The sequence below is a fragment of the Rhinichthys klamathensis genome, unplaced genomic scaffold (assembly GCF_029890125.1).
Source record: "Rhinichthys klamathensis goyatoka isolate OS25496 unplaced genomic scaffold, OSU_Roscu_1.1 h1tg000078l_1, whole genome shotgun sequence".
Taxonomy (NCBI): Eukaryota; Metazoa; Chordata; class Actinopteri; order Cypriniformes; family Leuciscidae; genus Rhinichthys; species Rhinichthys klamathensis.
The window spans coordinates 289,805-415,090 of NW_026606620.1; the positions used below are offsets into that span (position 1 = coordinate 289,805).

The window sequence follows — 125,286 nt, forward strand, 5'->3', positions numbered from 1 at the left end:
TTGAAAACTCTTTGCGATCGACTTAAAATGCTTCCAAGATCGACTTGTCGACCGCGATCGACGGGTTGGTGATTCCTGTAACATTACTGTTTTACAGTCAATGACAAGAGTACTAATCAGCTGTCTCACGAACATAACCAGCACATTTATCCCCACATAGCAAAGCCAAAACACAGCGAGGGAGAAGAACTAAGTTACATGAAACAATCCAACTACATATTTTACACCTCTGACAAGGGAAAAGTCACTACTCACGGTGTTTATGGCTAGCTTCTAGCTTTCTGCTGCTTCTCTTTCAAGGTAGTGACGAAACGCGCTCTGTAGCGCTGTTTGTTCGCTGTCGGCTATGGTAGAAACATAACGTCACAATATGTCGACCTTCATAGAAGAGGGTGCCCACGGTTATGTGTAGATATAAATGTCTCATTCCAAGGTAATAAAAACATTACGGTTTATTAAGTAAGTTCTTTATACACCACTGAAAACATAGTTATGGATGTCATATTGCATTTCTGTTAATAGATACTAAAAAATTTTACACATTGCACCCTTAAAAATTAACAGGTTAACAGACTTAACAGGTCTTTATTCACAGACAGTTTAGATAATCAAGCCTACATGACATCATGACTTTGCGTAAACATACACGCCACTTTCAAGTCAAGTGGCGTGTTATCTATACGCATTTTGAGCTATCCGTGTGTATGTCCACGCCGATAAATGTCCGAGCGAAACGAAGCAAAATCTATATCTACATCTGTGGAGCGATATTTCTTTTCCTAGGATGGTAGGAGAACACTCATAAATGGTATTAACCCCAGTGACGGGTAGGTTTAGGGACGGGGTTGGGGTAGGTCATATATCTATATATACATAATACAGTAATATAACGTTAAGTCAAAGGCGTTGATAAACACGCTGAAAAGCGATTATGCGTGTTGATAGCACGCCAAAAATGGAAATACGAATTGGCGTGTCATACATACGCCATTTCATGAGATCAGTCTGTGGTAAGTGGATGAACCCAACGTTTATGTGCGCTGCACATTTTATGGAGAACAGCTTACAGAACCACGATGCGGGCTACACACAAAAACTTCTCTTGAAATGGAGCAGTTTCCACTTTGTCTGGACAATCTGTTGATTGTGGATGACAACTTGTAAGTATGTCTTATTATTTGTAGTTGCATTCTCTTTTATAAGTATATGTATATATATAATTATATGTTTGATGTTGTTGCTGGTGTTGATATAGTGTTGTTTACTATAGCTTTTATAAGCTCTCACTTTTGTAAGACTGTTCACCGCCTTACAGTTTTTGTGATCTGTACTGTTTGTATAAACTTAGTTTTCCGACAAATATCATAATTAAATGGTGGATAACATCGTACCTATAATGTACAAGAAAAACATAACACTTTGAAACGTCCTGTGAAATCCGTGCTTACAAAATCCGTTCTGGATGCTCCTCTTGTTTGTTAACATTGTCAGGGTCTGAATCGGGTTTGAAATTGCAGCCATCCTTTATAATTTCACTAGAGCAGAACTCGTGGTTATGGAGGGCGGGAAATTTCCCCGAAAACACGCTAAGCCCTGCCAAAGACACTGGGCCAACTAACCAATCACAGCACGTTTCGTATTTCGGAAGGAGGGGGTTCATGAAACTAGAACTAAACAACGTGTTCTGGACAGACTGGGGAGAGAGTAGCTAAAATAATGTAAAATATGTGCAAAATAATGTGTTTTTTGAAAAATCAAGCATGAAGACTTCATAAAAAGGGGCAAAATAGGACCACTTTAAAATATGTCAGTACCATTATTCTGTCTCACGATGGACACCAGTAATGTTTTTTTTTCTAAGGTACATTTAAAAAAAGCTACTTAATGTCCTAAAACAACTAAGGCCTAATCCTGGCGATCACCTCGCTTTTTTTCTTATCAGTGCAAAAGAGACTAAAAAAACTCAGTCGATTTTTGTCATACAGGCAAGTTTTATACATCATTCAAAACTGTTAAATGTCTACTTATATTTGTGTACACTCATAATAAAAACGAAATGTTTTGCTTTTCGCAGAATAAATAAAATAAACATGATGCGTGTTCTGCCGTCTCTCTCAGTGTGAAGTTCAGTCTGAAACTCGACAGAAAATGAACTGTAACTCAGTGAATGCTTGCCACACATACATGATGTATATGTCTTTACAAAGCTTGAAGTCTCTATTTTTAAATGATAAATAAATCATATCAAAAACAGATATTCTCTGTATAAGTAACCTGTGTGAAAGCAACGAGATGTTCAGTTTCTCAAGCGCGTCCTCATTAGCTCTAATGTGACCACACGCACACAAGCAATTCACATGCAAATAGTCCACGTGAAGGAACGCAAACCTGTAAACGCCCTCATTACCTCAAAACAAAGAATCAGACTTCATCAGTCCTCTGCTTATCATCGAGTTTGTAAGCCAGTTATGTCTGTGCTGTGCTGTTTACCTTGGATTTACCTCAGAAGCATTAGAAGAACGCGATTTGGAGAAAAGAAAGATTTTTAAGGTAAGAAATTCCCCCTCATAATAATAAGCATGTTATTGTTGCACAAACTTCACATTGTAGCTACTAGTTAAACTGGTGCCAGACTAAAATGTATGAAATAGACAGAAATATGTTGAAATATGAACCAGGTAGGCAACCTTTCAATGCTGAATGTATATACATGTACTAGGGATGTAAACGGTTAAACGATTATCGATTAATTGTCGACAAGAATTTACTCGATTAAATTAAATTAATTGTCGGCAAATTGAACATTGCGAACGTGACACGAGATTCTCACGCGAGAGACCCGACACAAACTTGAGGCGGCAAAAAAGAAACCAAACATGAGGCGGTCAAAACGGGGGGGACTACCAGCTATACAGCGTGCTAACGTCGAAAATCCAGCTGTATTCTAACAATAACTTAGCTCTCCTTATTAGCTAGGCTCCTTGCATGCTGGCTAATAATTTTTTTTAAAGCTGGGTCTCAAACATTAACAGCGCTGTGTTGGACAGATTTGTGCAGCGGTGTTCCATGAAGGAGAGAGAGCGCGAGAGGTAGTGCTGCGTGAATGCGCTACGGCGCTCTGCAATCAAATACGATTTTAAATAGGCTTAGTAAAAAAAACAAATATCGAAAATCAATGTGTGGCGATCAGCGTTGATATTGTGGCAGGCCGCCACAAATAAATGAACGTATGGGAAACTCTGCCCTCTAATTTTACTGTCACCTTCCTCAGGGATGATTTAAGTTCTGTTCAGTTCTATATTTCCAGGTCTAGTCATTTTACTTTTACCTTTCTCAGACCAAGGGGGATTATAAGTGCTGCTGCTAATGTTTCAAGTTTTTCATACAAGTAGCCTAGTTTAGATTATTATATGTAGGCTTAATATAGTGTAGGCTAAGCCTATACCCATATAGATTTTTATTTAAAATGTATTTTATGTTGCTTAATGTTTCACATGCAACAGGTGAGCCAGTGCACAATTATTTTTTATGTATTTTAATTTTCTGTGCATAATTTATTTTGTTAAACTACATAAATGCCATTATCTGTACTGTATTCTAACTGTTAAAATAAAACATCAATTGAGCAATATGCCATGCATATTTATTCAGTATATAAGCAATATTTAGCTTTTTATGTTAAAGACACTATTGATACCATGAGAAATTTACATTCTCAGGAAAATAGCCGCTTATCAGTTAATCGATCGATAAGGTCGATCAACTAACGATTAATGAATTAATCGATAATTTGCATCCCTAACATGTACGACACAAGAATGTTTTTATGTTAGATAATAAAACACAGCATGATATAAAAGTAGGCTAGTATAAGTATTTACACTAATATGGTGAATACTATAATGTTTCAACGCATTCTCATCCTTTGGCGTCATATAGGTGACGCCATATGACATTTCGTCGAAATCTTACGCACATGGCATCCTTTAGCGTCAATATAACACGCACTGTTATGGGTAGGTTTAGGTCTGGGGTAGGGTAAGGTTATGACGCCTTGGGATCTGCGTCTCATATTCACGCTAAACGATGCCATGTGCGTTGGATTTAGACGAGCGTCACCTGTATGACGCCTTGGGTTCTGCGTCTCATATTGATGCTAAAGGATGCCATGTGCGTAAGATTTCAACGAAATGTCCAAAGCGTCACATGTATGACGCCAAAGGATGAGAACGGGCTGAATGTTTAGACCCGTGTTTACCGTTAAATACTGTGTTCGTGGATATCTGCTCAAACGTAGATATTTATAATGTGGTAACAATAATGTTTCATAGTTTGGAGCAGCTCGATCACTTCAGTAAATGTTCTCTGCACACGCTGTGAGTTCACTCGCGCTCTGCGTTTGAAAAGCAAAACGCAGCAAACATTAGCCTTCATGTTTTTACTCCAATCTCATTTCATAACGTCATAACGAATGGAAACATTTGAAGTAACATATGATAATCCATATATTTTTTCTCTAGTGTAATGTACTGAAGTGTTCCTTTTTAACGATTTATCTTTATAGGACGCCTGCATTTCTGTAAAGTAAAAATTAATATTAGGCTATTGTTATTATTATTTTATGCAGCCCTACAAGTATATGCCCGTTGTGCGTCAAGTTCAAGGGTTAATCTTTTGGCATAAGTCGATGCGTACGGCCGTCTACCGGAAGCTAGTTATTTTAGTCGATAAAGTTTTAAATGGATAAGGTGCTGGAAGCAACGGCCAAAAGGTGATGCGGAGAGGAGGCTGCAAACTATGACGACCATCATAGTGAGAATGGCGGTTGAGAGGTTTGGTGTGGAGGATGTGAGAGGAGTAACGAAGCCGTACACCAAAAACCAGAGGGCAGTCAAAATCCATAACATCAGAATAGAGCTGAAAACCCTAAAGAAGCAGTACAAGGAAGCTGGTGAAGAGGAGCGCAGGCCACTGGCAGAGCTGCGCAGCATCTTAAAGAGCCGAGCTACACAGGAGGCGGCGAAGGGAGAGGGCTAGGAGGAGAGCAGCCTTTATTAGAAACCCATTTGTGTTCACCAAGCAGCTCCTCTGGCAGAAGAAAGGTGGATGCCTAGTCTCTTCTAAGGGGGGAATCGACCAACACCTTTCAGATACCTTTAGTGACCCCTCCCTCCAGAGAACAAGAGTTGGGGCAGTGCGATGCCTTGATAACACCACCAGATCCTGTAGAGGCATTCGACCTGAGGGAGCCACTGAGGGAGTACAGGAAGTGGTAAGGAAGGCAAGGTCTAGGTCTACACCAGGACCAAGCGGAACATCATACAAGGTGTACAAGTACTGCCCCAAGCTGCTACATCAGCTGTAGAGTCATCTGAAGGAAAGGAAAAACTCTAAAACAGTGGTGGTGTGCAGAGGGAGTTTTTCTTCTCCCAAAAGAAGAAGACTCCAAGACCATCAGCCAGTTCAGAATCATCTCGAGAGTTGATTCTGAGTTGAAGGAAAGTTGAACTCAGAATTTAAGAGTTGAAGGAAAGATCTTCTTCAGCATAGTTGTGAAGCGGTTGGCAGAGTTCTTCCTCAAAAATGGATACATAGACACCTCTGTGCAGAAAGGCAGCATACCAGGTGTTCCAGGCTGCCTAGAGCACACAGGCGTGGTTACACAGCTCCTCAGAGAAGCAAAGGAGAATAGGGGTGATCTGGTGGTGCTGTGGTTAGACCTGGCCAACGCCTATGGCTCTATGCCCCACAAACTGGTACAGGAGGCTCTGGAGAGGCACCATGTTAGATTATATGGGAACAAGCTGTGGAGAGGAAGATAAACATCTTCCAGTATAACATCACGGCTTCTGAACACTGTACAGAATTGGCAGCTGAAAGTGGACTTGGTCAGACAGCTTAAGGTCCCCCAGCATGTCGTCGAGACCACCCTGAGACCTGACATTGTCTTGGTATCTGAGGCAACAAAGAACCTGGTCATGTTGGAGCTCACTGTGCCATGGGAAGACCGAATAGAGGCAGCCTTTGAGAGGAAGAGGGAGAAATATGATGGCCTCGTCAACGACTACCACACCCAAGACTGGAAGGCAAGGTTCTTACCTGTGGAGGTGGGGTGCAGAGTCTTTGCAGGGAAGTCCCTCTACGGGGCCTACACTGAACTCAGCATCACAGGTGAGAGAAGAAGGGCTATTAGCAATAGCACAGAGGCTGCAGAGAAGGCTTCGAGGTGGCTCTGGATCAAAAGAGCGGATCCATGGTTAACCCTCTGGGGTCGGCTATCACGCCGGCGCGACAGGCTCAAATTTTTTTTTATCAGTGAAAAAGAGACTCAAAATACTTTGTTGATTTTGATCTTACATATAAGTGTTGTACATCATTAGATCATGTTAAGTGTCTATTTTTTTTTTTTCGTGGATACTCACAATAAAAACAAAGTGTTGTGCTTTTCGCCAAATAAAGAAAAAAAAAACATGATGTGAGTTCTGCGTTCTCTCTGTCAGTTAAGTCTATTCTGAAACGCGTCCGAAAATGAACTGTAACTCAGCGAATACTCAGTCACGCAAGAATACAGGCACACAGTCATGAAGCATGAAGCTCAGAAAGGTTTGGAATATGTATCCTCTCCCCAAAATTGTCACTATAAAACACACAAAAAAAGTTACAATTACAACAACCATTGCAATTTTACTAATATTTCAAGTGTAATCTTTCTTTATAAAAAGTATATATTTTATCATACATATTTCAAAGGTAAGGATTCATTAGTTTGAATATTGGAACAAACACTATAACAACATCTTAGTTGATAATTCAATATACCTACTTTATTTTTGACAAAACATCCCATAGGCTACTATATATACACTCACCGGCCACTTTATTAGGTACCCCATGCTAGTAACGGGTTGGACCCCCTTTTGCCTTCAGAACTGCCTCAATTCTTCGTGGCATAGATTCAACAAGGTGCTGGAAGCATTCCTCAGGGAGTTTGGTCCATATTGACATGATGGCATCACACAGTTGCCGCAGATTTGTCGGCTGCACATCCATGATGCGAATCTCCCGTTCCACCACATCCCAAAGATGCTCCATTGCGTTGAGATCTGGTGACTGTGGAGGCCATTTTAGTACAGTGAACTCATTGTCATGTTCAAGAAACCAATTTGAAATGATTAGAGCTTTGTGACATGGTGGAAGTAGCCATCAGAGGATGGGTACATGGTGGCCATAAAGGGATGTACATGGTCAGAAACAATGCTCAGGTAGGCCGTGGCATTTAAACGATGCCCAATTGGCACTAAGGGGCCTAAAGTGTGCCAGGAAAACATCCCCCACACCATTACACCACCACCACCAGCCTGCACAGTGGTAACAAGGCATGATGGTTCCATGTTCTCATTCTGTTTACGCCAAATTCTGACTCTAACATCTGAATGTCTCAACAGAAATCGAGACTCATCAGACCAGGCAACATTTTTCCAGTCTTCAACTGTTCAATTTTGGTGAGCTCTTGCAAATTGTAGCCTCTTTTTCCTATTTGTAGTGGAGATGAGTGGTACCCGGTGGAGTCTTCTGCTGTTGTAGCCCATCCGCCTCAAGGTTGTGCGTGTTGTGGCTTCACAAATGCTTTGCTGCATACCTCGGTTGTAACGAGTGGTTATTTCAGTCACTGTTGCCCTTCTATCAGCTCGAACCAGTCTGGCCATTCTCCTCTGACCTCTGGCATCAACAAGGCATTTCCGCCCACAGAACTGCCGCTCACTGGATGTTTTTTCTTTTTCGGACCATTCTCTGTAAACCCTAGAGATGGTTGTGCGTGAAAATCCCAGTAGATTAGCAGTTTCTGAAATACTCAGACCAGCCCTTCTGGCACCAACAATCATGCCACGTTCAAAGTCACTCAAATCAACTTTCTTCCCCATACTGATGCTTGGTTTGAACTGCAGGAGATTTTCTTGACCATGTCTACATGCCTAAATGCACTGAGTTGCCGCCATGTGATTGGCTGCTTAGAAATTAAGTGTTAACGAGCAGTTGGACAGGTGTACCTAATAAAGTGGCCGGTGAGTGTATATTTAACATATGAGCAGAAATTGGCGATTTGATGTGGAAGTAGTCTTTTTTTTACAGTAAAAACTAATCAACGAAATCTAAACATGTCTAAACATTCATATTTAGTCTGTAACATATCGTGTGTATGATATATTAGTATATAAATGTTAATTTGCAGTTTGTTGCTTATACAAAGAGATTTTATTTCAACATTTTTCAATCTATTTTTACTCATCTCAGTAGGCTATATCAATATAGTTTGGTCAAAGCTAAACTAGCAGATGTGTTCATGTAAAAATAACATGTTTACTAATGTAGGCGCGAGTGTGAATGAACGGCACAGACGCACGCGCTGTACAGCTGTAGTAAACAACAGCACGCGTCTGTGCCGTTCATTCATTTATTCACACACAGACACACGATTCATATTTAAACAGTCTTTTGTGGTTTACAGACACTATTCCATACCGCGATTAGAACAAAGCACTTAAGAATAAATAACTTACTTTCACATCAGCTTGATTCGTTGCTCCTCGAAATGAAACTACCAGCACTTCTGAGGTAAGTTTTTCCAGGATTATTAGATAGTATTATTCCTCACAGTTTAGAAAGACGACATAAAGTAAATGATTCGTATTAAACTTGATGTGTTTTATCCAGCTGTTGTGGGCGTTGACACGTATGCGTGGCTTGCCTCAGATTATTTGCGTTTGAATAGCGCGCGCTCTCAGTGGGCGTGGTCATATTAAAACTCAATGAGCTATAATGAGCTGAAAAGAAAACAACACAATTACTAGAAATGTTTACCTTGGATATTATACAATTTGCATGCATACAAAATTTGTGAGATTAATTTTCTCAAGACATTTTCAACTCTAACTTTTAACCAATTCTATAGGATATATATATATATATATATATATATATATATATATATATATATATATATATATATATATATATATATATATATATACTGTATATATATATATATATATATATTCTACAGAATTGGTTAAAAGTCAGATTTTGAACATCTTGAAAAAATGTGTCTTTTTCCACTGGGTACCACAAGAAATAATGCGAGGCTCATTATGCAGCTCATTATGCGGCTCATTATACAGGCCATTGTCTTCTCAGGTGTGAATCAGAGCATTATTCATGATCCTCACAATCATTCATTCGGTTCGCGTGAATGTGAAAGCAACACGAACTCGTGTGCGCACTTCTTCAGGAAGTAAAGTGACCTGCCCAGTGTTTGTGGCGAGCAGGACGAGGCCGAGGGCCGTGAGAGAGCGGCGCGAGGCCGGTGGCGTGATTGATGATGAGTGACACCTGTGAGAAGCACCGGTCTCGTATCTCTCACAGAGGAGCGGAGGCATAAAGGAAGAGCGACGACAGTGGAGATCGAGACAAGAACAGGCCTGACCTTATGTTGTGTTTTGTTTTATTATATGTGACAGCAGTCGTCCGTGAGGGGCTGCTGTCTTTTACTTTCGTTTTGTATTTGTTTTATTTTATGTTATTAAAAATTGTTGAACGTTCGCCGGTTCCCGCCTCCTTCCCATAACATCTGAACTGCGTTACAGCGTTTTAGCTGATTATGATGTATTTAGTTAAATAAAACATATGTCAGGGATGATAGTGTTGATGATTTACCTTGGATACGAGCGAGAGTGAGCCTGCAGTGTATTCGCGCATAGCGCGTGGAATCAGGTCAACAAATTAACGGAAATCCACTGTCTCCTCAAAAGAGTCCGTTTGCAAGCTGCAGGAAGCCACCTTATGTGACACACACACACACACACACACACACAGTAAACCCGTGTTTTTCACTCAGCTGCGCATAATTACACCGAATGAATAAAAAAACACAATATATTGACCCGCGTTCTGTTTTCTATCATGTGCCGTGCACGTTTGCGATGACGTAATATGCACGCAAACGCACCAGGGTTCGATAGAATCAAGTTGAGTGTGAAACCAGACCAACGCTGTGGGGGGCGCCGGGAACAATCGTGCTCGGGCTCGGACCGCAGCAAACGAGCCCAGTGTAAAAGCCCCCTAAGCCCTGTCTGTGAAACCAGGCCTACATTTCTTTGCAGGATGGTTAGATGAGCACACAGATGATGATCAGTCTGAAGGATCGACGGATGGAGGATGACGAAGAAAGTAAGTAATCACAACTAGGTAGTCTGGTAGGTACATTCTCATGCAGAGACTGACGAGACCAGACAACAGGTGAGTGTGTTTTGTGTGCTTTTGTGGGGTGCTTGATGAGGGTTTTCAGTTTCAGTTTCAGTTTTCAGCATTCAGTTGATGAGCCTCAACAGTTACGAGGATGCAGGTGTTTTCGTCAGATGAAGGTATTTCGGTGACAAAGTCTATTCCCAGGTGAGACCACGGTCGATGAGGAAGTGGTAGTGGTTGTCTAGGTGTTTTGGAGATGGCACAGAAAGGACAACCTTGAATAAAGCAATGGACCTCCTGGGTCATACTGGGCCACCAGTAGCTTTCAAGAAGGAGCGAGAGGGTTTTTTGGTTACCTGGATGCCCAGATCCCAGAGACTGAGTCCATGAGGTTTAAACGCAGGCTGGATAGTACATAGGTGCGACCCTCAGGACCCGGAGCAGGTTTATTTCTAGTGGCAGCTGTTATCTGTTGGTTCAGAGCCCACTGAATTGGGCACACGAAGAGGGCTGGAGGGAGAATGGTCTCAAGAGGTGGTTGAGGTACATCAGGAGAGTGAAGTCGGGACAGTATTGCCCTACAAAGGCAAAAGACCTTTTTTTGTTGTCCAGCCAATTGTATGATAGGTAGGACAATGAAAATTTGCCAAGTAGTTGTCATAATGAATATTTTTATCTACATTAAAAATTTTTTAGCTCAAACTTGACCTTTGACCCTTATTCGGAAGTTACTGTATTCTGCCTTTGCATTATCTGCAAAACAATAATGGGTCATACAAAGGCAAAATACCTTAACTTCTAATTTATTGACCATTTTGGCTTTTATCACTCTATACAAACATTTCTATGATAACAACGATAGCCTTAAAATAACATTTAGTAAGTTCTGTCTAGTAAGGGTTAATATTACATCAATAGTTACAAAATATTACAAAATAAAAAAATTATGAGAAAGACCTTAACTCGCTAGAGTGTGGAACTGAGAAAATGACTTTAAAGATTTTCAGTTGTCCCTCCAAATTAATTATAGGTAGGACACTGTAAATCTGGCAATTAGATGTTTTAGTAATGAAAAGTATCTACATAAAAAATCTTGAGCTCAAACTTGACTTTTGACCACTATTTTAAAGTTACTGTACACTCTGCCTTTGCATTGTCAGCAAAAAGTGAGAAGTTATGCCAAGGCAAAAGGCAGTAACTTCCACATTATCAATATTTGGTTGCTGATCACCATCATTATCATCATTATAGTAACACCTGTATAAAATCTAGTGATCATGGCATTTATTTTGTATGATTTACACTTATAGACATCTACTTATTGCTACCCTGTGCTTTGGTTGCATTCTGGTGGCATTATTAATACATGAGACATGGCAAAATACCTCCATAGCGGTAAGATCTTCAATTGGTACCGAGTGGCATAAGACTTGATAAACGCGCGTTCAAAATGATCACGATAAAACAGGTCCTCGCACACATTCGACCAGGGGACTCGGTTATAGTATATTCGTGTTCGAAGGTGTCATGCTCCTCGTACGTTCACGAAAAGTACGAAGTACGAACGCAGTGCTTTCCATCTTGAGACTCGGTGGGGAGCGCGCTCTGGACTACCTAGACGACTAATGCATTTATAGCACAACCTTCTGTGTTCTGCGTCTTTTCAGTAGCGGTGGTTTCAGCTGTCTGCCCTATTATTGTGCAGTGCACTTCGCTCGTCCCGCGGATTTATTCCGGACAGTGTGATTGTAGGTACAACCCGCTTGTAACAGCTTGTCTGATGTTGTATGCACCAGCAATTCTTGCTGCATTATGTTGTATGCACCAATATACCGTTGTTGCTTCATTATTATCACTCCCTGTGACATATTAGTCTCGCGTCAGCCCGACTATGTTCAGGGCGGAGCTGAAGGCGCCGGCGAAGTTTTGGCACTCTGCCAGCTAGATGCATGATTGTTTCAACCAGGTCCGGTACCCGATCTGGGTGAGGCGGGGCTTTAGTTCTTTGTTGTATTCACCTGCTACGGCGTGTGTAACATTTTTTCTGTCAACTCTGCATATATCATTCGCGATGGATAGCCTATCGCACGTTTTGCATATGGAGCGGGTTCAGACCATACTAAATGTTCTGACCGCATTTGTGCTGGACAAAGCTCTGAGGACATCAGAAGTTACAGGGACTGATGGCAGCTGTACAAAGTACACAGGCTACATCGTAATTTCAATTTTAATGGAGAGCAAAACAAAGGCAGAACACCGTACAATCTGAAAGGTAGCATTATTTGATAGAACGCCAGCACCGTAACTTCATATTGACGCGCGGCTAAACAAAGGCAGAGTGCCGTAACTCAAAATGAGCGTTCCAAAACAAAGCCAAAGAGCGATAACTGGTGTTACGGTGTTCTGCCTTGGTTTCTCACGGGCTTTTGGAAGTTACTGTTAAGACAACCCATTATTTTCTCGAAAAAACGACGGAATTGACTCAAGATACTTATCCACATGATAAAGGGGGTCTTGAATGTGCCAAAAATATAAAAAACTAATTTTCGGCCAAACACGAAGTTACGGTCTTTTGCCTTTGCACGGTAGAGTACATCCACCTTGATGTTCTTGTCCTCTGGACAGTAAGTAACTTTGAAGTCGAAACATGTGAAGAACAAAGCCCACCGGGCTTGGCGAGGATTCAGACAGCATGCATTATGTAGATATTCCAGGTTATAATGATCCGTGATTACCATGAACTGGTGTTTTGCTCTCTCCAGCCAATGTTTTACATTCCTCAAAAGAGCTACTTTGATGGCGAGAAGTTCACGGTTGCAGATGGTGTAGGTGTAGGTGCAGCTATATGTAGGTGAGTCTCTTCATTGTTCGATTCTGAGATTACTCATTTCTTGTTTGACTTTTTCCACTGCAGGTTGTGAATATGTATGGATAGCTAAGTGTTCTGATGCACTACGGCTGTGTTGCCAAACGTACTCACTTGTCCGTTGTGCAGCATTGGATGGCGAGAGTGGTAAGTCAATGTCATGACCAGAGTCTATCTCTGTATTTTCCACAGCTGCCACAAACACTGCCTCTTCTGCGGTGGCTGTAGCTGCCTCCTTTTCTATCTTTAGAATGTGAATTTTTGCTTTTAACGTTGCTTCTTCGACCATCATCTCTGCTTCTTTCTGAGCGTATGAAACCTGCATGCGGGCAGCTTCGGCTCTGGCTCGAGCTCTGAGTGCAGCAGAGCTTGTTGTTGATGATTTTCTACTTGATTGGGCGATGGATCTAGTCACCATGGACTGATGCATTTCTTCTGTGTTACTCCATTCATCCATCTTGTTTGCTTGGATGACGATGGGTCAGGACCGCTGAATCAGTGTTGAACTGCTTCGTGATGAACTTGGTGTATTACTGTCTTCTTACTATTCTGCCCTCGCAGTACGACGTCTGTTTTGTACGGCTAGACAGATAGTTAACAGCAATGAAGAAGAGAAACTCCAGAAGTCTTGTTGAGGATTGATGTTTTATCTTTCGTTCTCTTTTCTTCCTCAGTTTTATTTCTTTAGTTTTTCTCCATTCAAGTTTGTAAGACTAAAAGAGTAAACAGAAAATAAACATTACAAAAGTGTAACGTCTGTTGTCTTTTTTACACAATCAAATATAAAGTTACCCAGTAAGTCAATATGGTTAAACAGTAGGCTATTCTCTGTGTCAACACTTTACACAATAAACTACAAATGTGCTTACTGCATAGAAATTAAACAAACGTCCTCAGTAACACCAAACTATCTGCTAGACTGTTACATGTATAATCTATATGAATCAACAGATGTAAATAAATCAACTAATTAATCTGTGACGAAGCGTCAGAAAGTCAGAAAACAAAAGGCTTCAATCTAGAGAATGAAACTGATAGAACGTAATATCACACATTACTTAATGTAAACATATATACATCATACAGAAACCACAATTCTGACGAAAAATTACTTACAGACAAAGATTTGACCAAACTCTGTAATGACGCAGACTCGTGGGTGATTGCAGCGCTGTTGCCCGGCTCGAACACTAGGTCCGTCACTAAAACGGGTCCGACTAGGAAACGAACTAAACGGCGAAGGGCGGAACAATCATCTTGTAAGTAAAGAAGTTCATAGTCATTACTGCTGTGCTGTTTGAAAACGTCCGGTGTTGAAGTTTTATTTTTCGTTAATTTAGCTACTGTTTCGAATAAATACCTAGGGTTGTGTTTGTTTTCTTCTAAGAGTGTTGAAAAATAAGCAGATATAGCAGTTTTTAAGGCCTTTCTGTACGCAATCGTGCTTTCTCTCCACGATATACGAAAAACTTCTAATTTTGTTTCCTTCCAGCTACGCTCCATTTTCCTGGCTGCTCTCTTAAGGGCCCTAGGGTGCTTAGAAGCTTAGAATGGTGGTCGGTTAGAGACTTGTTGTACCACGCCGTGGACTATTTTCTTTAATCTTCTTTAAGCGCAATGGAGCAATTGTGTCTAAAGTGCTGGAAAAGAGATTGTCAATCATTTCTGTTGCAACATCGAGTTTGTGGTGGCAAACAATTTTACATCACTGAATAAGAGACAAAGATGATACTTTGTCTCTTACCAGTCTCAGCTCATGCCACTTCAGTTCTTTTCATGATTCCAGTGGATGATTCTTTGGGCCCTTGCAGTCAGCCCCTCTCTCTCTCGAGTTTACGAGGTAGAGCTGGAACTTCTCAGTCCAGGTGGCCAAACACCGTCCGCTCTCGGGTCCAAGAGACACATCCAAGGAATCCTGCCGACAACGCCAAATTGTGGTGGCAAACAATTTTACATCACTGAATAAGAGACAAACATGATCAATTGTCTTTAAAGATCATTTATTACCTTGCAAGGAAAGGTCAACAGTCATACAGTCATACAAAGTGCCTGCAGAGTGTGACAACGAGTTGGGGGCATCCTTGCTTCTTTATAGTTGTTCCTCCCCCAAGGTTGTTTCTCAAGGCTAAGTGAAGATATGTCTTAGCCATAACTAACACATTGTTTAGATTTGTCTATCATATTATATCCTTGAATGGAGACCCTCTTTACCAGTCATACACTTAGTCACACATTAACTTTTGTCAGGCCATATACAAGGACATACACGTACATATATTCATAAGGATATGTATCGACACTACATTAATCTAATTACCATCATATTTCTAAGATTCTATAAATATAATTAAATGTAAACATATAGAACATATTTTTTACGGTTGCGTGGTAACCAGGAAGCACGAGGAGATGAGGAATAACTGGAAAGAGGAATTTAATCTTCAAAATCCCAGGAGACACAAAAACCACACTATACATACACGAGAACCGACCAAGAATGAGGGAGAGCACAGGGTATAAATACAAGGGTGAACAAAGGAACATGATGAAGACACAGGTGAGAGAAATGATGATGACAAGACACGGGTGCTATAACTGAAGACTAACGAGGAGCGGGAAAACTGGGAAACAGGACTGAACCAAAAACACAAAGCAGGGGGAAACACAGGACATACATGTAACAATATTAAATTGCTTCCACAATTGATAACTAAAATAATAAGACAGCAAATGTAAGTCATTATATCACAATTATACTCTCCATCTCTTATTTTCATATAAATCATCACACTCTGCAGGCACCTTGTATGACTGTATGACGATTGACCTTTCCTTGCAAGGGAATAAATAATCTTTAAAGACAATTGATCATGTTTGCTTCTTATTCAGTGATGTAAAATTGTTTGCCACCACAATTTATTCTAAGCTATCTGGGATGCTGACGAGATGAAACTGATCAGGAAGATTATTTATAAAGCAATCTTTAGTGGCAGAAGTGATAGTTCTGCCATATTTATAACACAGAGTTGGCTTTGTAGCCTTGGCTAAATTAAGAATGCATGAGATTAAATAATGATCTGAGATGTCATCGCTCTGCTGCATAATTTCAACGGCATCAACATTTATTCCATGTGACAATATTAGATCTAAAGTATGATTACGACAATGAGTAGGTCCTGACACGTGTTGTCTAACTCCAATAGAGTCCAGAATGTCTTTAAATGCCAATCCCAATGCATCTTTTTCATTATCTACATGGATATTAAAATCACCAACAATTAGGACTTTATCTGCAGCCAATATTAACTCTGATAGAAAATCAGTAGCCAGCACAAAAGTCGAACGGGATTTATCAATTACACTACATAACGTTACAGAAAGCATCATCACTTCAATTGAATTATTTTTTAAACTAGATTTCTGAGTAATACTGAAGATATTGCTATAAATTATAGCAATACCTCCGCCTTTTCCTTTTAAATGAGCCTCATGTTTATAGAAGTAATCTTGCGGGGTGGACTCATTTAAAGTAATGTAATTGTCTGATTTTACCCAAGTTTCTGTCAAACACAGCACATCTAGTTTATGGTCTGTAATCATATCATTAACAAAAAGTGCTTTTGAAGAAAGGGATCGAATATTAAGCAACCCGAGCTTTATCATTTTTTCATCTCCATTATATTTGTTTTTTATTTGTTGAACATCAATCAATTTTTTACCCTTAAATTGGTTAGGGAGTTTTTTGTATTTCCTAGTTCGGGGAACATACACAGTCTCTATATGATGATATCTAGGTGAAAGAGGCTCTATGTGATGGGATTTATCTGACCTCAGTGACGTGAGACAGCTAGCAGACGGTCGGTTTATCCAGTCTGTCTGCTTCCTGACCTGAGCCCCAGATTGTCATGTTTGAGCTCTAAGATTATGTGCAATATTACTAGAGAGAAGAGCAGCACCATCCCAGGAGGGATGAATACCATCTCTTTTCAACAGGTCAGGTCTGCCCCAAAAACTTTTCCGATTTGAACTTTCCATTGAGTGAGCACAGTCTACTAACTATCTCATCACTCCTTTGAACAGGCTTCTTTAAGCGGTGGGAAAACTTCAGTGCCAGCTGGACTCCAGCACAAAGACTTGGGCCCGTTAAGGAGCAAGAAAGATATGGGAGAGGAAATCAGGCTGAAGTTGGCAATGAATTTGTGATAGAAATTGGCAAAGCCTAATAACCATTTAAGATCTTTGATGGAAATGGGTTGTGGCCAGTTTTTGACAGCATGGACCTTCCCCTGATCCATGTGGATGCCACATCCGTCGATGATGTAACCCAGGAAGTGGATGGATGGGCGATGAAACCTCACATTTCTCTAGCATCAGGTAGAGTTGGTAGTCTCTGAGGCATTGAAGGACCTGCAATGTAGATGATGACAAATCTCTGGAGCATGTCCTGGAGCACCGCATCTATGAATCCTTGGAAGAGTAAAGATGAGTTAGCCAGCCTTTACGGCATAACCCGGTACTTATAGTGCCCCCATGGTGCAATGAAGGTGGTTTTCCACCTGTCACCCTTCCGGATTTAGATGAGATTATACGCGCTGCGCAGTTTCAGCTTGGAGAAGATGCGTAAGCCTCTCAGTTGCTCTGAGGCCATGGGAACCAGGGGAAGAGGATAGCGGTACTTGATGGTTTGATCATTCAGGGCTCTGTAGTCGATGCATGGCCACAAGCCTCCGTCCTTTTTTGCTACGAAGAAGAAGCTGGAAGCGGCAGGGGAAGTAGACATTTGGATGAATCTTTGTTTGAGTGCCTCCTCTATCTATTCATCCATGGCATGCGTCTCCGGGATCGACAGTGGATAGATTCTAACTTTGGGAAGAGTGGCACCAGGTACCAGCTTAATGGCGCAGTCCCATGGCCGATGAGGTGAAAGTTTTGTTGCCAGCTGCTTACTGAATTCATCCTGGATGCCCCATATTCCTCTGGCACACTCACGGTGGACTGCACTTCTAGACTTTTGATGGTGGTGGAACTGAGATTGACAGTGAATTCAGGAGGTTGAGATAAAGATTTCTTCTGAGCAAGTTTTATTCAATGATCGAAGCAATACTGACTCCACTTAGTTATCTCTCCCCTAGACCAGGAAAAGGTAGTTGAGTGAATCTCTAGCCAGGGGCCCTCCAGCACCATAAGCGACATTTCCTCCCTATGCAGGTTTCCAATGCAGAGCGTGATGGGTGGTGTACAATGAGTGATGATTCCTCGACCCAGGATAGGGTGGATTCTCAGGGTTTGTGAACAGGGGAGCTTCTTGATCCGGATGTGTTTGAGAAGTTCCTTTAAAATGACATTCCTGCCTGAGCCTGAGTCGATAAGGTCCTGAAATGTAATGGAACATCGAGGAGTAGTCACTGATTCTTTGGTGCATTTCAAGGTGGAAACAATCAAGGAAAGTTGAATGGCACTAACTGCTGGTAGATATTATGTAGGAGATTTTAGCCTGCGTTTCAGTTTGGAAACGGTGAGCCTGCATTGAAAATTGCATTGAAAATTGTATCAGGCATCCGCTACAATCCTCTGCTAGTCCTTTCGGAGTGTTTGAACTGATCCAGCGAATGGATCAGGACTTCCTGCTTCCATTATGATTCTATTTGTTGTTGGTCCGGTCTTCTGTCATAAAATAGGAGGTGAGAAACGGAGATGAACTTAACAGGTCTTTTTTCTCAGATAGTTTAGTTCGTTCAGGATCCGCGTCAAGCAGGTAAGTGATGAACAAAGCAGTTTAATGATCAGCCACACTTAACTGATGAGTTTTTGTTTCTTTGCAGGATGGTTAGATCAGCACACAGATGATGAACAGTCCGACGGATGGAGGAAGGCGAAGGTAAGTAATCACAGGTAGGTAGTCGGGTAGGTACATTCTCATGCAGAGATTGACGAGACCAGACAACAGGTAAGTGTGCTATGTGCTTTTGAGGGGTGCTTGATGAGGGTGTGACAGGTGTAGCAGGTTAATATTTGGGTGATCGTGAATGAATGGGTGGAGCTGAAGGAACTGGTGTTGATGGGGATATGACGCCATTGGCAGGCGATGCAAATATACTGGTTAAAAGTGTGGATTTCTCGAGATTTAAACTGTACACAAGTCAACAAAATATGTAACATTGTTCTAGAGGTTTTTAGATATTTTAATACAAAAATCATACATATTGTACCTTTAACCTGTGATAACTGCATGAATAATATTGCATGAAAGCGTTTTACACATTTTTGCCAGTGTGTTTCTAAAAGATGCACAGTATCAGACAGCACAGTTAAGCTGACATCTTCTTAGCTTATGGCAAAGAGAGACAGAGAGAGAGAGAGAGAGAGAGAGAGAGAGAGAGAGAGAGAGAGAGAGAGATGCTGTGGCATGAAAGACCATATTAACACTCATTGAAGCGTGTCTGGTGGCTCTGTTTAAATTAGGCCCTTCACACTCCACTTCTCCATTTTGAGAAACACTGGAATCACCTTCATTAAAAAGGGAACAACATTCTTTAAATAATCCTAATCCAACTTTGAAGGATTTTGGGACCCTGGTTTCAGTTGTTCTTTTATTGAAAGGCAGCCATATGGACGGCCAGCGACACACAAAAAGGATATTGCTCTGTTTGCTATGAAAAAGCAAACAGAGCAAATTTTGATACACAAGTTTTTATTCAAGTCTTGACCATGACAACTTTCATTATGATTGCAAATCATGTAACTATGAGTTTGAATGCTAGAGACTGCATATAGCCACACACAAACAACACTCTATACGCTGTATATTTGCTAAAGTATATGGCCATTACCACTGTATATGGTTGCTAAGGTGTTCACAAAACATATTTTCAATGGTCTGGCAATCACATACACAAAACCCTAGCAATCATGTGTTGTGAGTGATTGTCAGGCCATTTCTAAATGGTTGATAATGTGTGGAGAGGTTTGCTCTACCCCAACTTAAAATAACATTTGCATATGATAGGTTAGGTTGCGAGCAGATTATGCTGCCTTAGCAAATCGAGCCACATTACTGCCATTCTCGAGAATGTACCTTTGTAAAAGCGGGGTTTTAGCACTTACTAGCATGAAGAACAAATATAGACACAGGCTGTGCATAGAGATCAATTTAAAGGGTTAGTTCACCCAAAAATGAAAATTATGTCATTAATGACTCACCCTCATGTCGTTCCAAGCCCGTAAGTCCTCCGTTCAACTTCGGAACAAAGTTTAAGATATTTTAGATTTAGTCCGAGAGCTTTATGTCCCTCCATTGAAAATGTATACACGGTATACTGTCCTTGTCCAGAAAGGAAATAAAGACATCATCAAAGTAGTCCATGTGACATCAGTGGGTTAGTTAGAATTTTTTGAAGCATCGAAAATACATTTTGGTCCAAAAATAACAAAAACTTCAACTTTATTCAGCATTGTATTGTCTTCCGGTTCTGTTGTCAATCCGCGTTCATGAGTCCGCAGTGACTAACGTAAAACGCTGCTGACCTGTTATCTGGTGCGTCCGTGTATTCGGGTTCAAATAAATATGGCTGGGCAAAAAAATGCAAGTCTTCCTCTGTGTCGAAATCCTTAGACATGTTTGCGAAGATTGTTTTGTTTACAGCGTGCGTCTCCCTCAGACTGTAAACGAAGCTCGGGCGCACCGGATAACACGTCAGCAGCGTCTTACGTCACCAGCGTCACTGAACGCGGTTCGACAACAGAACCGGAAGAGAATACAATGCTGAATAAAGTCGTAGTTTTTGTTATTTTTGGACCAAAATGTATTTTCTATGCTTCAAAATATTCTAACTAACCCACTGATGTCACATGGACTACTTTGATGATGTCTTTATTTCCTTTCTGGACAAGAACAGTATACCATGTATACATTTTCAATGGAGGGACAGAAAGCTCTCGAACTAAATCTTAAATAACTGTGTTCCGAAGATGAATGGAGGTCTTACGGGCTTGGAATGACATGAGTGTGAGTCATTAATGACATAATTTTCATTTTTGGGTGAACTAACCCTTTAAGACTTTTTCTTTAGATATTCTGTTAACTGTAAGTAATGTTCCACCTATGTTTCAACTAACTCTCAAAGTGTTAGTTGAGTATTAGTAGACTATGTTAGGGGTAGGGTTAGGGGTAGTAGAATGATGGGTTGGGGTTAGTAGTAGGGCTGGAACGACATGTCAACGTAATCGATTAAGTAAGTTAGTCGATTTGCATGGAATGCGTTGATTTGTTACGCTATTTATGGTCATCCCCAATGATGGCAGCTCCAACTCTCGGCATGCTGAAAATTAGCCGTTACTACAAAAATATCGATCTAAAGTGAGGACATTTTTTAAACTGAGACCAAAAAAATGGTGCTTTGCACACTCTGTAAAACTGAAATAGCACAGGTCTACCACAGCAGCACAAATTCTATGCAAGACCATCTGAAAAGAAAAGATCCCGGGGCTTTTCTACCTCAAAACGATCAGACGGCAGCATAAGTATTTGGACTGCTATAGTGAATTAACAGCACTAGAATATGGTTGTCAATCCCATATTTTGTGCTTAATACGGCTCCGTACATACAGCATTTAGCTTTAAATGAACTGCCGTGGATGTGAGGCTGCGAGAAGCACGGCTCAAATGTACTCTCTGCAACCGGTTACAAAGAATTTAACACTGCTGTTGGCTATTTAAAATGATTTCCATTATACGAGAGTAGATGTTAAAACTTCATGCTGATTTGTACTCGGCTTTCGCCAAGATAAGCAACACTAAGACGTAGCTTTACAGTAAACTATGCTTCTCCATCCATTTACGCTTCTTTCCATATGGTGGTGTGACTCCCCTTCTTTCCGGCGTTAACGGCTGCAGTGTACTTGGCGCGTCAGCACACACACGACGGCTGCAACTACAGTGTGGTCTCCCTAGAGGACCAGCACGACAACCGTCTGGATTGAACCGAGTAGGGGACATCTCTAGGGTCTTCAAGTGGGCACCTTCCGTCCTCAGTGTTTCGTCGACTAGCCCACGACACCTCAAGAGGGCTCGACAGTGACTCTGGCGTCCCAGAGTCACCCCCCTCCGTCCCCCACTCAACTCAGCCCAGCTTACTGACCTCTACATCCCTCCTGCTGCTGAGACCTAACCACAATCTCACAATCTCTCCGCAACCCAACCATATGCCCCAACCTGTTTGACTAAGGCTGTCGAGTCCCACTGGTGCGTTAATGCAGTTTCAGTGGCAACGGTTCCGTATGGCATACCACCTACCGCAAAACACAATATCTGCCCAACCACCCGTCATTCACGCAATATACACAGGAACGTAATGACTGTAAATACTATACAACCTATACAAATAAACCAACAGACTCTTCAAGTTTTTCAAGAATTCTACGAAACCGTAGCGTGGCGGCCTGTACACAGCCAGCTAGAATATTTCCGTCTCAACCACAGCCAGTTGCTGCTCCTTTCTGCTGCTTCAGATAAGTTCTTTACTGTGCGACGCAACTCATGGCCACTGAATCCGACGTCTCTGAGAAACCGGGTTGTAGAGTGTGCCACAAAACCTTGACAACCCACTTCCACTGGATAAACCTGGACTCTCTATCCTCGCTGTTCTGATTCAGTGGCCAGATGAGCATACCGCAGTTTCTTCCTCTCATATGCCTCATCTACCGCATCCTCCCATGGCACTGTTAACTCTATCAGTTGAACAATGCATGCTGATCCAGACCACAAAACAATATCTGGTCGTAGGTTAGTGGTGGTAATCTCAGGTGGAAAAATAAGCCATTGATCAAGATCAGCCAGCATCTTCCAGTCCCTAGCAGCTTCCAGTTGTCCTGGGCGAGAATTGGTGTTAACACCTTTTCTTGGTGGTTGCTCGCCTGGGCGGAGGAATATTGTCTTCTGCGTGTAATGTTTTGCTAGAACAGGCGGCAACTTATTGGTCATACTACGCTTGCCTTCCAATGCTAAAGCCAAACATCGCAATACTTGGGTCATGGCGCCAAGTAAACCGACCTTAGCTAAGAGCCACCTTACATCCTGTCAAAATGTGCCTTAATGTGGCAGGTGATAAACACAAAGGACCAGAGGGATCCTCTCCTACCCAGAGGTTTAGGTTCTGCGGTGATGGGAGAACATCATATGTTGACCTAATAAGGAAACTGACCCTACTCTCTTCCATTGACCAAAGGTCTTGCCAGCCCATCTTGCGTTGTTCCACACTCTCCCATCTCATCCACTCTCCCTGCTTGGCCTGGAAAATGGCCTTTATACACCTCATCCTCTCCTCCTGCTTTCGCACCTCGTTGACTACCAGCTTCCTCCTTTGAGCTGGGCCTGCCTTGTGCCATTTAGGAGGAGCTAAACTGAGCCCAAAACCCCCTCTTCCATGCTGTACCTGTCCCACGATATCCCCAATTTGAAGGGCAGCCTTTGCCTCTACTACATTTTTTTTTGCTGACCACTTTCTACCAGTTTTTAACACAGGGGCTGCCTCCCTTACACATTTGTCGCGTGACTCTACTAAGGTCATTTCCAGTCTGACCTTGGCAAACTTAAACTCCTCGGTTAAAGCAGAGACTGGCAGCTGCAATATTCCTTTACTATAAAGTCCCACTCTGCTGAGGCAGCGTGGAACTCCCAACCATTTCCTGATGTATGAACTTATTAACGCTTCCAGCTTATCCACTGTTGTCAAAGAAACCTCGTACACAAATATCTAATGGATGAACTCGTGGCTCAAATGGACTCATTTATTTAATAACGAGCTGTCAATTGTTGTAAACCTCAGCGGTTTTATGGACACCGCCATGTTTAATACCATCTCTATGGTTAGTAAGAATGCGGTTGTGACATCAGCTGTTTGATCATACAGGTGAATGAACATATTCAAACAGCTACTTTAATCTCCTGAATGAACAAAACATTTCAGGATTCACACTTGTATGCAGTTGCTGCTGTAAATAGCAAAAAGGGACTGTGAACGCAACCATAGTAAACACCTTTCCTAATTAGGCCTACACTGCATAAACTTTTTTTTTCATAAATAATATCATTAGATCTATCTATCTATTTATCTATTTATCTATCTATCTATCTATCTATCTATCTATCTATCTATCTATCTATCTATCTATCTATCTATCTATCTATCTATCTATCTATCTATCTATCTGTCTGTCTGTCTGTCTGTCTGTCTGTCTGTCTGTCTATCTATCTATCTAGACATAAGAATGCAACCTTAATGCCACAGAGTAAAAAAGTTCGATGTGACACATGAAACAGGAAACAAGCTTAAAATCTAGACTGTTCTTTAAGGTCATTGACATACTTTGAGAGCTGGTGAGTTTTACAGCCTCAATCTGGTGTCCATGCCTCCATTACCAAAACTAATTATTGTACAGCCCCGCAGTCATTGCCATAAAAAGTCCCTACATTAGCAGACACATGACATCTCACCTTCACACACCCCTGGCTACAGACAGCTAAACAAAGTAGGCAACAGGTGTATGTTTGATGCTTAGAGATCTTGTCCACTCAGTTAAAGATGTTCATTTGTGAAAATTAGACACATTAGGTTAGTCAACACTGAAATAGTGTATGTTTTCAGAAATAGTACTTCATAGATCTTGTGAAGTAAAGGTGACTCTTGATCTTGTCATCTCCTCAGTCGGTGGTGGCATTTAACTTGTATCTCTTGAAATAAACAGCACACAGTTAAATATTTCGTCAACATGTTCAAAAGCAAAATGTTTAGCTTCTAGGTTATGGTGGATCTGATGCTCTGAAAGGCCTCAGTGACTTTGTATGTGTGTGCATACACTGAACAGTAATCAATCAGTGGAGCATAGCTGGCATTGTGCGGTTGATAAATGAGCCATTGATAATCGTATTAATACATGGACTGCGCTGAACATTAAGGCCATGCATGTCTACAGAGGGGGAACAGATGGACTCACCCTACGTGTATGTGGGGGAAGTGTTAAACTCTCTCTTTCACTGTCTTGCTCGCTCTCTCTCTCTCTCTCTCTCTCTCTCTCTCTCTCTCTCTCACACTGACTCTAATTCTGCGCATGAAAATGTCTGTGGGGAGACGTATGAGAGGAAGGGCTTCTCCTTCCCCTTTCTTTCCATTTTGCTTTCCATTTAATTTCCTTTATTTGGCTAATTCTTCCTTTCTTTTATTTTCTTGCTTCTTACAGTACCTTTTTTATCCACCATTCCCTACTTTCTTTATTTTACAAAACTTTACAATACAGTAACTTTGCTTTCCTTCATTTTATCATTTTTTAATTCCTTGCTTAATTTATTTCTTCCTTTCCTCCTTTCTTTTCCTCCTCCCCTTTGTTTCCTTCTCTGTTATTTCTTCCTTTCTTTTACATAACTTTGCTTTGCTTTCTCCTTTTTTCACGTACTTCCTTCCCTCTTTTTTCACGCACTTACTTCCTTCCCCTCCTCCTTTTTTGCATCCTACCTTTTTTCTGTCATTCCTTCCTTTCTTTTACATAACTTTGCTTTCCTTCCTCTATTTTTTTAATTTATTGCTTCATTTGTTCCTTTCTTTCTTTCTCTTTCTTTTCTTTTCCTCCACCCTTTCTTTTACATAACTTTGCTGTCCTTTCTCGTCCTTTTGTTTCCTTCATTTATTTCTACCATCCTTCCTTCCTTTTCATCCTCTCTTTTTGCTTCCTACATGTCCTTCTCTGTCATTTCTTCCTTTTTTATATAACTTTGCTTTTTCGTCCTTCTCATTTTTCTTCATTTATTTCATTCATCCTTTATTCATTCCTTTTCCTCCTACTTTTTGCTTCTTTCTGTCATTCATTACTTTTTAATTACTTTGAACATTAATTCATTTTCGTCAGTCATTCATTACTTTCTTTTACATAACTTAGCTTTCCTTCCTCCTCTTTTCATATATTTCCTTCATTTATTCTTTCCTTCTCCATCTCTTTTCCTTTCCAACTTTTTCTACTCTTTCCTTTATTTCCCTTCTCCCACTTTCTTCCTCTCCTTGTCCCCCCTTTTCCTTCCTTACTTACCTTTTTATGTTGTTTTCCTTCCTTTCCTTTCCTTTCCTTTCCTTTTCTTTTTTTATTTAATCTGTCCATTCCTTTTCTTACCAAATTTCCACCTTTCCTTTCCAACTTCCTTTTCTCTACTCTTTCCTCTATTTCTCTTCTCAATTTCTTCCTCTCCTTGTCCCTCTTTTTCCATCCTTCCTTCCCTGGGGCTATTCACAAAGAATTTTATCTTACCACTAGGAGTACTCCTAAGTCGCACTAAAGTATTTTAGCTAGGAGTTTTCTCTTAAAAAGTTATTCACAACGCCTTTCAGACCTACTCTTAGTAAGGAAAAATGACAACTCCTCAACTAAGAGTGAATCTTCGTTGCTATGGATGACGTCAATTCTCAGGCACGAGCTTCCTCGCAATGATCACGGTGATTGGTTGTTAGATGACAGGGCCATCATGCGGAACATAACACAGACACAACAAATCATGGAATTATGACATCTAAATATGTCTGTGTCCTACACAGAAATAATAATAGTAATGCCATCGAAATGCATATATAATGACATGTTTGTGCAGGGCCCCAGTGAAGTGTAGGCTAATTCTAAAAAGGCAGAGAGAGAGAGAGAGAGAGAGAGAGAGAGAGAGAGAAGAGAGAGAGAGAGAGAGAGAGAGAGAGAGAGAGAGGAGAGAGATGAGAGAGAGGAGAGAGAGAGAGAGAGAGAGATGAGAGAGAGAGAGAGAGAGAGAGAGAGAGAGAGAAAAGTCGTGAATTAATAATGGAAGCGACGCGCTAGTTTTTTTCCAAGCGCGGTCCGCGCCGCATCGAGATAAAAACATCTCAACTTTTCAGAATGCCGCAAGCGTACCGTAGGTCACGTGACAAGAAAAGGAGAACGTGGCGCGCCTAGCATTTTCTATGCGTTTTTAGGCGCTATATGTGAATGGTGCCCAATACCCTAATGAAAACCGCCACTTAATAATGAAAAAACGACACTTGCATTAACACTTGCTCGGTTAATTAACATCCTATTAGCCTAAATAGACTATTTAAAGCAAGGAAATGTTGCTCCTATTTAAAGGAACACTCCGACTTTTTGGGACTTTAGCCTATTCACCTTATCCCCCAGAGTTAGATAAGTCCATACATACCTTTTTCATCTCCGGTGCGTGCTATAAGTCTGTTTGACGCACCCACCGCTAGCCTAGTTTAGCACAAAGACTGGATGTAAATGGTTGCAGCTAGCATACTAAGCCAAATAAGTGACAAAATAACGCAAACATTTTCCTATTTACATGTTGTGATTTGTATATTCACAGAGTGTACAAAAAACAAAGTCACATGAGACACAGACATATTTTAACCGTATAAATACTGGGAACTATATTCTCTGAAGGCGAAGCACTGCTACTTGGGCGGAGTGATAACCGCAGCACCTGAGACGCGCCGTGGTGAGGAGCAGAGAGCGCGTCTCAGGTGCTGCGGTTATCACTCCGCCCATAGCACGCACGGAGATGAAAAAGGTATGTATGGACTTATCTAACTCTGGGGGATAAGGTGAATAGGCTTAGGTCCCAAAAAGTCGGAGTGTTCCTTTAAGTAATGTAATAGTTGAATGACGGTGGATTATGAACTCGCCAAAATGGAAAAGAAAGCCCAACTGGACGCAGGATCAGTTACTGCTGCTGGCCCAGTTGGTGCTGGGAAAAAAAAAACATAATAAAAGGAAAATTCGGCACTGGGATATCAAGCAAAACTAAGCGTGAGACATGGGAGAGGATTTGTTTGCAGATCAATGCAGCATTCCCGCTTGTGTCGCGGACCCCGGACGACTGCGAGAGGCGGTGGTATGCGCTACAATCCTTTGTGAATAGGTCTTAGTGAGTTAGGAGTCCTCTCGACTTCTTTTAAGCTGTCCCAGACTTAGGTGCTACTTTTAGGGCTAAAATGCTTCGTGAATTACTCTTAGTGAAAAAAATTAGGAGTCCTAAAGTTAGGAGTGACACGCCCATTATTTTTAGGAGTTGTTCCTAAATTCGTTAGTTAGGAGCTACTTTTAGCCTTAAAATTCTTTGTGAATACGGACCCTGATCTTTTTATGTAGTTTTATTTCCTTTCCTCCTTTTTATTTCATCTGTCCATTCCTCTTCCTACCACATTTTCACTTTTCCAACTTCCTTTTTTTCTACTCTTTTCTCTATTCCCCTTCTCCCTCTGTTTCTATTTCCCCATATCACTTGCTTTTCCTAATTCCACATTACTTCCTTTTCCCTCCTGTCATTTACCAACAACTCAGCTGGACAATATGGATAGGCACCCGGAACAAAAGATCTGGTTTTACGGTGTGTGGGTGTTTGTGTGTACATTTGTGCGTGTGTGTGTGCGAGAAAGAGAGAGAGGAGTTTGACCAAACAAAGCAGTTCTGTCCAGCATACATGCATGCAAACGTACAAAGCTTCTTTTCTTCAGAGGCCCAGTGTGGAGAGGAGACTGTTGCTTTAGAGGCATCCATCAAAGCTGCAGTACCAGCAGCAGTGCTCTGAGAAACGACACTGGGAAACTGCTTTGATTGACAGGCTGATCATAACACTCCCTTTTATTCAGATGAAGCGAAGGGAGGTCAAGGGCAATCCAGTTAAGCACTGATTGTTGCGCTTTGCTAAGATGTTCAGATACTTCCCACACCGACCACAACAACGATCTCTCTCTCTCTCTCTCTCTCTCTCTCTCTCTCTCTCTCTCTCTCTCTCTCTCTCTCTCTCTCTCTCTCTCTCTCTCTCTCTCTCTCTCTCTCTCTCTCTCTCTCTGTTGTTTACACTCTTCGACTACATTCACACCACAAACCAAAGTGCCCATTTCTGATCTGTCCAATCCAGTGTAAAAAAAAAAACAAAAAAAAAACATAACCGTTTACACAGACATCACATTGCAAAAATATTGATCCAATTAATTTCTGGGTTCTTCATATGAAAGTCAGACTCAATGTGATTTTTGCTCTTCACACTGTAATTTAAATACAGATATGTCTAAATTTAGGCCACATGCCTTTTATCTTGATTTAGTTTGGGGGGTTTTCTATCAAATTTTAAATAATAAAAATGATATAACATTCATTTTGTTAACTTTGAGCAGTACTCTAGCATACAGACCTCAAACCTGACAGACATTCATTAACTAAAAAGCTACAAAACTCCAGTTTTGATATAATGGGGATCTGAGATGAAACATGTTCATTAGTCACAGTAATATGCACTGTATTATTAATAATGCTTTGCTCAAAGACCTATTTATAGATCATTATGCATGTATCCACATATTCATTTGTATAAACAACATATTCCACCTCAGAACACCCAGCAAGGACTTATAAAATTGGCGATTACATGCCTCAATAGAGATATTAAGCAATGACAGAGAGGTTACATAATTCACATCGGTAGGCGACTAATAAAAGTCTTCCATCTGGAAGTCACTACTCATTCCCAACAACATGTATCCCCATGCAATATCACTGGCACATTTGTAAATCTCATATGTAGCTGTAAACGGCCTGTTAGATTATCTGTCACTTTTAGAGGACAGAACAAGAGAACAAAAGAGAGAGAGAGAAAGTGAGAAAGAAGGATAGAAAGAGAGAGGGAAATGGAGGAGGGGGAGGAGGGGGGGGGGGTCTAACAGCATACCCCAGAGGGTCCTTACTCAAATAATTCCTCTCAAGTCTTATTTGTTTAGTGGCAGACCCGGCGTAGTATTAATAAATGCTGCCTATTCCCTTTCCCTTGATGCACATTACTCATCTAAAAAAAACACACTATTGGAGGTCACCATTAAAATGGCATGAAGGTTGTTTCAAGATTGGACCCCACCACCTCTTTTTTTATAACGTAATAATGCATAATATTTACTCTAATGTAAAATATAATTTACAAATACATATAAAGATGTAAATCATGTCAATAATGGGAAAAAAATCATTGAGCAAAAAAAAAAAACGTTCACATAAAGATATACTCCTTTACAGCTCACATGGACTGTTACCTCGTTTTTATAACATAAAACTGCACAATATTAACTCTAATGTAAAACATTTACTCATTTAAAGCTCACATGGACTGACTAATATAGCTGATCTGGTGTGTGTGTGGTGGGTTTTTTTTCTGTGTGGCTGTATGCTGTGGCTATATATATTGTGTGTATGCCAGAGAGACAGAGACAAAGAGTTTTAAATACATATTTATATATAAATAGTGTGTATAATATAAATGATGTTATTTGTAATTAATTACTTAATTAAATCATTAATTTATTTAGAAGTCTGTCGTATGTCCGCATTTAGCTAAGTAAATAGGTTTTTATTTTGTGATCCGTGTGCATTATTAGCACACATCAACGCTTGTACAACATTAGCTAAACATCACTCTGTGCATGCCAACTAGTTCATCACACACACACACACAATCAGTACGTGGGTTCTTACAATACCGAAATTAAACATCCACATTTCAGAATCCCCCTACACACTTTACCTATTAAAAAAAGGCATAAATAATTAGGAGTGAATCAATTATTAAAATTTTCCACCTCAAATGAACATTATTTTTCATGCAGCTAAGTGTGGACAAAGCAGAGTGCCACACACACAAGTGCAGCCATGCATGCGCCTTTGCCCCGTCCAATTGCAGCCCATTCGAGGGGAACCACAGGCTTAAAAACATGCATTTTAATGACACCCGACAAACCTTGTTGACATTAGTCAGACCGAATGGATTAGTATTGAAGGACAGGAATCTAACTGCACAACTACCACTGTAAAGCACCAAATGCTCAAGCGTTTACAAGTGTCCGGACGTCTCAATAGGGTCGGCATAATGAGACAGGAGTGTAGCAACACACAATAAGGATGACAGATTGTATATGTTAAATGGGTTATCTAAACAATTACCTTAAATTGAAATGGCCATGGTCTCTCTGCACATGATAAATACTCTCGGAGATGTGTGTTGTATGCAGAATGAAAATGATCTGGCTGCATATCTAACATCACTGCGCACTGCTGTCGGTGGGCTGAGCTCATTTCACGCAGAGCTGCTGACACCCCCACTCATAACCCATCAGTGTTTTGGTACATTTAAACATGCATTTATTAGATCTGAAAAATCGTAGATATGCAAAGTTTATATGCAATTCATACTGTTGATCTATGTATTAATATAACTAACGCCCAATTATGACTGATATGACTGCGGACAGAATCATAGCACACCTGAGACCCTGACCATGTGCTCTTGTAGGTAATTTTTGTTGAACTCTCTCTCTCTTTACCCATCACCCTCCCAAATGCATTATCTAAGTAGCTGATCTTTATCCGTTTGAGCGTGCAACTCGTATTAATTGTTTAAAGGTGAGTTTTATCTCTTTGGCCAATAAAAAAATGCATCCTCTCCAGATCGATTGTTGTTGCTAGGAGACAGAAGCATCCTGAGGCAAGGCACCATCCCGAACGCCAGACGTGTGTGTTTTTCTACAGCAACGGCACTATTTCTCTCTCTCCCTCCCCGGTTTCCCCTTTCTCTCTCTCTCTCTCTCTCTCTCTCTCTCTCTCTCTCTCTCTCTCTCTCTCTCTCTCTCTCTCTCTCTCTCTCTCTCTCTCTCTCTCTCTCTCTCTCTCTCTCCCTCTCTCTCTCTCTCTCTCACTCACTCGCTTGCTCACCCTCCGAAGAGTGAGGACAGTGTTGTCAGCCTCTCTGCTGCGCTTCCCGCGTGCGGACCCACACTAACGGAGTTAAGGAACAGTTTGAAATACGGCAAAGAAGAGGAAACATACAAGACTGCCAACAAAAGGAATATTTAACAGAGGTAAGGCATTTTTTTTCACATAGAATTTTAAATGAGCTTTGTTGCTGTTTTATAATACTGAAGCGATGGTATGGGAAATAATAAAAAAAAATAAAAAGAAATGATGTTGTAGATAAGCAAAAGTGCAGAGCTGGGCTTCATGAAACAGCGCTGATTTGATATCAGTCATTTATGGTCATACGGTAATGCATAAAAATGTGGGCAAAACAATATTTGCACATGTTTCAAACTTACATGGGGTTTAAAATGTTCAAAACGACACTTTTCAACACCAGGATTGTAAGAGAAAACTTTGCATGCTCTTTAAGCGCATCCCAACCATGTCTTTTAGTGATGCGTATTAGTTCACATAAATGCCACGCGTAAAAGTCTTTAACCACTTTGCACTTCAAAGTGAATCAAAGCACACTGGGTAAAATGTTTTATAGGTATATATCTGTTTAATATTATGCATAAAATGCCATGCCACAAATTGATCAAGAAAATACTACAGTATTCCAAAGCATGGCAGATTGCAGGTTGAAACTGATGGGGATACTCCTGAAAAAAATATCCAGAAGTTTTGTAGGACCTCTGGATCTTGCATTTATTTTTATAAAAATATTTCTTTACATGTGGTTGTTCAAGATATCAAAAAAAAAAAAAATTGATAGCGTTGCCTTTCATTCAAAGATCCCATTTAAAACCCTTACATTGTAAAGGTTTTCTGAACTTATGGGGTTTGTTGCTGCTGGTGACTGAAAGGTTGCAGGTTTGAACATGAATCATTGTGCCCTTAATCAAAAAGATTTTGGTTTCATCAGGAGGACTGTCCCCATCCCTTCACCTGTAAATCACTTTGGATAATAAATATCAAATAATAGACTCACTTCCAATTAGTCTCTTTTTTTGCATCCATGCTGTTAGCTTCAGCAGCAGTGTGGCAGCTGTGCTTCAGACTTCACCTGGATCTGTAAGATAACCAGAGAAAAGACCAGGATGATTCATAATTTATTGCGTCGGGGGTCTGACTCTGCGCTGAATTTTAATATCTCTGTTGCGTTAGGTTGGAGCAATGAATGTTATGGTGAGATGTGAGGTTGTAAAGCCTAATGATGATCTGATATTCTGCACGCAACACAGGTGTGGCTTTAACTCGTTTGGAATGATAATTAGCACAAGTAGTTAACCTGAAGAACACTACAGAAAAGAGTACACACATGTGGAGGGACTTTCACTTCAACTCAACCACTGATAAAAGCAAAGAATATCTGTGTCGTCCGGGGTGCACTGGAGAGTGAGTCATTAAAGGTCTATAAATGATGCACCCATTTCATGCACCTATGTTTTGTAAATACATTTCTATAAGAATACTAAAAAGTGTTTAACAATTGAAAAATAACAGAAAAAAAATATATAGTGTTTATTTATTTGGTCTCTATTTTTCACTGTGACCAAGAGTTTCCACCATTGCAACACATTTTGTGACGACTGAAAAACAGTTGAGGATGTGTGGCTTGTGTGTTAATGTGGGTGTGCTAAAGAAATCATTGTTATTGGACTGAAGGAGCTGGCCTTGAATACACAGGACCACCCTGTTGAAATGCCTGAAAGTGTATTGTGTGTAAAGATTACAATGCATATGTTCTATGACCATGCATACTGTATGTGCATGGAATTCACAGCATATAATAAAACTGCACACGTTCATATGCACACGATACGCGTTTGCTAATTAGCATGCGTCAAAGTTGTTATTCAAACTGTCTGTTGGGATTTGCGTGATTTTATGCATTTGTGCACGAGCGTGCTTCTCTCCATCGGCATGCATGTTTGTGCATTGGGCAGTTTTGTATACGCATGTGCATGTGTGGGAGTTTAAATTAGTAAGATGCAGGAAGGCCTTGTATGAGACCTGGCGGTGCTACATTTACTGAATATGATGCGGTAAATTGCTGTGCATTAATAATTAGCCTTTCAGCGCATTTAAACAAGTTCTTCCACAGCCCAGTACGGCATAAGTAGACTCGCACATATGCTGGCTATCTGTCAGTTAGATGAGCGTTAAATGAGACTGAGATCTCACTCTATTACAAATACATTAAAAATCACTTCCAGAAGATGACATCAAGTAAACATAAAGTAGCTATGGATATTTTGCTTTCGGGCGATCACATTTTGCGACGTCACCAAAACATTTTCGAACAACCCAAAACATGCAACAAACAGCATTACAAGTCCAAGCCAAAAATGGCAGCCATGTAAACCACAGTGAACACAGCTAAAGTATTTGTGAGTTCAGTGATGCAGAAGCTGTTTATCTCCATAAGCGTTAAACATCCTGAGTGCTTATATTTTTCTTCCTCCTACGCATGTGTTCTCTCTCCGCTTAGGAAGTCTACCTTTGTTAGACTGCGTTTTTCCCTGCGACGAAGCCCATGGGTGCAGAGCTCTGTTAGAAATTCTGCTTTAGTAAGAGACTCCAAGGCCCCATCAAGCTTTCAAAAGCCTTGCCTTCATATTCATTAATATGGAAAGAGTATGGAGCTGAAAACTAAAGATGCCATCACTGCGCTGTAATATTCTTACAAATGCAGCACAGGTATATGCTGCACGGTTGCACATGCATGCATGCAAACGCACAATTCCAAAAGTGTTTCCCTCTTCTCTGCATGCTAAAATATTACATTTGCTTTCAAAGACATCCTTGTGAATGAGCAAAAGAGTAGCGTTAGATCATAATGAGCAAATGCAGTGTGTGTGTGTGCCAGAGTGTGGCGCTCCCGCTGAAAGTGATTTATAAAGTAGGCTAGCCTCTTCAGACTCCTTCAAAACAACAATTCTGTTGCATAAGTCGTGCATCAAATCAATAAAGAGATGTTTGAGTGTGTCTGTCTGTGTGCATGCAGAGAGAAAGTGATAGTGATATGCAGAGATTTCAGCAGTCTGGCAGTCCCACTCGCTGCCAAGTGAATCCATTTCTGAGCAAAAAGAACAGCTTTGTAGTTTTTTTTTTTTCTGTTTTGGAGGAGCAGCGTTGCTGCAGAACCCTTCTACACTCTACAGAGCTCTACAATCTCACATTTACAAAGCAAACTGTGTCTCAAACCAGATGCTAACACATTATTATGATAAAAATTTTCAAGAACTGAATGGTTTTTCCTGGTGCAGCCCAACAGTAGAGGGTGTCAATTATGTCGATTAGGTTTAGGCTTAAATTCAGCCACAGATTATTTTGGTGGAAAAAGATACAAGGGCAATACAACAACGAAGGTAACAACCTTTCGTGTGGGAACATTTCATTCTAACGTAAAACACAAAAGATGTAATCTTGAAGAATATCCTGGCCACGTTTTTGACTATAATGAAAGTGTCAAGCTGTCAAGCTCCAAAATGACAAATAAATACCATAAAAGTATAATAAAAGTGGCCCATGCGACATGTACTTGTATTTTTTTATTAAAAAAATATCTTCATTCTTTTATATCTGATCTTTTTAATAAAGAAGTTCAGAAATCCGATCTGAATGATTCATTCACAAATCAGACTGATCTAGCAAGTTGTAATTTTAAAGAGTTACCAGTACATTATGCATTATTTATTATTTCAAATGTCTGTTTTTGGATTTATGGTTGTGAGTTTGTAACAACATCAAGGAAAATAAAATAGTTCTAAATAGCACCAGATCAAGGATCTCTGGATTGTACAGTAAATAATGTCAGAATCCTTTCTGGTGCAGTACAGTAAATTTCAAGAAGGCAAAAACAATGGAAACGAAAAGACTAGGATATGCAGAGTCAAGATATGCTGCAGCACAACGCTAGCTGATATTTATGGTCAACTCATGGAGGTGTATGGATGCAATATTATGTCCTAGAATTATATCCTGGAAATATACTTACATGACCAATGAACACCTGCGCCAATACATTGCGCTGTGGCACTTATATGAGCATCCTGAATTGCGAAGGTGGCTCTTGTCATTTTCCAATCCTGAAATGTCCAGATCACATTTCAAAGCAAGAAAAGCAGTACATATTCTTGTAAAAAGAAATGTAATCTTATTTTTAGTACCATTAAAATGTGACAATTCTGTGATTATTTACTCACCCTCACCTGGTCTTCTTTCTTCTGTGAAACACAAAAGGAAATATTAGTTTATTTAAAATAAGTGAATCAATGAATAATTTTTATTGCAAAGTATTTAAGATTAAAAAACCATAAGATTCACCCAGTATAGCTTATTTGGTCACACTTTAGATTAGGGTCCAATTTTCACTATTAACTAACTATTAACTATGACTTTTGCCTTAGTAAACTTCTAATTACTGCTTATTAATAGTTAGTAAGGTAGGTCATGCAGAATAAGGCATTAAAATGTGCTTTATAAGTATTAATAAACTGCCAATATTCTAGTAATAGGCATGCTAATAAGCAACTAGTTAATGGTTAGAAATGGACCCTTAACTAATGTGTTACAGCTTATTTACTGGAAAAGCCCTATAGTACATACAGCATATAGTTCAGTTTTGGGGTGGCGATGAACAGGGGATTCGGAATTTGCCTTAAAATTCCCTTTCAGCGCATGTTGAGTGACTGAAGCAGACTACATCTGAAACGAGATGTTAAACATAGCGTAACACACATCTCTCCTAGACTGGAATGAAGACTTTCTAATGATAGTAATTACTGACAGCGACGGCTTGGCAGGAGAGATCACAGTTTGACTGGAAAAAGTTTGGGCATGTAGCCCAAAACGAAACTAACTACTTTTTTAGGAGTCTACTGATGATTGTTTCAGAAGATTGATCTATTTTGTGTGTGTGTATGTGTCTAAATAAATGATGTGTTTTATCAGCTTCAGTCTATGGTTCCTGACAGCGCTTCTCTAAGTCGCCACTGCAGGGCCACTTTCCCCGCTGAGTCACAACATCCTGACATACACTTTATCTCTCTGCTCTCTCCGGCTTCTCTGAATATCTTAATCCAAATAATGCGATTAATAGCAAACTCACTCAACACCATTTTGTATCTCAGGAAATGTGGTTTGCTTTCAGATCATGCAAAAGTCTTAATAAAACACGTTGTGTAGGTCACTCTGTCTTGCAGGACTCGTCCCCGTGCACGGCTCTCTCGATTTGCTGCGTTTGGCATTTTTCCCGGCTATACCTCAGTGTCGGGTTTATGGATCAGTGGCCTTACAGCTGTTAGAAGAGCACTTTTAATATTTAATTGTGTCCCTCCCCTATGGCATCAAACAAAAGGATTCAGCAATATAATATAATATAAATACTATGTGTCATCAAAACAATCAACATATTAAACTGGAAAATTTTACAATTTGTATAGAAAATGTTAAATCAAGTCAAGTTACCTTTATTTACAGCGCTTTATACAATACAGATTGTTTCAATCCAGCATTAAGGAATGCTTGCACTTTTGAGACAGATTTCATCGTTCATATAGATTAATTTGGAAAAAAATTAATTTGGAAACTTTAAGTAAAATAAAATGTGTCAATATTTAGTAAGGGTAAAAAAATCTCTTTTACTATAAAGTTAGCTTTAAACTACAGGGAACCCTCTCGTTTGCATTACTCCGATATTAAAAATAAGAGCCCAAACTAAATTCAATTGATATGTATTAAAATGTTTTAGTACTGTATAAATATAATATATATTTGATTTAATATTCAGCACTCAAAGTTGTAGCCTATACAAATTTGCACATAAGGCCGTTTTTATATCAATCTTCCATGTGTTTTTTGTTTTGTTCTATTCGTTGAAATATAAACATTTAAGTGGTGTCAATATGTTTTAATGACAGATAGATTTGCGCAAACATGCATTACCAGGTAAATAATGAATATATAGTAAATATAGTGAACATATACATGAATCTATAGTAGCCTACACAAATGCTCCTCTCTAGAGTTTAGCTAACTAACTGACACTGAATGGCTTTCCTGAGGTAAATGTAGCAGTATGACGTTTTTACAAGCTGTTTTATTGTCTTTCCGCGGTTGAAACATGAATACATGAGAGATGATACATTTCAGTAAGTTGTAGCCTAGTAATTTATATTTCAACATACCTTCTGTTCTGATGTTCATTCATGTGTATTTCGTGCTATAGGCTACAAGTAAAGTGGAAGTGGCCATATGTGCACGTGCGCCCTGTGTTGTCGCTTGAACTGATGCGATCCATCACGACACATCAAGAAGCGCCAAAACGGTATTTATTCTTTACATTTCTTGATAAAAATGACACAATTTGAAAGCTGAAACAGTTTCATAGTTTTTAAAAGTAAAAAGCACAAAGCTTGATGTAATTGTTGAACGGGAGGCGAGCTATGTTTAGTTAAGTTTCATTCACTCATTAAAGGTGAACTAAGTAACTTTTTTACCTTAACCGAACAGCTTTGGAGTCATTGTAATGTTTATATTACTGATTTCGTGTTGAATGGTGGTCATCTCGCACCCCCCTGGTGCCTGTGAGCAGGGGTGCGGCCAGGGATTTTGGGCCCCATGAAAAAATAGGTACTGCTGCACCCGTTCAATTAATAAAATCGATTTCTGGGGCCCCTAAAAGTGTGTGGGCCCTTAGAATTGTCCTAACTTTTCCCCCCTTAGCGGCGCCCCTGCCTGTGAGACGCAAAACCACCCTTGCAACAAAAATTCCTAACACGCCAGGCGCAAATCTAAAAGGGGTTGGTCTGTAGTAGCTTCATTATTCATAGGTGTGGTTTGGGCGTAACGTGAAATAAACCAATCAGAGCGTCATCTCACATTCCCTTTAAGAGCAGGCGCGCTTGTTCTAAAGCGGATTCCAATAACGGCGGAATTGCCCGGCGCGTGCTTCTGTGGAGGGAAAATCGGGCTTTGCGCGGGTGCAAAATAGGAATGATATATGCGTCGGTGTACAAAGTCAATTGCGCTGGGTGCAAGATAGGGCCCGTGGTGTTCGAGGCGCACATACAATACAGACTGCCGACAGTTAAACAGGGCGCGCGCAGCTCTTAAAGGGGCCATACCTTATTTCCACTCGTTACAGCGTCCATCCTACTGAACAGGTACCGGTGTACAGGGGGAGGGGATCCGGCCGTGAGTGCGAGCCATCTCTGCGTGAGTGCTATTCACAACAGTACAAGTACTCCACAGCGACTCTAGGGGTCGCTGTTTGACAAAAACGGAATTCCTAATTAGTGCTGCTTTAAAGGGTTATTTCACCCAAAAATAAAATTTCTCTCATTAATCACCCTCATATCGTGAGAAGCACACTTGTGCTAAACAAGCTGCACAATTTGAGGTATCATTCATGTCTGCTGTATGAACAAATTAGCACTACTCAACCAATTTACAATACATTTCAGAGACCTTTTTGCAGAACAATTCATGCAGCATCTTTAAGTGATTTGAGATTGAACCTACAGTCTTTTAATAAGCAGACCAGAACCATTAAGCTACAAACATCCTAAACACAACAGAGATTGTGTTAAAGCATGGGAAACAAATGAAGAGCTCTCTGGCTCTGAATAGCTACTTCCTTTAGCGGGGGTTGATGGTCATGGTCCATCGGGCATGTGAGTGTGTTGTGGTGCCAGGTTTCAAGCTTAGTACCACCCCCCTCTATGAAGAACTCAAGTGGATCTTTTAGTCCTACTTAGCGATTCGCTTCAATAGTGGGAATGCATTCCTACAGAAACTCTCATAACATACATGCAGAGACATAGAACACAAACAAATACGTTTAACCTAACCATAATTATTAAACCTCTGTGTGTAACTCGTCTTACATGGTTTACTGCTCATACTTTTGCTTGGAGAATGATAAAACAGGTGAAAAAAAATTATAGACCATTTGTAGACACCAAAATATCATAGAGACTGTTGACTTACACATTTTAAAGTCTTCCCAAACAGTTATTCAGACGCAAGCAAAATACAGCTACCCAGAACATAGCAACCACCTACTAATGGCATATAGCAATTATCATATAAAACCATATCAACTACATAGCAACAGGCTAACATGACAAAAATTGTGGATAATATAATGTAATATTTGGATAATATTTTAGTTTTTTATTTATATTTTGTATTTTTTTAACTAGACAAACATTTCAATAAATACATTTGGCAAAACAAAAATCTCACAACACATTAGCAACTGCATAGCAACACACTAGCAACCACCTACTAACATATCAACCTCATAGCAATGTGCTAAAAATGACTCTGAACACCTTAGTAACTGCATAGCAACAACCTAGCAACTGTCAACAGTCTCTATGACATTCCGGTGTCTATATGATTGGTAGTGCATTAGTTACTAAAGCGCTAGCAGTCATGTAATCACAAAATATTTGCAACTGCATAGCAACGTCCTAGCAACCACCCATAACACCCTAGGAACCACCAACTATGTTGTAGCAATAACAGACAACACCATAGCAACAAGCTAAACATGATTTAGAATACCTTAGCAACTGCATAGCAACAACCTAACAACCACTTAACACCATTGCATTGCTTTGAGAAGGGCGACACGGTGGCTCAGTGGGTTGCACTGTCGCCTGTGCCAAATCCAATGTGTGTGTGCGGATAATTAGGCGGTACTAACGCTAGGAAAATGTCGTTTTGAGAAAAAAATGTCTGCCAAATTCACTGACTCTGAACACCTCAACAACTGCATAGCAATGCCTTGGCAACCACCCAGAAAACCCTAACACTGTAGCAGCAAGATTTTGCACGAGCAAGCACCACTCACCCTATTACAGGTCAAAGGTGAGCCTGAAGTCAAGTGTCTGCCGTAAAGGCTTAAGGTTACCTTCAATTTCTGCATTCCACTCCGTCTCGCGTTCATTTCAGTTATACTTCTTTGGCCGTGAGCATGGAAAGACGCGTTCGGTGCGTGCGCACTATCTAGTGGATTTTGTCTTCAAGCGCTCAAGTCACTCGCACCTTCCTGATGACTAAAATGACCTCACACGGACAGTGGACGGCCAAAGTATAATTTGGGCTTAACAGTGACAATTCAGTATCAACCCAGATCTTTTCTAAAAACAACAGACCTAACAGACGAATTGTACATGACCTCAACTAGATCAACACACGGTGACTTTAAAGAGATTTAGATGACAACAGAGGTTCTTAATGAGCTGTATCTGGTATCAGACACATCAGTGAGTGATATGTCCTCCATGCGTAATTTGTCTTCCTCTTCATTTCTAAAACCATGCGCTGGCTTAATGTAGTGCGCAGTGGTAATGTCCTCCCTTGATCTGCTTTGCTGATTGGCAGATGAATCGATTGGCATGCTGGTTAAGACTCTCCGGTGCCTCTTTTGGTGCGTTTCATCATCAGAGGAGTTACTCACAGAAAGGACGAGTCATCAAAGCCTCTGGTGCACATTACAACATTACAAATGCGAGTTCTGACAGATGATTGGAAGATGTCAAATGTCTCAGCCAATCATGAGCTCTCATTTTGCTGCAGTAAAATGGTATTTGCTTGCGCTACATGCTTAACTGAATGTGTAAAATATTTTATTCTAAAAATGGGAAAGTCGTCTTGCTGGTTCAGCTTTAAATTCTTGACATTCTAGGTATCAAAAAAAAAAGGAAAGTTACATACAGGTACGTCGACTCGTTTTGGAATTTTTTTCCTGTTAACAGCAAAAAAAAAATTAAATACTATGTCATTATTGGTCATGCAGATAAGAGTAATGCATCATTTGTAAAGGGTCTATTTTATTTGTATACACTCTTAATAACAACAAAACTTTGTGCTTTTGTAAAATAAAGAAAACAAACTTTCTGTCATCTCTGTGAAATTCTTTCTGAAACACGTCACGAAAAAGAACCAACATTTAGCGAATAGTTGCCACACAGACATGAAAAACTTGTCTATAGAAAGCTAGAAATGTCTACTTTTAAATGAAACAACAACAATTATTCTCTGATTATGTAATCTGTATGAAATCAACGAGAGATACAATCTTTCCCATCTGAGCTCATTAAGCACAAATGTCAGGCCATGTCAAAATATCTCCAGGGCCCAAAAACCCCCTCAGACCACAGAGGGTTAAAATAACTCTTAGCAAGTGATCATTTTACATTTATATATAAACACAGCTTTGCTGGAAAACAATGGCTTACAATATACTTGATCATTTTCAACCCATTCTAACTGATGCTTCCACTATCCATGGTACCATAAATCATTCTCACAATTTCAACAATGCCTCATCTGTGTAAGCCAACTACATAATGTTTTTGGTGACATATTTAATTTACAGAAACAATGCTACAATACATCACAGAAAAGCAAATGTTGGTAACACTTTACTTGAAGGGGTGTGCATAAGACTAACATGACACCTTCATAATCATGACATGACACATGTTATGAATATGAAGGAAGTTTTATGCATGTTTATGACATGACAACTGTCATTAAGTGTCATTTGCTCAATTATGACATTTTTAATGCAAATATGACATTGTTTGAGATGTCTTTGTTATGACACCTTGACACAAACCAATACATCATAACCTGTCAGTGTCTTTGTCATGACAACTTGACATTACTAAGACAACACAACCTGTCATAAACATGACATAGCAGATTAATTATCAAACTTAAGAAACCACTCAGCTTTATTGGTTAACATAAAGGCTCATTTTACAACTCCCCCAGAGTTAAACTGTTGAGTTTTACCGTTTTTGAATCCATTCAGCCGATCTCCGGTTCTGGCGGTACCACTTTTAGCATAGCTTAGCATACATCATTGGAGTGGACAAGACCATTAGCATTTCTAAAAAAAAATGACCAAAGAGTTTCGATATTTTTCCTATTTAAAACTTGACTCTTCTGTAGTTACATCGTGCACTAAGACCGACGGAAAATGTAAAGTTGCGATTTTCTAGGCTGATATGGCTAGGAACTATACTCTCATTCCTGTGTAATAATCAAGAAACTTCATTGCCGTACCATGAGTGCAGCAGGCGTAATGATATGACGCAGCGCCTGAAAATAGGCTACCTTCCGTCAACACAACGGAACTATTTTCAGGCGCTGCGTCATATCATTACGCCTGCTGCACTCATGGTACGGCAGTAAAGTTTCTTGATTATTACGCAGGAATGAGAGTATAGTTCCTAGCCATATCAGCCTAGAAAATCGCAACTTTTCATTTTCCGTCGGTCTTAGTGCACGATGTAACTACAGAAGAGTCAAGTTTTAAATAGGAAAAATATCGAAACTCTTTGGTCATTTTTTTTTTTTGAAATGCTAATGGTCTTGTCCACTCCAATGATGTATGCTAAGCTATGCTAAAAGTGGTACCGCCAGAACCGGAGATCGGCTGAATGGATTCAAAAACGGTAAAACTGAACAGTTTAACTCTGGGGGAGTTGTAAAATGAGCCTATTTCCAAAAAAAGTGGAGTATCCCTTTAATTTAATGTCAAGTTGTCATGACAAAGACACTGACAGGTTATGATGTTATGGTTTATGTCAAGATGTCATAACAAAGACATCTTAAACAATGTCATATTTGCATTCAAAATGTCATTATTGAGCGAAAGACACTTAATGACAGTTGTCATAAACATGCATAAACCCTACTTCATATTCATGACATATGTCATGTCATGGTTATGAAGGTGTCATGTCAGTCTTATGCACATCCCTTCAAGTAAAGTGTTACCCAAATGTTTAAGTTTGAAAGGCATAAACACATGCACATGATCAACAAACTTAAAACACAGTGATAACGCAGCACTGGCAAGTGACAGTTCTGTCAACCGGTCTGAAACGCCCTCACACTCGCCCCGGGTCGTTCTTACTGTTGAGCCCTGCTATTATTTCTGAATTCTTATACAAGAACAAGTATGCAATTTAATAGAAAGTATGCTGTCCCAGGAGGATCCAGACTCTCTCCAATAAAGACTATTTCCACATAATTGCACCACTACAAAAGAGTTCTTCTTTAAAACACGTTGCAACACACTCACTATATTCTCTGTGTCTCTTGAAGCAAGCAAAACAAATTTCATAGTTTTCACGGATGAAGACAAGCATTGTTATGAAAAAAAGGATAACGTTAGTATTTTGTCCATTCCTTTTTTTGGCACAGGAATTTGGAATTGATTTTTTCGAGCTGACTGTTTGATTTAAGCATGCTGTTAATGAACTGCCTGCGAGCAAAATCCAATTAAATCCTGAGCCTCTCTGCACCCAAAAAAACGCCCCGTACCACTCTTCTGTCCTACCCCTTTTAACTAATTACCATGATTAGCCAAGAGGAACTGCTTAAAGATAGGCTACAGTAGGTGTTTGAGGGAAGGAACGAAAATGCCTGCGACTTCCCACTGCCGAGAAGTTAATGCACTCGGGGGAAATATGTCCAAATCAGACCTGTTTGATATTGAACATCAAGCATGTTCAAGGATGAGTTTGACCGCAGATTTTGTTGTGGTTCACTTTTTCTGCCTCTGTACTGAGTTACGGCACTCATGAGAAAATGACCCAAGTGATGCACTATATACAATTTGGTTTTTAATGAGCTAAGATTTTCTCTTTAAAATTCAGATGGATATGAAATGCATAATTTCCTACTCTGAGAACTTTTTTTTACATGCCAACACCTGTTCTTAAAATTAGAATCCAGCTTAGCAGAGAATGTAAATAATTCATTAGCACAAATTATGCACAGGAGCTCCCTTTGTGTACAATAACATACAGCTGGTTATTATTTTTCCACTGATTTAACATTTAAGACAGACATGTTTACAGAGAAATATTTAATCATGGTTACATTTTTGTGCTCTAATTTTTAACAATATGTTGAATGTGTGTTTAAAATCATCACAAAATAATGTTTTCAACCCATACCTCATTTCTGAGAGAAGCAGGATATCCAGCAAGAAAATAATGCTGGACTTGTATCCATCGGGAATTGATTGGAACATGAAAACTGCTCTCTATATGACAGGTGGTCGGAGGAAAGAGGCTGAAAAAAAGACTGACGTCAAAAAAAAAAAAAAAAAGTCTTTTTTTAAAGATATTAAAAGAAAGATATTAAATTTTGATGTTTTTCTTTGAAATAATGTGCACTGATTAATCGTGCATAACTTCAAGCATCTTTGTTCCATTTGATTGAGTTTATTTTTTAAATCCCCATTATTTCCTCGACATTTTAAATATGAAATTATCACAACATAGAAAGAGACCTCCTTATTTTCCCATTCGCCATACAGAACTGAGAATGCTTTTTAAATTACAATTCTTAATGAATGTAAAAAAGTTGAATTAAAATGCAAAGAGATTCGACTGTAATATTTAACTAGAAAAGTTTGACAAACTTTAAATGTACATGACAAAGCCTTGTTTAAACTTTTTAACAAGTTTAAAACTTTTAAAGTCAAGGGTTTACAGGATGGATGGATGGATGGATGGATAGAAAGTGCAACCCTCCTGGATACACAGTGCATGCCATTCGCCACATTTCAACTAGTGGATGATGTCTGACAGGGCCGCTCACACATTCTCCTCGCATTCTCACTCCGTTTGTGAGGGTGTTGTGAGGGTGTGAGGGGCCTGAATTTCCTCTCACCCGGTGTGGCCACAGAGACTCAGTGTGCTAAAACAACACCAGTCCACTTCTAAAGATTCCAAGAGTCTGTCATCAAAGCAGAAAGCACTCACCCTCCCCTCTCCTCCGGCCCTCCAGATCTCCCACTGACCTCTCAGGAGAGAGAGGAAGAACTCAAGCAAGTGGAGACGCTTTAAACCGGTGGCGGCAGCATAGCTTTTGCCCAGCGAGAGCACCATTGTTGCTGTTTGGCTGGCAGACTGAATCACGGTGGAAGAAGATAATGAGGAAAGCTGCCGTTAGTGTGAAGCTGCCAGAGGCCTGCGTGTTTTGCTTTGTGTTGCAGTGCACGGTGGAGATAGCATCATTGCAGTTGAGTGTTATCCAGCCTTTGAGCCATCTCCTGGCCAGGCTGTGAGGCTTTGTGTAGCTGCCAGAGCCGTGGAAACCCAGCAAGCCATCTCGCACACCTCATAAATCTGCCCCCCATCGCAGCCGCCGCCGCCGCCTGCGCTCGCCCACCCATCTGCAAGGAAACGTGGAAGAGGAAATCAGATTAGGGACGTTTTTTTCCCCAAGCCCTAAGATCAAAACCCAGGCTTAGATATCAAGGCTGCCTTTTGCACGGTTTCAGAACTTTACTTCAAATGGAGAGAGGCACATACCCGGCATCAGATTTGACAATTAGTGCTTTCCGCTTTGCTCTCTGAGAAGCTATTTATTGGGCGGCTATATTTGTAGCATTGTAGGTGCAGGATTTAATTAGGATTTTATATTTTTGTTATCTGAGCTCCATTAACGGGGGGGGGGGGGGGGGGGGGGGGTGGGGGGGGGGGCATTAATACTCATTTGAGGATGGGAAGAGAAGAGATTCTACATATTAGAACATAATGGGTTTAGCATTACAACAGTTTCTCACCCAATCAGGATTTTCTCATCCAAATTCACCATACCGCTGTGTTTTTGTTTTATTGTGTTTAAATTGTATTTACCGACAACTCACAAATTCAGAACCAGGCACTATCTGCGCTGGTCTTAAACGTCATAAAATTATTCCGCACAGTTTAATGGAGTAATGTTAAATAATTGTGTTGCTTTAGTTCATTTTAATAAAGTAAACTAAACAAGCAGCAAATATATTATTTGGGTGTAATTTACTATTTGGAAATCTGTTCAAAAGAGACCTGTGTGTGTATTATATTGATCGTGTAATTCATTAAAAAAGTTTCGAGAATGTTAACGTTATTAGCTGAGTAGCATAATTCCTTTAGTGAATCAAGGGTTAAATTTTTTTTTATACCAATTTAAATAATTAAATAATTAACAGCACTATCAGTGGACAGAATGTTTTTTTTCTTCAATCAGCTCAACAGTTGCAGCTCAACGTCTGAGCCTTCTGCTTTATGTTTCTCATGTGTTTTCCATTCTTGAGAATCTGTTTTGACAAATCTGTTCATAAGGGTATACGGAAAGTGCGGAGGAGTTGGCGTTGGGTGAATTCGTTGAGTGCGAGCGCACCTGTTATGTATTTGGCAAGTTGGTTTTGTAGACAATCTTCTTTCAATTCTAAGAACAGAACACTGTGATTACAGAGAACTACTGTAACTGACCCTGTAAAGCACAGGAGAGCCCTGGAGAGTCTCAGGTAGATATTTTCCATACAGGTAGAGCTGTTCAGGTGGTAGTCCAAAAACCTGGAAGAAAATTAGCATTTTTGACCCATGGATTTCTTCAAAATTCACATTTGAGGTATATGATTTTGTGTAATTTTTGTAGTAAAACCACCCAAAAATAGCTCAAATTAGGCTAAGAACAGCCTGTCTGGTCCAGTTTATGTGCTTTCACTAAACAAAATATCAAAAATGATTTCTCACATTTCAATGCTTTCTCCTTGCCTTAAAGTGTCTCCTTCTTTCTGTCTGTTTGTCAGCAGTTCAAAGGCTGAACCCAGTGCTGTGGATCTCCATGAGTAACCAGACAGAGCTCCCTGCTGCCCCTTCATGCCTCTGTCAGTTCCTTGACGCCCACCTTTCACCCTCTATCTCCCCACCTGACCGTAACACCTCCTCAATCTTCTTCCCTTAAATGATGTGGTCCGCGGTCCGTGCTCTGCTCCTGGTGATGCTGGGTGCCGAGATCCTGCTTTCCAGCGGAGACACTCCCCGCAGAGAAATTAAGATTGATGGGGACCTGGTTCTGGGAGGCCTCTTCCCCATCCATGAGAAGGGCATGGGCATGGACGAATGTGGCCGGATCAACGAAGACCGTGGCATCCAGCGGCTTGAGGCAATGCTCTTTGCCATAGATCAGATCAACCAGGACGTAGGTCTGCTGCCGGGCGTGGCTTTGGGCGTCCACATCTTGGACACGTGCTCGAGGGACACCTACGCTCTGGAACAGGCGCTGGAGTTCGTCAGGGCCTCGCTTACAAAAGTGGATGATACAGAGTTCATCTGTCCCGATGGTTCCTACGCACTTCAGGAAGACAGTCCGCTGGCCATAACTGGTGTCATTGGGGGATCTTTTAGCAGCGTCTCTATTCAGGTTAGAACCAGTCAATTTGATCTAAAATAGTCATGAAGAATACACAAAAAGTTAAAAATAATTAATGAGGTAATGAGAAAAGCTTTACTAGATTTAACTAAACCAAAACAATTATTTGTTGGAACGTATTTGCACATGCTTATCAGACCACATGCATCAGCCTATTTTAACAAGGTATTACAAATATTATATACTATATTTCTACATAATTTCTACCTAAACAATTTAACAATTTCGGTACTGTAAAAAAAAAAAAGTCATGACAACATATGTTTTACATTAAACGAAAAGCAGGTCCCAGGCACTCAGTCAAGTTTTCAATGAGGAGAAGGATAAAGTTAAAAAGCCTTTTTAACTTTATCCTTCTCCTCATTGAAAACTTGACTGAGTGCCTGGGACCTGCTTTTCGTTTCTTTGGATCTTTGGATCTTTTCCCTACCCTAAGAGCGCCACCTATCACGGGTTTTATAACTTTACCTGAGCGCCTGGTTGAACCTTTTACAGTTCAATGTTTTACATTACTTTAATGATAGTAATGAGCAGTTAATAAAAGCAATACAAGATTCAACTCATTAATAATTAGTTCATAAATTTAAACATATTTTCTTTTTTTCTTTTTTTATGAATACAAATCACATAAACTAAATGGTCCATTCCGTTGTTCCATTAAGATTTATACTCATTTAAAATTCGTCTTAATCCATAACATGAATAATATGTAAGGATTATTCAATTCAATTTGATGGAATTTTACTATACAATTGAAAATCTTAAAAGTGTACTTGAATGAATTAAACATAATAAATTGTTCCTTGAATAAATACATTATGGAATTCAACAATAAATACAACCCTAGTTTTATATTAAATTGAATTGAAATAGAATTAAATTAAATAAACATAGACAGTATTTCATTAATTTTCTAAATTTGTTTCTAAAAACTATTTATATTGCTTTCCATATAGTCCCAAAACAAATGGATTAAATACATTTAAATACATTTCTATTTTATAAGTTTAAAATGATAGCAACAAAATGTTTAATTAGCTTATTTTAATTGAACAAGAAGCTGAAAATCCAGTCTTTGTAGCATAAACCTCCCTTAAGATCTTCAAGTTCACTTTTTGAGTACAGTCACCTAAATAAACCTCTTTTATTTGTGTAAAGTTTGGATGAATTCATTACTTTTACTGAATTATTTGCGGTTTCGGCTTTGTGAATCACAAATTTGTTCTTTACCCTCCAGAAACCCACTTGGCAAAACAACACAGCTCTTTTTCCTGACCAACTATAAAGAACCCAATCCATTATTTAAAGGGCCGCCCTCAAATAAAACTCTGCGCCACCCCCGTTTCCATTCTTCGCCCCTGTAAATCCAGTTTGCTCTTTCCTTTCCTCATGTACGTGCACGGATTAGCACTGCAGCTATGCTATTGTGTGTGTTGTGCGTTGTTGCTTTCTAGTATCACTGGTGACAGAGCCATGGGAATTTGCATAATTTTGCATAACCCTCTCCCCATTTGTGGCTCAGCAAAAGCTGACTTCCTCTATCAGTTCCAAAATCCGTAATCTGTCTAACCCTCCTTTCTTCTTGTTCCCGCTCTCTCTTTTTTTTTCTTGTTCTCTGTCACTCTTTTTCCCCCATCTCCCTGCAGTTTTATTTAGCGATATTGCTGTTTCTGGCAAAGAGCTAGGAGAATTGTGACCTCACAGTGGTCTCTCTTTAGATAACCATTGTTATCCATTGCTCTCCTTTCATCGCCAACGACTGGGCATTGTTTTTTTCACACGACACTGGCTGTTGTTTGACATCCCGCCTCCCTTACTCTGGCAGACTCTCTCTTGAGATTCTGTGTACACTTCCTTATTCCTCCATATTCTTTTAAGTTACATTATTTTTTAGAGTTCAAAGGGATAAAATAGGGTTACTTTCGAATGAACTGAAAAAACAGTGTAGATTTTTTTTTCTTTTTGGGGGATTCCTCCCAGTAAACAAAGTTCAGACATTGCTTTTTCTTTACATCCTGAGATATTTGGTCTCTTTTCTTCACATTAACTCTTTCTCCACCATTGACAGATTTTTCTGTCATTTATGAGACAGCGCATCCCCACCATTAAAGGAATGTTTCGACTTTCCATGTTTTCACTGTTATACGGTGGGCGGTGTAAATGTGTATCTTCTGAAAGAGAAGCACATCACAACACATGCAAAAAAAAGAAGCAGAAACAAGCGATAAAAGCATTGGTTATGCACATTGTAGTCTTTGAAAAAAACAAGATTTTCTCAGCTTTTTGTTTAAAATGTAGCCTAGGTTTTTTATGAAAATTACCCAAATTCAAGTGCTGGTTAAAACAATGCATAAAGCTTTAAAAGCAGAGGCTCTGTTCTTTCTTTTGATATACTGCATGTTCAGATATTCATACAACAAAATATTATCGGGGCCATGACATTTTTTTGATGCACGATGTATCGGCCAATAATCGGTTAAAGCTATCGTATCGGCCGATTGTTTAAAAACACCCAATGGTCAGGGCTGATTATATCCCGTCAATCAAAAGGGTTCGGAAAAACGTGTCAGACTGTAACTCATACTGTGTGTGAAGAAAATCTCTCGTGTTGAATTTAGGGCAAGTTAATGCGAAAATAACGCATTCAGTTTGAAAATAGCGTCGTTAATGCAGCACAACTGTTTTAAACATTGATAATAATGAGAAATGTTTCTTTCACAGCAAATCAGCATATTAGAATGATTTCTGAAGGATCACGTGACACTGAAGACTGGAGTAATGATGCTGAAAATTCAGCTTTGCCATCAAAGGAATAAATTACATTTTAAAATATATTCAAATAGAAAACAGTTATTTTAAATTGTAATAATATTTCACAATATTACTTTTACTGATATTTTGAATAAATGCAGCCTTGATGAGTCTTAGAGACTTCTTTCAAAAACATTTAAAAATCTTACAGACTCCAAACTATTAAATGGTTGTGTATTTCAGAGTGCCGTAGAATCAAGTCCTGCCCTATTTTTTCTCATTGAATAACCTATTCATTTGGTAAAATGGGTGTTACATACCAGACTGAAGACGGACAGAATGCAAGTTTGCTAAAAAACAATACCTAAATAGCTAGTTGGCTACTGGTTACGGATTATCCAATACCACACATGGACTCAGTGATGTCAGCAATGAAGGAAATTTGTGTCAGGAAAAGGAAGTTATTACAATTTGATTTGAGATTACTAAAACAAATTTTTTTTCGTTGGAATAAAATGTCCTGATGAATTGTTAAAAATAAGATCAAAAACACGCATTAAGAATGTTCTAATCATGCTGACATAAAATGTAATTTATTAATCAATATGGATTTCATGTTGATTTTAACCTCTACTTACACCTGAAAATCAACAAAGTGACAGCTCTTTTTTTGAGCATTTAGCAAATATTCATTACGTTCAAATGTTGAACATATCTGTTATCATCCCAAAACACACACAAATAAACTCATTGCATACAGCAGTACTGAACTGCAACTGATGTTCATGTTCTAGCTTTGACGTAAAGATTTGAATCATGCCAGTGTCAGCGTTATGCAGGAAAGGAGACATTATCCTGTGCATTTCGGCACATTTAGAATGGGGTGTGTGATATGGAAGAGACAAGCTGAGTCTCACCAAAGAAAAACATTTCCAAGATGCTCAGCCCTGCTGAGACTGTCTGCATCCTCTTAATTGGGCTAATGTGGCTTGATCCAATCAAATGACTAAAAAAAGAATATTTTATGCATCATAGACTTTGGATAATTAATTCATAAGCTGCTGACTTATTGATCGAAAGGGTTTGTAATGCAATGCTGTATTTTTGTGTGTGTGTTTCTCCCAGGTTGCCAACTTGCTCCGGCTATTTCAGATCCCTCAGATCAGCTACGCCAGTACCAGTGCCAAACTCAGCGACAAAACCCGCTACGACTATTTCGCACGCACCGTCCCTCCAGACTTCTACCAGGCCAAGGCCATGGCGGAGATCCTGCGTGCCTTCAACTGGACCTACGTTTCCACTGTTGCCTCCGAGGGTGACTACGGAGAGACAGGGATCGAAGCCTTTGAGCAGCAAGCCCGTTTGAGAAACATCTGCATCGCTACTTCGGAAAAAGTGGGGCGATCAAGCGCGAAACGGTCTTCTTACGAGGCAGTGGTTCGTCAGCTCCTACAGAAGCCCACAGCCCGTGTGGCCGTGCTTTTTCTGCGTAGCGACGACGCTCGAGAACTCATCGCGGCCGCCGGCCGACTCAATGCATCTTTTCTCTGGGTAGCAAGCGACGGCTGGGGGGCGCAAGAGAGCATCGTCAAAGGGAACGAATTCACGGCGGATGGGGCGATCACGCTGGAGCTAGCGGCTCATCCTTTACCAGATTTCAACCGCTACTTCCAGACCCTTACACCCCTTAATAATCATCGCAACCCATGGTTCAAAGACTTCTGGGAGCAAAAGTTTCAGTGTTCATTGGGTTGGGTTTCGGCAGCAGGGGCGGGAACCCAAAAGCCACCTTGTGATCCAGAATTGGCTGTGGACAGCTCAAATTTTGAGCCAGAATCAAAGATTATGTTTGTCGTAAACGCCGTGTACGCCATGGCGCACGCCTTGCACCGCATGCAACGTACTCTTTGCGCCAACACCACGCGCTTGTGCGATGCCATGCGCAGTCTCGATGGCAGGAAACTCTACCGGGACTTTCTGCTTCACGTCAACTTTAGAGGTAACCTGCTTCGCTTTTTTTCTCCTAGCTGTTTCTCACTGACTAGTACTGTAAGAGTTTACGACATCCGCCGCGTATCTGTGTCACACTGTGGTTCTGAAACGACAGGTTTACAGGCTCTGTAATTAGAGACAGTGTGTGTCTTGATTGCGACTGGGAGAATGAGGCAGGAGTCGAGCGTCTTCTGTCAGCGTCGCTGAGAGCTCGGCTTTGACTGACAGCTGAAGGAGAGAGAGGCAGGTAAAAATAAACTATGTAAAAGTGCTCAGCATGCTCAGGTTGGCGTGGCAAGTATAGATGGGATTATGCCACACTTATCTGTGGCTATGCACAAACACATTTAAAGACAAACTCTCAGAGGGAGGGAGCAAACGGTAGCTAGACGTTGAGGGAGGAAAAGATGCAGAGAATTTGATGACGCCAAACAGAGAAGATATAAACTAATAGGTACAACAGCACAATTACATTATGCATAATCAGCGCATAACAAATACATAAGAAATAATGTAGAGACGCAAAATAAACCTTGATAGGGTAATCTCAGGACCCACACTTGAAAAAGAGTGGTCTTATATTATCATGAAGGGGGTTATTTTACAATAATTACCAGCAGACCGTGCATAATTTTGTTGATGACATATGCACATACATACAGAGAGAAACTTTTTTTAAATACTATTACAATTTGAAAATGACTGTTTTCTATCTTAATACTTTTGTGATCACAAATACGTGTATATACTATATATATCAAAGTGAACCTCACACATCATCACATTAATTTTTGCACGAATCAAACAGACAACGTCCTGCTTTTAAGGCAGTTCAGTCAGAGTTGGATGCTAAAATAATGGGAAGGAAAAAAACTACATGGAAAAAATAGTGCCACAAAACCTATGGTACAGTATATATCAAAATAACATGGTATTACCATCTGATACTATCTCTATACCGCCACTGTACTTTTTGTAAGTACAGTACATATATGTGCATGTGTAGATATGAAAGGCAGAGCAAGAGAGGGAGGTAGCGCTAGTTTCACACACAGAACAGAGAGAAACACACAAAGAAAGATGGAAAGACTGAGAGGGAGAGAGAGAAAGATCGGGCAGATAAAATGACGGGAGAGAGGTTGAGTGGGCTGGTACGCATCAGCAGAAGAACATTCTCTTTGAAGTTTACCATCTTCATTTTTCAAGCGCAGAATCAAAGACGTGTGGGGTTTGCTGTCTGGGGCGATTGAGAGGGAGGCAGGAGGCAAGCCATGCAGGAGAAAAGGAGGAAAAAACATCATCATCATGCAGACAGAGGAGAAGGAGGTAGAGAGAGAGACAGAAAAGACAGAATGGAGGAGTGAGAATGATTTTAGGTGTGCTTGGAATCAAAAGAAGGATGTCGGTATGGATGGACGGATGGAAGATGGAAGAGATGAGAGAGAAGCCCAAAAGGATTTACAGTTCACATTCTCCTCCCTATGGTTAAGAATTAAGTCCCTCTGCGCTTCCTAGCATTCTGACTCACAAAGTTCACACAGCTGGCCCTTCTCTAGCTTTCTTTCTGTCTGTGGAGAGTCAGTGAGGGTGCTTTCACACTAGAGCTTTTGGTGCATCCCAGATTCTGTTTGTCATTGGTTTGGTTGGTTTTCAGAACAAGGATGCTATTGCTATTTTGTATGACCAGTAGCAGCCCGTTTACACTTGATATTAACATTTGCTCTGTTCCAAAACCTATTGAAATGGGAGCTTGGAATAGAGTCTGTTCATTAAAAGGATATCTCACGCATTTACTCAACCTCATGTCATTGTAAACCTGTATGCTTTCTTCAGTGGATCACAAAAGAATATTTTTTGATGGCACTGTTCTCTTAAGCATCAGTATGCATAGCACACACACATATGGAGTAAAACAATCCATTTATACATGGATTATTTTACTCAGTATTTGTGTGTGCTATGCATTTTATTATTATTTCAGTTTTAGTTTTGTATTAGCATATATATGTATATATATATATAGTTATACGTTTAGTTTAAGTTGTACTAAAATAACTGAAACAGATAAAAATGTAAAAATGATAATAGACATTTAAAAAAACGAATAAAAATGACAAAAACGAAATTACTGCAACTTTAAAATTAATTAGACATTCTAAATATATTATGTTAAAAAAAACTATGATGACATTAAACAGTGATACTAAAATAACACTGTTCTGTGAAACATAAAAGATGGTATTTTGAGAAATGTCTCTGTGTAATTGGCAACCATCTCATGTGATCATTTGTGATTGAATCACCTAAAGATGGATGTTAATACCAGGTTTACCTTGAGGAATATTCCACCACCTTCTGGAACCTTCCTCCAGCAGGAACTGTTTATGGTTTATTGCATGTTAAAAGTGTTAGAAGCGGTTAGCTGGATGTCACAAAGTGCTATTCACAGACAGCTCCTCTTGTCAGTGTGTTGTGTAAAAACCTCACCCTCTGCGTCAGAGCATTTCTGTGCTGCGAGGAGCCTGTCACATCTCCAAGAGCCTGACTCCTCGAATACCCTAACACACTGTGGCAACATGCCGTTGCTATAGCAATTAGGTCGCCACATGGCATCAAGTGGTGAGGTAATCCAGTAGGGTTACAGGGGGGTGTTCTGTCAACAGAGAGAAACAGAAAGCAAGATAGAGAGATTGCAGTGCTTCTATTGAGTCACACTCACTAAGCACAAACACACACTTGTAGATATTAGCCTACAAGTATTAGCCTAGATATTAGCCTTATTCTAGATTATTCCGAAACTGCATGATCTGCCTTGCTTTCTACGTTTCTACTACCTTTTAAAGTAACATCCTATCCGAAAATGTATCTAAGTGATATATCTGGAACACTAAAGAAACTGTATGAACCACCGAAATAGCGCTGGCTATGGTGAGCCGTTCAGTCAAATCATCAAAATGAAGTTTTAGCGTATTGTCTTCCTTTTACACTTTTTTTGTAATGATTTTTATTTTTAAATGGCAGTTTTGAAAGTGTCACATGTTGAAGAGTCTACTAACGGTGCTGCACAACACCTGCTTGCAGTACTGGCATATGCTGTTTTCTGCTGGGTAAGTTAAAAATCACTATTGCTAAAAGTATTACTCTAAGCCATTTTGAATACTGGCTTTCTATTTAAAAAAAAAACACAAATCACTAACACTGCGATGCAAAAAATGTGTACAGTTGTGGTCGGAATTATTGGTACCCCTGGTAAATATGATCCAAGATGGCTGTAAAAATAAATCTGCATTGTTTATCCTTTTAATCTTTCATTACAAAAATGTGCAAAACTCGAACCTTTTATCGAAGTAAAGTAATTGAAATCACATTTTGAAATAAATGCTTATCTCCAAAACATGTTGGCCATAATTATTGGCACCCTTTTATTAAATACTTTTTTCAAGATAACAGCACTGAGTTTTCTCCTATAATGCCTGATGAGTTTGGAGAAGACCTGACAAGAGATCAGAGACCATTCCTCCATACAGAATCTCTCCAGATCTTCTCTTCAGTTCACCCCACTCATTTTCTATAGGGTTCAGGTCAGGGGACTGGGACGGTCATGGCAGATGCTTCATTTTGTGCTCAGAGACACCTTTTTGTGTTGATGTTGACGTTTGTTTTGGATTGTTGTCCTGGTGGAAGATTGAACTACGGCCCATGATAAGATTTAGCTGAGGCCGTAAGGTTTTAATTTTTTTATCTGTTGGTATTTGCTAGAATCCATTATACCATGTATCTGAACAAGAAGTCCAGGACCTCCAGCAAAAAAAATGGCCCACAACATTAAAGATCCAGCGGTATATTTAACCGTGGGTATGGGGTACTTTTTAACTCTATTTGCACCAAACACATCTGGTGGTTTGCTGCCAAAAATACCTTTTTTTGTTTCATCTGACCATAGAATCTGGTCCCTTTTGAAGATCCAGTCGTGTCTGACAACTGAATATGCTGGAGTTTATTTTTGGAGGAGCGAGGAGGATTTTTCTTGAAACCCTCCCAAACAACATGTGGTGATGTAGGGGTTGTTTGATGTATTTTTTTAGGCTTTCTGACCCCCAGAACTCAAGTAATCTCTGCAATTCTCCATCTGTGATACTTGGAGAGTTTTTGGCCACTCAGTCTTTCCTTCTCGACGTGCATTAAGACAATATAGACACAAGTCCTCTTCCTGGCAGATTTGTCACATCTTCAGTTGATTGGAACTTCTTAATTTTTGCCCTGATGGTGGAAATGGGAATTTTCAATTCTTTAGCTATTTTCTGACAGCCACTTTCTATTTTGTGATGCTCAACAATCTTTTGCTGCACATCAGAACTATATTCTTTGGTTTTACTCGTTGTGACGAAGGATTAAGGGAATTTGGCCTTTGTGCTTTCTCGTTTTTAAACTCCTGTGAAACAAGAAGTCATAGCTAGACAATGCCATGTTCCTAGTCACCCTAGGAACATAAACAATGTAAATATTAATGGGAATACACTGCAGATATATTTTACTCGGCCAACGTGTTTTGGAGAAAAACATTTCATAATGTGATTTTACGGTGGCAGAGAGAGCTCAACGCGCTGCAACTGAAGAAAACACATGCAAATACAAAAAAACACATGCAAATAAAATAAAACGCATGCAAATAGAAAAAAAAGCGTGCAAATAAAAAAAAAACCCCGCAAATTAAGAAAACATCTTCATCAGTTTCACAACACACGTGTGCTCCAAATACTCACAACACCACCAAATACAAACGCGCTGCAAAAGCTCACAACACAAATACAGAAAACGCGCTGCAAATAACACAGAGCACAACGGAAATGTTTCCAGAGGAACCAAATAAGTGACGAACCCGGCTGGGACGTGCGTGCTGGCATAGATATAAATCTATGCGTGCTGGTGCTTACAGCTTAAAATTATACTTTATTTATTTATTTGTGCAAAACATACAGAGATTACATTTTTTTATGACATACAACTTGTATACAATGTACAAAATGTATTAACAATGTGTTCAATGTCATCAGAATATAAATGAGAAAAGAACAATGAGCTGGAAACTAAAATAAATAAATAAAAAAGATAAAAAAGAAAATCATGAAGGAAAGATATTTATCTATACATCAGTTACACTGTACAAATTGTTACATGTTATTACATTTTCATAAAGAAAAGTTTCGTAAGAAATGTTAGGTAACGTAGGGTCCAAAATTTTTAAGTTGAGACACACAGATATATAACGCATATTTTAAAAGCTTTTTTGTAAAATAAAAATAAAAATGTATTTGCATCCGTTATGTTAACAGCATTATGTTTCTGTAGTAAGAACAGCTCTTCAGCTGATGGATGCCGTGCTGCGTTGTCATGGGAACATCCCAGGTGAAAATAATGAGGAAATTAATTTCAATTTCAATTTTATTAATGGATAGCCCCTTGAGATGCAACATCTCATTTTCAAGAGGGTCCATAGACATAAAACTATATGTATGGACGCATAGATTTATGGATATCTATGCCAGCACGTCCCAGCCGGGTTCGTCACTTATTTGGTTCCTCTGGAAACATTTCCGTTGTGCTCTGTGTTATTTGCAGCGCGTTTTCTGTATTTGTGTTGTGAGCTTTTGCAGCGCGTTTGTATTTGGTGGTGTTGTGAGTATTTGGAGCACACGTGTGTTGTGAAACTGATGAAGATGTTTTCTTAATTTGCAGGTGTTTTTTTTTTTCATTTGCACGCGTTTTTTTCTATTCGCATGCGTTTTATTTTATTTGCATGTGTTTTTTTGTATTTGCATGTGTTTTCTTCAGTTGCAGCGCGTTGAGCTCTCTCGGCCACCGTATGATTTTGCCCCCATGCACTTTCAATTATTTTACTTCTGAAAAGTTAGAGTTGTGTGATTTTTTTTAATGAGAGATCAAAAGGATAAACAATGCAGATTTATTTTTACAGTCATCTTTGATCATATTTACCAGGGGTGCCAATAATTCTGACCACAACTGTGTGTGTGTGTGTGTTTAATATGTTGGTGATGAAGACAATTTATTTTTTTCAAAAGAAAAAAAAACATGGTACCACAGGTACTTCTTGTCAGGAACTCCTGATGCTTAAAATGCTCTGGGTAGGCAGCTCACTAGAATTAGGAAAAGAGCTATTGAGACACACACAAGCACACACAGACACAATAGGATAGGATATTTGTGTTTTTCCTTTTCTCAGACACTTTCAACCCACACACCATGAAACAAAACAATTGCTCGTCCGCCCACCATCACACAAACTCTCACACACACACACACACACACACACACACACACACATTGTATGCTGAGATTCAACCATCACCCCCATCTGTAGCCACTAGATCACTTACAACTAATTAGCCGCCTCTCAAATTCACAGATCTGGAGTAAATATTTATCATGCCTCACAACAATAGATTATTATTTTAGCAATGGTGTATTTTCAGAGCAGCGAAATCATTTGACACTGAGAAGATACAGAAGAGTTTTTACCTTGCTTAAATTCTTAACACACACACACACACACACACACACACACACACACAACAACAACATAATACACTATGAAACAAAGCCATCGCTCATCCACCCACCATTAACACAGACACACACACACACACACACACTGAACAGGCACCACAGAAACAAGAGCTTGTGTATTTGTTGTTCTATGGTAGATTTATTGTAATGTAAACAGTGATGTGAAAGCATGCATAGCATCTCTGTACTCACAACATGTTGTCCAAACTGCTGTACATTTACAGTATATAGCTGGAAAAAGTTGTGGATGTGTTTATGACTAAACCATAAGAAAGTCTTGAGTCTGCAGTTCACACAAATCTCAAGTCAGAGTAATGTTACGGTACAAAAAAGTGCCTTATATTACTTATTTCCCTCCTGGAAATTAACTTTATGATTTATGAATTATAAATATCTGAGAAGAAAAATATATTTACATATACAGTACATACTGTATATTTACATGTATCTATCTAAAACTGATTCTATCAGTTGTAGATAACTGTTACAAGGAAGCAGTATATCACAGAAATATTTGATGTTAACCCTTCAGATTAAGGAACATTTAGAAAGTACTCATGATGCAAAGAAATCCAGAATAATAAAAAAGAGGATGTATTAAAATGCTCAAAAGTCACAGTACAGACTTGTTTATATATATATATATATATATATATATATATATATATATATATATATATATATATATATATATATATATATATATATATATATATATATTAAATAAATGCCATCACAGGAATGAATTACATTTTTAAATGTATTAAAACAGAAAACATTTTAAATTCTAATTGGTTACAGTTTTACTGTTTTTACTCTATTTTTATTTTAAAAATGCAGTCTTGGTGAGCATGATAGCATAAATTATTAAAAAATCTTCTATCATACATCTTCTATCATCTAAATTCATACATAAAAGTCAATCAGGTACAACACATTCCAGGTCAAAAAAGGACATAAAGGTAGCATAAAAGCAATCCGTAACTCCAGCAGTTTAATGTAAATCTTAAGTAGTGATATGATAACTTTGTATAATGAACAGAGTGATATTTAGTAGTTATTCACTCTCAAATCAAATGAAATTATTGATCAACTCGTGCATAGGTATACACAAGAACCAAAGGTTTAATGTTACTAATGGGTAACACTTTTTCATTTGGACTCTGTATGCATGAGTTGAGTTAAAAGTACAAAAATTTGTTTAAAAAGAATTTAAAAAGTCTTACATTTAATTTCGTTAAACATACAGATATTGTTGGTGAAAGAGAAACTCGATAAATGGCAACCTTCTGCATGTTTGTGCACTTTGTAGACTCTGATGAGCGGTGCTAGTGGTTCTGTGACTATCATTTTGCGAAATATTTTATTTTCATAACATTGAGTCATTTACAAGTCCAAGTAGAGTCCTGAGTCATTGGTCCAAGTCATTTTCTTCATTTAGTCAAGCTAGTCACAAATCCTTAAATGTGCAACTCGAGTAAAATAACTGTAGTCTTCCACCACTGCTATCAACTCACAACACACCTCTTTATCATTTCTTTCTGCTCTCTCTTTCTCTGTGAAGAAGCTCTTCAAACTGTCAAACTCAGCTCTGCGGATGTGCGTCTGTGTCCTCGCCAGGGATGCTGTGTCTGAATGGCGACTGTCAGTTGCATAGGTATGCATGGCGGAGATATGTTGTTTTTAAACCCTGAATTTTGGAAACGTCTCAGATGCCAGACTGACATTTTGTGTTACCTGAGAATCAAGCGGATCATGCTCAGTGGTGATGTCACATTGCCAGTTTTCTGTGTCTCTGTCAGAACGGAAAATAACGTTACCATGGAGCTTAAAAAAATAACTGGCATGCGTATATTACCTGAGAGACAGAAAGAGACAGCACAAGTTGCTACAATGAAAGAAAATGAAGCTAGCAGCAGATTTCTGTTGAATACAATCAGAGATGGGCATAAATACATGAAAACGTATTTAAAATAAAAATACAAAATCCTCAGTTGAAATGTATCAAAATAAAATACTAAATTCTGTGTGGGGGAAAAATATTTAAATACAGTATTTTGTATTTTTTAAATGAAATTTGTGTCATTATTAGCAGGTCTTGAAATTAGCACCCACTAAGTCGCCAAATGCTGGTGAACTTCAGCAGTGGCGTGTAACAGTTACTCCTACTAGCTACTTTGGCGGGTTGAATTTTATATATAATATATCTACATTTTTCAATTGTAGTCTTTTAAAATGGCCTCTGAAATAATAAACTAAGTGCGAAGTAGTGTTGTCAAAAATGATACATATCTATACTGAAATATCTGAAACACTTCCAATACTCATTTTCCGCAGAATAGATGCACGATACCAGCTGCACTTTCTCGCTCTCTCATCTCTCAGACAGCGAGTTGAGACACAAACTCACCTCCTCTTACTCACTCATTTCATTTGCTCCGGATGAATATTGTTGGTGTTACAGGGCTTGAATTCCGGATTGAGTTATTTTTCGCAGTGTTTATTTTTGTGCTTAAACAGCAAAACACACAAAATAATGTCAAAATGGTCAAAATATATCAGGTCTTAAAGTTACAACAGCCTAATATACCTGCTGCCAAATTATGAGATAATATTTAAAATATCTATATGGTAGTTTTTGCCCAATGGTATCGATGTCAAAATTGTGGCCAGTGAAAATGCTGAGTGGTTAGTAACTTTGGAAAACCACTATAGCGAAAGTGGGCTGGTGAGTAAAAAAGGTAGCCTGGATGCAGCCGAACTTAGCCCCGCCCACAACATTTGAGGATGGGAAGTTTGGTCTGGACTTGATCCGTTGTGAAGCAAGTATGCCCGAACTAAAGCAGTTCGGACCAATCAAATTGTCAGGGCGGGTTTTATACGATGATGGACAGATGATCAACCGTAACGTAATCATCCACGTCACCAAAGAGCGCTTGGGTTGAATTCGTTTACAACAAAGAATGGCTGCCGCTGAAAAATTGAGATGTGTTGGTTCTGCCATCTCCGGATGAATACTGTTATAGAAGATGTAGACAGCGCATTCATTTTAAAAGAGGCATTTTCTTTTCTGGTTCGGTTGAAACACGCCCCATAATCACAGCCCAATGGAGCAGTATAAGGCTACGTTCACACTGCAGGCTGAAACAACCCAATTCCAATTTTTTTGCCCCTATGCGACCTGTATCTGATCTTTTCATGACAGTCTGAACGACACAGATCCGATCTTTTCAAATGCGACCCAGGCCACTTGGGTATGTGGTCCAAATCCGATATGTATCCGATCTTTTGAAATGCGACTTCAATCTGAACGGCCAGGTCACATGTATCCGACCCGCACGTCATTGATATGCGACAAACGTCATAATTCTGCGTTGAAGTAGGCGGGAATGAGAAGATTGTTATTGTGCTGGCTCTGTTGGGAAAATAACTTTAATATTGCTAAACGAGCTCCACTGTTGACATCCATGTTTAGCTACTTTAGTGACGTCGTTGACCGTTGAGTACTCTTCTGCGCATGCGGGTCACTTCTGAGTCGTTTCAGGTTCACGTCCACGTTCACACAGGAGATCACATTCTCTTTTTTTCAAAAAATCGGAATTGAGCATTAAGCCCCTGGAGTGTGAACGCAGCCTTAAGACTCACATTCTGACTAGAATCTGAGTATGACGACGTCAGGCTATAAAAAAGGTAATGTCAAGCACTGATTATTAGGCTGAAATCTAGGCCTATTCAAATCTATTGAAACACATTCTGAATGCAAAGAACATGTTGTGTATACAACTGCTTAGAAGCTTTTGTTTTCATTTCATCTACCTCTACCACCAAATTTTCAAAAAGGTGTCGTCTGTCAGCACAGTTGTGTTTCAGGCTCCCGAGTTCGAGTCCCGGCTTGTGGACCTTTCCCGATCTCGTCCACTTTTCAATCTCCAACTTCGCTTCCTGTCAACTAACTGTCCTGTCATAACAAAGGCAAAAACACCACACAAAAAACACACACACAAAAAAAAAAAACAGTGTCAAATGAATGATTCACTCATAAAGACAGTCACTTGTCACCACCCACTGGCATAACCTGCAGACACAGTCATTGAATAATCCCCATTCATCTGGAACACGCAAACACAGACAAGCAGAACAATGTCTTACATATAGGACTAAGGTAATCAAATATTTGTTCTCCTTCAAAAAAATAAGTGCATGACACCCGATATCCATCCATCTTCTTCCGCTTATCCGGGGCCGGATCGTGGGGGCAGCAGTCTTAGCAGACATGCCCAGACTTCCCTCTCCCTAGACACTTCCTCCAGCTCTTCCGGGGGGACACCGAGGCGTTCCCAGGCCAGCCGGGAGACATAGTCCCTCCAGTGTGTCCTAGGTCTTCCCCGGGGTCTCCTCCCAGTGGGACGTGCCCGGAACACCTTCCCGGGAAGGCGTCCAGGAGGCATCCGGAACAGATGCCCGAGCCACCTCAGCTGACCCCTCTCGATGTGGAGGAGTAGCGGCTCTACACTGAGCTCCTCCCAAGTGACCGAGCTTCTCACCCTATCTCTACGGGATCGCCCAGCCACCCTGCGGAGAAAGCTCATTTCGGCTGCCTGTATCCGGGATCTTGTCCTTTCGGTCATCACCCAAAGCTCATGATCATAGGTGAGAGTAGGAACGTAGATTGACCGGTAAATCGAGAGCTTCGCCTTGCGGCTCAGCTCCTTCTTCACCACGACAGACCGGTACATCGACCGCATTACTGCAGAAGCTGCACCGATCCGTCTGTCAATCTCCCGTTCCATCCTTCCCTCACTCGTGAACAAAACCCCAAGATACTTAAACTCCTCCACTTGAGGCAGGATCTCTCCACCAACCTGAAGTGGGCAAGCCACCCCTTTCCGACTGAGGACCATGGCCTCGGATTTGGAGGTGCTGATTGAAGCCATGGTCCTCAGTCGGAACACCCGATATCAACTACACTAATTTCAACTACATTGATTGACATATTTTATGCCTATGATGATCTACTGTATATGCCTTAAAGTGGTCATCGGATACAAAATTCCCTTTTATATGGTGTTTGCATATAAATGTGTCGTTGCAGTGTGTGGACACAACCACCATACAATCACTGATGGGCAGTAACGCGTTAGAAGTAACGGAATCTAGAGCGAGCGTGCATGCGAGACAGAGACCGCGTAGCGCGCGCACCCGCAGAAAGGGAGAGCGAGCGAGAGACCTTGCGTGTGCAGAGAGCATCCTGATCTAGAAACAGGACCCCCCGTTGGAGAATGTCAAAATTCCACCTCAAATCTGAGCAAGCACCTAGCAAGCCGGCACAGGAATGTGAAACTTACTGAAAAAAACCCTGAACCCCCAACTGACATGACATGGCTGTTTTGGTAAACTAATTTGTACTCCTCTCTGCACTTTACTGTTAAAAGACGTAAGTGTTAATCATTTGGAATACAGTCAGGAGAGACTTTCATTTTAATTATTTTATTGCTATATTTTATTTATATCTATTCGACTGAAGGATTTTACAAAAAATATATTTATTTTATATGCTGGAATATGCAGAAATATAAGTTAACAGAAGAAGGACTTTCTTTATTTCATTAAAATATGGTGGAATGTGCAGAAAATAGGTTTAAATGTTCATCAAAAGTCTGAGACTGTTGCATTTAATTTAATTTTTGCTTGATGCAATGTGCATAAAGTTAAAATATTGAAACTTATAGCCTAAAACAAGTTTAAAAAAAGAGAGTGTTTCATTTGATTAAATTTTAGATGATGGAATATGCAGAAAGAATAGAATTAGGCTGAAAGGTCTATTGCTTTATAGCATATTCAGGTCGTGCATCATGTTTTTGAAAAGTAACTTAGTAAAGTAACTAGTAAAGTAACTAATTACTTTTTTAAATAAGTAATCAGTAAAGTAACTGGATTACTTTCTTGGAGAAGTAATCAGTAATCAGTAACTAATTACTATTTCCAAGTAACTTGACCAACACTGCATACAATGAAAAAAAATCAATTCACTCCTTTTTTTTAATCCTCAAAAAGTCTAAACACTCTCAATAATCAAGCCATTTGGATTTTCTGGGCAGTATGATGTCATATTCCTCACGCTCCGGCCACGGCCGCTGACGGACTGTCCCGTATTAGCATATTTCCGCCCTCAGCCATTTGTATACTTTGGCCCTGTCCCAAAACCCGCACTTGCGCCCTTGTGCCCCTCAATGCGCGTTCTCGCTAAGGGGTGCAAGTCCGTAGGGTGTCCCGATCCTCTAATAGTGTTCTCCAGGGGTGATCATAAGGGCACTTAATGCACCCCTTTCGCAAGTGCGCATCAGACCTCACTTTGCTGTGGGATATTACCCAGAATCCTTGTAGTGTTGTGACGTTTCGAACAGCTAACCAATGGGGGAGAATGGTTGCTATGGTGCTGTTCGGGAGCGGAAACTCCGAAGATAAAGGAAGCCGGTATGGTGAAGTGTTTTTCAAGGCCGCGAAATTTAAAAATATTAGTGTTGATTGTGTCAGGAAATGTAGTTTTAAGAGTTTTTCAGTCGAGAATATAGTTGTTTAAAGCTCAAATCTGTGGTTTGTTTATAAAGATAGCGCCTATTTAAAATTTTGATCTGACTTTTTCGGAGTTCCAGGGATCAGCGGGCGCACAGCGCTCATGTACCCCGCCTGGAACAGCCTTACCTCGGCTAGTCATTCTGACGTTTCCCGCGGGCTCTGTGTCTAGTGGTTAAACATGAGCTATAAATCGGCTTGTGTATATCTAACAGGCGATCTTTGGTCTCATTAATCTATGATTTGTTCCCTGGCAAATCGTTTTGGCTGAGGGCAAAGTGAAGTTTCATAACTTTATATATTTATGCTATTTAACTGTAATGTTGTAACGTTAGCCTGTTGACTTATGTTTGACTGAATCTTTTAACTTGCTTTATTTCTTGACTTATATAGCTTCTTATACTTTTTAGGCTACTTATAATTTAATAATGGCTATTATTGATCAATAAAACTGAAATTTAACAAAAAGAGACAGGGTTGTGTCATTTTATTTCATATAGCCTATGTAAGACTTTTAATATAGCCTTAGCCTATATATAATATATCACCAACACGTCATGTATTTTTTCATGTATGGGATGGGAAGAATTTCATATATCAATTTCCATAATAACATAATTAAAATTGCATTTCGAATCGCTGTGAATACGGTAAGGCAGTATAAGCTCAGGTAAACCCCAATCACTATTTATCTTAGCCAAAAACTGTTTTAATATTAATAACATTAACAGAAAGGTTGGTAGCTAAGAGTAAAAAAAGATATTATTTTTTTCATTCAAAGGATTTTGTCATGTTACAGCTATTATAAGCAGCACACACATTAGCCAAATGAATGGTGTTTGCTCTCCTGATCACAACAGAAGTGACGTGTGCAAAACTGTCCCAATTCTGCTCTTCACAGCTTTGGGCCCTTGCGCACTTACTCCGCTAAGTGCACTTTCAACAAGTGTCCACTTCCAGGAAGGCCTTAGGGCTCAAGTGAGAATTGGGACTGGACCTCTAAGCCCAAGCGGCAACATTCTAATCTGAAAAATGAAGCCTACTCGGAAGTGCGAAAAACTGCAATACATCGAAAATCCGCTAGAGGGAGGTCCCAAAAGGGAGCAAATATTCTATGTTCTATTGCTGCGTCCCAATTCGCATACTATCCGTCCTAAATAGTATTCCAAAATAGAATTAGTACGTCCCAAATCGTAGTGTGTTGAAATGAGTGTTCCAAAGAGACTTGGATGGTCTACTATATCCGGTCAGAATCCGAAGTGCAGATCGATGCGCACTCTAACGGCTGATATTGCCCACAACCCATCGCGCGTTGGACGAGGATTCGGTTAGAACTACAAACACAAGTGAAAAGTGTTCAAAAACTACAGACATGGAGGACAAGTCATTCTATATAGATCAGTGGTCAACACCCCCCATGGAAGAGAGGGGTGGGGTTAGCAGTTGCTCAGTATCATTTAAAGAGCAACGTGCAGGTTGAATTGATAACTGAATTAATACTTGATATTGTCTGAAGAGGTCTTTTAAAAACACATAGTAGAAATGAAATCTCATTTGATGTAGAGATTTTGATGAAAATGTGCTAGGCTCTGGAATACGCCTTTCCCGCTAGCAACGCGTCATATGACGTAGGCCGAGGCAAACAAGAGCTCGCGGTCAGCTGTAGTTAGAGCGGTAGTGAGAGACAGAGAAAGTTTTAGATCGAGTTTTAGAGATGCCATAATGGTAAATTGTTGTGTTTGTGCTGGTTGCACGAATTCCAGCCTGTCAGGACATCGTGTCCATCATTTTCCTTCTAGGAAAAACAAGGCTTTTCGTTCTTGGGTGCGTTTTGTGCAGGTGAAGAGAGCAGACTTCACTGCCGCGTCTGTCACCACACACTTGGTCGTTTGTAACGCACATTTCACTCCGGAGAATTATAGACCTGGAGATTTTTTGCATCACAGACAGATGGTTTAATTAATACGGATTTGCAAACATTGCATTTTGCTGTCTTGCTCTGCGGTGTTTCCAGTGTGAAGTATTTACACACAGCTCAATGCTGTCCTGCTTGCTGGCTGCAAACTGCGGAATGGATTTCCTGAGGGGGGTCTCTGTGTCTCATTGAGCCGCGCCTCCATTCAGGAAATCCATTCCACAGCTTGCAGCCAGCTAGCAGACTGGCCGGCGGGAATCACTTTTGGAGTCATTTCAGCAGGATATCGGATATCTCCGCAGGTTGGATCGGGAAAATCCGTTACATGAATTACACTGGTATCTGTCCCGATACCGACACTGGATCGGATCGGCCCCATCCCTACCTGTGGGCCATAGGCATGCTCGTCAACATCGGAGAACTCGGTTTCTTCATTCACATCCATTGTAACCTGAGCTTGAACTTGACCAGACTACCTCGCCCATCGTCACTTCCGGTTAGTGCTTTATAGACGTGGAAGTTGTTTTATCACAATTTATCTCAAAATATCGTTAATGGCTAAATATATATTACTCCAGTTCAGAAAATCTAGTTGTTTTATCATCAACATACACTATGCTATATAGGGGTGTCCAACCTGCATGTTGCTCTTTAAAGAGACATGCACTGAAACGGGTCGCTGTGAACAGAGCTGTTTTTGAGGAGGTAAAAAGGGTGTTGTTTTACAAGAAATTTTAACCAAAGTATGTTAATAATGATAATAATAATAATAATTCATTACATTTATATAGCGCTTTTCTAGGCACTCAAAGCGCTTCACATGGAAGGGGGAATCTCTAGCCTGGATGCCAGCCCGAACCCCGCCCACAACATTTTTTGATCGGGAAGTTCAGTCTGGACTCGCTCCATTGAGGAGTAATTATGATCGGTTCAGAAATCGTCGGGCCAATCAAATTGCCAGGGCGGGCTTTATACGATGATGGACAGATGATCTGCAGGGACGTAATCATCACGTTATCAAAGAGCGCTTGGGTTGAACTGGTTTCCCTCACAGATGACAGCAGCTGGAGAACTGAGATGTATAGATTCCGCTATCGCGTCCGTTGTAAAAGAAATCGACAGCGCATTCATTTTAAAAGACGAACATAGAACTGCAATCAAGGCATTTGTCGATCGGAAAGATGTGTTTGCCGTCCTTCCTATGGGATTCGGCAAAAGTTTAATTTATCAGCTGGCTCAGATGGTAACTAAGAAGATGGGACGCAATGAAAACCCTGTGCTCGTTGTGGTTTCTCCTTTGGTCGCACTCATAGAGGGCCAAGTAAAAGAAGCAACACTCGTTATTTTACTTCTTCCAGCGTGCGTGCATTTGAGTTCTGTAGTTGACAACTGTGCTATGCAAAGTAGTTTACTTACTGCGTTGCTCTCATTGGTTGTAGGTCTATCCAATTGAGTGCAGAGTTTTTTTTTTCCCTGGTTCGGTTAAGACACGCCTCATAATCAAAGCCCTATGAAGCAGTATCAGACTCACATTCTGACTAGAATATGAGTATGACGAAGTCAGGCTAGGGAATCTCCTCAACCACCACCAATGTGCAGCATCCACTTGGATGATGCGACGGCAGCCATAGTGCGCCAGAACGCCCACCACACACCAGCTTACTGGTGGAGAGGAGACAGAGTGATGAAGCCAATCAGTGTATATATATATGGGGATGATTAGGAGGCCATGATGGACAGGGGCCACTGGGGTTTTTAATGACCACAGAGAGTCAGGACCTCGGTTTAACGTCTCATCCGAAGGACGGAAACTTTGTTATAAACTTTACATGAAGACCCTAAAGAATCATACCAACTTGTGGAAAATGGGCATCCGATGACCCTTTTAATGTGTCAAACCAACTGTAAACAAATTTGTGAATTCCCTATGGTGAAAGAGATGTAAATTATAAATTCATGTTCATCCTCAGTCATGAGCAGTCTGAGTGATTTGTGTCGAGCAATAATACAGAATCGCAGGTTAAACTGCTCTTGGCGGTCTTGTGCAATCTGTTAAGATTAATTGAGCTATTTTAAGAGACCATCAGACTACAAGCCTGATTGCTGGATTTAATGCATCTGTGTACAAAAGCATCCCATGACAAAACATGCAAACATCTGTCAGGGATGCACAGACATATTGTGATCGACACTGATGAGCCATAGTTATTTAATGTTGTAGCAGATAAACAATATGATGGATCATAAATTTATACCCTACTGTTTTTTGTTTTGTTTTGTTTTTGTCTACGGCAGGACTTCAGGTAAAAGTTTGTGTGAAACTTTAGTTAAAAGTGAGACAAGGCATCAAAAGCTCAAGATGTACAATAAAAAACTCGAATTCTTTTCGACAGACAGACAAGATAGATAGATAGATAGATAGATAGATAGATAGATAGATAGATAGATAGATAGATAGATAGATAGATAGATAGATAGATAGATAGATAGATAGATAGATAGATAGATAGATAGATAGATAGATAGATAGATTTCAATCATACCCCTATGTTCATCCATCCATCAGACAGTCTCTGTGTATCCTATATAAAATGTATTTGTTCCACAAACGGTGTCCATATCCTTGGAGGCTCAGCGCAAGATAATTAACTGCAATTAGTGTTTGTAACGGGTAATTATATTATAGTTATCCTGTTACCATATGTTGATTATTTAATACAGGGGTGTGCTCGGCATCTGCCGCCAATGACGGATGATTACACATTATCGAGGTCAGTCGCCTGACATCAAATCGTGGAATGAACAGATGAGCAACGAAGAAATGAACTATGGGCCGCAGAAGGTTAATTTGATCCAGCGCACGATGAAGTTCTCGAATACAGCAAGACGTTTGTGGATTTCACTGCACCTCAGCTGCATGTGTTTGTGGGGGTCTGTGAGTGCATGGGTGTTGCAGTTGATATTGACATTATCTTTGTGAATGATGGGGTTCATAACTTCTAACCTGTTTTCCTTATCTGATGAATCATCATCCATCAGAAAGCTTCCAGAGACCCTCTGAGCAATTACACCATGCAGAGAAAACACTGCACCAGGTGTGGCTGTAGGCAACTATTTGTGTGTTTACATATAATTAAAATGAGAAAAAAAGTAAATAAATAAATAACATGGTATTACTATAATTTTTTTAGAAGGACAGAACAATTGATTGATAGATACATATAGAACAATAGATCAATAGAACAACAGATAGAACGATAGATAAACCAATAAATAGACAGACAGACAGACAGACAGACAGACAGATAGATAGATAGATAGATAGATAGATAGATAGATAGATAGATAGATAGATAGATAGATAGATAGATAGATAGATAGATAGATAGATAGATAGATAGATAGATAGATAGATAGATGGATGGATGGATGGATGGATGGATGGATGGATGGATGGATGGATGGATAGATAGACTTTTTTTTCTTGCCGCTATAGAAAAATAATCACGTGTACAATCAGTAGTGACAGTTTCACCATCATCCCTTGAGGGACATTTTCTTCTCGTCTTCTCTTTCGGTTCACAATATATCATTTTCCCTGAGGCCAAAACTCGAGACAGAAGCATCAGCTCCTCTGTGCTCATTTGCCCATGTCTTATTTTGCAATGTGCTGACCAAGGACGCTTCCTCCCAGGGCCCCGAGCTAGACTACAGAGGTGTGTGGGAGACTTCATATGAGCGATAAAACCAATACCTAGCACATAAACCCTGACAGAAAACAGCCTGATTCCTCCTCAAACCCTTGACATGTTCTCTGCTTGAAGTCGGATGGCATTGTGTAGTCATTTTGTTTAGAGATTCGATGATACTTTTCTTCGCCTGCTTCATGAGCCTGCAGCCGTTTACGTACTTACTGATAATAACCAAAGACAGTCATAAAGGGAACTATCTGTTCTTGAGTTAATGTGTTTCATCCCACTTAATATGTGTGAAATAACTTCTCCCCCTCTTTCTCATACTCTCTCTCTAGCTCCATTTTCCCCTGTCGGCTTGGAGAATCAAGTCAAATTTGACGCATATGGTGACGGAATGGGTCGCTACAACATCTTCAACTACCAGAGAGTGCCAGGCAGCGACAAGTTCACTTATATCCAGATCGGAGAGTGGGCGGAGATTCTTTCTCTAAATGAGGGCTTGATCGGCTGGCCAAGAGGAGCGGACGTACCCACGTCTCAGTGCAGCGACCCTTGCGCTCCTAATGAGATGAAGAAGATGCAAGCGGGTGAATACTGCTGCTGGATTTGTACTCCCTGCGAGCCCTATGAATACCTGCCAGATGAGTTCACATGCATGCCCTGCGCACCTGGCCAGTGGCCCCGTCCTGACCTGATCGGATGCTACGACCTTCCTGAGGACTACATCATGTGGGAGGATGCTTGGGCCATCGGGCCCATCTCAATTGCATGCGTTGGCTTCATCTGTACCATAATGGTCTTCATCGTTTTCATTCGGCACAACGACACACCGCTGGTCAAAGCGTCCGGTCGCGAGCTGTGTTACATCCTGCTGCTTGGTGTCTTCATGTCGTACGTCATGACTTTCATATTCATCGCGAAACCGTCACCTATCGTGTGCACGCTGCGGCGGTTAGGCCTCGGTACCTCGTTCGCAGTGTGCTACTCCGCCTTGCTCACGAAGACCAATCGAATCGCTCGCATCTTCAGCGGCGTGAAGGAGGGCGGGGCTCAGCGACCGCGCTTCATCAGTCCCAGCTCACAGGTGTTCATCTGTCTGTCGCTGATCTCAGTGCAGCTCTTGTTAGTGTCCGTCTGGCTACTGCTGGAAGTTCCCGGTACGCGGCGGTTCACCACGCCGGAGAAACGTCAGACTGTCATTTTGAAGTGTAACGTACGGGACTCTAGCATGCTGCTCTCGCTAAGCTACAACGTGGTTCTGGTGGTCCTCTGCACGGTCTATGCCTTCAAGACCCGCAAATGTCCGGAGAACTTCAATGAGGCCAAGTTCATCGGATTCACCATGTACACCACCTGCATCATCTGGCTGGCCTTTCTGCCAATCTTCTACGTCACCTCCAGTGACTACAGGGTACGTCTGACACTAACATTCTGTAAAATTCAAATGAACTGAAATTCAAAGAAATTAATATAATGCAATAAGTGTGACTTTTAAAGGGTAAGACACCCAAAATTAAAGATTCGGTCATCCTTTACTCACATTGTGTCACACTTGTATGACTTAGGCCCTGTCCCAAATAGCACCCTAAACACTAGAGGTATTCCTCTGAGTCCGCACTTTCGTGATGTAACGGCGCTTTGACTGTTGGGAAGGAGTCTGCTGCAGAGCTCGCATCAGTGCGGATTCGGCAGAAGTGTGCATCAAGGGTGCATATCGACCGCAAAGGGGGAACTCGTGAGAACCCTTCTGAAACCTAAAATGACAAATGGGACGCCCTGCGGTCTCATGGACTTAACGGACACGTGCATGTGGCAGCCATTTTAAGTCCGCAAGACCGAAAGTGCATATGAATTGTGCCATTTGGGACAGGGCCTTATTTTCTTCTATGAAACACAAAGGAAATTTGGAAAAACTCCTTCTATAGCATATGCCAAATCTAATTCTTGGAGTAATTAAATAATAACTATTAATGTTAAAGATAATTATATTAATAAAGACACCAGCAACAAAATGCCATTTAGGACCTTCTGCCCCAATTCTGAGGGTTCGTTCTTCAATTTTTCACTTAAATTACAACCATATTTGTTACTGTACAATTCTAAATTAATTCAACTCTCCTTTGGGGTCTGGCCAAATGTATTAAAATTCCAACTCATGAATTTAAAAGTAACCAATTCTTAACATAACTGTACTTCGCCCAGTCCTGCCTGACATCAGCAGAAACTCTCCTCAAATCAAATTAAAGTACCTGAAGCTAACTGAACAAAGCTAGATTTAATCTAATTTAGTGGGAATGAATCAAACTGATCTGAGCTGAAAAGCGGAACCAGAAAAAAAAATCCATTAACATGCAAAACAGACAATGTTGTCTTGCATCCGTGCTTGTGGGACTGCAAGATGCCTGCTGTTCAGATAGCTGTTACGTGTATTAGGAATTACATCAAGCAAGCAGATCTGTCAGATAGAAATCTGTTGACAAATTGAAATCCTCAGCAAACACGTAGCCTCAACAGACAACTTCTCAATAGCTCGTTGATGCAACAAATATATAACATATAGAGTGATTCAGTGTGACAGTGTCTGAGCGGGTCTATAACTGAGCTTGTCATTCACCACACCGAGTGAATCCAATAGAAACTTGAAGTACCCAAACAGCATTGCCAGACGTAGATGGCCTGCTGACGCAAGGAGGAATCCTTGCAGGGAGCAGGACAAAAATGGGTCTTACTAGGCCGCAGTCAATGAAGTGCGAAGAGAGGCTCTTTGCTCAAGAGACGTGGCCCTCAGAGACTACTCGCCCACAATGCTGATGCATGTGGAAGCGCAGGATAGTTGAAAGATACAGAAACCCGGTGCAAATGCTTGCAGCCGCATGATCAGAGCCACCAATCAACCGAGTACAACGCAACAGAATAAGGACAGCTTTGTAGATGGCTCACGCTGAAAACACTGCAGAAAATATGAGCAAGACTAATAGAACAGCTAATCGGTTTGCGTATTTTTAGGACATGAACGTACGCGAATAGGGAACTTGCAGTATTTAAACCCACTGATAATTCATATTGAGATAAAGGTCTAACTGAAACCATTCATTTAGCTCCCTGTGAAATTGTTCCTTAAGTGGAACAGCGTTGTGTTCCCCTGGGGTTGAGAGATCCCTGTTCAGTTTAGTGTTATATCCGTCCTCTTCACTCACAGCGGTGCGCCTTGACGGGAGACTGGGGGAACAACACAAAGATCTAAAACTGGGAGGAAAATTGTTGCTAATGGGAGACATTCAACTACTTCTAATCAAATGCTATTTACACAGCACTTTGCTAAATGTCACTGTTATTATACCCCTGTGCTCTACCTCTTTATTAGCCAAGGGGTTCTTGATAGTCACAACTAATAGCTTCTGATTATCGGAATAAATGAGTCACCGTAGAGACAATGATGGGTGAGAAATAAATTGTGTTTGTCCTCTCTCTTTCAGGTCCAAACCACAACCATGTGTATATCTGTCAGTCTGAGCGGATTTGTGGTGCTGGGCTGCATGTTTGCCCCCAAAGTCCACATCATCATGTTCCAGCCGCAGAAGAACGTCACCAGTCATCGGTTAAACATGAACCGGTTCAGTGTAAGCGGGCCGGCCACTAGCTACGCGTCCCATGGTGAGATCTAGACACACACAAACAAACAGATACTGTATATTAGATAGAAACATTGACTTTTAGTTTACATTTATGCCATGGACACAAATACAGCAAATTGTGTGACTTAAGCCCGATTCGGATGGGATTAACAAGATGGAGTAATGTAATTTAGAGTTTAGAGTTAGAGTAGGGGTGTCCTGACTTATGCCCCCTGTATTTTTAAGGAAGAACATTTATTTATTTACGATACATTATTCATTCACAAAGAAAATTTGTGTCCTTAAAGGATGGATTTTTCCTCATTTTTTAAATTATGGCATTAAGATCAATTTCCAAAAGATGATTTTTTATTCCTCTTTTTAGTCAACTTTAGCATGGGTGTATTCACTTATGCTAAGCACTGTATCTATGCTTAGAACACGAACAACAATTCAAAACACCCAAGCAATGCCATAGCAACCTCTCAGAAACTTTAGCAACCAGAGATTTGTTATTGTGGATTTTATCATCATGGTTATGGCATTATGTGCCTAATGTGATAATGTATAACATACACAATCATGCAGAATTGCAACCATGATGACACGACCCACAAAAACAAAACAAAAAAAAACACAGAAACGGCATAAATTGAGAAAATGCTGCAAAGCAATTTATTTGTGCTTTAAATACAACTGGTTGTCAAAGTTGAACTTTCTGCAGTGCTTACACAAGCGGTTTGTAGTGATTACAGCCCTTTGATATGCCAATTTACACTGAGGATTTTAATGTCAGCATTGTCACAGAGCGGTTGTGTAAGAGCACCGGGGAAAGGTGCGGTAGGGAAAGGCCGTTCTGCCGTCTGATGGTGGGTAATAAGCCCATGTGTGCACAGACAACAGCTTCTGCTCTGATGCATTATTCACAAGCACAAAAACAGATCAGGTAAACAGTTTCATCTTTATTTACATTTCATTCGTCTAATAAATAACATGACAGACACAGCAAAGAAGAGAAGACGCTGCGGAGTGCAGAGCAGAGATCACATACAGTCACACGCTAGGAGGGAAAAGAGGGGGAGGGAGGTGATGAGAGGAGAATCAAATGGGGGAAAAGTTGTCGGTAAACTTTGTGAAAAGTTTGTGGGGCCTTTTTGAAGTTAGCCATCAGTGGCAGAGTCGCTTTCTAACATACTATCACTTTTGCTGCGGTACATGGCATGCATACACAGCATGCAAATTTGTATTATGCATGGAATATCTTGATAAGTGATGACCTACTACTTACCAAATGTCAAAATGTGCAGCATATAACATAAATTAATACATAAATAAATGTAAAAGAACTGGCTAAACGAAAAATATGCATTACTGCATGGTTATGTAATATATATAACATTTTTGGATTCAATTTCTTGCAAACATAACTACATTATGATATATTATACAGTAGTGGCCAAAAGTGATGTCCATTGTCCGGCCTAGGAAAATTTACATTTTCAGTCTTCAACTATTAAAAAAAAAGTTGTTTTGTAAACACATTGCACAGTTATGCTTGGAGTTAATTGTTTTATTTGTTATATTTTGGCCTGGCTGTCATAGAAATAAATGATGAACACATGCAAAAACAAGAGAGAATCAACAAAGTATTAATAACTGATTATGTTGTAGTCAATGTATGCTTTTTCCTGTTATTGCATAATAAAATAAAACCTGTAGCTTGCTATTTTTTTGCTATTTTGACTGATAAATGCCTTAACCAAGTTTAGTGTTTTGTTCTTCCCTCATATTTAAAATATTTTCCTCATATTTTGATGGTTTATTGGAACTTGTAGGGTCATTAAAAACAAATATCCCCTCCGGACATCACTTTTAGCCACTATTGTATACTTTTACCATGATATAAAATGACTTCATATTATGTCCCACAGCTTTTACATCCCTTTTTCCTTACCTTCTTTGCATTTGTCTAATTCTCCTTTCGCTCTTTCTTCCTTAAGCATCCGTGAGCGCCAACTTCGTTCCGACGGTGTGCAACGGAAGAGAGATCGTTGACTCCACCACTTCCTCTCTGTGACCCCGCCCCCTTCTCCAGACTCCTGCTCCTTAGCGACTGTTAGCCAATCAGCACACATTGTGCTCTGCCCAAGAACTAGGTCTGCCTACAACGTGTAGAAAGTGTGTATGATTATGATTTATTATTAAATTATTTTTAGGGCTCGTTGTAAATATTAACTGACATTGTTGTAGAGAAACAAAAGAACAAAAAAATCCTTTATAGAGAGATTTTGGAAACTGTTGTTTTGATAGCTTTATTATGTATGTTGTAAACGGCCATGATGTGATGATGTAAAACTCAAACCAGTTTTGATTGGGCCACAGTAGAGACTGACAGAAATGGCTCCGCCTGCAATACTGGATACAATTTGTGGTCGTTTTCTTTTGTAGGCCTCATTGTAATAATCTAAACTGTATGTATTTCTATGTTGTACATTTTGTACAGAATCTTAACCGATGGTTTTAACAGCACACGACGACAGTATTATTACGCTGGTCATGAGGGCCAGAGCAGGAAAACCATCGAGTGAGTGCTCGCTCGCGCCTCAAACTTCACGTCGTCTCATTACAGGCAGTGGCTTGATACCAGAGGTTACAACACCATTTTAGTAAACAGTCATGACATCTGAAAACATATTACATTAACTGCATCTCATAAGCATTACGTTGAGATGGCTGTGATGCATGTTTATGTTGCAGCACAGATATGAAGTCTCCTTATATATGTTTACACTGCCAGTGACGAGTAGCCTTCAGGGATGGGAAGTCTGGAAGATGAGCATGTGAGGTAAAGTGAATCTTACAAAGTTGACACTTACCTCTTTTCTACCATCATGGTGCTGTTGCCGTCCTACACTTTTCGATTGGATAAAAGTTGATTTGCCAAAGAAAAGCCCCTTAAACCGGCTTGTGACAAACCAGGAAACAGTACTGTCAAAGGGCAAACAATAGGTTAATGTCCTCTCCAAAAACTGTTTTCAAAACCACAAAAACATAAACTGTGATATATTTGAAAATATACATATTTGATCAAAAATACAGTAATAACAGCAATAATTTGAAATTTGAAAACTGTTTTGAATGTAATTTATTTCTGTACTGGCGAATCTGAATTTTCAGCATCATTTCTCCAGTCTTCAGTGCCACATGATCCTTCAGAAATCATTCTAATAGGCTGCTCAAGAAATATGTACTATTATTATGTTGCTAACCCAACTCTGGCACCGGCACCATTTCAATGGAAAAATAGATTATCGGTTACGTTTCTGACGTGGGAAATGCTTTGTGATGCAGTGAATGTAAAATGTATTCTGTTGTTCGATATCGGCTTGTTGTGCCTTATCATTTGTCCTATAGTTTTAATAAGAGAGGTTCCTCAGAGCCTTTTGGTGAGAGGGAACCGGGCCATTTTTTTTACAGACATCTTTTTTTACATTTCAGAAGTTTTATACATTTCTATGTTTTTCTGTTGTTTCGTTTGGAAGAAAGAGGGACGCTCGGGTTCTTCGACATGCTGACGATTTATGGAGCACGAAAATGTTAAAAGTTTTAATGTTTTTAGCTCGCGGCCATCGCTTGGCCTCAAGGGATTCTGTAAAATATCACGTTACCTAATGCAAGTGTCAAACTGTATCATGTACTTTAAGGATCATCCATTGTTGGCCCGTCATGAAGAGATATAGTAAACAAATATGTAACAGTAACCTAGAAAAGCTATACTCTCAACATTCATAATTCATCAGTATTGCAGCAAAGGAAATCATTTGTGTGTCAGTTAACAGTACCACGAGGGGAACATGCACAGCAGGAGCGATAAAATCAGATAACAGAAAAACAGCCAATCGATGACAGATTTAGTCTTCCAACACACATACAATCAAAATACAGCCAAACCCATATATATATAGGCTACTATATATATGCTTCCTCACTCCTCAGTTTTTCCCCTTTTCACTCACTAATTAGTGATTAATACCGCTGAAAAGTAAATGACGTTATGTAATTAAAATCAGAAATTTGTGCCTGACAAATTATTAAATCTTGTAAGCATCCATTGGACTAGCATTGAAGTAGGAATTAAAGCCATATCTATATGGATCAGAATAGATATGGACTACCCAGACAGCAAAGCCTTGGAAACCAGCCAAAACACCCTAGTAACATGGTAAACAACGCTCAGACCACCTTAGCAACTGCATAGCAATGCCCTGGAAACTGATCAGAATATCCTAGCAACTGCAGAGTAATGATAAAAACCACTCAAAACACCCTTGCATCTGCACAGTAACATGAGTTAAACACACAGTAAAGCAACTGGTTAGCAACATGCTAAAACACCACTTAGAACACCTTAGCAACTGCATAGCAACACCCTAAAAACCAACAACAACATCCTAGCAACACCCTAGCACAATGACATTCTAAAAACCACCCAGAACACCCATGAACCTGCATAGTAAGTAACATGCTAAAAACCACTTAGAACACCTTAGCAAATGCATAGCAACACCCTGGAAACCACCTAAAACACCCTAGCACAATTACATTCTATAAACCACCCAGAACATTCTAAAAACCTTCATAGTAAGTAACATGCTAAAAACCACTTAGAACACCTAAGCAACTGCATAGCAACACCCTGGAAACCACCTACAATATCCTAGCAACACCCTAGCACAATGACATTCTAAAAACCACTTAGAACACCTTAGAAGATGCATAGCAACACCCTGGAAACCAGTACTGTGGTGGTCACTTTTACACAGGCAATATACAGAATAAATTCTTACAATACTTTGCTCCTACAAAACAAACAAAGACACAAAGAAAGTAAATAAGTAAGTGAATGTAGGGAGAAAAACATCATGGAGTTATGTAAAGCAGTTTGCTGCCCAATAAACTACAGCATGATACTCAGCAACTCTGTGCTTTTGTGGCAAGGCTACACCAGCCCAAAATCTGCACACATCCTCTTTCCACACGTTAAGTTGCAAGGGGTCCTCGTTCCAGCATTAGTCTCTTTAAGAATGTTTTTGAGAGAAGAGGGAAAAAGTCAAATGTGGCGGTTTCATCTGAGTGGCTTAGAAACGGTTTAGGAGGGAGGCGAGACTGCAGTCTGCGCAGAAACACAAATCGAGAGCGAGCCTCCCTCACCCACTGCAGCAATTTCATTCAAGTCAGAGTGGGGATCGAGAGTCTTACTGCAGAATCAGCCAGCTGTGTCTAACTGAGTCACTGCGTGGAAAAGTTTAAAGAAAACTTTCATGGAAATGTTCATGTTTGACATGAATCTTCACACACCACGACAAATTACGCTTGTCAATCCTGTTTGGATGTGAAAGAAACAGACAACCTATAACCAGTCGAGTTAGACGCGTTCCTGTTGGGTCAACATATTTTGACATTCCTGTCCGAAAATTTAGTCCTAACCATATCCCTATCCCTAAACCTAACCCTACCCCTAAGTTATCCAGAAAATCAGAAGCAAACAACGCTTACTGCAAGCCTAAACTGACATAAACTGTAAACTTGCCCCTCAAATCTGATTGGTTGATTGTAATGTTGATCCAGGAACATGTTATACTTGGTTAAATCAGGTTAGGCAACCAAATTGACTACTTGACTCTTACAGGAGTCACATCTGAATTTTAAAAGCAAGTTCAGTTGATGTCTGAGCAGAACTACAGTCAGTAACTAGCGAAGAGGGTAGCATGTGATCAGAGAGCTACAAAACGCCTGTTAAAGGGATAGTTCACTCAAAAATGAAAATTCTGTCATCATTTACTCACCGTCATGTCTTTCCAAACCTGTATGATCTTTCTTCTGTGAAACACAAGAAAATATTTTTGAAACACCCCACAACATTCTTCAAATTAGCTTATTTTGTGTTTTGCAGAATATAGAAAGTCATGAGGATGAGAACATGATGACTGTTTTGAGGGACCTATCCCTTTCAGTGTCTGGGCAGAGGAGGGAATTGTCGGGGGGGTACTTGCGAAAATATTTTATATAGAATATATTTAGAATAAAAGATAAATCCAAATAATACAAACAAGTCTTGATGTTTACTATGGTTATTTGTCACTAAGGTTATAGGCAAGACTCAAGGCCAGGTCCAAATGGTATCTGCACATTTTTTCCCCATATTTTCTGTACTTCTTTGGTAGGAACATCTGCATAATTGTGTTAAACAGAGCTGTATTACGGATTCTGTCTTATTGGAAGCTGAAAGTATTATCAAATTTGCCAAAATATGTATTGAATGAACACAGAAGGGGTGCATATTACTTTATGAAGGACAGGCGTTCCAATTCTGTGAAAATCCACGGAACTGCTTTCACGCGGGCCTGAGAGTTTGAGAATGGGATCGTTTTTTTTTTTTTTTTTGTTGTATGTAGAGGCTAATTTAGAGTCAAATCTGTTAGTAAAAACAGTACATTTGTCAATCCCATATACTTTTTTCAAACTGTTTTTCTGAAACGGCATGTTCATTGGATGTATCATATCAAGAACAATTTGGGGTGATCTCAAAGTTGGATGTAAGGGTTAAAAAGAGTTCTCACTAAAAAATCTCCTTCAGATCTGTAAAAGAGGTATAACGTACTTCAGGAAGGCACTGAACTTTTTGGTTTGAACACAAAGCAATAGAACAGTACCCACGGTGCAGTGTGCAATAAAAAAGGACATTATGACATCACAATAAATCAACTAAATGATGAATTGTCTTTGTTATTCCTCATTTTGGAGTTGTGGGTGACAGTAAATCTTTATCACACTTCAGACATACACAAACACACATTGACATACCTTCTCAACACTTTCTGTCTCAGTGACTATGATGGATTCAGATGTCTCACAAAGACGAGCGTTTCCTCACTAAAAAAAAAAAAAAAAAAAAACGTCCCCGCGTGTTCTCTCTTCTACTAAATTATTCTGCTGACATCCAATCAGCTGGCTTCTGGCTTTCTATAAAGAGGATGAAGCAGAAGAGATTATGAGTAGGGAAAATGGAATGCAATTTTTGCCAGGGATTTTCTGGCCAGAATAATACATCGGAAGTGCTGAAGTGCTGAAGCCTTTGAAAACCCTTCCTTTTATCAGCCACATAAGTTCGCCTGAGGAGAGAGAGGACAGGTGAGAGAAATAGAGAGAGAACGGCATGAATGAGAGCGTGAGAACCGGAGGTAAAGTGGTGGCTGAGGGATAGAGATAGTGAGGGAGTTTTTTTGGTGAATTGTACACATCACCCTTCTTCTGTCCTCTGTGGAATTCTAATGGCTGTGGCACAGAGTCAAGGCTTTTATGGGAGATATCAGAACCGCTGCACTTTTCCAGGTTAGACACGAACTCTTCCACCTACAACACAATATTTCTGAAGCCCTGGGAGACGACGAATCACAGGAATGAGGAAGAGGCAGAATAAAAGGAAGTGAGATGTGACATTCGGATATAGTGAGAGAACTAATGAGGAACGTACAAAGCATCTGCTGCACCACTGCAGCACTTTAAGCGATAGTTCACCCAACAATGACAATTCTGTGATCAACCACTCACTGTCATGATGATATGAACACAGAATCTTTACTCAGATTGTCATATTCCTATTGAGCACATTTAAAAACAAACAAAAATGAAATACCATAAGGTGCTTTGTGTGAGGAAAAGATTTAAATTTAAATTGGATGTAAAATGCCATATTGCAATGAGAAATTAAGATTCTGTGTATAACAACTTAAATTTTAAACTGATCATCAAATACAGCTGACTTTGGAAGACAATGAAAATAGTGCACAAAATATACAGTATGGACCCATTTTTTTTTTTTTTTTTCCTTGTCTGGCCATTTTATCAACTGCCTTGCCGTAGCCTATTTTTCATTTATTTTTTAAATAATGAATCCACCCAAAAGCAACCCAACTCACAATATTATAAGTCTTATGGACGTTTTATTTTTGTTGTCCTCATCCTTTTCATCTGCAGTTTCATTCTCCTTGCTGTGTTGTTCATTCATTTCCAAAATAATTCAAAGACAACCAAATTCACAATATTACAGCATTTGATTGGAAGAAAAAGATACATTTATTTTAAAAATAATTCAAAGACATAACCATACAAAACTTCCGATGAACTACTCATCCCATGAAGCACTGCAAATTATGTAATCTATAATCAGCTATGACATCACAATATAAAAACTAGTGAATGTATAAATAATTGAAACTTATTAGATTTACTTCAAAATATTAAAACATACAAAAACTCTAGTTGAGAACACAGGAAATTAGTTGAAGTACTAAAATTAAGTCATGTAAAGTCACCTTTATTAATATCCAATACAGATTGTTTCAAAGCTGCTTTGCAGTAATAAACAGGAAAATAACGATTCAATGATGCAAACAGAAAATAGCCAACCGTGATTATTTAGCGAAATTCAGTTCAGTATTCATTCATTTAGGTTCAATTACTGTGTAGAGTTCAATACAGCTATAAAGCTGATTAAATAGAAATATTAAAATAACTCATAAAAATGATATATAATTACTAAAACCTAAACTAAAATTAAAATATACAAAATAAGTGAAGATATACAAATTAAATATTAATACATAGTATAATAGTATATGAATAATACTCAAATAACACTGCGGACTATGATCGGAGAATCTCACTGAGATTTAGTTATAAAAAATTCTGAACAAATCCATCATACTTTTTCACCATATTGGAGTTTGTGCTTTTTGTGCTTAAATTCAAACAATAATTTATTATACATGATATAAAAAAAACATAACTGACATCAGTTGAACGCAGTTACAGGTTTATTTCCTTGTAAACATGCACACAAAATGAGAGAAAAATCACAGAATTATTCATGTGAATAATATTGCCAACATCTAACACTTCAGAGTAACAGTGGACCAAACAAAACAACTAAATCCCAACGGCACAGTAACTGTAGGTTTACACCTCATTCAGAATCAATATGGGACTCAACAGATCATTTACCCAGATTTCACGTCGATGGGTCTTAAAATTTCATGAATAAAACCCCACCGGCAGTTCATTAAGTTCTTTAATTAGATGGCAAATCTAATGAAAGTTTCATCACCTCAGTCTTCATCACCACAGTTTCCCCTTAATCTCCTGTGTTTGTCTTAATACTGTAAGCCAAGCAGAATGACGCAGAGGTATGTAAAAAAAAAAAAATCATAAAAATAGCTGACCAAAAATGACTCCTGCTTTGCTGTAATCTCTTTATTCATAGACTTTATTCATGTCATATTTCATTTGGAATGTCACCATCACAGTCAAATAGGTTACTTAAGAAGGCTATTTTGGCCATACTTGAACACAAACACACTTTACATGGCTTTCCAGCGCTGTTTAGCTGGGATTGGAAGCGCCTGTCAGTGAAGCTTAACGTCTGAGTGTATTTGTGTGTTCACCCTGACCCTTGGCTACATTCGCTCTGACAAGCAAGACTCATGTAAAGTCGTGGCTGACGCTCCAAAAAGCTTCTGGACTGAAGAGGGAGGGAATTGGTACACATTTACAATAGGAAAACACACACGTACACAACTCCATAGTGACACATCTTGACAGAAATATTCAATGAGCATGTCCGTCCGAGTTCCTGGGGCGTCGCAGGCTTGTTAACCCTATTCCTTTTTTTAAAAGGCCACTGCGTGTGATATCGAAGAGAAAGGAACTTCCATTCATCTCTTTCTTTTCGTTACCCCTCTTCACTCTTCCTCTATCCCCACACAGACTTCTCTGTATTGGAGAATTTCAGTTGGACGGCTTCGTCGCTCTTCTTGTTGCCCTAGAAACAGAAACACGGTTTTGAAAACGCAGCCAAAACGGGAACAAATCACTGAACGCAGGCGCGACAAATGTACACAAACAGAGTGCAGAATCGCCCTCCTCGTCAAGGTCGCCTCCCTTTGAAAAGCCTGCCCTGCGAAGGCCAAGGACTGTCCACGGACACTGCACGTTGCTAGGACAACCAGTGTGCAAATCAAACAGCGAGTTGCGGTAAGCTAGGCCTGTTAAACAGAAAGACAAATGACCTGCAACTGCCTCGGTACGGATTTCAGGAACGCTAAAGAAACTGTTATTCACACAGAAGCCTGGTCACAAAACCTTAGTTGCCTACATAGAAAGTATTTTAATGCATCATAGGCACGCTCCCTACGCAAAGGCTGCTCTAAAAGGTAGCCAGCAACATTATTCTGCCTTTAAGACATCTTGTTTTTGGCAAAAACAAACAGAGAATGCATTGCAACGAGCAGAGTGAAAATTCAAGATGGCGGATCACTTGAGCTGAGAGAAATGCTGATTAAAAATGTACATGTTGTATTTCATTCAATACTGAAATGTTTCCATAAAAAGTTTAAATTACATTATTTTACCTAATATCTATTTTTTAAAAGCCTATTTATTATTGTGTTGTTAGCTTAGCAACATGCTAACTTCTTGTGTGGCGTGAGTCAACAAAGGTAATATCAAATTTGACCCTTTTTACTTTATGAATACACATTCCTGGTCTTACTGTGAATTATTCATGTGAACTTTATTCCAGATGAAGAAGAAAAAAATGATCTGAATGATAACTTGAAAGGATTTCACTACCAAATATACTCACTTTAACTCTTTCCCCCCGCCATTGACGGCAATTTCCGGCTTTCCACTATTATATGGTAGGGGGAGCTATGACACATCTTCTGAAAGAGTACTGAATCTCCTGATCAAAAAAGACATGCGAAGAAGATGCAGAAACAAGCGATCTTGTGTGTAATCATGCAAAATATGCAAATGTAAAAACGGCCTATAATGTCACTGAATGAAATGTCGACCCAGGAAGAGCTATAGGACTGTGCAGACATTAGGGGTGTTGATGGACTCGATTTCCTCCCGATTCAGAATGATGATCAAAAATTAGATGATCCAGATGTAGTTTTACAAAAATGTGATTTTCTCAGCTTTTTGCTTAAAATGTTGCTTTTTTTAATGAAACTCACCCACATTAACAGGTTGATAAAAGCATGAAGCTAAAGCAGAGGGTCTGCTCTTTCTTTTATATATTGCATGTTCACATATTCATACACCAAAATATTATGGGGGCCATGAAAATTTGGTAAAAATGATCAAAAACGCTGGCGGTGGCTGGCAGCTTTTTTTTTTTTTTTTTACATTCCCTTCTGAAAAAAAACAAAAACACTTAAACCACCCATTTTATTATATTCATATTTATTAATTTTTGTCAGTGAAATTTAGCAACCCCAAGATAAAAAAATATTGAAAACAAATTCAGCGCACAACTGTATTTGATTTATTATTTTCTACAATGTTCACGTGGCATAAAAGAGAAACGTCCGATTTTTTTGAGAGGATATTGTATTTTAAAGATAATTTCATTATTCAAATCATTATTAGAAAGTGTTTAAACAAGGTTTTTCATGCTTGTCCACTGAACCATAAACAATTACTACACATCCACCTGTGGAACAGTCCTTAAGACACTAACAGTTTACAGGCGAAAGAACATTAATGTCATAGTTCCAATAACTTAGGACATTAAAGAGACCTTTCAAGTGACTCTAGAAAAACACCAGAAGAAAGATGCCCAGGGTCCCTTATCACCCGGTGTGAACATGCAGCAGGAGGCATGAGGACTCCAGATGTGGCCAAAGCAATTAACTGCAATGTCTGCAATGTAAGATGCGTAAGACAGAGCAACAGGGAGACGGGAAGGACAGCTGATACCCCTTACTGTGCCAGACCACGTGGAACCATATGTCCCCTCTGACGTGTGCGAGAACTTGCAAGTGCCTTGGCGGAGGAGTGGGGTAACAATCCACAGCAAGAGCACGCAAATCTGGCTCAGTCCATGAGGATGAGATGCTCTGTAAAACTTAAAGCAGCTGCTGGCCACACCAGATACTAACTGCTATTTTTTAAGCTGTTTTCTCAAACTGGCCAAGCTGGTGTTTAAGCTTGTTGCCTCCTCTAAAACCAGGCTGGGACACCAGCATTTTCTAATTATTATTCAGCAGGGTTTATCTAAAGCAAACCAGTCACTAGGAACATGATTGATTAATTCCTGTCAATTTGGATTCTCTTAATTAACTTCCCTGAAAATTGCAGGACCAAAACTGACTCCGTATACCGCAGGAAATCTGAGCACGATCCCACGGGAGCTCGTACGGCATCTTCCTGGAGAAAACACTCGAGACTTTAAGTGACAATGGAAATTCTGAAGAGTGACGCTTGAATACAACTCTCTTCCTCTCAAAATCCCTTCTAATTGGCTGTGAACACAGTGTGACACCACATATGCCAATGCAGCTCAACAATCTTTAATCTTACAGATGTTGCTAGAAGTCCCTCAGCGGCTCCTTCAACTGCCCCGAGTTAAACATCAAGGCATATACACACCCACCCTCAAGCAAACTCTCAGCTAAAATTTCTGAATGCAGTCGCTGCTAGAGGGAAAGACAAAGAAAGAAAAGCAAAAGCAAGGAGAAAGAAAAAAGAAAAAAAAGTACAGGGATGAGGGTTGAGCTGAGGTCATTTCAACTGAAAGGCTATGAAGAAACTGCAGTCCGTGGAAGGGAGAATTATTAAGAACTTTAAGCATATTTTCAAAAACACTTCTGTGAATGACCAGTAGAGGTCACTAAATACATTTATGCATTTGGCAGATGCTTTTAAACATTCAAGGTACGCATTTTATTGGTTCTTGCTTTCCCTGGGAATTGAACCCATGACCTTGGCCTTGCTAGTGGCAAGCACTACTGTTCGAGCCACAGAAAAGCTCAAACAAAATAAATAACAGTCATTATTTTTGCAGCTCTCCTTGGTGCTGCTAGTTCCACAGAAACATAAAACTGCACCTTTTTTAAAAAGCTGTATGGCTATGAAGTTCAGTGGTGATAATGTATAAGTTTCAGAATTAGCTATTTCCTTTTTACAATTTTTCTGTAATAAAGAGACAGAGTGACACTAGAAACTAAGGAAAGATTGTTAGCATACGTGCTAACTGCTAAGGCTTCACAAATCTGATTGAAATCACGAGATGACAGTGTGATTATCAAATCGCAAAGGCTGTGATTTAATGTGCTGCGTGTTTCAGAGTTAAGAGTGACACTGTTGCAGCATCTCTGAGCAACTTGCTTTGCAGTAAATGCTCCACATGGAAAATTTTCCATCAAAATGAAGGTTCCGCCTTTTTTGCCTCGATACAGATTCTGACAGCCTACCTGGGATTCAGTATTGGCCGATACCAAGTAGCGATCCGATACTAAAATATATATATTTTTAAATGTGCTGAATTACCTAATAAACTGTATCTGTATGTATGACTCACTGTGGGGAAGAGACTATTGTGATTATTCTTTTGTGAAAATAAAACAATATAAAGACAAAAATGTAGTGAATTATTGAATAAATAATTGTGGACCAGTGAAGGAACTGTAAATAAACCAATAGCTTCACAAGCTTGGTAGACATTCAAAATAAACAGGAGTCAGGCTGACTCCTTCATTCATAGTCTCGCGTAGCCAGACCTTCAGACTGACGGCAGAAGACCAATGGTCATGTAGTGTGACTCACATTCACGAAAAACAGTATACTATAAAATTAAAAGACACTTTTTAAATTTTAAACACAGCTTTTTAATGAAGCAGCAACATATGATAGATATATGACAGAACAAGAAAGGCTATCAATAAACTTTCATTGCACAACAGTATTGTAAAAGGCTCCAATACAGCCTTTATGCGCTTATGCAAAACGCTTATGCGCATAATATCGGATTTTGATCGGTCTCAGATGGCCGATACCCGATCTGGCAAAAAATGGCAGTATCGGAGCAATACCGATACGGAGTATCGGATCGCCACGCCCCTAGTTACCATACCAATTTTGGAGTCTCTAACTGAATACCTCTAGCGCCACCAACTGTCCAAAATTTCACTTACGTTTGTGCTAATAACTTTTGAACCGTAAGGGCTAGAAACAAAATTTATTTCCTCTTGATTTCTTGTCTCAAGATGATTCGATTGCGACCTATGGCGTAATTTTCTGTCACAATATTTTTCCCGCCATTTTGAATTTTCTGAAAAACTTTCTTTAACTACTTTTTAACTTAATATAACCAGGTCATCTTCAGACCATGGTGACAAAAATGTATAGATATTCAAGCAGTTTTCGAATAACGCGCAACGAATTTCGATGAAGAGGACAACAAAATGAACTTGAAGCTATATCTCCGCAATGCTTTAGCGTATTCTGACCAAACTTTTTGTGTGTTATGATGACAACCATGACCTGAGGTTACCTGCACAGTTTTGGCACAGTGCAACTGCAACCTAGTAGTCAGGAGATAAGAAATGTACATGTTTGCTTTTAACTACTGAAAGGTTTGGCCAAAAATCACAAAACTCTTTAGATTCGGTGCAGCATACCGAGTCGAACGATACCCAATTTTCCCATAACGGCCATTTTGAATTTAGTCATAAAATGCTATAGTCAAAATTTATAATGAAATTTCCAAAAATGCTAATAACTTTTGATTAAATTAACCTATTGTAATGAATAAGGGATCTATCTTAATAGATTCCTTGGGTCATGTCAAAAACACAGATAATTTCACCATAGTTGGCCAAACTTCCTGTCTGCCATTTTGATTTTCTTTCAAAGTCCCTGTAAAGGCAATTCTAAAACAAAAAAAATCTAAACATTATAAATGTTAGAAATGTATTGCTAAAACACATTACAAAGACTGTGAACTGTGAAGTACTGAATTCTGGAGTTAGACCGTTAAACAGTTTTGCACCATTGATGTGTTCAGGATTTTTGGGGCGGGGCTAAAACGGTGGCTCGATGACGCACTGGAGCCCCTGAGCTCCTGGACACGCCCCTACTGTCGATGACACACTCTCCTAACAATATAACTAGAGCACATTCGCATCAGTTCGCCACTCAATCGCAAGTTACTTTCAGTACTATTAGTTACTACAGCCTACAGTTTGCTAGCTAGCTATGCCTTCGTCATGGAAATGCGTATTACCTGGATGCCATCACTTACAAAACAGACCGGTGTCCTTATTTAAATTTCTGAAAAACGATCATATCAAGAAGAGGTGGATTAATTTTGTTAAGAGCCACCTTGATAGAGAGCTGAGGATCACCACCAACACCCGCCTCTGTAATGATCATTTTACACAGGATAGTTTTATTAACTTTCGTCGGAGACAACTGGGATTCCCTGATAATCCGCTGTTACTGGCGAATGGCGCCGAACCGACTATCTCCCGCCTCGGCCTTCATCCTCCCGTGATTTCAGCACAGCCAGCGGACAGCCCCCAGCATTTGAGGGGAGAGAATACCGCTCATTTTTTAAAGATTTTGATAGCTTATTTAATTTACTTGGTGGCTTTTTTTTATCATTCAAATTTGGCTGGGTGGCTAATAACACATTTTTCTGTGGTGTGACAAACTCAGAACACATACTTAATTTTGACTTTACAGGGACTTTAAAAACCTACTTTTTCAAACTCCTCCTAGATGTTTGTCAGATTTCCACCAAAATCAAACCGTATCATCTTCAGACCATGCCGGCAAAATGTCATGGATTTCATGTCGATAGACGGAAACGTTTTAGTATACCGCATCGACAAAGTCGATAACATTATGCCAAAATGACTCCTAGGCTGTATCTCTGCAATGCTTTGTTATTAGGGGTGTAACGATACACAAACCTGACGGTTCGGTTCGTCCCACAGTTTTGAGGTCTCGGTTCGGTTCATTTCGGTGGGGGGGGGGGACTTTAGAAAGTTTAGAAAGCTAAAATTGCTTTTATTTTTTATTAAACAGTGCTTTAATGAACAAATTGTGTCCAAATTGTGTCCAAAATGACAAAATTATCTGCTAATGCTGTAAACTACAGCCCTTACTTGCACATTACTATAACATTAAAGCTCAACAACAGAGCCTAGACTTTTAGCCTAAAATGATATAATAATAATCAACACTCAAATAACAAATTGTATGAAAACATGTCAACTGCACATAAGGCAATTTTTGCATTAACATGTTTTTACTCTAATTTGTTATTGTTATATAATAATTTACACAGTTGTTTTTTCATGACAACTATTTTAAACATACATTAAATAATCAAGATATCATAAACGGGTTAAGTAAAATATAATATATAGGCTAATATATAGCATTTATTTAGTGAAAGAGTTAGCAAACCAGCAAGCTGTGGACACTGAATGACTTGCCCAGTGGCGGTTCTAGCCCATTTCAACTGGGGGGGCCAAGCTGGGGCCAGTTGTACTGTTAGAGGGGCCAGTTACATTTAGACCTTATTGTTGTCATATCATTTTCTGCACTGCTGCAGGCATTAACAGGCAAAATACCGTGTTTATAATCATTCAACAATGTATTTGCATTTCCATTATATTTTTACATTTGCATTACATATTCAGTATTAGTCACAGTAACTGTAATAGACATGATGTCCTTCTTTCTCTTCATTTTGAGAACTATAGAGCAAAAGCAATGGGGACCAAGAAGCTTATTAATTCATTTACTGAAAATAACTGACTTGATATGTCTAACCGTTTACAGGGTTCCTGCACACTTTTTAAAGTCAAATTTAAGGCTTTTTAAGACCTAAAGAAATCAAAATTAATACCGTACATTAGGGGTGTGCAATATTGACAAAAATATATTTCAATATTTTCAACATTTTGTTAATAATTAGATAATATTTTACTGATTGTGTTTTTGTGCTGGTGCCATGGCTGGTTTAGGCCTGTTGTTGACAGCTGATTTACGAAGATATTAATATTTTTCATATTCTATGCAGTGGTCAGTTCACAGCAGTGACAGAAATACATTTTTTTAATTAAGGGGCAATATTTGCCACCTTAAATTGATTTCCAGGGGCATTTTCACCTATATATGGACATTTTTTCTAAACTTATTTAGAGTTATGCATCACCTTTTATGTCAAATACTAACATTCAAATTATACAGTAATTATACTTATTTATACAATAATACTTCATTATGCAATAATTATACAGTACCACTGTTACCAGTCAAATTAATTAATTCAATCAAAATCCATCTTTGCAGTGCAGAGGTGACACAGAAGTGGCATTAATATATTTACACTCCATTTACAATTGCATAAATAAAGCTATGAGATTTTTTTTAAATCAATATTTAAATATGAAATTATTTCTAATTTTAACGTTTTAATTAAAGGATACTTTAAATATGAAACTAAAACCGCCAGTAGGCGGCGGCAAGTCCCTGTAAGAGGGATTCATTCATTCAAACGATTTGTTCAAACGGCTGATTTATTCGGGAAAGAACAAGTGATTCGTTCAAAACGCGGATTTCAGTCAATAAATCATCGCTGTGTTGCATTGAGACTCTGCTACGGTTTCATTATGAAATTCTAGTCGGCGAAATAAAGGGAAAACAAACAATATTGACAATATTGTGTCTAAAAAGTAACTCCCAATGTTAACTTATTGTTAATTTAACTGTTGTATAACAAAAATATCACAGTTGCAATTGTGCACGGGAAAACGGCACTCTTGCTGATGTGATATTCTAATATAAGAACATAATATGATATAAATATAAGACAAAAACTAATTTGGGGACATAGCCTATATGAACTGCACACAGCAGTGAAAGGACGATAGACAAATGCTATGTCAGCTCACAGTGCCTCGTAGGCTACATAGTTAAAACAATGATTACAATATCATAATAGACAATACACATCGCACACCCCATACGCACATAAAGAATGAACTTACAACTGAACTGACATTTACCAACTTTCTTCTTCTCTCCTCTCTCGCGTGCAGGAGACAGGCGTTATTCTGCCGCGATTCCCGCGAATGTGATGCGAATTGTCACGTGAAAATGCAAATCCACAAAGATAGAAAAATAAAAAATAATACGCATACAACGATAGCAAAAAACAGTTTTGTAAAAATTATTTCAAACTCCACATTTAGGGGGGCCACAAGGGGGGCCAAGCTTTTTGTCACAGGGGCACGGGCCCCCCTGGCCCCCCCTCTAGAACCGCCACTGGACTTGCCTGAGGTAAATATAAAGCTATGTGAAAAACTAAGCGTTTTATTGACGTATTTCCGCTGTTGAAACACAGATTGAGTGTTTACACGAGTTATGATGCCTTTCAGTAAGTATACTGTATCTTTCAACATACCTTCGGGTGTCCATTCATGTTTATTCTGTAACTGAGGGAGAGATGATCGCGCTCCGCGCTGCCGCATGCATACAGTGATATCTGTCACGCCACAGCGCCAAAACGGCATTTATTGTTTGCATTTCGTGATCAAATAGACATAATTTGAAAGATTACACCTTGCTTATTATCAAAAATAACAAACCACTGAGCTTATTGCGATTATATGTGGTTAATGGTGGTTAGGCAACAGCCCTGTTTTCTTTGTGTACACATAACACATGAGGTGCAATGAGCCGGGGCTGGGCGGGGCAGCAGGGGGCGGGGCGTGTTCGGTTCGCCATGAGAGTATCGCGATACGTATCGTGGGTGGTGTATCGCGGTTTTTCGGTTCGGTTCAAATATCGTTCCACCCCTATTTGTTATATTTACACCAAACTTTGCATGTGTTATTTATACTTTACTCTGACCACACCACATCAATTTTGTAACAGCGCCACTAATTGGTCGAAAGTGATAAACCATTAAATCATATTACTAGTTTTTTATTACATATTACTAGTGACTGATTTTTACAGCCATTTTGACTAAAATCATCTTAATAGGTATTTAATTGTCAGTTGTTGCATTTGGTCTGACACTCCCAGCCATTTTGGCATTACAGTTGGCATAACTGCTTCTATTGCTCTCCTCTCATTTGTAAGTCGCTTTGGATTAAAGAGTCTGCTAAATTATTAACTGTAAATTACTTATCGTGTTCTTTGTGCTTTGCCCCGATAACTGCAGCTTGCAGCTATATTTCTTATTCTTATATAGCCATATTGATATACAAAAGATAATTGCCTAATTGTGCTGCCTTACAAATAAGCACAGCAAATCTGGATTTTTTTTTTAATCATATTTTAAATGCAATTTTCAACAGAAACGAAACAAAATTTAAAAAAAAAATTTTTCCCAAAATCGTGCAGCCCTACTAATTTGTGAAACTCATTTTAAGAAAAGCATTTGCACCTACTTTGGTTTCGCTAACCTTGGTAGTGATAGCTTTTAGCTTAGCCAAAAGAGAAGTCTTGTTGGCATAAACCACTTCATCCTCTTCCTCATTCTCCTCCCCTTCTCCTTCCATAATGGCGCAGCTGTCCGCCACCGGCAACTCACACTCCTTATTGGCCATCATCACGAGTTTGGAATATTTATACTCCAGTCTATCAGAGCACAAAGACAAAGAAGCATGAGGCTTATTAGCATTAATAAAGAGAAATGTTGTGTTTCCAAAAACTTTAATAGTCACAGGAATCATACTTTTTGTTTTTCTTCCAAAAGTAGCAGGTCAATGAAACAAGCAGAGCAGCACATAACACTCCAAGCCCAGCGACCACCTTCAGCCAGATATCAACCACCTCACATGGAGACGTTCTCTTCAGCGGGAGAGTCAGTCCGCCAGTACACAGCCGAGGTTCAGTCCACATATACACCGTGTCCTTAGAATGAAAATCACATCACTATTTATACAAAATTGTCATTTAAATCTCAGATGTCAGTGGAGAGTGAACTGAGAAAAATGACAAATATTTATTACCAAAACTAAAAGCAAAAAAGTTCAAAAGTTTGGGGTGAGTAACATTTTCTAATATTGTTTTTAAAGAGTAGCTTATGCTCACCAAGCCTGCATTTATTTAATCAGTAAATACAGTAGTATTGTGAAATATTATTATAATTTATAATAACTGTTTTGCATTAATTTATTCCTGTGATGGCGAAGCTGAATTTTCAGCATCATCACTCCAGTCTTCAGTGTCACATGATCCTTCAGAAATCATTATAATATGCTGATTTGCTGCTCAAGAAACATTTCTTATCATGTTGAATACTTTATAGGAGTCTTGAAATCAATAGAGAAAACAGCATTTATTTGACATATAAATCTTTTGTAATATTATAAATGACTTTGTAATGCCTCCTTGCTGAATAAAAGTATTAATTTCTTTCAAAAACAAAAAAAAATCTTACTGACCCCAAACTTTTGAACAGCAGTGTACTTAGTTTTTTCCTTTTATATTTGTAACAAACAGAGCAAGTCATTTGTTTCACTCAAAGCATCATATTCAAGCTAGTCTTCATCTCTCAAACTGCACCTGTCACACACACACTATGATTTTGTTTATAATTTTTGTTTAGGTGGCTTAAGGTGAGGAATAATTCACATGGAGTTCTGGAGAAAACTAACTTACCCTAGATACATTTCTGAAGATAAATTCATTAGTCACGACAGATGCTTTTCTTTAGTAGATTGATTTTAATAGCTTTTATTACTTACACCAGCGAGGATCAGACTATTATTCTTACTATTTGATTTAAACCATGCATTAAATTGCAGTTCCCTGCTTAAGTTAATTTTTAATGACATTTGGTGCCTGCATACACACACATTTATTATAACACATTTTCAGTCAATGATATATATAATAGAACTAATGAAAGAGAGTACCTGCACTCCTCCCTTACAGGCTCCTTCAATGGCGTGGTAGTCGACATTAGTGCAGCGTGGACAAGCACTGGAGCTCTCCCACAGGAAGTAGAACGAGCACCCGTCACAGGTCCCAGCAGGACACTTACTGACACAGGACAGAAAAAGTTCTAAAACTAAACACATCTTAGTATGCTCTATCTCACTGTAGAAGAAAGAATTTGGTTCGAAAGGTCAATTAAAAGCAACGGTTATAATAGAATCTAAAAGCCAAAGCACATAATAAAAATAGACCTCTAAGGATGTTTACTTTTTTAAATTAACATTTCACCTTGTATTTATTGCATTATTTTAAATGCAGATTTAAAAATAAGAATAGAATAAAATAATTCTCAAGTTAGGGGTCTTCATAAATTTTATTATTTATTTATATTAAAATATATACACTCACCGGCCACTTTATTAGGTACCCCATGCTAGTAACGGGTTGGACCCCCTTTTGCCTTCAGAACTGCCTCAATTCTTCGTGGCATAGATTCAACAAGGTGCTGGAAGCATTCCTCAGGGAGTTTGGTCCATATTGACATGATGGCATCACACAGTTGCCGCAGATTTGTCGGCTGCACATCCATGATGCGAATCTCCCGTTCCACCACATCCCAAAGATGCTCTATTGGGTTGAGATCTGGTGACTGTGGAGGCCATTTTAGTACAGTGAACTCATTGTCATGTTCAAGAAACCAATTTGAAATGATTAGAGCTTTGTGACATGGTGGAAGTAGCCATCAGAGGATGGGTACATGGTGGCCATAAAGGGATGGACATGGTCAGAAACAATGCTCAGGTAGGCCGTGGCATTTAAACGATGCCCAATTGGCACTAAGGGGCCTAAAGTGTGCCAGGAAAACATCCCCCACACCATTACACCACCACCACCAGCCTGCACAGTGGTAACAAGGCATGATGGTTCCATGTTCTCATTCTGTTTACGCCAAATTCTGACTCTAACATCTGAATGTCTCAACAGAAATCGAGACTCATCAGACCAGGCAACATTTTTCCAGTCTTCAACTGTTCAATTTTGGTGAGCTCTTGCAAATTGTAGCCTCTTTTTCCTATTTGTAGTGGAGATGAGTGGTACCCGGTGGAGTCTTCTGCTGTTGTAGCCCATCCGCCTCAAGGTTGTGCGTGTTGTGGCTTCACAAATGCTTTGCTGCATACCTCGGTTGTAACGAGTGGTTATTTCAGTCACTGTTGCCCTTCTATCAGCTCGAACCAGTCTGGCCATTCTCCTCTGACCTCTGGCATCAACAAGGCATTTCCGCCCACAGAACTGCCGCTCACTGGATGTTTTTTCTTTTTCGGACCATTCTCTGTAAACCCTAGAGATGGTTGTGCGTGAAAATCCCAGTAGATTAGCAGTTTCTGAAATACTCAGACCAGCCCTTCTGGCACCAACAATCATGCCACGTTCAAAGTCACTCAAATCAACTTTCTTCCCCATACTGATGCTCGGTTTGAACTGCAGGAGATTGTCTTCTCGGAGTTGCCGCCATGTGATTGGCTGCTTAGAAATTAAGTGTTAAAGAGCAGTTGGACAGGTGTACCTAATAAAGTGGCCGGTGAGTGTATATAATAATTATATTACAATAATAATTGTATTACTATAATATTAATATAGTCTAGAAAATACTATAATAATTCTAATATAATACTGTAAAAGTGACACCTTTGCGATTAAATCATAATAATAAAACAAAACACAAGTCAGTGGCCCTGCAGTGAGGTGATTTGATATGCCATGATGGGAGATGCCCCGTGTCAAATTTAGACTGAATTGACAGCAGTGTGCTTGTTTGTGTGTGTGCGTGTGCGTGTGTTTAGCACCATTTTTTATTAAATAAAATTATTATTATTATTAAAAATATATAATTGTTAAGCATGCAGCTTTTATGATCTCCTATTAAAGGGGCTTTATGGAAGAATTTTCTTTGTAAGAATGTATGCAAGAAGGTGCGCTCACCTGGGCACGGATATGTCTCCCCTCGCAGTTTTCTCCAGGTTACAGCGCAGTGAAACCACTGCATTTCTGCCTCTCTTACATGAGGTTGTGACCTGTGGAGATCTTTACAAATAATAGACACCAATAAACACATAATATAAGATGGAGGGAAAAGAACAAACCACATACCTTATTACAAACCCCTAAAACTAAGACCCTAGACAACCGTCTGTGAGAGGAACTTTAAGAGGCACTTTAAGTTTGATGACGTAACTGCCTGTACCGATAGAAGAAGTGAACATCTGGAATTCTCTTGGGTGGAGATGGAAATAGTTCTGGTCTGGCAGTTATTCCGTTAAGTGATTTCTCCACTGTGGCTCCTGTGGCACAAACACACACACAACCCGTCTTAAGAGGACACATGTGGGTGACAGCACAGCAGGAAGTGCTTAGTAAGTAGGACCACCCTTAAATTTGAGTAATTAATCATATTTATCACTAAACAAAAGGCCTGTTTCAGATATGCTGAGTTTTATAACTAAGAGTGTGAATTAAAACTAAGAGTGTGGATTAAAACACTTTAACAAACACTATGTAGAATTATTCTAAAGAAACAGAAATCTAAAACACATTTTTATTTGCTACTGCTTATCTAATATAAGGTTATGAAAAGTGAATTTTCCAAGTGTTTACTTTATGCTCTTTTAATGATAAAATTGGTTCACTTTTGAATCGTACAAAGAACATATAACAATATCCAATGCTTTTATATAAATACTGCATTCCATCTAGGTGCTGATAACCCTTCACTGAAAGGTTGAAAACATACAGTTGTAATCAGCTGTAAAAGTTGTATTGCAAATCAGGTTTATTGGAAAAATGTATTTTCAGCTGTTTGCAATGAACAAATCAAAGTAATTTAAATAGCTCAACAACAAATGTTTCAAGTGGTTTTCCCAAATTCAACTGAAAATGCTACTTTTAATGAGTTCTGCAGACTCAAAATTATTCAACCCCTTCATGGCAAGCATCTTTAGTACTTAGTAGAACACCCTTTTGCTGTTATGACCTGCTGCAAATGAGATGTATAACAAGATACCAGCTTCTGGCAGCGTTTCTGAGGAATCTTAGCCCATTCCTCATGAGTAACGACCTCCAGTTCAGTAATATTCTTGGGTTTGCATGTTGCAACCGCCTTCTTCAAATTCCACCAGAGATGTTCTAGGGTTCAAGTCAGGTGACTGTGATGGTCACTGTAGAATCTTCTAGGACTACTTCTGCAACCAAGCCTGGGGGGAATTGGTCCAATGACGCCCGAGCTTCAGCTTCCTCACTGACAGCATGATGTTTTCTCCTAGGATTTCCTGATACTTCAATGAATCCACCTTGCCTTCCACACGCTGCGAGTTTCCAGTTCCAGGAGATGCAAAGCAGCCCCAGAGCATCACCAAGCACCACCATGCTTAACTGTAGGCAGAGTGTTCTTTTCAACATATACAAGTTCCAGTTTTGTTTCATCGCTCCACAGAACAGAATCCCAAAACGTCTGTGGCTTATTTATGTAATTTTGAGCAAATTGGAGCTTTTCTTTTCTTTTAGGTCAGTAGTGTTGTACGTCTGGTGTACTCAAGGGTTTATTCTGAACCTTGCCTTCTAGGGTTGGATATCGAGAACCGGTTCCATTTTAGAACCAGTAACAAATTTCCAAAAACCGGGGAATCAATAAGATGCACGCCTTTCGATTCCGCTTATTGGTTCCTGACTTTGGGGCCATTCACATATTGCGTTTTTTGCGCGTGCAAATTCGTTTTTTCAAATGTAGGCGCGCCGCAAGCGCACTCAATAGAACCGACGCGATCGCAAAGCGCATGCGGTGCAGCACGCTCGTTTTTCCAGGCGTGCACATGCCTCTGCGATATGAAAACATCTCAACTTTTCAGAATGCCGCAAGCATTCTAACGTCATGTGACAAAAACCAACCGACCTTTCCGTAACAACGTCGAAAACACGGCCGAACAGTTGATCATAGCTGTACAGGGCGGGTTTTTATTTTTCATCTCCATAAATATATCTAGTAGTAAAGCTAATGCAAGGGCTAGAAATCAATTAACCCCCTGGGGTCGGCTATTGCGCCAGCGCTTTTTCTTATCAGTGCAAAAGAGACTCAAAATACTCTGTTGATTTTGATCTTACATATAAGTGTTGTACATCATTAGATCCTGTTATGTGTCTTTTTTGTGGATACTCACAATAAAAACAAAGTGTTGTGCTGTTCGCCAAATAAAGAAAAAAAAAACAATGCGAGTTCTGGATTCTCTCTGTCAGTGAAGTCCATTCTGAAACGTGTCCGAAAATGAACTGTAACTCAGCGAATACTCAGTCAAGCAGGAATACAGGCACACAGGCATGAAGCTTGAATTCTCTTTTTTATATAAATTACTTCATTTAAAAGAACAAATATTCTCAGTTTATGTAATCTGTATGAAAAGAGAGATGTCAGTCGTTTTCTTTTCAGCTCATAGCTCATTAAGTGTTAATGTGACCACGCCCACTGAGAGCGCGTGCTATTCAAACGCAAATAATCTGAGGCAAGCCACGCAAACGTGTCAGCGCCCACATCAGCTGGATAAAACACATCAAGTTTAATAAGAATCATTTACTTTACGTCATCTTGCTACGCTGTGAGGAATAATACTATCTAATAATCCTGGAAAAACTTACCTCAGAAGTGCTGGTAGTTTCATTTCGAGGAGCAACGGATCAAGCTGATGTGATAGTAAGTTATTTATTCTTAAGTGCTTTGTTCGCGATATGGAATAGTGTCTGTAAACCACAGAAATACTGTTTAAATATGAATCACGTGTCTGTGTGAGAATTAATGAATGAACGGCAAAGCTAAACTAGCAGATGTGTTCAAGTAAAAATAACATGTTTACTAATGTAGGCGTGAGTGTGAATGAACGGCACAGATGCGCGCTGTACAAACAACAGCGCGCGTCTGTGCCGTTCATTCACACTCGCGCCTACATTAGTAAACATGTTATTTTTACTTGAACACATCTGCTAGTTTAGCTTTGACCAAACTATATTGCTATAGCCTACTGAGATGAGTAAAAATAGACTGAAATATGTTGAAATAAAATGTCTTTGTATAAGCAACAAACTGCAAATTAACATTTATGTTAATATATCATAAACAAGATATGTTACAGACTAAATATGAATGTTTAGACAAGATTTCGTTGATTAGTTTTGGATAGATTATTACGTTTTTACTGTAAAAAAAAAAAAAGACTACTGCCACATCAAATAAGCTTTTGTTAGCCAATTTCTGCTCATATGTTAAATATATAGTATGGGATGTTTTGTCAAAAATAAAGTAGTATTGAATTATCAACCAAGATGTTATTATAGTGTTTTGTTCCAATATTCAAACTAATGAATCCTTACCTTTGAAATATGTATGATAAAATATATACTTTTTACAAAGAAAGATTACACTTGAAATATTAGTAAAATTGTAATTGTTGTTGTAATTGTAACTTTTTTTTATTGTTTTACTAGTGACAAATTTGGGGAGAGGATACATATTCCAAAACTTTCTGAAAATACAGTATGAGAATTAACTGCACAATTACTAGAAATGTTTACCTTGGATATTATACAATTTGCATGCATACAAAATTTGTGGAAAAAGACATTTTTTCAAGATGTTTCCAACTCTAACTTTGAACCAATTCTGTAGAATATATACTCTATAGAATTGGTTCAAAGTTAGAGTTGGAAACATCTTGAAAAAATGTGTCTTTTTCCACTGGGTACCACAAGAAAGAATGCGAGGACAAAAGAAAGAAAGAAAATATATATATTTCTTTTGTCTTCGCATTCTTTGGTACCCAGTGACACACCTGTGTGAAAGGCTCATTATGCGGCTCATTATGCAAGTCATTGTCTTCTCAGGTGTGAATCAGGGCATTATTCAGGATCATCACAATCATTCATTAAACTTTGCCATTAATATGTTTATAAGCAACTGAAAAAAACACAAATGTCAGTGCATGTCAAAACATCTCAAGGACCCCAAAAGCACCTTAGACCCCAGAGGGTTAATCTTTTGCTGATACTTCCTCGTCATCATGGAGAGTGCGGTTCATGGTTGCATAGCAACGACAGATGCCACGGGAGCGCAAGCGCTTGTGGAAAGGAGGAGAAAGCGGAGCGGCCGCATTTTCCATGTGTTTTTAGCAAGCGGCAACCTCCCTGTCTCTCTCTTGAAACCATAGGTTAAATTGGGGCGGAGCACACCGGAGCGCAGCTCCGCCTCCTCAGGTCCACAACAGGGGCGGAGCGGGGGGGTGGCTAATTGGGCTCAAGCCCCGAATGTTTTGTAAAAGCCCCGAATCTTTTAGGTTTTTTAAAATGACTTCAACTTTGTTTAATTTCCTCTCAGTCTTTCTGACTGGAGCGGCAAAAAATGAAACAAAAGCTCTACCACCGTGCGTGGTGGCGGACGGTAATGCATTGCATCGCGCATCACTCAGCTTGTATGCCAACTGCCAATAAAAACTAACGAAGAAGAATATAAATCGTCTTCTTCGTCGTCGTTGTCATCAGGGGCTTGCCGTTGGCGGGCTGTTGTATGTTTCACCGGCGTCGTAGCGAGCTCACTGGCTCAGCCACGGCACATGTTTGCAGTCAGTTGCCTACTGGAAATTATGTCACATAAAAGTTGATGAAAGTGATGCTTTTGAAAACATATTTCTGACAATAAATGAAAGATTTTTTTAAATGGCTTGTCTATTTTGTCTCTGCGGAGCTGAGATGAGAACAATCGGAACACGGCCGTATTCTTGTGCATGCGCATCTGGTGACGGATAAATGTACGCAGCAATAATTAATGTTCCTGCGAGATTGTTGCGCGGGATGTGGAAGCGCGCAAAAGTTCCAGAAATGTACAAAAAGTGCCCTGGCCTTGAATGACAAGGTAAGGAAAATAAGACTAAATCAAAATTAAATAACCAAGACTAGGTAGTCCTTGTGATTTTTCTCAAGAGATGTTTTGAGCATTTTACTTCAGATACCGGATTATCAAACTGCCAAGAGAACTGCTAGCTGGCTACTCAAAATAAACTAGCAATCTATTCAGGCAGCATATTTGTGTTTGATCTGTGTGAATTACAGAAATATAAGACTTGCTAGACCAAGACTCGCAGAGTAGGCTGTGTGTATGTGTGTGTGTGTATTTCTCTTCATGTGGCACATTATGTTTGGCACATTGTATGGGTCACTACAATGTGTAATCAAGTGATGACTGATTAACAGTAATGTAAACGCTAAATCTTCTACAACAATGCAAAGTATATGCTCTTAACCTTACATTTTTTCACATTTCATGTAATACTCAATTTATCAATTTCTTTGCACAAAACTCTCCAGAAAGTGCCATTTAATGGTTAATTTTTCAAAAAAAAATTAATAGGCAAGTAATCTAAACAGCTGTTTGTCGATAGAAGTTTTAAATGATCGACAGAAATACTCAGTTTGATCAAAGACAGTGGATACTATAAGCTCAATTTAACACCACAAGCACCCTATTAAATATATTGCCCTTATTATTGTAATATATTTGTATAACGTTACCTCGAATGTGTTCGACTTTTCACAGTTTGTATCACTCCGCTTGTTCGTGTTTGCGCAACTTGCATCATTAAGCCAGAAGCCGGCGACAAGTGACTGTCTTTATGAGTGAACAATTGAACCATTGATTAAATGAACAGATTGGCTAGTCCAAAAATATTGATTAATTTAGGAAAGAAAAGTAGCTGAAACTGATCTTTGATGCTCATACTAATTGCTCATATGCCTCTGGGCTTAGAATGGCGTTTGTTTGAAATGTAACATCTACAAAATAATCCTTGAACCATTTCTTATTTAAGGACATTCCCGTTTCAAATATGTGATTGTGTATTGTCAACAATATGCATAAACATTCTGCATTTCCATTTTATAGTGTGGATCACTCATTGCGACATTTAAACTGATTCTCATGTTAAAGAATCTGTTATCTGATAAAATTGGCCTACTTCATGCTGACCACTGACATGCTTTTAAAGCTACTGTTGTCCTTTTTTTTTTTGGCCTTCAAAACACCTTAAAATGGACATGTTGAGATCAGGAAAACCAAAATTTTCTTGGGGGGGCATGCCCCCAAACCCCCCTAGCAACATAACTTTTTGGAACTTTTATTTATAAAAACCCCTGTATGGCCCTGCGTGTCGGTGTGATTAAATCAAACAACTAATTGCCAAAGAAATTGGCCCTGATTCTTTTAAATCAACATTTTTTCTTGTTTTAAAAAGATATTTGCCAAACAATATTTTCAAACATGTTCAATTTCATACATTTCCCAGGGGTGAAATCCGTTGCTGTCTGTTAACATTAAAGGTAAAAAAAAAGTGAATTGTAAAGTATTTCTATTTGTTTAAATACGTACTCAACACTACTTTACACATTAATCCTGGAAAAAGAGCCTCTTTGGTGTAAAAACACATTAAAACATTTTACGGCGTGATTTTGAAAGATGACCATTCACCGTAAATACGGGCTCCCCCTCCCTATAAAAGCCAATTTAACCACTGCTTGAAACCAACACGGAAGTGAATTAAACTGCAATTCATCGACTGGCCGCTTGAGGCTGGGTGCAAAAGTGAGTCAAATCTGTATCTCCCCCATGTTAAAATGCCCAACTTTACAGCAGAAAAAAATATGTTTACAGCCAGGTGGCAAAAAGTGGTTTTGATCTATATAGCTAATTTTGCCCTACATGACAACTGTGAGGGGGGTGATTTTTTTTACAACTCATCCGTTTAAATTATATTAAGCCTGAAAGTTCTGCATAATTAAGGGCGTGGCCACTTGAGTGACAGGTGGATTGCGGCTGCTGTCACTGCTAGCCGTTTGTCTGCTATCTGTTAACATCACCCTCAGCTAATTTCAGCACTTGCTGTACTTGCCATCTCTGCCGTGTTTGTGCTTTTTTCGGGATTATTTCATACAATGTAATACACGAATTATACCTTCGCCCACGCCGTTGGATTCAGTGTTGCCAACTTAGCGCCTTTGTCGCTATTTTTAGCGACTTTTCAGACCCCTTTAGCGACATTTTTTCAAAAAAGCGACTAGCGACAATTTTAGCGACTTTTTGGACAAACCTCAGTAACCTCCAAATGTTGCCAGTACTGTCCTGCGAGCGCGAGGTCTTGCTTTCTCCCTGTCGTCACTCTCTCTAGCTGCGTCTCCCCTGTTCAGGGAATGGCTGAGAGGAGCGCACGGCCGCTGACAGACGCGAATGAGCAGTGTTTTCCCATGGACTTATATATTTAAAGAATTTAGTTTGACCATTTTAATTTAATTTATTTTCTTGTGCTTATTACTTGTAACACTCACTAGCACAGAGCTTAGTTCATCCGGTTCCCTAACTCTCTTAATTCAGATAATGTTCCACACATAGACAGTATAACATAGGCCTATAAAAAATGTAATCATTCACTATATTATAGCTACTCGTTCAATTGTCTGACAACAAAAAAAATAGGAAATGAGAACAGCTTTATTTGACATTCGGCTATATTATATTGAATAGAGCATTAATTTAGAGAGAAAACCGGAGAAAACGCACTAGGCTGACAGAACGCAAGTACGACGCGATGGCGTCATCTAGCGACATTTAGCGACTTTTAGGGAAGGCCTTAGCTACTTTCCTTTGAAAATAGTTGGCAACACTGGTTGGATTCCGTCATTGTCGAGTATGAAGAAGACAACCAGCGCTGTATTTCCAGTTGTTTTCCTCACATGCACTAATGGATGTCTGACAATTTCGTTGCTTTTTGGAGTTTAGATTTAAAAACGTCTATAGATATAGAGACTACACTCGTTACTGTTGCTCTCACGGAATAGATATGCTTATTTTACTTTTTAGTGTTAAATAAAAAGTACCGTCAGATGAAATCCTGCAAGTGACAGTGCGTTCTATCCGTCCATGTAATAGATGCACACCCTTGAATGAGCGCGGATTTCTAGTGCAATTACTTGAACTTCTGAGGTAATATCTTTGGTTTAACCCATTTGAGAAATTGAGAGGCGGCCAAAATCAGATTTTAAAATGGACTGAATAAAGCTCTTTACGAACTTGACGTGCGATGCCCTGCTGACTGACATGTATGCGCATGAATCACTGTCACACGCACAAGCTCAGAGCAATATTGTAAGTTACTGCATGATAATATATTTTTAACTAGCAGAATAATAATGCATCACGATACACATAGTAACACTTTTAGTTACGTCTTTTAACTATTATAGTATTTCGAAGGGCAAAAACATTTATAAAACTTTATCTATTGGCTTTACCTCTTCAATCAGCTGTCACTTCAGCGCGAGGCTAGTAGCATATAGCATTAGCACCTCAGCTCCACCCACGTCCCGCCTCTTTGCCCATTTTCTTTTATCCGGGAGTGACGAGAGGTGACGCACTGCCAAGATGGTGATGGCCGGCTCCGCCCACTTTAGGCTTCAAAAACGCTCTTCAGAAACCTACGGGTGATGTCACGGACACTACGTCCATATTTTTTTACAGTCTATGGTTTAGACGCGATATGTGAACGGCCCATAATTCAGGATAAACTGAGAATCTATATTTGGTTTAAAATCGTTTTTGTTTTGTTTAAAATGGAGATCACAATTACATACATCAGACAACTACACAAAGTAACATGTTCCAGTCTATTTAAAAAAAAAAAAAAAAAAAACTCATTTGAATCATTAATTCAAACACGTTTAAAACTAATTACTTCAGTGACTCATTAATAAAACCTGTTTAAATAATGGATGATTCACCGTTTTTTAATGAATCTCTCGAGTCTTCTTGAATAAATGATTAAATGAAAAAAAATTAACAGTCGATTTTTGCAATCTACTGGAGTAATAATGTAATCAACACAATCTTTATTTGAAGAGACTCCTTTCACTTTAGCCATTTTATTGGTTATTGCTTAAAATTGGCAAGTATTTGCCCTTTTTTTTCCTCTCCAAAAAATATTGGAATCGGAAACAAGAATCGATAAGAACCGGATTCGATAAGCAGAATCAGAATCGCTAAAATTGAAACGATACCCAATCCTACTGCCTTCTCAGAAATCTGGAAGCAGCCATTGATATCTTCCTTTTTCTGCCCCGTCCAGGTAGTGTAACCACTTTTCCTTTAACTTTGAACTTACAAACTATCCTTCCAACAGTGTCTCTAGAAACATTTAGTGCCTTCGCTATCTTTTTGTATCCTGTTCCTTGTTAGTGAAGGGCGATGAGATCTTCTAAATTTTTTGGACCATTCCTTTGACTTAGCCATTTTTCTAACATGCAGTCAAACGTGACACTCAACAAACCTAGCCAGTTCAGATATTATATTATATTAGTTACCAAAATATTTTTCATAATAATAATAATAATATTATAATATAACATTTTCCCATTTATTTAATTACATACAAATATAAACATAAAATATTACATCATATATTGTTTCCTGACAGGAGTGTTGGGGTGTAACATGATTATTTATGCACAAAAGTGTGTGAAAAACACTCTGTATTTTATTCCGTTTTTTTTAATATACATAAAAAATAATTTTGTATATCCTTTCATAATATAATCACAGGTGTATAATGCACTCAGATAGTAAAGACTATATGAAATAAATAAATAATGCATTAAGATGTTTTATAGTTGCCACAGTCCCCTAGTTGTCTTCTCATTAACGTTAGCAGCACTGTGACAATGTGTTTTGCTCGTAATTGATATTATTGAGCTTTGGTGATTAAACTGCAAATGACTTTATTTTAGTTAAAAGTCCCACCGGGATTTAATTTATAATAAAATAAACCATTAAGGACACTTTTCTCCATTATTTACTGATAATGGAAAGTCTGTTAAACATTAATTGATTTCATAAAATACAACAATAATTTTGACATCCCTATTAGTAAGTATTTCAAATGAATGAAATATGGACATGCACATCACATCTGCTACACTATCAAAAAGTCAACAAAAAAATGGTTTGAAATTTGAAATAATTTCTCTCACCCTGAAAAGTGTCGGCCAGGCTAATGGACTGAGAGGAAAGGGCTGTTCGTAAGCCCCGCCCATCTGAAGGAATAATCGTTGACTGACAGAGAAAAGCCTCCACAGAACTGCCCAGCTGACCACCTTTAGCATCCTCATTGGGCAGATCCGTGATATTATCTCTGCAGACTGCAGCCCTGTGACCCTGACAAAAGACAGATGATGGAATAAATAATATTCTGTGATGTCATTTCTGCTCATTTCAGCGTGTGTGTGTGTGTGTGTGTTGTACCTCAGCTCCACACAGGCTGATATTGAAGAGGTGGTAGTATTTTGTGCCTTTCGCAGTGAAGCTGGGCCCGTTCATGATGGACCCAGCAGATGTCAGAGCACTGAAGTCATACTGAAGAATCTGATTCTGGTGAGTGTATTTGAACAAACAGTCGCTGAAACACACACTGTGCTCCTACAAATGTAAACATTCAAGAGAGAACAGTCAGACACTTAGTAGTTATTATTATTAACCTAACACTTTTAAGGGATGACATTTTTGATATATATAAAAAAAAAATACCTTGTTGATTTTGCTGCCCGGCCCACACAGCTGGCACGCTTCTTTGCCGTAGACGTTCTGCCCAGACAGGACGGTGTTGGGAGGGCATTTTTGGCACTGGTTGGTCTTTTTATCAATGTAGTGTCCAGCTGGACACGGCACACAGGAGGAGCCAGCCTGCTTAGACTTCAGGGCACACGCACGGCACGCTGACGCCACCCCGTCCATGGCATTGGTGACAGACACAGTGTAAATCTTCACCATGTCATTTGCATACCGACGCACCTGATGGACAGTGACAACGACCATTATGACTATAGTCATTCTATAAACACATGAACATTTTTTTATCACTGCGTGTATATGCATTTGTACTGACATCACTAGCCTGACTGGTGCGTTGGAAAGCCCAGGTAAACGCAACAGAAGAGTTTTCAGTCATGATGTATGTGTAACTCTGTTTTCTTTTACTCCCATCCCATGATTCAACTACATTTGTGCTTTTTTTTTTCACATCCTGAAACGACAACAAACTCAATTACACTTCAAAAAGGAAAAAGAAAAAGGTGCACAAAGTATTTTGGTAACACTTAACAATGAGGTATCATTTGTCAGCATTAGTTAATACATTAACCGGCATTAACTAAAAATGAACAATATATTCTTACAGTATTTATAACCTTTGTTAATAAAAAAATATGTCATGTTAGTTCACAGTGCAAAATGAAACAGATGCAACTTTTGATCTTAAAATGTATTACAGTTTTTCTCGATTGCTTAAACACATTTCTTGAAACTATGCCTCGTATTCACAAAACAGTAAACACAAATCCATAACGTCTCACCCAATTCCCCAAACATCCTATTTTCAGGTCAAAATGAAGCTCTACACTCAAAACCATTCAGTCTTGCTGAAAAACCAAACTTTGCCCTCAGACAGGACACACAAGCCCTCAAAAATACACACACTACAACATAGTCTTACACACTGGTGCTATAAATTCAAAACAACATTTCCAAAACTGGTAAGTCATGTTTGCTTGTTTCACCTGGGTAATTGTGTGCTAACTGAGCTGAAGCTGAGCTGACTTGAGTGAACAATTTTGAATGCTAGTGCTTTCTAAATGACCACGTGGTGTAGGCAATGAGAAATGAAGGGATTTGTGTGTAGAGTTTTGCTGTGACAGTTCAACAAATCTGACTAATGTGTCAAAACAGGGGAATAGTGTTCATAGTTCAGTGAAATGGGTGGGCTTTTTGATAAATGGCATTATGGTTTTGAAATTTTAGTTCAAAACAAAGCCTGGTTATAGTGTTTAAGCAATCGAGAAAAACTGTAATAAATGTTGAGATCAACATGAACTAAGATTAATAAATGTTGTAGAAGTATTGTTCATTGTTTGTTAATGTTGTAGACTAATGTAGTTAACTAATGTTAACAAATGAAACATTATTGTAAAGTGTTACAAGTATTTTTTTATCCTATTTTGCATACATTTTAAACATATTCTAGCCAGATTCGTAAGAAATTGTAATCAATTGTACCTAATTATTTATAGCTAAATAGCAATAATTCATCTAAGCGGTTACAATTTGTTTAACCTAAACCTAATTTTATGTATATTTTACCCATTTATTTTGGCAAAAAGGGTAAATGTGTGTGGGGGAAATACAATTTTGTTACGGAATTAAGCTTTTTGTAAGCTTTCCTTGGTCTAGCTTGTACTATTCAGTACAATTTTTTTAACTTTGTATTATCAGCACTTCTTGTGATTATTGCCTCTTTAAGATCACTTGTTGCAATTCTCATTTGTAAGTCACATTAGGATAAAAACGTATGCTAAATAAATAAATAGTAAATGTAATCTGCAATACTACATTTAAATGTAATAAAAACTAAATAAAAAAAATTAAGGTTGTTTGATTCGGGTTGTACAGCATCATACGACTTCATCGCATACCAAGTATTACAAAACACCATGAAAGTGTGTAGATGTCAAAATTACCATTCTTTAGATGTAAATTGTTTTAAATGCACATTTAAAAGCAGATTAAAATGGTCCATCAAAAAAAAAGAGATCACAAACACATAAGCACACTTACCTTCATAAAGTAAAACTCACAGTCAGCTGAACAGCTAGTTTCAAACTCAAAAGTGATCCGTCCGTACTCACTGCCAGATGTTCCTTGAACAGACACGGGCAACCTGATAGGAACAATACAGACTCATTACACAGAGAGCAGAGGTTATGTAATGAAACACTTCTTGTAATATCAACTCACACAGCAGAGGTACACTGTTTAACCATGCTAACCATAGAAGTTTTTAATGAGCTATAACATGCTGTGGGCGGCACTTGAATAGTGTAACTGTGAGTAGGAGGACAAGTAGCCTACTTGAAGACTCACTTGAATCCAGGCACTATGAGAGTTAATATGAGATAATCATTATCCGAACGAGCTGATCCTGATTGTAAGTGATCACCCGCTACTTCCCAACCTAAAAGACACAAAAAGTAGAAAAAAGATATGAAGGTATTATGCACAAATGTGAAGAATATCTAGAATGAACAGAAAAGTCAATTTGTATTTATCAGTGACGCAACAGTGACATCTAGCAGCAAAAATAAGCATTACAACCATATGCTGTAACATATACCACACCGTTCTTGTGTAATCTCTCACCATTCAAGCCATCGCAATTGTTGTTGGCCACGTTGAAGCAGGATGACTTCATGTTGGCAGGCAGCACGTTCCACCACTTGTACTCATACCCGAGGACAGGCTCCGTGCCAGCTGGACAAGACTGGCATGCTACAGACGCCACACAATCCATGTTTAATATCTTTGGCTATGTAATTAAAATGATGTGCATGCTTTTGAAATGATCATGTTTCATATGTCCTTCTTAAGATGTTTGGACGATTTATCACCTTTGACTCCATCAGAGTAAGTCCCGGGTGGGCAGGGAGAACAGGTGGCAGTGTGGTTGTTATAGAAACCGGGATTACATGGTGGACACGGCTTACGCTGACCAGAAGGTGGCAGTTTTACTGCACCTGCAGCAGCCTCTAAACAAATCCGAGGCTCTAGCCACTTATACAGGACCCGAGTCTATGAGAGAGACAGCATTTATGTATTCAATTATTTACTTAAAATATTAAGAAAAGAATCATTTCAATTTATTACACTGATAGTTGTTTTGTGTGTGTGTGTGGTACAACGAGGCTAAAGGCACACCTTAAGGAAAATGTGCTTTTCACTACTCCCATAGTGTAAGATTGCAGAGAAAAAAATAGTTTTTGAACATTGATTGAGCAACAGATTTTGTGTGAAAAATCATAAATGTGTGAGGTCGCAAGGTGGGCCTTTTAACCGACACACGGGGTAAAAGACTCCCCTGCATGGGGCAAAGGCAAAGTATTTACACATATGCTTTAGCTAAAATAATGTGTTTTTAATAATGTCTTAGTTAATACTTGTTCAAAAACAATCACTTTACCAAAGTTTGTACTATTTTCGGTTTATTTTGATAAATAAATGAATTCATTTTTGTTCAATAAATATACTGTAAAAGTAAAATGTTCATTTTAAAAATACAGAAAAAAAATATTTTTAAAAAAAGTAAAGATTCTGAAAGCATTGAATAAGATCCAGTAACAATAAATATTATATTTTATTATATAATATGATTAATATTATATTTTTAATGATGGTTTCATTATAAATGGTGATTATCTCTAAGGTGGACACCCAACTTGATATAGGCTATGATATTTTCCATTTGCTGACATGAGTTAGACAGGTTAGATTCAGATGATAAAGAGCTATTTATTATCATGTTAATTATTGTGCCTTTAGCAGGGGTTCCTTTTACCCCAAATACCATACTTATACATATTCTTCCATTATTGAAAAACTGTAGCTTTAATCGCCTTGAACAAAACTGACTGTATTTTGAGACTAATGTCTTTTTAATAATTTTCAATTTTATCGATTCTCATTTGCTACATAAATCTACAAATAATTTTTTTTTTTTAAACATTAAATATTAGATCAAATTAGCGCACAATCAACTTTGCATTGCTGTCCGCGATCACGGCAAGGATCAGACAAATTTCCACAAGCATCATCAAAAACGGTTCAGAAAAGTGCTGAGCAGAATTTTAGAATAAAGTCAAATGCGCCTTTTACTCCGGGGCGCCTGTGTGTGTGTGTGTGTGTGTGTGTGTGTACCTTTCCATCCTTATCACAGGTGCTGTAGGTCTGGATGTAGTCTTTCTTTGAGCATGGAGGTTTACTTTTGCACACGGCAGAACCTTCTGCTGTTAAAATTACAGAAGAATCATATGTCACATTACACCAAGGACAATATCAATAAAGACAGCAATAAATATATAGTTCTAAATATAAAAGAATAGTCCAAACCACAACTATAATGATAACGGCACAGAGAAACAATATCGTTGGCATAACTTTCAGAATGTTTTTTTTTTTTTTCAGCTCGAGCATTTAAAGCGTCAGACAATAAAGCTACAATGCACAGAATAAACATAATATTGTCCGCTGGTGTGGATGGATACTAATATAGTTATCCTTATTAGTGTGAACGGGCCTTAACACAAGCAAAACCATTCAGAGTTAATAAAAATAAATAATAATAATAAAAAAATAAAGAGTTAATATGATGTGTGAGAGAGAGAGAGCATGTTTGAGGGTGCAATAAGTGTGGAAGAAGATGTTATATTGGACTGATTATGTTACAGAGTTTTTCCTCATTCCGGGGTTATTACTCAGTCCACATTAGCTATGTGAATCTTTGGATTGATAGCTAACGTATCCGTTAGGTTTCGTTAGGTCATGTAGGTTTCATTCCAAAGTGATTTTTGGAAATTCAGAGTTTAATTGATTCGATAAACAATTTGATTTCAATTCAACAACCACATATCTGCATTTTCTAGAAACCAGCCTATATGGTATTTAAATGCCTGTATGCACTTACAGGCGTAGTGTGTTTTTGTGTTGCAAGGTGTGCAGGAGCTGGCCCCTCGGCCAGAGTATGTGTCCCGTGGACAGGGCGCACAGGAGGAGGAGCCTGGGGTGCGACTGAAAGTCCCAGGCTTACATGGAAAACACTCTGAGGTGTACGCCACACCTGAGAGAGAAAAATGACGTCATACAATCTTTCAATGAGGAGCATTTTTTCAAATTAAAATGGAAAAACATGCACTCATAGGTAAGCGCACCCTCACCTTCTATCCGTATGTTCTTCAGGAGTATTGGTTTGACTGCTTTAGAGCCGAGTGTGACTCTAGTAGTTCTCCAGTACAGGATATTAGTCCCAGAATTCAGGTTAACCTGATCATATGAGGAAAATATCATATAGATATTACTCGAATACAGTAAAGATGACTAATTTGGTCATTGCGTGTTTTTGAGCAATGATAAACAAAATTGCAAACTAAAAATTGCAATAACGTAAACTTTTATCCAGCAAGGATACATTAAATTGATAAAAAATGACAAATGATATTGTTACAAAAGATTTCCATTTCAAATACGTGTTGTTCTTTTAAACTTTCTATTCATCAAAGAATTATGAAACGATTCAATACAGTTTTGACAAAATATGCATATTGATAATAATAATAAATATGTCTTGAACACCAAATCAGCATTTTAGAATGCTTTCTGAAGGATCATGTGACACTGAAGACTGGAGTAATGATGCTGAAAATTCAGCTTTGTGTATAGTGCGCATATACAGTATATATATATACTGGGTAGACTACTTACAAATTGTAATCCGGTACGGATTGTAAATTACATCACAAAAATTGTAGTTAGTAACGTAATCCGTTACATTACACATTTAAGATAATATAATCGGACTACTTTTTGAAAAGAAAAGAAAAAAAAACTTTATTTGTTTACCTGCATGTCGTGTGACCATTAACCAACATTAGAGAACCGTGAACTTAAATGTATACTGTACATACATATATATATATATTATTGACAATTTTATTATTGACCTAACTTATTAACTTAAAATTGCAGGTGTACTTCAAGTAAATATATTAGGTCAAAGAGGTTCAGCTGGCAAAAAAGTTTGGGTGAGTTTCTGACTTACACTATGTGTTCCCCACTCTCCATGAGTAGTCAATTTGATCCATTTTTTATTTGAATCCAGGTCCATCTCTTGACACTGGTCGTTCTGAATCTGTCCAAAAATATTTTTATTTGAACAATACAGAATAGCTGCTTTTGATGTCTTAAAATATCTTTCAAACAAACATGTCTCCACAGAAGAAATGGAATCCAAACTTACAAAGAATTCAAAGATGATGCTGTTATCCACATACTGGTAGTCAAAGGACACTGACCCCGGCTTCTTTAAGTGAACAGTGTAGATCAGAGACACAGTACACTCATCCCTGTTGGACTCCAGATATGAGCCCTGAGCAACCCACTTTGCACTAAAAGCATACAAATACACAAGGCACACACACTATTGTGACTATAATCTTCAGATGCATGACAGGATAAAAAAAAAAAGATTGTTTAATACTTGAATTGTTTCATCTCTCTGGAAGTGTGTGCATGCCTGCACAGATAAGTCTTAGTGTATGCTTTAATCTGAACGTGTGCTGATTTAATATTAAATAATTAAAATAAAGGGATAGAAATAAAGGGGCAGAAATCAAGTGCTTTGATGAGAACTTTGATTGGGAACAGTCATTTTAGACACATCTGACTAGTTATTAGTATAACTGAAAATGATCTTACATTATGTATGTGCATTAGGATTTTAGTATTACTCTATTTAGTGTTCCACCAATGAAGATAATGCATTCTTCTCAATACCTTTTAAACACACCAAATATAGGAAGCAAAAATGGTATATCTCCTTTTTTGTAACTTTTTATTAACTTTGAATTAACCTTGTTCTGTCTCTGTTTGCTCCATGGTCCTTTTTATTTACAAGAGAGATGGAATTATTATACTTACTAAGGACTATAAATACATAAATGTGATACTTCGATGGTATCTGAAATTGTGTGATGCATTTTGTTTATGGGGAGAAAATCAAAATAAAGCGAGGAAAAAAGAAAAAAGAAAGAAAGAAAAAATGAATTAAGAAAAAGTAAAGAAAGAAAGAAAAAGCATTTCAATATGTTCCACTCTGAATTATGCTTCAATAAGAAATATACTACAACGAAAAGAAAAAAAAATTGGAGAAGTCACTCATTTATTTATTTGATTGTTTTGAAGACCCCAAAGTAACTGACCTCTTGCAGCTGGATGCATGCTGTCGGTCGGGTGAGTCATTAGGGGAGGTTGCTAGGCTGCTGAATCCAGGAGGGATGTTGTCCCACTCATCGAAACGTAGGCCGCTGCCCAGGGAGTAAGTGCCAGCCGCACACTTTATGCACTCCTGAGCAGACATCTCTAGAAACTCCCCTGCCTTGCACGAGAATGCTGACAGACAAGGATGTATACAAATGTACAATACAGTTTAATGAGATGTCATTGGAAAATTAAATTGACCAGAGCGATCACCAAATCCAAGTATTGGGTAGGGCAAGTGTACCATGGCAATTAATTTACGGTAGATCTAAAATAAGTTAGGGTGTAAAATTATCTAATATCTAGACATTTGATGAACACAAAATATAAAACAAAACAAATAAATAAATAAAATCAGCTTGTTTTTTTTTACCTCCATGGGAGATTCTTTGGCTATTGAAATAAACTTCGCTTTTTTTACCACGATGCCAACATCTTTGGCTATTTTAAACAAACAAATATAAACAAACAAATAAAAATTACTCTGGAAAATTAACTAATATCATATAGTTTCAGGTAATTCAAAATCTTTTACAGACAACATTAAACCCAAGCTTTTAATTTCCATATAATCAGATGCATTTCCAATTGAGAAAGAATATTCAGCAAGAAATAAAGTAGTGGGTGAGACATTTTTTTACACAGGAAGCTCGTTGAAAATTGTGACAGTTAGACTGTTATTGACTTTTATTAGACAGTTTATTGGTTAGATTTATTAATAAAGTAAAAAGGGTCCATTTTGATTTCAGAATGCCTCTTGCTGTGTTCTTCCAAACTACACGACTAAAACGGAAAACATTGGCAGGGGACTTTGTAAAGTTTGAGGAATCATTATTCAGGGCCAATGAACATTCTATCTAAGAGGAAATTCCTCTGGGCTGATAAGGGGTGACAAAAACGGTTTAAACGCACACACTCATAACATTCAAGTGTACACATACAAGTATGAACATCCAAATAAACACAAAATGTCCATTTCCCAAAGACCAATCTCAGTCAAAACCCTCCCTATGTGAACTTACTGCAGTCGGTGCCCTTCACAGGGTCTGGCAGTCCTGTACACTCGCCTGGATTCAGAGGGATGGCCACCCTCCATCTGGACCCCGTGCTGTTACACTCCGTGTACTGAAAGTAGTAGTCCGTCTGTGAAAACAAACAACACGTCTAAATTTAACAAGGATCTTGAAAATGCGTGTGTTTGTGGGTGTGTGAAGTTAGACTGTAAAAGAGTAAAGCACATGGATGCTTGACTCTGAGTACTGTGCGGACTCAATGCAGAGGATATTAAAACCGGTCGTAACAGGACTCTAACAAATGCATGAGTCATCTGTCCTGAGTCTGCTGTGGCTGCACCCTTTCCTTTCCACACATCAGCATCACTGGCGTTTAATTCATGAATTGATATTTTAAGAAAAGAAATTGAAAGTGTTTGAACAAATTCTCATCACATCTACAGTATGCAATGACTTACAGAACAAGCATTTGAGCACACAGACTGTGACGGAGCATTTCATTGGTTGGAAAGACTGTCTGAATTAAACTCTAAACAACATAAGAGAAAAATTCTTAATGACAAAACTGCAACATATCACGTTCATGAACAAACTGGGACAATATCTTGTTGCTAAATAAACTGGACAAACTGCGAATTCTCATTTCTGAACAAATTGAACAAACCGGGACGTTTGTGAACGAACTGACATATATCATTGGTGAAAGAACTGGGACGACATGTTTGTTAACAGATTTGGACAGGAATTTGCACCGATATAATTCGTGAACGAACTGCGACTTCTGGCTCCCGGACAAATTGAACAACATTTTTGGAATTATTTAAAACAAACTCACACGACTCATTCCTGAATGAAAAGATATATTTCGTTCTTTCTAGTAGATTTGTAGGCACACAAATTTTAAATGTGTATAAAGGATAAAATGATTGAATGACTTATAATACACAAAAAGACACGCACATACACTTGTATCCATTGGCATAACAACCTGCAGAAAAAGTCAGTGAAAAAAAATCTGAACTCCTCAGATTCAAAAGAGAATCTACTTAAAACGCAGAATAATGGGTTTGAAGGAAAACAAGAAAGGTGAAGTTACTTTTTTTAATCTTTAAAATACTTTGCTGAATCTCAGCTTAGAGAAACTATAATATAAATGAACTAGGCCTATTCGTAGGTTAATAATGAACCCAAAAAGTGTTAACCCTGCATCTTCACCAGCTAAGGTGACAATTATAACAGAAAATGCACATTAATATACTGATTTAGGTCTATTGTTTTTGATAAGATGTTACCATTTTGTTCAGCCAAACCCTAGACTGTAAAAAAAAGAGCCAAACCAATGAATCATCTCGTTACCACCACATTCCTACAGGTCCTTCAGCACCGAGTGAGTGATTGGGAAGGAAAGGCTGCCATCAGGAGGAAGCTGATAATAAAACCCAGAATGCCCTGCGGGTCAACATACGGTAGTACAGACACAGCTGAAAACAGATCTAGTCTCTGATATTACACACATTACCATACAAAACCCTAGTACAAGCCATATGCATAGGCTATAATCAGCCTGTAGTGCTAATCCACATATGACAGTAGTCATATATACACATATATAAATTATTATTAATGTGCGACTGCCGACTGATGATGATGATGAAAAAATGCAAAAAATCATGTAGTAAAATCAATAATTTCTGCTTAATATAGTTTATCACAAAAGAGTAATATTTCAGTGCTTATGCAATTAATGGTTAATCAGATCTGGTCTAATGAGGAATCAAATGTGCATGTCAAACCCCACATCCAAATGCATGTAATTCCCCTATAAAGCAATTAAGTACATTAAATAACAGATATATACAAATAATTCTGCTTGCAAGCATTAAATAACTTGTCTTCAATCCACCTTGAATAAGGATATACACACGTTTAATGTGTCTTTGCGGGAACTGTGTACAATTACATTCTCATTTTATGCATTTAAGCCAAACACGCCCAATTCTGCGATATTGTTTCGTATTCATAGACAAGAACTGCAGTCAATCTTTTGGTTTATGGGACACATACAAATCTTAACAGTCATTTTTCCATGCACAAAGGCTAGAGGAGTTGCTGAGCTCTCGGTGAAGGCGGTTTGAGGGAAGCTATTCTTAGCATCATATCACCAGGCTCTTGAGATGGGCACGCAGGGCTGATCATCTTAGCTTAGGCTAGCACTCCACTGGAACATTGTTCATCAATCAGCATAACGCTTTATCATAAGAGATAAAACACATACCGTACTCTGGCTAGATTCTTCTAACATTATTTCAGAGATTAGATATTTTAAATGGGATGCCCATCCCAAAATAAGCAATCTGACACCAATCAATATACCTAGACAAAAAGCATTTCAGCTTCTAAATCAATATTTAAGCTGAAAAGTTCAAGTAAACATACATTAGTAGGCTATCAAACACACAAAAGACATAAGAAAAAACTGATATCTTAAATTGTTGAGAGCTTAAATGACTCTAATCTGACAGTAAACATTTATGGCAATGCAGTTTGTTCACCACTGCGAAAACAAACAACATTCAAATCCAACAATTAACAGGCCAAAATTACACATGATCATGCATCTGTGAAAAATCAGCATAGCTACATCATGAGGAGGTACCAAAAAGCCAAGAATTACAAATAAACATCAATATTAAGCACGCACATTTTGTATTTTTTAAAGATATGCTGTAAAACCAAATTAAGAAATTCCACTTCGACAATAAAACCAAGTATTATTCCAAAAGAAAATAAAAAATAAACATTAAAAAAAAACATTTAGACAACAAAGCAGTCCTCATTTTGGTTATATCCTCTGCAGAAAATTACCAGAAAATACCAAAAGTGTCACACAAATAAGTTGTTGATAGAACACCACCAACATACACATGGATTTGGATTTGGATACATGGTTATGGATTAATGAGAAACCAACAGTGAAGATTCAACTTAAAGCTCCAATATATATATATACATAAGAACTTTTCTGTGAGATCTAAAAATGCCTCAAATATCTAATATGAAGGAACTTCAAAAGCCCTTTCTCTCATGACAGGGTTATGAGAGGAACCATTTCAAGAACTTCTAAAGACATTATTTAAGGCTCTACCTGTCAGTGTGACTTTTCCATGATAAAGATGAAATCGAATTAAACTACTACCACTGAGCATTTCAATGTTTCTTAACCACATTCTCCCTTTTTCCATTCAATCTGTGCAACTATTACTTTGGTTAAGGTGTGATAATACAACATCTTGCTGCACATAGGCTATCAGTAAAGAGACTCATCGCAAAAGTACAAATAAAGGTATGCCAAACAACCACGAATGCTTTAAAAACCCCACAGACGTGCAAAAACAGATACATGAAGTGGACAAATGGATAAAACGCAATGTACGCCGGTAAGTAAAGCAGAAAACATGAGTAGGAATGGTCTCTCACCTCTGTACACTGACGCAGTTGAGCGAAAGACCCCGTGGACGCGTTCAGGATGAAAACAAAACATATCCATGCTGTGCAATGCAGTTTAAAACGCCTTCGGTGGTGGACGATGTTTTTCCTCGTGCGCTCCATCGCTTGCTGAACGGAATGACGGGACCGTCCCATCATATCAGCGACGTCAACATAGAACGTCATCTGACGGAGCCGGTTTGAAGTCTTATAAATGACGTCACAAATGTGTTAATTAGCCCCAAACGAGTAGCCTACAGATAGTAGGCTAGGCTACATTTATCTACTCACCTGTTGTAACTTGTAGCTGTACTTTGAGGGTGACCATCAAATTCATTGTATAATTCGCACACCATATAAATCGTATAAATGCAATAATAAAAATATCTGTAACTCGGATAACAAGATGAATATTCAAAAAGTTACTTTTACATTCACTAATAATAATTAAAAGAGTTTGCAATTGTTATCTGCACACCGCTAGATGGCAGTCGTTTTAAAGAAATTAGGAATGGTGTTCTGTAATGTGGGATATGCTGCATCTAAACGGATTTTAAACGGCATTTTCTAATAATTCTTGTATAATTATGCATATCATTTCCATGATCTTATAGCCTATTAATTAAGACTAGCCTATGAGGAATATTTCTAACACCCGAGTATTTATTTTAACAGCTAAAAGGTGATTAAATTGTTGAAAACCTAAAATTAATAACTTGTCACAGCACCTAAAATATATACTTTATCTTAAACGATCAAATAATTATTTACTTTAAATCCCGATGTTGAAAAAGTAAAAAAATGTAGGTATAAATTGTATTATTGCATGCTAACTTTGGTTTGATGGTTCAAAGTGGTTTTGCATAATCATTCAACAGTTGGTCTTCTTGAAGAGCAAAACCAGACTCATGTCATCATGGTCTCCACTCCAACCCACAAAATATTCATGGCAGGCCTACATGTGTATATTTTATTCATTGTCAGGGCTACATCCTTTACCAGCATTGTTCACAGAACAAAAATCACAATATTTTATACAAGTAGGCCTAATACTGAAATACTGCAGCATTTAGCATGACTCTTGACAGCAACAGAAATAATGAACACAAATATGCAGCATAAAAAATACAAGGTGCACTGTTAAAATAAACTGATATGTTTGAACAAGCATCTGATCACCTATGTACACAATCAAAACAATCCCTTCTGACATGATAAACTACCTTTTATATTCATTTGACAACTTTTGTCCTTGAGAGAATTAAGAAGGTGCTCAGTATGAGTGGTGTGCCTGAATCATATCATCTTCCAACATCATGGAAGTACAGATTGGCACACAGACAGAGGAGGATAATGAGACCAATGGAATAATAAATCAGACCACGGAACTTTGCATCCAGATCACCTTGACGATACCAGAAAATCTGCAACAAACAGAAACTTACTTTTAATAAATTATATACACATTATATTAATACACATTAATATAATGTACACATATACACACATATATATACACACGTACACACACTGTATGTATATGTAAACTTACCAGCACCAATACAGAGGTACAGATCATGATGATGCAGACAACAAAGAAGATATTTAATGCTGTTGGAGGAGGAGTAGGGAAGACAAATGAACTGATGATAGTTACCTGAAAAAGAGGAAAAAATAGAGTACAACTAGCAGTTGGATGCAAATGTAGTAGGGCCAACACCATAAAAACATTTAAAAATAAATAAAAGGGTCCTTTAGTTAATTATGTAAGATTTAGATAGCCAAAACACTACTGAAAAGTCTGTGTGTGTGTGTGAGTTACAACGAGGCTAAAGGCACACCTTAAAGCAACACCATGTGATTTTTCCTCAGCGGTCGCCCTACAGTTTGGAAGCAGAATTGTCCATTACTGCTGTCGTAAATAATTTAGCCTTCTGCAGCCGACTGTCGCACGCGCACGCTCGCTGTTTATCCAGCACCGGCTTTGGAATCAACAATGGCAGACATCCCAACCTGCAAGAAGTCATTTCAGGGAGGTATATCTTGGTGACTGGATTGTTGACGGGGGGGGGCGGCTGGTGGCGGGTTGACTAGCTTTCGTGAGGCACACTCGCAAGGTCTCTCGCTCTCTCTCTCTCAGCCGTGCTCGCGCTATGTATGTTATGCGCGCAGTATGTTCTGTCTCGCATGCGCGCTCTAGATTCCGGCAGATCTGAACTAATTTGCGGGCATCAGGGAGACGCAGGAGACTCCCGGGAGACTTGGGATGTCTGCAATGGCCACAGACAATTTGAGGAAGTGGTGGGGGAAGTGACGTATGCCGTAAAGCAGTCGAATTTTGTAGTTCTTTTTGTGCACGGGTTCCTACCCGAAACCCGAAGTTACATAGTGCCAGTAAAAGCGATACAGACCACGTCAGGCTATGGCAGACGTGTCATTTAACTTATTTTAAGTCGATGTACCATCACAAGGGTCTTGGAAATATATTATGAAGGTTGAAAAACTACATAGTGTTACTATGTACATAGAAAATGTGCTTTTCACTACTCCCATAGTGTAAGATTGCAGAAAAAAAAAAAAGTTTTTTGAACATTGATTGAGCAACAGATTGTGTGTGTGTGTGTGTGTGTGTGTGTGTGTGTGTGTGTGTGTGTGTGTGTGTGTGTGTGTGTGTGTGTGTGTGTGTGTGTGTTAGTTAAACCCTACGTTGTGGATACAAAATGTGCTGGACATTTTTTTAGTCCCCACAAGGAGAACAGCTTATAAAAATGCAGAACGTTTTCTGTGATTGGGCAGGAATATGGTTAGGAGATCGAATACAGTTTGTATAAAAACCATTAAGTCTATGGAAAGTCCACATAAGGGAGTGTGAGTGTTTGGCCAGTCTTCATTTTCTGACACCCCTTTAAAAGGCTATTTTTAGGGTTAAGGATAGAATTAAGGTTAGGCACTTAGTTGTGAAGGTTAGGGCTAGGGATTGCATGAATGCCCTCACAAAGATAGCCATACAAACGCATGTGTGTGTGTCTGTGTGTAGTCATCAATACTCACTAGGACTAACAGAGAAGCGAGTCCACCTAGAGCCAGGTTAAGAACTGTGTGCTTAAAGAAAACAAAAGTTGACATGAACAAATACAGGCGCTTAAGTTGTCAATTTAACTAGTTTATTTTTACTACATCTTTCCATATAGGCCTATCCAAGTTCATATTGTGTGCATACTCATTTATCCCTTTAATTCTGCTGCATAATGTAACACCTGCTCATGTGATTGTCTGACTTAAGCAAGAAAGCAATTAAAACCTATCTTTTAAAAAATCATGTTTCTTCACCGCTGCTAAAAAACACTTAAAACTAAGGAACAACTTTTTCTTGAATATACAAAATAAAACATGCCAACCAGAACTTTAAACAAGTAAAGCTGCTTCTCTCACCCACGTTAAAGTCTCTCCAAACAGCGTGTTGTCTGCGCCATTGGTGCGCGTGCTGAAGTCATCCATGTTGCTGGTGGGACTGAGAGGGATTCTGGTCATGAGGAGCGGATCATCTCTGAACCACCCAACCTCCTGCACTCATGATCAGGCCTGAAAGGCCTTTCACATTTCTCCAGATGCATAACATTCACTCATGCCTCTGGCCGAAGCAGCACAAAGCGAGTTATTTTACATATATTTTATCTTTTAATGGGACATAGGAAAACATTGTTAGAGGAAATGGTCATGAGGTTATTTTGTTATGGGAAATTACAGGAAAAAATCTAACAAATCTACCGTAATTCATAAAGTGAACATGGCTATTAGTATGAATGAAACGGACGGGGCTAGTGGCCCAGATGGGTTCTCTAATTTAGGAGTGTCCAAACATGGTCCTGGAGGGTCACTGTCCTGCAGAGTTTAGCTCCAACATGCCTCAACACACCTGTGACCTTGATTAAGGTTCAGGTGTGTTTAATTGGGGTTGGAGCTGAACTCCAGGAGCAGGATTGGACACCCCTGCTCTATAGTCAGGGTCTAAATTATCATCTTCAATGCTATTCATAAATCCTCTCCTATGGGCTCATGGGATAGGAAAGTCTCCATCATATGCACACTTCATAAACTCACCAGAGATTGAGTACTGTGAATTACTGCGTAACTTTTGTCACATACTGTTTTTCAGCTATACTGTATATAGTAGGGAAGTATGTGCTTTCGGATGCAGCCTGTGTATTATGTTTCACCTTAAACAACCCTTTTGTGAGACTTCTACACCAAACAAAAAAAATACATTATTAATCAGAATGATTTATTTATTTGATTTTAAACAAAAAAGTAAATACTTTCATTATTGCACTGATAAACAAGGCGAATACAGGTAAAATAGGACATTTTGATGATTTGTCATGGACGTTGCTTTAAAATATACCAAATGGCTTAGGCATGCACACAATATCATTTAAAAAAGGTACATATCTCCATTACACTATACAGAGTAAAAGTACAGAAATATGTAACACAAAAACCTAAGTGTCCGACTTTACTTGTATTCACCGTATTTTCAGTATAGGTACCTGAACACAACCTTTATATTATTCACGCGTCTTTGCTAGAAAAAACAACAATGCATAGGTTTACCAGGATTGTGTCAAATGATATATACACTCAATTCAGATTTAGTAGCAAATTTTATATAGCTAGGTCATTTTTTTATTTGAAAACAAATAATTAGTCAAAGAAAACTGAAAGCTG

General features: G+C 39.0%; 2 protein-coding genes across 4 annotated transcripts; one reads left to right on the forward strand and one right to left on the reverse strand.

Moving 5' to 3' along the window:
* Nucleotides 1–31,836: 31,836 nt before the first annotated feature.
* On the forward strand, nucleotides 31,837–78,188 carry grm3 (glutamate receptor, metabotropic 3). Of its 2 annotated transcripts, none has more exons than XM_056251162.1 (6): nucleotides 31,837–32,013; nucleotides 47,520–48,133; nucleotides 52,019–52,892; nucleotides 71,989–73,064; nucleotides 75,130–75,307; nucleotides 77,268–78,188. In XM_056251162.1, exons 2-6 carry the CDS (start codon nucleotides 47,675–47,677, stop codon nucleotides 77,342–77,344), a joined length of 2,664 nt encoding a protein of 887 aa, XP_056107137.1. In that variant the 5' UTR covers nucleotides 31,837–32,013; nucleotides 47,520–47,674; the 3' UTR covers nucleotides 77,345–78,188. The 2 variants fall into 2 exon arrangements, with proteins under 2 accessions (XP_056107137.1, XP_056107138.1); XM_056251163.1 differs by having other exon boundaries at nucleotides 47,523–48,133.
* A 6,484-nt stretch (nucleotides 78,189–84,672) lies between these two features.
* Nucleotides 84,673–120,762, reverse strand: elapor2a (endosome-lysosome associated apoptosis and autophagy regulator family member 2a). Of its 2 annotated transcripts, none has more exons than XM_056251161.1 (22): nucleotides 120,553–120,762; nucleotides 117,085–117,205; nucleotides 116,005–116,194; nucleotides 115,044–115,191; nucleotides 114,846–114,935; nucleotides 113,965–114,070; nucleotides 113,715–113,867; nucleotides 112,949–113,037; nucleotides 111,646–111,826; nucleotides 111,398–111,526; nucleotides 111,122–111,212; nucleotides 110,816–110,918; nucleotides 109,092–109,229; nucleotides 108,734–108,997; nucleotides 108,452–108,625; nucleotides 108,181–108,364; nucleotides 98,324–98,420; nucleotides 98,062–98,163; nucleotides 96,060–96,186; nucleotides 94,874–95,052; nucleotides 94,602–94,776; nucleotides 84,673–85,147 (listed from the first exon to the last, which is right to left on the reverse strand). In XM_056251161.1, the coding sequence occupies exons 1-22, from the start codon at nucleotides 120,745–120,747 to the stop codon at nucleotides 85,079–85,081; spliced, it is 3,105 nt and encodes a 1,034-aa protein (XP_056107136.1). In that variant the 5' UTR covers nucleotides 120,748–120,762; the 3' UTR covers nucleotides 84,673–85,078. The 2 variants fall into 2 exon arrangements, with proteins under 2 accessions (XP_056107136.1, XP_056107135.1); XM_056251160.1 differs by having other exon boundaries at nucleotides 94,587–94,776.
* Nucleotides 120,763–125,286: the final 4,524 nt, after the last annotated feature.

Excerpts from the sequence above, each read along its gene's own strand:
- grm3 (XM_056251162.1), top strand. The coding sequence starts at position 47,675 with ATGATGTGGTCCGCGGTCCGTGCTCTGCTCCTGGTGATGCTGGGTGCC. Across the intron at positions 48,134-52,018 it reads TTAGCAGCGTCTCTATTCAG|GTTGCCAACTTGCTCCGGCT; the intron begins GTTAGAACCAGT and ends TGTTTCTCCCAG. Across the intron at positions 73,065-75,129 it reads TCACCTCCAGTGACTACAGG|GTCCAAACCACAACCATGTG; the intron begins GTACGTCTGACA and ends TCTCTCTTTCAG.
- elapor2a (XM_056251160.1), bottom strand. The coding sequence starts at position 120,747 with ATGACGTTCTATGTTGACGTCGCTGATATGATGGGACGGTCCCGTCAT. Across the intron at positions 116,195-117,084 it reads TGTGAAGGGCACCGACTGCA|CATTCTCGTGCAAGGCAGGG; the intron begins GTAAGTTCACAT and ends CTTGTCTGTCAG. Across the intron at positions 114,936-115,043 it reads GCATCATCTTTGAATTCTTT|ATTCAGAACGACCAGTGTCA; the intron begins GTAAGTTTGGAT and ends ATTTTTGGACAG.